The sequence below is a fragment of the Notolabrus celidotus genome, chromosome 17 (assembly GCF_009762535.1).
Source record: "Notolabrus celidotus isolate fNotCel1 chromosome 17, fNotCel1.pri, whole genome shotgun sequence".
Classification (NCBI taxonomy): Eukaryota; Metazoa; Chordata; class Actinopteri; order Labriformes; family Labridae; genus Notolabrus; species Notolabrus celidotus.
In genome coordinates, this window is record NC_048288.1 from 2,147,175 (window position 1) to 2,276,797 (window position 129,623).

The window sequence follows — 129,623 nt, forward strand, 5'->3', positions numbered from 1 at the left end:
TGTTATGTTATTTCTCCTTGACCAAGTTCTACATAAACTATTTCAACGTAAGCCGTCAGAGTCTCCTGAGTCTTCTGTGTCCAGTGTCCAGTTTGTTGCTGAATTCCATCACAAATTGGCGTCACGAACAGCATCTTAACGACAAAGACTGGTAAGTGCAAACTTTTATTTGCTTTACCATGTCTGAGTCTGACAAGATCTAAAAGAAACTGTAATTGGGATTTAGAATTCTAAACTTGACACATAGAGACAGTAGTGAATTGGTAATTGCTGTATGTAGATATTTTTTTTAAGTTAAGGCGTTATGGAATAAAATGGAGTCTACAATTTTTTAGTTGTTGGGCAGCGGGCACCCTGCGGGGGTAGTCAAGAGGTCTGAGCCAGCTTCGGGCTGCGACTCGACACAGAAAATATTCTATCTGTGAGTCTTAACCCTTGGGAAAAGTTCTGAGGTGAATCGAATGATTAGAGGATTCATCTCGTTAAGACAAGACCAGTTGTGATTCTGTGTTCGGCGGGACAATAAGACTCTGCAAAGTTACGGACTTCAGAGCAAAAAAGGGGGTTGAATTTTGGTATAAATCCCTCCTATTTAAATAAATAATAAGTCCCAACACTACTTACTTATGTGCATTAAGTTACATAAGTCAACCAAGAGAGAGAGAAAGTAGATCGAGCATAACCGGCCACATAAAAGTACAGCAACTGAAAACAAAATCAAATGATTAAACTTTCCATGACTTCAGAAGAGACTCTGAATGCAGTTGAAGTGTTTATTAAATGTTTTGAAGTGTTTGCTGTGTGTTTTGCTGGTTTGTGTTGATATTGTGCTGATGAAAGCTATGTTTTAAAGCATTTTGCTGTGCAGCTTTGCCGATAGCTGTTGCTCTTGTGATACGTGATAACTGTTTACTCACAAAATGGGGAATCATCAATCCACAGCAGCAAATAAACACAAACTCAAAAACAAAAGTGATAAAGCTAAAGATAAAAGCAGACACACACATAAACCAGAGTTGAAAACAAGCAGTCCAACTACAGATAGAAATGCACCAGCTACTACCCATTCCACTCAGTCGAGAATGCAAACACAGGGTTCAGAAGCACTCAATGAACAGACGTTTTCACCAGACACACCTGCGGGTGTAGTGGGAAGGGAGAAAGGCTGGCAGTTTGTTGTTCCCTTTTCGTCACTTATGTGTACATGGACTAGAGAAGCATGGCCATACCTTGGTTCATTTGAACCAGAGAAGCTAGAAATAGCAGTAACTAACATAGCGCCTCTTAAATGCAATAAGACTTGGAATCACAACTACACATTCCATATAGCCCACAGAGCTCCGGTCAGGTGGAGCGTCTAAACTCCACCATCAAAGAGAAGTTGACCAAAACAATGATGACCACGGGTCTGAAATGGCCGGATGCTCTTCCCCTTGTGTTATACTCCATAAGAAGCACACCGAACACAACAATCGGGCTAAGTCCTCATGAGGTTTTGATGGGGAGACCAATGTCCACAGGGTCAAGTCCACCTTTGACACCCCACAAATTAACACTGTTGTGGACTGATGAATTCCTAACTGACTATGTAAAAACCCTAACAGAGCAACTGAGAAGATTTCATTTGCAGGTTGCGGACCGGCTGCCTAAACCCTCTGATTACCCTATCCATCCTTTTCAGTGTGGAGATTATGTGCTAATAAAATCCTTGGACAAAGTCTCTTTTTCTCCCAGGTGGAAAGGTCCATTCCAGGTGTTGCTGGTCACTCGAACTGCTCTTAAGGTCGAGGGCAGGGCAGAATGGGTGCACGCATCCCGGTGCCGGTTGGCACCTCCAGAACAGGGGGCTCGATCCTCTGGGGAGGGCTGACGTTCCTCCTCCTCCTCGTGGTGGTGAATCCCGACCGAGGGTTCGAGCAGAGCGGGAGTGGCGATCCTGACCAGGAGGTCAGGGAGAGAGGCGCAGATTTGCCTCACAAAGAATACGAGGGACCTCGTATTCAGTTCCAGGAGCATGATGCTGACAGACAGCAGCCCCATGCACAGTTTAAAGAGAGTGGTGCTGAAGGAAAGCAGCCCCACAAGTGTGTGTCTTTGAGAGAAAGAAAAGGTGTGAGCCACAGTGAGAAGGAAGCTGCAGTGGCTATTCCTAAATCCACAACTAACGTAAGACGCACCTTTCTGACACACAGTTTGAAGTGAACAGTGAACCAAGTGTTTCCACCAAGACCATCAAGTATCTCCTGGATGCGTGGAATGGGATGCCTGTCTTGAAGTGTCTTTTTATTAAGTCCCCTGTAGTCAATACACAGTCTTAGGCTCCCATCCCTCTTTCTCACACAAACCACTGCAGCTGCATATGGCGAGGTGGATTTTCGGATGAACCCTTTATCTAACAAGTCCTGGATGGGGCTCTTTACCTCATCATACAATGGTCTCGGTATGGCATTGTATGTTTTGGCCACAGGTACATCATCAGTCAACTTAATGTCCATTTTCAGATTTTTGATGTATCCTACTTCATCTTTGTGTCTGGCAAATGCATTTGATTCCTCCCGAAGCATTTGCTTAACAGCAAGTTGTTGTTCGCTTGTCAGATGATCCAAGCTGACGGGCGGATCCCACAGTTTTTCTTGTGGATCATCATGTGACGTCTCTGTCTTAGAGTGAGGTGGGTTTTTAGACTCTTCTACCACTACCGAGTTAACCTGATGTTCGTCTGGGTTCAGTGGATAACAGTCTGCTATCTTCTGTATGCTCCCTATCATGGTTTCTCCTGGCATTGTAATGTCATGCTGAGTCGCATTTTTGACATAAATATCTACCTTACGTGAGGAACAAGAGATATTCAATAACTGACAGGTGATCTCGAGTCCCTCATCCAGTGAAAGGTTTTCTTCAGGTTCAAAGAGCATTTCAGTTTTTACTTTGAGATCTGTTCTAACAGGGCAGCTAATGCAAATCACTTGCCCACCTGGAACTACAACAGATGTACGTCCTGTTTTGACAAGGTAAGTAACATTTTCCTCTGTAGCTCCCTGAATGAGGTTAAGCAGTGCTTCTGCTTTTCTTTATCCGATCCTCAATGAATTTCTGAGCAAAGCTAGCCTTTCACCTAGCTGGACCTGATTCTCTTTCTCTTTCATTATCTCTTCGATATCATTAAACCCTATTATAGGTCTCTGTATTATGTCCCTGCTCACTAGAACAGGAACTAGTATCTCATCTGAACTTGCTATCTTAGTTTTCGGGTCACACAGACTCAGACTGATCTCGATCCAGCCCTGAAAGAGGATTTCTGAGCCATTGGCAGCTCTTAAATCTAGTAATTCGTCATCGCTTATCAAGTCACTTATAGGATGGATTTTTGCATCTGGCAAGTTTTGGGACTTCCACGTCTCACTCATGATGGACACCTGAGCTCCTGTGTCCCACAGAGCTTGTGTCTTGACACCGTTCATGTTAAACCAAACAAGGCATTTCTTCCCTACAAGCTGTGCCACCTGTTTGTGTTTTGGAACTGGGTTGTGTGAGCTGAAAGACTGATCTTTATTGTTGACATTTGGCTTTAATGGTGCTGGAGGGCGGTGCTTGAAGAGCTCTTCTCTTTGCCCCTGCACTCCGCATGAGTTCAGAAGATCAGACTGGGGATTCAATCCTGTGTTTGAGTCATTTTGGGACTTGTGCTCCGAGGTCATGACTTGTCCCTCCATCACAACCTCCTCCCGTTTCCCGACGGTTTCTGTCTGTCCACTACTCTGCACCCTTTTGCCCAATGTGTATCACTGCCACACTTGAAACAATGGTTGCACTCTTTCTGGTCCTGCTGACATGCTACACATTGTCTCTTTGGCCTCTTAAAAGTACTAGGGGGAGACTTAGTTTGGTTTTCATAGACAGATTTCCTCTCGCGCTGAACTGTTTGAACCAGTGATGCTACCTGGCCTGTGAGTTCCCTGATTGCAGTGCTGTTTTCATCCATTTTTGCAAACAGGGGATTTTCTTTGGTGGGTTTGTTAGGCTTAAGTGAGGCTGGTGATGTTACAGAGTCATCTTCATCTCCACTTTTCTCTACGATGTTGAGACTCGCTCTGTGTGTGGCTTTAGTTGTAACTTTTATCTTCTGGGCCCTCTCATTTTCATTATACTGAGCAATTTGCATCTTTTGGAGGAGCAGCTCGTCACTACTTTTCTCATCCTGCAAATACATTCTCATCTCCGCTCTGATGTTATCATTAGCTAAACCTGTCGTGATAGACTGAGAACACTGGCTATTAACTAGCTCTTTGTTGTACTTCAGGCCAGACTGGGCACGCTCAGATGCAAACAGGACTTTTTGATGCAGGTCAAGTACTCGGATGAGGAAATCAAATGCTGTTTCACCAAGTCCTTGTGCAGCTTTTGTTAGTTGTTGGTACAGGACAGTTGCATCCTTTTCTGCATAATGTGCTCGTAATATTTGTCTGAGAGTGGCTAAGGTGAGATCTGTTTTTCCCTCTAAATAACTCCTCAGTTTCAATCCAGGGTTAACAGCACGAATCACTGCTTCCGTAATTTCCACTTCTGGATAGCCCTTTCTTAGACCACTTTCGATCTGGTGTTCAAGGCTACTGAAGCTTAGTGTGTCTTTTGAAGTTGACTCACCAACATATCCATTTATCCGGAAATCCTTTCTGAATCCGCTGGAGGAAGCGCAGCAGCTGTTGCTAGTGGAGTCTCTACCTCTGCCTCGAGTGCCCTCGTCCCGCGCTGCCTCTGGGACGACCCGCGCTGCCTTTGTGACGACCCGCGTTGTCTCTGGGACGACCCACTGCTCCAGCGTCGTCAGGAGCGGTGCGTTGTCCCCTTGTTGTGGGTCCCGCGTCGGCTGGGTCGGGCGGACTGCCTCATCTAGCCCCTCCGCGGCTGTTGGTGCAGAAGAGACAGGTGCTGCTCCCACGTCGTCGGTCCCCGACTGGTCCTCTCGCAGAACCTCAGATGCGTCATTCAGCTCCAACAGCACAGCCATGCCCTCGTCTTCTCTCTCCAAAAACTCTTCACGTTCACAAAACTTTAGAACGTGTTTCACTAGTGCCCGACGGCTTTTATCTTTAATGTCCTCAGAGTCTTTGCCTGCTATTTTACAGTATTCACAAACTTTGTGTAGTTCTTTCACTGTCATTTCAAACGGTTTCTTTTCCATGTCCAAAAGGAATTCTTCCCGGAGCTCTGACATCTTGTTGTTATCGTTTCTCATTTACTGACACTCGGAAAAAAACAAAACGAGACTCTGTCGTGCTAGCTAAACGTCAACAGCTATCTGTTGCTAACCATTAGCTTTGTTAGCCTGCTGTCGTTAGCTTTCCCACACAGATGCGACGTTTACCGTGTTTCTCCCGGAGTTCAGAGTCCTTTGCTGTGAATAATAATCCCGGACGAGCCCCCAAAATGTTACACCATCCAGACTACCACGACGTTCATGGTGTAGAAGTGATTCATTTTATTATTCAACAGCATGGTCGGCAGAGAGAATACAACAAGTGCGGCAACACCGAGCACACGCTTCAACAAAACAAAAAAACACAGACCACAGCCTAGCACTTCTTCTGGGTTTTCCCTTCTTGTGTTATCAAACGGTATCTGCTGCCACCTACTGGACAGTGCAGTACAACTTAACTGGTCACTAAACCTAAAACACAGAACATTGATTTTCATTACATTACATAAAGATTACTGAATATTAATATAAAATTAATATACAAAAACATCTTTTTACAGGTGCTACACGTAGCACAGTGTGGTCAGGAATGCAAAGAACTGGAAATCAAGAAGGGGACAGTGACAAGGATGAATGTTTAACTTTAACTACTGAAAGGCAGATTTTATTTCAGAGTGAAAGAAAAATCCTTTAGTTCTCAGTCTATGTTTAAGCACGGGTGAAATGTGTGTGTGTCCATAGAATAGGAAGCTCATGCATTTACTGATCATATTGAATTTAACATCTTCAAAGCTCAAATCATAAAGTGAAGACTGAAACTACCGGAGTCATTTGCCTTTAACAAAGTATTAAAAGGTTAAAATTAGAACAATACAGATGCTGCATATCCACACAGAAAGATGTACAACGCAAGGGTAATGCTCCGGTCATGATAAAGTCATGAGGCAATGCTTATTCACTACTCTGTATTCATTATTACTCTTTACTTCTGTGTTAATAATTGACATTGAAGGGTTACTTTATTGCGTATGTGATGTTCACTGGATGGTTCAGAGCTCTTTAGGATCAGTTCAGGGAGAAAGTGAACTAATCACTGTTTATTCAGGACCTTCACCTCTTCTTGAATTGTCACTGTTATTCTTCCTGACACTACTACATTGTGTTTCCTTATTGTTTCTCTGAAACCTTTAGTGCTTTCATTCATTTCATCTTTAGTCCCACAACCATCCTTGGACTCAAGTCGTGCGTTTCAAGTGATTCCAGTGACTTTCACCCCATGTGTTGGGGAAACACAGCTTGAGCATTAGATGTTCATTTTGCTAATTAGTAATCACTTTTGCTAGTTACAGCAAAATTCTGTTTCAGACATATTTTTCTGTGGGTTATATTGGACAGATGTTTTAATTGACAGAGTTTGAATGGTCTTACTCAGAGCCGGCACTAACCATTTTGGTGCCCTAGGCAAGATTTCAGCTGGTGCCCCTTGTATTGCAGTCAGCTCAGCCACTAATCACAAAATTGATAAACTTCAAGAAAAGTGGTATAAAGCTTTATATTTTAAACATTTTCTTTATTTTCTATTTTCTAAGAGAAGTGATAAGTGAGAAACCCATCCCTGCCTCTACAACTGAGTTCATATGGGGAAAGAAAACCCCTAGAATCAAGAGGAAGGTTCTGCATGTATCTAGGTCTGAAGGAGGATTCAATCTCCCACATTTAGAGCTATATTATTTAGCCACTCAAGCATTGTACTTATACCATATTGTTAAAAATACCTTAGAAGAGCAGTGGATTAAGATTGACAATGCACAGGTTCAAAACCTTTTCTTGTATGTATTCTTAAAATAAAGGAATAACAGTTCGGACAATTTCATGGTAAAAAACTTGAACTGCAAAAAGCCAGCCTTCAAAAACAAAAACAAATATACAAAAATTGGAGTATATTACTTAAACTAAGCAAAATGATCTGCCAACAGCACAAGAAAATTTGGCTTTTCAAGACTTTCCAAAACAAGTTACAATATCTAACCTCAATGAACCCAGAAATACCTTTAAATGAGTGTATTTTCACTGATGACAAGTGCATTTTTCTTGATAGAAATAAAAAAAATATGAGACCTTTTCTCAATATGTTGAAAAATATTCTTAAATTAAGTAAATGCTCATTTTTTGGGGGGGGCTTTTACACCTTTAATTTGTAGAGGAGAGGACAGTGGATAGTGCAGGAAAGTGGGAAAGAGTGGGGGAATGACTTGAACCCCATTAGGCTAAGTGTGGCCCAGGTGCCATTATCTTGACATAATGACATGCACTAGGCATTACATTTCTTGAAAGCAGCAAAGTTATACTAAAAACTAATTGACTTTTCTTGATGGAAAGACAAAAGTTCAGAATATATTTCTCATTATGTAGGATCATTTTCTGCCTTGTAATTTGGAAGAACTTTTCTGAATGTAATTATTTCTGTTTGAAACAGTTTGAAATGTTAAATGTTTAAATATGAAGTGTCAGTTTACAGTACTGTGCCAACTGTACTGATATATAGTAGTACATATTTTCTATTGTTTCATTGAAATTAAAACAGTGGATTACAGTTGGCTGTCATTTGTTTTCACTGTGTGAAGAGATAGAATTGTGTCAAAGTCATGATTTCTTATTTCATGCTTCAAATAAGAAATAATCTCTTTGAAAAAGCAGTTTTATACTTGTGAGTGTTGATGAAACAGCTTTGTAACACTTGATATTCTAGTTTCAAGCTTGTATTACTCAATATAGGTCATAAAATCTCAGTAACAAGCTGTAATATCTTACTGAGATCATTTAGGACCAAAACACTCAAAACAAGTGAAACACTCCAACATAAAAACTACTTAGTGAGAACAATGATCTGATCAGGCAAAAAATATCAACTTCCACCCTGATCTGAGATATTCAATCTTACTTAGATTTCAGTTTTTGCAGTGTGGCAGTCAGTTGGAATGATGTTCAGTGAGTCAATATCAATTCCAAAACAAACTATTATTTGGGACAGTCCTGTCATAACTCTACAGAACTCACCTTTAAACTGGTCTGCATGGAGGGAGAGAGGTACAGAGACTACTGAAGACCTGATCAGTGGAAATAAATGTATCTCCTGGACCGACCTTCAATCCACTTTTTGTTTCTCTAATGAAGAATTGTTCAGGTATATGCAGCTTAGAAGTGTATTTAAAATGTTTGACCTACATTCTTACACAGAGCAGAGTGATTTAGAGGAATCTATTTCTATCAGAAACGTGTAATCATTGAATTGGTAAAGTTTATAAGGTTTTGCAGAAATCATATTCTGTTGAAACTACGTTGCAAACTAGAATGAATTCATGGAACCAAGATTTAGGGAGGAAGGATATCAAATTGAGATGGAAGGACTGTTGGAGTTTAACAAGAGATATTACAGTCAATGAACATTTGTGAAATGCAGACTCACAGATTCACTGATTCATGCACTTTGGAACTGTAGTAAAGTTCAGAAGGTTTGGTTGAAATAGAGCGTTGGTTGTCTGAGGTTTAGGGAGTGGAAATGAATTTCAATATTTATATTTGCATCTTTCAAGATGTCTCACATGTAAGAGTCAGATATCCACAAAGCTGGGTTATTCTTTTTTCCTCTATTGTATTTAAGAAAGTTCTTTTAAAACACTGGAAAGCTACATGTCCTTGCTCACTTAAACACTGGAGTGATGAACTGAGATATTATTTAAAACTGAAAAAATCATCAGCCCTTGAAAAGAACCAAATATTTCATTTTGAAAACATATGTGTTAAAGTATTACACGCACTTAGTTCATAAGTTTTAGTGAGAGTACTGAAAATTTGATTTGTGATCAAAGATTTTCTGTTATTTGAATCTATTTTTAAACAGCTAACATTTATTTAAAGAAGAAACAAATCCTGAAATGATAGAAATGGAGCTTGTCGGTGTGAGGAGTTGTTTTTTCTGTTCTGTTTGTGGATCTTGTTTTTGTTTGTTTGTTGTTTTGTGTTACTGTTAGTTTCATTGTCCCCTTTGTTTTATTGTTTATTTGTTTTGGTGTCATGTGTATGAGGTTAAATGTGAATTTTAAAAAATGATACCATAAAATGAATAGCTTGCAGACTCATGATAAGGTTTCATGCATTTAGGTCAGTTAATAAGAAAAACCTCAGAGAGAGATGTTGAGGCTCAGAGACCCTGGATCTATTAGACCTGTTCAAACACACTCTGCAAACACATTTGATTCTATTACACATCAGACTCTCTATACAGACAACAGTGTGACAAATACAGAAATACAAACAAAGGAAAGAACATATATTTTTCACCAATTTATTCTAATTTTTTGTGTGGGATGAAACCGGAGTGACCCGGAGAAAAACCCACGGAGGGGGGGCAGCAGCTGTTTAGGGGGGTGTTCACCAGGGAGAGATCTTGATCAGTTCTTTAGTCCAAGTCTCAGCCCTGGGAAGGGAGGGCCCTGTGTTGTCTTGGAGGGACAGGTTCTTCATTAGTGTTGCAAGATCAGTCTCCTCCTTGAGAGCCAGATGGTTGGGGGGCTCCATCACCAAAAGCTGCTCACGGACCTTTTCCAGCTCTTTCATTAGAAAGTCACTCCACAAGGTTTTGTTTTTGTTCTCCTTGGTGAGCTGGTCCACCTTCTCCTTGAATCTGTCACTGTCCTCCTTCTGGGATTTTAATTTGGAGGACAGCTCAGTGTGACTGGTCGTGGCTTCTGCCAGCCTTTTCTTCAGGTCCTCCACCTCCTCCTTGGTGTCTGAAGCCCACAGTGTCCAAAGCTGGTCCCTGACCTCGTCCAGCTCATTCATGAGGCGGTCACTCCACCAGGTTAGGTTTGCCTTGTCCTTGGTGAGCTTGTCCACCTGCTCCTTGAGGTCTAAGGCCTCCAGCGCCGAAAGCTGCTCCCTGACCTCGGCCAGCTCTTTCAGAACGAGGTCACCCCAAAAGGTCTGGTTTTCATTTTCATTGGTGAGATTGTCCACCTCCTTCTTGAGTCTGTCCATGTCCTCATTCTGGGATGTTAATTTGGAGGACAGCTCAGTCTGGCTGGTCTTGGCTTCTGCCAGCCATTGCTTCAGGTCCTCCACCTCCTTCTTGAGGGTCTTATTGGCCTCCTCCTTGGCTGTGAGCTGCTGGTTTAGGTCTTTGATTATACCAGTGAACTTCCCTGTGGTGTGCTGCACATAGTGGGTGAGGTTCTGAGGCTGAAAGGAGTGCTTCAGGCGTTTCAGTTGTTCTTTTAAACACCTGTTCTCCTCCTCACACTGGAGTCTCTGTTTATGCTCCTCCTCCAGCCTCTCCTGCAGCTCCTGGACCTGGCTGTCAGCAGCGGGATACCTCTCCTGCCGTTGGGGTGGGCGCCTCTGATGGTATTGAGGATGAGGTTTGTCTTGGCTTGGCCAGCGACAATACCTTCTGATGATCTCCTCCAGAGTCTCATTTGACTCATCTATGTCCATCGGTTGGTACCAGCTGGTTGATTCTGAGTTTTCCATTTCTCTCTTTGGTTTGAGGATTGTTGCTGTCTCTCTGACTCTGACTGTGTTCTCCAGATTAAATCTGTGAAGTGTGTGTGTGGTCTGTCAGCTTGGTCCTGTATATGTTTCAAAACTCAGACTCTACATTCTAAAAGGCTTTGTGACTGTTATGACACCTACCATTCTTGAAATCCTATTGTGACCTAATAGAAGCATTGGAGGCATTACATGTTCACTGAATACAAACAAAATGGCCGCCCCCAGAATCCACATGTAACAAACCCTTGACTGACTCCTCCTTTGCAAAATAAACACACATTAAACTCACCAATGAAATGTTGAAGATTCCTCGGGCTGGTACAGTCCACAGAAGACCAGATCCTAGAGTTGGTGTGAAGCAGACCCTCATGTCTGAAGAACAGGGCTGGACATCTCTGGTTTGAGGCCGATACAATACGCATCCTGATACATTGTCAACAATCCACTACATCAAAGATACATAATTGAGGGAGAAAGACTCACTGTGGATTCACGGCAGGTGAATCCTAGTGTGGCCGGGCGGGCTAATAGCTAGAAAATTAGCATATGCCTAGATGAGCATGTGGCTGTTTCCTGCTCCTTTCTGATTGAACCTACTGCTACTGATGCTTTTGATAATGAACTGTTCACTGACTCTAAACTAAGGAGTCATCTGTATTGTTCACAGTAGGCTAAATGAATGTAGCTCCTGTATACAGTAAGAATAAAGTAAACACAATTATAAATGAGAAGAACATGGTCTATCACTGTAACTCATTACAATACACAAACCAATGATTACAAAATGACATTAAACAAAGGGACACTTATTATAGAATTATTTTTAATCACATAAAGAAAGAGAAATTAATTGAGCTATTAGTTTAACATCAACTGCATGAATTATAGAATTATCAGCTATGAGCACATGGAACTCCTCCTGAGCCGGCCTCTTGCCAAGTTATGAAAGGTGAGACGACACGGGTATTAGGTTTCCTCTGGTGACTGCTAGGTTTGGAATATAAAACAAATTCATTGAGAGATGTGGTTCACAGATTGAATGATACACATAATCATATGATCATGCTGCTGTGCAACCCATTTAGTGTTAGCAATAAAAATCATTACAGAGCAAATTCTTTTTGTCTTTGTTGATTTGTCTTTGTTTCTACTTGACCTTGTTTATGTTGAGGTGCTGAGTTATTCTGAATTTGGTGTCTTAGCGCTGTCCTGTGTCTCACTGTGTGAACTTAAAAGTGACTGTGTGTAGAGTTGCTCTGATTAGAAGAACATCAACCTCACATCAAATAAATATTAAGCTGTTGTTAACTAATTGTGTTTTTAATGTACTTTCTTAACTTTGCTGGTAAGTTAAGGTGAGCACAAAATCTGTCTTCCTCTTCTTATATTTCTGCCTAGAAAAATAAAAAAAAACATGCAAACAAAAAGGTATTCCATCATAGACATATTATAGTTTCTTCTTCTTTGTATTAGTTTTTAGTTTAACTTCAGTCTCATCCTGGTCTGAAGGGATAGATCTCCATCAGAAATGTCCTCCAGGAGGAGTCCGACGGACACAAAGTGATGAGATTATTGTCCCACCTCTGTGGCTTTCCAGGAACGGTAGCTCAGGTAAGTGCTGCCTGCGTAGCACAGTGTGGTCAGGAATGCAAAGAACTGGAAATCAAGAAGGGGACAGTGACAAGGATCAATGTTTAACTTTAACTACTGAAAGGCAGATTTTATTTCAGAGTGAAAGAAAAATCCTTTAGTTCTCAGTCTATGTTTAAGCACGGGTGAAATGTGTGTGTGTCCATAGAATAGGAAGCTCATGCATTTACTGATCATATTGAATTTAACATCTTCAAAGCTCAAATCATAAAGTGAAAACTGAAACTACCGGAGTCATTTACCTTTAACAAAGTATTAAAAGGTTCAAATTAGAACAATACAGATGCTGCATCTTTCCACACAGAAAGATGTACAACGCAAGGGTAATGCTCCGGTCATGATAAAGTCATGAGGCAATGCTTATTCACTACTCTGTTTTCATTATTACTCTTTACTTCTGTGTTAATAATTGACATTGAAGGGTTATTTTATTGCGTATGTGATGTTCACTGGATGGTTCAGAGCTCTTTAGGATCAGTTCAGGGAGAAAGTGAACTAATCACTGTTTATTCAGGACCTTCACCTCTTCTTGAATGGTCACTGTTATTCTTCCTGACACTACTACATTGTGTTTCCTTATTGTTTCTCTGAAACCTTTAGTGCTTTCATTCATTTCATCTTTAGTCCCACAACCATCCTTGGACTCAAGTCGTGACCATAGACTGTATAAAATATGGACGTAGTATCCGTGACATCACCCATCTGCTCCTGAGAGCTGCTTTGAAGCAAATCGACGGCTGCAGCCATATTGGTAATGCTGTCTTCCGGCCAGCTTCCGGGTGAGCTAGACTCCGGTGGAGAGGCGTGGTTAAGGCGGATCGAACGATTATTGGACAATGAAACCGCGCTCTTTTAGCTCAAGGCTAACAGGGAAGCTATGGCTAAGCTAAGATAAGCTAAGCTAAGCTAAGCTAAGCGAAGCTAGGTTAAGCTTTTTGGAACCAACGGGGCTAACACTGCACAGTGTCTGCAGCATGGCTGCATCACTCCCGCACTATTCTGCACACTCCTTGAAGTAAGTTATCCCATGGATTTTATCATCTAAAAGTACAATTTAAATCTTGAAACCATTAAGTTATTTTTGAATGCACAGTTATAGTAAAACATATTTGTAATTACCAACATTAACAAGATTTTGTCCTGACCGATGGTCGTGACTTACAGAAATATAACATTAGCATTTTTTAAACATATCAGTATATATGAAACGGACAAGTTTAATCAAATTCTAATATTCAAACAGTCACACTTTGGTATGAGTGTTTTATTAGGGTGTCACCTGTCACGTAATAATTACTAAGTTTAGGATTAAGAATTTTTAGAGTGATATTTGTGATTATGCTGTGCTAGTGCTGCTCTTGTTCTTTTTTAAGTTAAGTGGGGAATCATTACAAACAAGGAATATGATAAAACTTCTGATAATAAATTAGTACCTGATTAGGACGCACCTCATATTATAATGCATTTAAGTTGGTGCAGTTTTGACCTAACAAGGATGTCCGTAGGGGGCTGTGTCAAAATTGTGGTACTTACCTTAACAACAAAAAGTAAGATATTAAATTAGATATGTTGAAAAAAAAACATGACAGTTGAAAAAAGCTCTTTCAAGATATTAATTCTATCTTCTATTGACTCCTTATAGGACTGATGAAGGCATGGCTGCCCTCAACAAAACCGGCCCTGCAGGGAAAAATGGAAAAGACTGTAAGTATCAGTCTGACAAACTTCACAGGAAAAAATATTAAGACTACATCTACATCCACTGACTTGCTGCTTTCTTGTTCCATATCATCCTTGCAGATATTACTAGCATTCTAAGAATTGAAAAACTGAGCTGTCTTATGTAAGTTAGTTATATATAGATTATAAAAATACCTAAGGCATTAATTGCACCTTTTCCTATCTCTTTCATAGACAACATCTGGATAATGGGGGACAGCTACGTCCGTCGTGGTGCCCAGAGAGCTGCAGAGACGATGGGAAGCAACCTCGGGATCCAGGGGACACGGATCTGCTGGTTCGGCTGGGGTGGACTGCGGTGGAGGGGCCTCCTCCCCTTCTTTGCCCACACTCTGAGAGGACGGACAGCGCCGGACGTCCTCCTGGTCCACTGTGGGGGCAATGATGTGGGGGAGGTCAGTGGTGTAAAACTTTTAAATGTAATGAAAGAGGACCTCCAGCATCTCCGTGTCCAGCACCCGCACATGAAAATAATTTTGTCTGGCATCACTCAGCGGTGCCGGTGGAAAGCTGTAAGCATTCCAGCAAAGATAGAGAAGTCTAGAAAATGTATTAACAGTGTCATGGCTACATTTCTGAGGACCTTAGATGGTGCTCTGGTTGAGCACCCTCACATTAAACATGACAGTCCTGGGTTATTTTTGAGGGATGGAGTTCATTTCACACCTAAGGGGAAATGACATTTTTTTAACTGATATAGCAAAAAGTCTTAAAGACCACCTCCAAACGCAATGAACTGCTTTCAGTTCAGAGTCTAAATGACTCCGCCTTTGGAATTGGCCTTTAGGACTTCTTTAATTTGCAAAAAAAAAAGTAGTCCATGACTGTCATGCCAAATGTTGAGATTTATATTTAAATAATAATAATGATATAATAATAATAATGATAATCATTATTATTATTATTATATTATTATTGTTAATGTTATTGTTAATGTTCCAAAAGCATCTGTAGCCATGACATTGTTCTCTTGACTTTTCTATCTTTCCAGAATTGTTTTCATGTCCGGGTGACCTTTTCCCAAGGCTGCTTCCCCGACTCTGCAGCGCTCTGTGCCCATGGCGGGCAAAAGCGGGAGCTATACAGCAAAAGCGGGAGCTATAGTCTATGGTGTGTGTATGTATGTATGTATATATGTATGTTTATTTCTGCTGTCTTTAAATTAAATGTTATGATGTTATGAAAACAGAGTAATTAAATTGAAGTTCAAAACCAGAATTTCCTTTGGGTGATGTTCCCATTTATTGCAGTGAAAAAGAATGACATTGTCCAGTTTGTTCATTCAGCTTGCATGCATGTATGGTAAGAACCGTATGCTCCTTTCACCTTCCAACAAAAGACTAGGCTACCTGCCCTAATTTATACACCTGTTCACCATCAGCAGACATTCAAAAATGTATCACTGTCAGGTAAAACACCACCATCTAGTGGTTAAAAAAATGCATAACAAATGGCTCCAAAAGTTATTATTAGGTGTTATTAGGTGGTTGCACAAGTCTTCAGTATAAACATATTTCTGAATACCACAAGAGAATTTCAGTAATTCATTAAGGCTATTTATCTTGAGCTAACACTCTGTATGGACTCTGAAAAAAAATCATGCATTCACCATTAATTAACTCATGATTAAACGTTCACCACCAGTATCATGTTGATGAACAGTATCATGGAAAAGTATGATTATTTTAACTAGCATAAATGAAATACCAATACTAATTGATTACACATTTTAAAGAAGACAAAAGAATAAGAAGTGTATTTAAAGTTTACTTATAAACATGTAACTATGTTATGAAGTTATTACTTAACAATGAAGTAAGGATACAGAAAACTGGCATCATTTGGTAAACTAGAAATATCTTTTGGAAAAGGTGATGTCTTCATCCTTTTCATATTTGCCAGGGTGTTTTAATGTCTCCTACATTCGAGGAGAGAAGATGAGAGGTTAGATAAACTGTTACAAAAAATGACTTGGGCCTGTCTTAGTTTGAAGCCCACTCACCACGACAAGGTGCAGGCCAGGAGTGGGAACATATAGCACAGGACAAACATACATGAAACTAAAATGCACACAGACAAGACATAAAGAGAAAACAAGCAATAATAGGACAACATGAGTAAACTTGTGTAGAACAACAAACTTACAGAAAAAACTGGTAGACTGAGGAAACACAGCAGAAGGGTCAGTCACCAATAAACAACTCACTTCTTTTAAAAACCACACCTTTTAACTTTAAGAACTATTACTACACATACTTTCAACAATGAGGTAACAGAAACATTTTTATAAGGCTTATTTAAAATTACTCTCCTCAAAAATTTATCAAAATAATCCTTAGGGTTTCAATAGGGCCTCGCCGTCACTGTGTCGGTGCTCGGGCACTAAAAAGGTCAAATTCAAGAGCTTTCTTTGTAAATTCTTATTACCTGTAACATAACCTAGTATTCAAAATAAATGTACTGATGGAGCTTATACCACTCACAGTACATATCACAAAATCAAATGAAACAAACATGCAAAATAAATGGGTTTTTCATACTTATCAGAAGAGTATCAGTTAAAATACATTTGTGTACATTTCATTATGTTGACTTTTTTTGTGCTTTTAAATGTTTTTGTGAACTATATCTTATCTGTGGAACACACTTTTAGAAACTACATGAACATAAATACTCACCAGGTTCAGGAAACTTACCTAAGAACAGAAAATTATGTTTTTGTAATTTTTTATTATTTATAATTTTTTTGTGCTTTCTGAATATGTTGTGAACTCTACCTCAACAGGAAAACACATTTTCAAAAACTATAAATGTAAACACTGACCATGTGCTGAAAACTTAACTCTCCACTGAAACACTGACCACAGGAGTTGCAAATTAATAAAAACAATAAAATTAAAAAAGCATGCTAAACAGATCAACATCATCTTAGGCCCAGTTCATGCAGACTCTAAGAGATATTCACCAGTTTTAAACCTTGCATGGGCTTAGTGATCAATATTTGAGTTTGTCTTGGTGTAGCATCTCAACATCCTTTGATTTAATCGAGAAATTTCCTGTAAAAGTTGGGCCCCGTTCATACAGACTCCAACTGATAAGAAGCTACGCAATCGATGGAGTTTTACCTAAACAAGTGTCTTCAGTAAAAACTTGGGCCCCGTACATGCAGGCTCCAAGTTCACTTCTTTATTTGATGTCAGTAATGAGTATTGGACAATGTATTTGCCTAAGCACACATTGACGGTTACTTGTGCCCCGTTCATGCAGGCTCCAAGTAACATTGTCAATGTTGTCTGTAAAGAGTATTGCTTGGTACTTACCATGATCCATGTTCTAAGTCAGAAATAAAGAAAAAGGTGTCTGTTGGCCACATTCTGAAATGCATGTAGAAGAACATACTGTACACAAATGAAAACATCTAAATACAAGTATACACATATGTACAAATACACATATAACACACCAAACTTTACAGACAAAAATAAATTAACTGACATCCACCAAAAAACCCACAAACATTTATAATAACATATAGATACTTAAATATAAACACACACACACAAATATATTAACTGACAAAAAACATAAAAAACATTAACTGACATACATCCACCACACATATAGAAATGGTCAACCACCTTTTTCTTTCTAATCTCCATAAAAATGGATTAATTTAGTGAGCTTTCTGCGGACCACTTTACCTTCTTTTATTTTATCAGTCTGCGACTTTGCTTTGTGGTTTAATCTAATTTTGCAGTACCATGCAGAAGCCATCCTTACCAGAACATGGACATGGTTGGCCTCAACACACATGTCAAACATGTGGCTGTGCAGCTGTGGGAAGAGATTCTTGTCTGCACACTCAGAAAGAACCTGGATGACAAGTGCTGCTGTTATCCCTCTTCCCTGTGGAGCCCTACCCTGGTTCTTATTTAGAAGATGCTGAAAGCATCTTTCTGTTGCTCGGCAAACTGTAGTGATGTCCGGTGATGGTTTCTGTAGGCCACCTCTGTTCTTCAAAGAAATGAACTGATGAACTGAGTCATCTGAGGTCAGTGCTTGTGAGCAAGGCATGCAGGTTATTTTCTGTTTCATCTTCTTGACAATGAAGCCTGTGATGTAAGAAATAGCTGCTTCCTTGTACTCAGATAGACTGTCAACATCTGGAAGGTCAGACAGGTTGTCATCCTCAGGCCCAAGAACTTCAACTGGCTCCACATCCAGCCTGCATGCGATGTTCACAGTTGCAGGTGTTGACTCAAGGATAGCTGTGTTGTCAAGAAGGAGACAGTTACCTGTGCCTCTTCTTACCTGATGTCTTACAAGGAGGCGCTTGTATGCCCCTCTGAACTGCCTCACATTGGGGTTGTTGTTGAAACCGCCACGTGCTCTGATTGCTGAGAAGAACAGCTCCAAGTGGTCCTGGCTGAGCTTGTAGGTCAGAAGGTAGCGGCACAGAGCAGCAGGCTGCTCTACCAGATCTTCATAAACGCCCATCACACTTCTGGCACAAGCAATGAAACCATAGATTGAGGTTTTCTTTTGTGTGGAATGGACATGTACAAGTTTGTTGTCTTTACCTCTCCTTCTGAGCCCAAGAAGAAGTGACTCTGTTTCTACTAAGATGGCCTTGGCACGATCTCTAGTTGTTGGTTTAATGGGGGCTTTATAACCTTTCCCAAATGTGTTGCGGCTGTTAAGGACATCAAACGCCCCATCAATTGTGCGCAGGAAATGAACAGTGGCGGCACATCCAAAGAACTGAGGATACTTGAGCTCTTTCTCACAGTACTCAAGGGCATCAGCCACACTGCTACTGAAGAGCTGGGCTGCAAGGTTGACCTTCATCTTTTGATTGCGCCACTGAATGTGCGCCATTTTCAGCTTGTTTCCAAGACGCAAGCCCTCCTTCTCCTGAAGCTTGTGAAGCTCCTCGATGTACTGCCACCTTATCTGCTGGCCATCCTCTCTCACCAGAACTCCGACTGTTGAAAAAATGTTACGAAGGAGCTTCAGCATGTGACATGGATCCAAGAGGACATGGACTTTTTGAGTGGGATCCTCAGGGTGGAAAAAGAAAGATCTCATGTCCATGAGGTTCAAATTCGCACCAAGCTCCTTCAACATTGTAACGTTCTGGGAGGGTCCATCACAGGTCAAGGACACAACCCTAACACCGATAGCATGAAGCCTAATCAGGCTCTCTCGGATGATGTTTGCTCTCTCTTGTCCTGTCATGCTGTTGATGAGGAAGTAAGCGATGGGAATCTTCCAAGACGCATTGACAGCAACAACCATGAGGACCAATGCTTGTGTTGCCACAACATTTTTGATCTCACCAGCTCCGATGTCAACGTAGCCGTGGATCTGGTCCCCACCAAACTCAGTTTGCTTATGAATGTACATTTCATCCATCATCAATGAGCAAACTGTGTCTGTCCCTGCTTTCTTCTGTTCAACAACATGACTTTTCAAAGCTGTGAAAGAAGCAGCAGTAAATCCAGGATCTGCAGAGATGCTACTGTACCACTTCCTGATGGTTTGGGGATGAGGCAAAGCCAAGACAAACTTCTCCCTAACATAGTCATAGGCCTTTGGAGAGTAGAAGTGCAATGTGGTAGCGAATTGTTTCAAAGAAGAAACTTTTGCCTTCAGTCTTTTTGTCTGCTGGCTTCTTAACTTAAGCTTTTTTCGAACTGCACACAGCTTAACCTGTACAGAACAAGTCTTCCTCTTCAGTGTTCTTGGGGATTCAGAAATAATGTAGCAATGATCATTCTTAGAGAGTGTAGGCACCAGTGTTGACCTGACGTAAGAGTGATCTGAGGCTGGGATTGCCCAATTAATACCCAAACCTTTTTGTTGAATATTGCTTCCTACACTACCATCTTCCTGTACATTCACTGTCATTGCAATGTCCTCATGCAAGCCATCCTGAGCAACAGAGGCCTGAAGGGGTGTGTCTTCCATCAGGACATTGCCCATATCAGCAACAAGATTGAGGGCACTTTCACTATCTACATCTGCAACCTCCTCATGGCTATAACTTACAGAACTGGGGATGGCACTTACCTTCTCATTAGTACTTACCAAAGACTTTACTCCCAGGTCTTGTCCTCTGTTTCCAGACAGACGGAAAATTGTGGGCACAGCTGTGGTCTTTAGACATATCCTTCCCTAAAAGACACACAAAAAAAATGTGTTTTTGTGCTTTTTCAAAGAAGGCAGACATTACTCATTAAAGAGACTGCTGTAATTTAGTTCTGTATTCAATTGTGTATTATAGTGTGTCTGTAGTGTTTGAGGATTGATAAGTGCAGTAACAGGACAGTATGGGAATGAAGATACGATATTGGGCCCACCCACATTTATTTTTAGTGAATGATATTAACCATCTCTATTAAGTGAGTAAGATCATAAAATCATAATATGTCCAGCTCTGTCACTTGGTAAATAAAATGGCTATTTTGTAGTGCAGCTGTTATCTTTCTCTGATAAAATGACTGTGCATTGCATACACCCAGAAAGTAATAATTGGCAAAGAAAGTGTTGTCAGGTTGCCTATTACAAATTAATTTGGGATTTCATTTAAATTAAACTCTTAACTTCATTTGGGTGTCATTATTGTTTGCCTTAACATCACAGAAATATTTCAGAACATACTATGCCCTCATTTGACTTGGTATAACATTTCAATGAAAGTTTGTGAGGTACATTAGCTCAGAGTGGTACCTATTTCACCTACTTAAAGTTGATTGATCATGCATTGTAAATTAAATATATCTCTGTACCCTTGAGTCGTTGCAGAAGTGACGCCTCTCAAAATGTTCACTGCACAGGTGAGAGGTGTTGTTTGGAGTCCAGTTATGTCTTCTTATGTTAAGCACCCACTGGTTCAGCCTGTCTGGATCACCTAAAGGGAAACTATGCACAGACAAAAGTAACACACATATTAGTTTTGCTTATTGACTTATTTCACACAAAAAAAATTACAACTCTAAATACTGTGAATATTAACAGATTAATTTGGTTGAAGTAGATGCATTACATGAAGTTATCAACACAGGGGTGTTAGCAATTAATCAAGTATTGATTGGTAAAACGTACTAATTTTTATATCAAACATCATGTAATCTCATCGGTCGCATATTATATACACCTATCAGGGAAGTTTAAGTCTAAAGCATGTTTCGATAGGAATCAGCTGACTGGTGCTGGTCACAGCGGAGACGCTCAGCGGAGACGCTCAGCTGGGAGCTGCGGCTGTGCGCCAGGTCTCCACTGGTCTCGACCGTCCATACAGTCCATGCCATGGTCTCAACAAGCGCTTTTTTTGGTGGGGGGTGGGGGGGTCGGAATACATAGCTGCCGCCAGCAACGACATTGACACATAGATTGATAATTTAACTCAGGACAATGCTGCAGAACGTGCAGGACTAATACTGACCCAGTTGTGCTCCTGACACTTGACCACGGCACGTACAAATGCTTATTTTTCCCAATAAGAACCTTTTATACAGTCTATGATAAGAATGAGTGACTAGGCAGAAAACGGGACACCATGACTCTGAAACATGCCTCTGCTCAGTTCTAAACTCTATGGTTCTAAATCCACGTTAGCCTTAACCTTCACTTTATATGACTATGTGTCCGCGGAGATGATTTTCATGAGCCTGCTTCACAAGTTTATATTTAGCGCGTCACCATTCTGTACGCCTTTGATATTTAGCACGCCACCATTCTTTACCCCTTTACATGATTCTTAGCTATTAAATACCATCGGTTATTCAATGTATTGTGTTGCTGTGGATCATATGTTTGGGGGAAAAACGGGATTATTTGGGATTTGGGATTATTAATGCCATAGATCGATCATATAGAGTATACATTTTAAGTGTGGGCCATATTATACCAATTTATACAATCACGTAATACGTACCATGTAAACGACTACAAACTCTAACACTTTGATAAGTATTAACCTGTAGTATACTGTACAGTAGATGGGTTAAACAAGTGCAACTCAATGGTCCTGTCAAGCATATACTTGAAGCATACGCGAGTTTCTTGTTGGCCTTAACTAATCAAATGCATCAGGTGGATTAGCGAATTCATCAGCTAACTGAAATGATCAAGCTAGGTCCAGGCCTATGGTCCATGCCACAGACTGTATCAAACTCTAGGCTCGGAGCATTCGGAGCTAGCCCTAAGGAGGGCCGCAACCTGCTCGTTAATAAAGTTCATCATATAAATTTCACTTACCGGAAAAACTGGAGCGACGCACGCTTGGACGGTCTGTTAGAGCAATTTATAGCACAACAAGCCATATTGATAGTCAGATATCGGCATAAAATACACTCCAAATGACGAAAAAAGAAGGAACAAAGAGAACATTCAAGGTCAGTGACGCGATTAAGCTAAGGTCAAAAGTGCGAGACCTAGCATCGTGGCAACCAGCTACTAGCTACTCATCCATCTGTCAGTCAACTTGGCCACGCCCCTAATATTATAATTTATGCACGAGCCTTTGACCTGAGATCGTCTAAATTAATGAGTTACATAAAATTTCACCCCCCTCACAGTGAGAGGACATCGAGAAATAAGCTATTCAGACTACACTCGTCTTTTGTACCAGGCTGTAAACATGTTTATTAATGCTGCAAAGATCGACTTTTTCCCATTCATGTGTATGTCACTTCCGGTACTTCCGGAGCCAGCCTCAAGCGGATCCTCGATGAACTGCAGCTTTTTAGCACTTCCGCATTGACTCATTTTTCTAGACCGGAGGTTGCCGCTTGAGTAGGACATGTTATTTTGATACATTTTTCTCAATCACGAGCAAAAAGCGATGTATACATCGATAGGGAGTAATACACAAAGTGATCTAACACTGAGATGAGAAATCTCAGTTGTCTGTGTCAGCAGCTAGGCTGCAATAAGTTCGTCCAATCATTCATTCGCCACCGAGCGCAATGATTGGCTGACCGGCCGGATGACCTGTGACCTGCCGAAAGACACACCTCCTGTTTACAGGAGTGCGCGTGACCTGACTGAGATCGTCATCAACAGGCTGTTCACTAACGCAGAACATCTGATAAACATGTCAGAGAGAGAGAAACCAACGATTTAGCTCAACTTCTGCCCTCAAGTTCTGCCGCTACACAGAGCAAGAAGAGGGAGACTGTGATGGAAAAGGAGACGACTTAAAAACACTGGATGACGATACAAACACGAGTCAATATTCGGGATGCATTTCTGCGACGGCTGAAGGATTTGAAGGGTCTCTAAAGCGACGCCATGGTTGCTGATTTTCTACTGGACAGGTAATCATGTCATTTCATTTGTCTTTGTGTTCATGGTTTAGTTCATCTATGAGACAGCTAGCGATAACTTCGGCTAATGCTAGCGGCCGGCTAACAGCTTGTAGCTCTGTTTATAGAGACCTGTACACAGTCTGTTAGCTTGTAGCTCTGTTTATAGAGACCAGTATACAGTCTGTTAGCTTGTAGCTCTGTTTATAGAGACCTGTACACAGTCTGTTAGCTTGTAGCTCTTTATAGAGACTTGTATACAGTCTGTTAGCTTGTAGCTCTGTTTATAGAGACCTGTACACAGTCTGTTAGCTGCTAGCTCTTTATAGAGACCTGTATACAGTCTGTTAGCTGGTTGCTCTTCGGTTGCTCTTTATCAGCATGAATGGGGTGTTGTACTAAGTCTAAATGCCGTCTTGTCTGTGTTTTCATAGCTACGAGAAGGAAACATCGACGTCCACACCGTTAAAACACGGGACGCAGAGGCCTCCACCCCAGCTGTTTCATGTGTTCGGAGTCCCCCTCTGACCGGTGAGTTTCAGGCCCGATAAGAACTCCATGAACATGAACGTTGCTTTGACCACTGCTTGCGTGGAGGTATAAATACTGCTCTCTTTTTTTATTATGAGCTATTTTTGATTTACGTACGCAGAAGGGTTTTTTTAATGTCCGCACAAAATAAAATCCAAACCATTCTCTTTCACTTCACGTGATCTGCATGCTAAATCGCAATCTGAGACCACACCATACAGACTAAAGAGATGAGAGACAAAAAGTTTGGCTGATAAAAAATCCTGTGAATGTTAGCTACTTCTCTAAAAGCTTGGTTTGGTGAAGGAAAGCATGAATAAAAGTATTCAACGAGGAATCAAATACACAGAATAATTGTATTAATAATCTGTGGGCACAGTCTTCCTCTCCAAAGAGGGAGAGAGCACATTTTGACATCACTTACTCTGAAAATATTAGATAATATTCAAGATATCAATAAGAAATACAGTATATGTACCATATGTGCACAATACACACTGCAGTAGGCACTAAGCACACACTAGTGATAGTGGTGTCAACTCCTTGCATGGCTAGAAGAAATAACTGTTTACATACGGGGCTGAAGAAAGGGTTATTATGATGGAAATCAAAGTGCACAGTGCTGTAAGATAATGAGAACCTTTGACTAAACTTCTGATTCTTTCTTCTATGTCAGGTATTGCACAATATTTAACAAGAAGTCAAAAAAGTGGAGCCTGTACACAATGAAGGTGGGTAAGGACTACAAGTACATCACAGACCTCCAGAGCACAATCCTGCACAGAAAGCTGACAGCAACTGGGGGGATGCCAAAGAAGAGAACAAGGAGGCCGGATGATCCACGCCAACATGTTTACCTTCAACAGCCATTATTTTTATTTCTGTAATAAATACATTTTCTAATAAAAGTAAATGTAAAACAACTCTTTGATATTGCAATTATTTGTTTATAATGTTGTATGTTACTTGATATGGATTTAAATTATTTTGTGATTTGAAGAGAGAAGGCCAGTGTAAATTTAAAGATTTATTTAACAAATGTATACACAGCACACTCAAGTATTTTTTTACATGAAGATAAAATATATACAACGGAACTAAAGGGTCACCATACAAGTATTGTATGTAATCATGTCATAGTTTAATTCACTTCCAACTGAAACCTTTATACTGTCCATGTGGAAGGGTCACGGATTTTCCAGATACAGCAACAAGGTATTACTCCTCTATGACCTGCACCAAGTGCTCCATGCTGCCAGACAACAACCTGTCTGTGCAGCATGGCGGAACTTTCTGTTGCTCTCCCCAGGATCTGGAGCTCGTCCCCGGTCGTTGCTCTCCCTCTCGCTCGTATCAGGATTGTAATCAGCAGTCATCATGAGAGCTCTAACAAGCACAAAAAACACTCAATATGTTGTAGTTCGTACACGAAAATGAAGACTGTCAACAATGGTGAACGCTAATAAATATATAGGCACTGTAGCCGTCTAGTAACTAAACATCATGACATGCTAAATCAAAATAAACATGGCTAGCCGGAGTTATTAGCCCGGCAGCAACAACTTACTCTAGCTGTATTTCAGATGATAAAAAACAAACACACGTAAAGCTAACATGCAGGCTATGCTGTGCATTCTAACTAATTACATTATTTTTTAATGTGGTAATATAATCGGTTTACTTACATGGGAGATAGACGTGTTTTTCCTCCGATGAAAATAAAGTCAATCGCTCGCCTCTCAACAGCTAGCTATCGTGACGTCTGGAGTCTGCCACAGCGCGTTCATGTGTTTGGAACATAGACTGTAAAAAATATGGATGTAGTATCCGTGACGTCACCCATCTGTTTCTGAAGAGCTGTTTTGAGACCAATCGGCTGCGGCAGCCATATTGCTTCTGTCGAGCCAGTGTGACGTAAAGAGGCGGGCTTTGAGCCTCCTAGCCAACAGCTGCAGTGTTCCCACAGGCAGCTGTGCCTCTCATTGGAAGACTGGTAATCTCAATATCTTCGAAATTGCCGAATTAGAAAAAAATTCACCCCCCTCACAGTGAGAGGACGTCGAGAAATGAGCTATTCAGACTACACTCATCTTTTGTACCAGGCTGTAAACATGTTTATTAATGCTGCAAAGATCGTCTTTTCCCCATTCATGTGTATGTGACTTCCAGTACTTCCGGAGCCAGCCTCAAGCGGATCCTCGATGAACTGCAGCTTTTAACACTTCCGCATTGACTCATATTTTTAGACCGGAGGTTGCCGCTTGGTTTGGAAGCGTGTCCCTCCCCTCTCCCTACAGGCTGCTCTGAATGAGGGGGAGGGCTCTGTTCGGCTGTGTGCTTTCAAAATCAAGCTAACTGCTGCGGCTTTCTCAGGATCTCCTACTCCAGCTTTAATACTATGGGACAGGGCCTGAGCTCTTTTAGAAAAATACAACTACGTTATACTGTATGTAACTTTAATAAGGTTTGTAACTTTAATAAGGACCACCACAACTGTACTTTAAATGCAAAAAAACCTTCAGAGGTATTTATTTATACAAAATGAAACAAAAGGTAAAAAAACAACAATAACAAATATATAGAATACTTGAGTTATATTCAACAGTGTTCTGTTAATTTCCAAATCTAATAAATCAATTAATATTTACCTGTGGGCCCACTCACACTCACATGAAACACAACATTGCACAACCTGGTATTCAAAACCTTAACCCATTGCAGGCCTGTTGAATGTAGCTTGGGTGCGGTGTGGCCTAAAAACGGTGATGGCCGCTTCACTCAACTGAGCTTAAAATAAAAAGCACGTGCACAAGTGTTCAGTTAGTACTCACAAACTTCCAGTTGGATTAGTATGGATAGGTGGGGACAAACAATGCAGTCTCATGAGGGCAATGGCGCACAACAGCGAAGTTCAAAGAAGAAGAAAAAACAGCAGGGCTGTCTGTTGGAAAACCCGTCTCAACCTCTCTCTCTCCAACGTCCGTCCTTTAAACATATCATTCAGTTAAGCCACAGTATCAAACACTATCTCTTGTTGAATTAGCATTAGCTCGCTTTAGCATCTTAAATGCTAAGGCTACGATACACAGGCACATTAACACTGTATGCTACCGCTAATTAGCATGTCGCTAACCACGTTACACATTCAGTCTCATTAACACTAACAGTTGGATATAACACGAATACAGGCATACACATTATATTCACCTCTTGCAGGTCACAGAAGTTTAAATCAGGACCACGAGTAGTCGACCTTCACGATATAACTTAACTGCTCCCAACTCAGATTATCTCCGTCTCAGCTCTCTGATCGATAGCGTCTGCGTCTCTCATGCTGCATGTTCACCTTCACCCCACACTAACCTGCTAGGGATGGGCGGATCGATACCACGGGATCGATACTTCGATATTCACAAGCTACTCATTTGGTATCGATTCCTTTTAAAAAATATCGATATTATACAACTTGGGTGGCTGCATCAACTCCAAACGTTTTCATTAATTTGTGCCAAAAAAATCCTCGATATATTTAGCTGGCCCGTGCCCGTGTCACATGACTGTGGTGACTGAGGCCAGTGGCCCGTTTCACATGACCTAGGTGACTTGAGAACCTTGTGCGCAGCGGCGGCCGCACAGCCACACTTGTGCACACTTCTGCAACATGCATGCATCAACAACGAGAGCTTCAGAATGGAGAGCGGTGTGGTGTTATTTTTCACCCATGGACACGAGCACAGCAAGGTGCACCATTTGTGACAAGAAAGTGTCACACAGCGGCAATACCAGTAACCTTTTTAAACATTTAAAAACGACACACCCTGAAAGTTTTGAGGAGGCAGAAAAAAAGCAAGAAGAAGCCCGTTCATCAAAGTCTCCTGCGCCACCCTCTGTCCGACAGAAGACGTTGCAGGAAAGTTTTCAGGGAGGCAAAGCACATTATCCAGGTACAGGTGGCATTATTAGTAGTTATTACCTCTGCCAATGAAGTGGTGGAGGATGTATTTTTGCCCTGTCTGTCTTAAATCATACATCATAATCTTAGAGAAAAAAAATATAACTATATTAGATAGATAGATAGATAGATAGATAGATAGATAGATAGATACTTTATTAATCTCAAGGAGAAATTCAATTGTACTGATTTATTTTCTTTTGTAATAAATTTGCTACTAATGGCTGGTATGTCTCATGTAATTTGTCTTTAAGTGTAATGATCTCTTTTCTAAAAATTACCATTATTTTGAAAAATCGCATACCCATTCAAGAAATTAAGGTATCGGTATTGGTATCGATATCGGTAAAATTTATTCAAAAAGTATTGGTATCGTATCGAATTGAAAAAGTCTGGTATCGCCCATCCCTATAACCTGCACCACTAGTCCCGCCCCTTACGTAAATGGTGTACTCTGATTGGCTCGTGAGGTACATAACAACCAAACACAACACAGGAATGAAATGATTGACATAAGACAGGTATCAAGTTAGATTACACACTGAAACTAAACTGCTTCTTCATCTCTCCTTTCTTCCTGATCACAAATGTTTTAAAGGTGACATATCATGCAAAATAGACTTTTTAATGGTTCTCTACCTGAAATATGTTTCCCTGGCATGTCTACAAACCCCCCGAAAATGAAAAAAATCCATTCTGCCCCTGTTCTGATTTCTCCACCTTTCTGTAAATGTGTGTGAAACCAGCCGTTTCAGACTTCCGTGTTTTTGTTACGTAACAACAATATCCGGTCTGTCACGGAGTCAGAGCTCGGAGCTTGTTCAGCCCATAGACTGTATAAAATACAACTCAACACCTCCTCCGTTTTTCATTACCTGCACAAATGTGTGCTAACAAGGAGCTTAGGAGGGAGGCATGCTAGTTGTAGGCTGTCTTAATAAACACAAAGGTCGGTTTTACTCCCCACGTCTGCAGATTTGAAGATCTAGTGGATGATTTTTATTTATCATGGATAAGTGCTAGCGCTAGTTAGCATAGCCACATAGCTACATGTTCGTAGCTGTAGCTGTGTACCAATACACACGTCTAAATACTGACAAATAAAACAACAAGAAACACAGAATCTGTGACCAATGGTTCAGAAAGGTCCTGCTGCAGGCGCCTCTCCGTCAGGATCAGATTCTGGATCAGATTCAGAGGGTTGAAGTCACGCGGCTCTGTGAGCAGCCATGTATATTCAGCCAACATGTAAACATTAGATCAATGTGCTGGAGAGCCGAGGCACATCCACTTCCTGAGGGGGCGTGGTCAGAGAGAAAACAGAGTGTTCTGATGAGGACTGAAGAAGAGGGTTTTTCAGGTATGCCAAAATCTGATTTCAAAGTGTTTTTTTGAGCATAAACTTTAAAGACATGTTTTGGGGACCTCTTAGACCAATATATATTGATGAAATAAGCGTGATATGTCACCTTTAAATAAACTTAAGACCTTTGTAAATACTTTATCTTTTAACTGTAAATAGTCAAATGTATTAAACTGAAAGTATTATATTTATTCCCTTTTTCTAACACTTATTTTAAACAGTTTTAAATCTTATGAATCTTCTCTTGAACATATTATGAACTTTTAATACAACTATTTATTATACTTTTAACATTGGATTTTATGCACTGCAACCTAAATGATTTTGTACAGGGCTACACACAGATCCGTCATAACTCAGGAAAATGTTGTTTATAGTTTATTCATCTTTATAGTTTATTAATCATCCAGAAAACAGTTTGTGTTTTTAAGAGGTTGTGAAGAAATGATATATAAAAGTTTAAAAAGAAGGAACATTAAAACATTCAAACATTACAATGAAATTCAATCAGACGGACGATTCTAACAATCGTCTCCCTCTGAGTTTCTCCCCTTATTTGAACATGAAGAATTTAAACTAACTGATCATTAGATCATAAATCATAAGAAATAACATGTTTCAGAGCTCCTCATGCTGAAACTGTACCTGCTTACATATTTAACATTTAGATTTATATTTAACATTAAGATTTAACATTTAGATTTATATTTAACATTAAGATTTATCATTTAGATTTAGATTTAATATTAAGATTTAACATTTAGATTTAGATTTAACATTAAGATTTAACATTTAGTATGTTTAACATTTAGATTGAACATTCAGATTTCTATTTAACATTAAGATTTAACATTTAGATTTATATTTAACATTAAGATTTATCATTTAGATTTATATTTAATATTAAGATTTAACATTTAGTATGTTTAACATTTAGAATGAACATTTAGATTTAAGATTTATATTTAAAATTAAGATTTAACGTTTAGTAAATTTAACATTTATATTTAAAATTTAGATTTATATTTAAAATTAAGATTTAACATTTATATTTAAAATTTGGATCGAACATTTAGATTTATATTTAACATTAAGATTTAACATTTATATTTAAAATTAAGATTTCACTTTTACACTATTTAACATTTAGATTAAACATTCAGTATATTTAACATTCATATTTAACATTTATATTTATATTTAAAATGAAGATTTAGCATTCAGTATATTTAACATTTAGATTTAAATTTCACATTTAGATTTAAATTTAACATTTAGATTTAACATTTAGTATATTCAACATTTATATTAATATTTAACATTTAAATTTAGCAATTAAATTCAAATTTAGCATTTAAATTTAAAACTTAGATTTTATATTTAGTATATTTAACATTTAGCATTTAGATTCAAATTTAACATTTAGATTTAAATTTAACATTTAGATGTAACATTTAGTGTGTTCAACATTTATATTAATATTTAACATTTAAATTTAGCAATTAAATTCAAATTTAGCATTTAAATTTAAAACTTAGATTTTACATTTAGTATATTTAACATTTAGCATTTAGATTGAAATTTAACATTCAGATTTGACATTTACATTTAATATTTTGATTCATCATTTAACCTTTTGATTTAACAGTGAGTTTTTAAGTTACTTTCAGTGTGCACAACAAACAGCCCCCAATGGCCCAATAAGTAACATCAGTGTGAATGTGCTGTATAAAGGTGACAAGACCTTGAAGAGTTTCTTTGGAAACTGAGTGACAGCTTGTTTAACACTTTATATTTCCTTTGTAAAACACATCAGATAGTATTAGAGGTACTCATAATCAGGACTTTATGGACTGTGGCCTCTGCATGGTCTATAAAACGCTGATAATGGACATATAGTCTACAATTTATTCAAATCATGTCATTGTTATTTGGGTTTGTCAGATAGGTCTCCCTGAAGCAGCTTGTGAAGTCAGTACTCCCTGCTGCGATGATGGAAACTCAGCCGCTGTGTTGACATAGTCAGCTTCCTCTGCTTCCTGTAGAAGTATAAGAGGAAGAGGAGTTTAGAGAACTGTTGTAACACGTCACACACCGTCTAAATGTCAATGTTCTTATATAGACAAATATTGGTGAAGTGATCAACCATTAAAACACACACCAGTAATCATGACTCCACCTGATCAATAAGTCTCACTCAGGACCTCCCAGCTACTTCTCACAGTTGTGAAATCAAGTTGAATGTTTGAGGTTATAGACTGTAAGGATGTTGCTTCTGCTGTGAACTTATGGATAAATGAATGAAACCCTGACACTGTCTTTGGTCTTACAGGCTAACTGTATGTACGGTCAGTGTGTTCACTTGGCTGCTGGTGTATTAACATGTTATAAATGTTAACACATGTTCTCTGAGCTGCAGGTACCCTGCCTCTGTCTCACTGCAACACCTCATTCTGTGTTTATCCAGAATGGAAACAGTGAGATGGGCTTTCTGACGGTGCTGTGCCGCTTTGCATTGTGGTCTGGTTTTACCACGCTTTGTGGATCACTGCTCAGACTTTCTCCTGAGGCATGCAGACCCTTAGTCATCTCACGCAGACCCTCTGTTTCTCTGTGAGCTTACCTTCACTGGTTTCATGGAGCGTCTTGATCGAAACCACCTGAAGGAAACAGGATGAGAACGTGTTTCTTTTTTAACATTATATGACACACAAGCACATTTCAATCAGACCAGCTGTCTGTACTGCAAATCAATATGTTATAGTTTGTCTCACCACTCAAAGATGATCAGTGTACTGACAAGCAACAGGATTCCCAGGATCTTCAAAACCACTTCAAGGCCAACAGGTTCAGACGAGTGATCACCTGTAACACAACAAGTCACCCTCGGCTCCAGAGAAGATCTTGTTCCTCTAAAACACCAGAGACAGTCTTTGCTCACCTTCAAATATCAGCTGGAGTCCTGTTGATAGTTGAATGTCTCGATCATTTCTGCATCCACAGAGGAAGGATCTCCCTCGATCACTGCTGGTCACCTTAAGGACATAAACCTGTGAATCCACTTTGATCAGTTCCAGCCTGCCATCACTGATCCTGTACCAGACAAAGTGGACGACAGGAGGGTTTCCTCTGCATGAGCAAGTCAGGTTCACCGTGCTGCCAGCTGACACCGGATCAGAGGGAGAGATCAACACCGAGGTGTTCCTGGGAGAGTCTGGAAGATGTGACACGTGGAGAGATTGATGGAGAGATGAGGAAAAAGAAGATAAAGAGGGATCATTCTTACAAACTGTAGGTTTTCAGCTCCACACTATAAAGCTCTAATTCAGGGACACCTCCCTTTGTGGAAGGTCAGAGGTCAGGCTCTGCTGCAGCTACACACTTTGAATTGTGCGATTGTTGTTTCATGCAGTAAACATGTTGTAAAATCTAAAACTTAAATGTTCCTGTTTTCTGTTAAATCATCCAAATGAAAGAAGGTCTCACATGAAACACTGAGAGTCTTTGTCTCCTCTGCTGTCCTCACATCTCTGCCTTCATTCACAGGATATGTGGCAGAACAGGTGATGTTGTATCCATCATGGTGCTCTGACAGAGTGATGCTCTCCTGGATTTGAGTTGTAAAGGTTCCATCTGTGTTTTCCTCCATGTTGTTGAGAGAGTCTCTTTGGAGACTCCAGGTGAGTTTAGGAGGAGAGTGTGGACAGGGAGTGAGAGCTGAGCAGGTTATAGTGACAGACTCCTCCTCCTTCAGGTCTCCTGAGATCTCTATTCTGGGGCTCGGAGGAGAATCTGTGAGTTAGATGAAACAAAGGTTTACATGAAAACATCTTTTTAAATACTGAACAATCTGAGTTTGTCATTTTAAACACTGACATTAAAGCTGAGAATGTATTTAGAAAAACAAAATGATCTTACCTCTCACTGTTATGTTCAGAGGGTCACAGGCAGCTGTTGACCTGAATGGCCAGTTCATGATTCTGAAGTAGTAAATGCCTTTAAATGTTGCATTGATGTTGGAGAACAGAGTGGTGCAGTTTTTCTCCTTCAGGTCTCCAGTTATGCTGATTGGATATTTGAGAACTGTCCCACTACTGTCAAAAACCACATTTCTTGGATTGTATGTAATTTGGTTTTCTTTGAACCACAGTCCAAATGTTTCTCTTGTGCTGACAAACTGATGTTCATATCTAGCGCTGAAGTTACACGGGATCAGCAAACAAGATCCATTCAGAGCCTCCATCCTCTGAGGTGAAGTGATGAAGAGACCTGACCATTCACGACACCAAGTCCGAGCCCCTGTAAACCAGAGTCATGGTTAATATCATGTTGTGTAAAATAAAAGCATAGAGTTTGTATTTCTGATAAACTAAGAAGTAGTATGTTAAATGCTGCTCTTTCTCCCAGTCCTGTTAACAACATCAGTAGAAATCATTTCATTTTGCAGTCAGGACATGAACATGTGGAAGAAGAAACTTCTCTGCACCCCTCTTTCTGCTTTGTTTCCATGAAGTTCAAACTGTAAATAATAAACAGCTTTAAATGAAAGTGAGTGAATAAACAGCTCACCTGGCACAAAGAGGACAATCAGAAACATGTTGGCTGACATGCTCACTGACAGGAATGGCGTGACACTCATCACCTGAATTCAAAAAAGGAGTCTGATCATCATTTCTGAATTGTCTCTCTCAAATCATCTGTGCTCAACAAAGTGCTCATTTTCTCTTCAAGAACATAAAACACCTCATGTTTCTGCCTTCATCATAAACAACCAAATATTAAGATCAAACCTCAGCAGCAGAACCAGTCCACCTCCCCAAACAAGTCAGCTGAAGCTGGATCACAGAGAAGTCTTTCTCAAGTGGTGATAATAGCAAAATATCAGGAGCAGGGCCACACCTCAACCGCGCCTCTTCCGTTTATCCCTAAATTCAAACCTGACCATTTCCTCCTTTCTCGCTCTCGTTTCCGCATCCCTCCCTCCCTTCCTTTTTCTTCTTTTTGCTCCTCTCCTCCTTTCTTCTTATCCATAGGGTCCTGAGGGGGTTCGTCGTGCCCGGGTGCTATGGTGGATCCCCTACGAAGCTTCCCCAAAGTGACTGCATGTTCTAATCGATAAATATAATAATCTGTAATCAATAAACTATCTGCCAATCTCATTCTGTTGTTGGTGATGTCCATGCTAGTAAAATGAGTCTTCACCTCTTTGTTCAGACTCAGAGTTACACCCAGTCTTCTTCCTCTGTGCTGACACCCTGAGGGTGAGGAAGTCAACTTTGATGCTTCTTCCCCTTTTTGGGGAAGTGTCAGACAGACAGACAGTTGAGGTGAGGAGGTGACAACCAGGTAATGGTTTAGACTAGAACTGAACCCAGCCCTCTGTGAAAATGACTGATCTTTAAATAACACACGTTACAACAGATGAGGGCCCCAAGCTTTAGTTCTTTCCCTGATTATTGTTTACTCTCAGTGGGTCTCATTCATGAAAGGTGAGTAAATCTGAGTGTAGATTTGCACATAAAAGCTCACGCTACTAAAACTCTACTGTGGATTCATGAACGGTGTGGGAAACGCAGATTTGAACATAAACACGTGTAAGATCATGAATACTAACCCATCGTAAACTGACAGCACGCTCCCGGTGATCACCAATTAGCATAAATCCCCGCCCATGAATATCAAATAAACACCATATAAGGACACAGACCTGTGCATCTGGTCGGCCTGCCCTGCAATCATGGCACAAGGTAAGAAGGATAGAGAGCGAAAAAAGAACTTCTCTGAGGCGCAGATTGAAATTATTTTGGGCGAGGTGGAATGTAGGAAGCACATTTTATGTTGTATGGATATAAAATGGTAAGTCTCTACATATAAAACACATGCATTTGTATAGAAGACTACATTCTTACCGACAAGCCAGCTGTCTCTCACAGCTCCATTCTCCAAACACGCAGTAAGCTGTCATGCGTCCCACCGGGCCACCGAGCCACAACGTTGAGCAACACACAGTCTGCATCACATATCAGCTGCACATTCACGGAATGAAAGTTTTTCAGGTTTATGTATGCAAATGCATCATCAGATGGAGCCTTGATGCATATATGTGTGTGCAGTCTATGGCACCAATGACATTTGGCGTGTTGGCCAGCGCGCTAAACCCCCACTTTACCTTGATTTACCGTTGTGCTCCATAGGGGAATTGAATGTACTCCGGCCTTACTTCAATAATGCCGGCAAGTACTGCCGGTAAAATGCGGCTCATTGATGGCTGGGAGATTCCAGATCTATCTGCCATCTCCTGCTGGAAGGTCCCTGTGGCTAAGAATCCCAGCACAGAGAGAACCTGCAAATGTGCAGGTATGGCGTGGCTTCTTTTAGTTGGCCTCGTCAGATCAGGCTCCAGTTAGTCTGTGTGGTTTGTAACAAGAAGTTCACATTTTTAATAAACCTAATCTAGATCTCAAAGCTTTAATTGCCAACTTATTCATTGTAAAAATATGTTATATATATATTTTTAATATTTTTTCAGTTTAAATTACGTGTCTCAAAGGCATCTGCGTATTGTGTACATAACAGAGAGCAGTACGTATTAAAATTGTAATTTCTGACAGTGACAAGCAGTATTTATGTGTATTCCTACATTTACACAAGCTCTACACACAGTCGGGAGCAGGTGGAGATTTTCTGAGTAGTTACTCACAGATCAGCTCTACCAAAAGATTGATGAATGTGGAAATCCGTGTAAATTTCTGCTGCACACGCTTTACACACAAATTCGTGCTGCTCACGTTTCATGAATGAGACCCATTGTTTTTACTGACACCAAACCTGATGGCCTGATGGACTCTGAGGTGTTTCAGGAGAATATGAGGAACATGTGAGATCAAATAAAATCATTATAATAATAAGAACTGAGATCACATGAATGTTAAACTTAAAAATACTTCCCCTGGTAAATGTACTTTCCCACTTCTTCATGAGTTCACATGAACCACTTCTCTCATGCAGCCTCATCAGCCACTCACAGATGAAATTTAGTTTCTACTTTTAGTGAAACAGACATCTCAAACTGTTAGTCTTCATTAAAACAGGAAAGTAAGACATCTGTCAAATGTCTAATAATGACCTTTGTGATAAATGCTTCAACATTATTTTATATACTTTATTGTGTCCATATTCTTCATACATGAGATACATGTCTTATAGGTTCAAACCATAGACTGTATATAGAATCTCTCCACATGTCCTGAGTTTGAAATAATGAATGATGTGACACAGCTGTGCTTCATGTGTAAAATATCCATCTCTTTCCATTTGGACAGTCATGTTGGTTTTTAACACAAAGAGGAATCGTTCCAGTGGACAGAACCTGAATCCAGACCTTATTACACTGTGTGAGAACTGGGTCATGTGTTCCAGACCCTGCCCTGTGACGTGTTATCGTCTGTGTGTGTTTGTGTTGATGAATTCCTTCCATAGACCTGCATGTGTCAGAAATGTCATACAGTTTTCCAACCAATGTCTTAAATAGGACCTATGTGAGCTATCACAGGTAGTGATGTTCAATACCACCGATTTCCTTTCCGATCCGATACTGAGTAAAATTCAGGCTGGTATCGGCGATACCGATCCAATACCGAATGTGTCTGGTAAATCTGAAAAAAGTTGTGTATTTTTGAGTCATTTATTTATTTATTGATTTTAAACTCGTAAGTATATGGAGGTAGCGACCTCATTTATAATATAGCCGAGCTAATTCAACAGAGAAACCGAACCGAGGACACAATCATACAAAATATGTGAAAATGGTGTTTTAAAAACAAAAACATGAAATAAGTAAAACAATAAAACCATTAAAATAAATTATTGTTTAATTTTTAAGAACTAGAACTAGTAGTTCCCACCAACCGCGTATCATTTAGACAAGATCTCAATGGTTTAGTTACTTTCCACTGTGTTCCTGTTAATGATAGACATCGCCTCAAATGACTGAAGTACCAAAAGTATCCATATGTTGATTTGAGAATCCATTTTAGAGCATAAAGATCTGGTATCGGAAGTATCGATATTTCAGTATCGATCCGCACATCACTAATCATAGTCAGTCCACACTTGCTCTGGGAGTCGTGGAGAGCTCTTCTCCCTGCAGAACCTGGTTCGGGTTGAGACTGTGTGTGTCAGATGGAGATCTCGGGTTCCGGGCTCGTGATCTCAGAAATACTTTATTTATCCCGGGGGGAAATTCAGTCATTAAAGTTGCTCCTATAAATAAATAATATGAATAGAAGAAAGTAATTAATAAGCTATAAATAAAATTACAATGAAAATGATGATAATAAAAGTATGTTCAGAAGACAAAATAAGCTATGTAGAAAATAAATACATGGTTGAAGTAATTTGTTCCAGGACTGTGTGCCTCTAACAGACACTACCATCTGACTGAATTTAGTACATCACAGTCTCCTCTAGTTTCTGCTCTGGTATTTATCACATTGTGTTGTTTCTGAATACACTTGTTCAATGATGGGGGGACAAGCCCATTTCAAACTTTCAAAACAAAACAAATATCTTCAAACGTTTGAAAGTTGTTAAAGCTAGGGTTGGTAGTCTCGGAAAACCAGCATGAATTTGAATGTAGCTTTTCCTCATGACTCCGTCTAACCCCTCCCCCCTCCCCTCGGAGCTCCTCCAAAACGACCCCCCACCCCCCCCCACTCACATGCACGAGCGCCGCTGACTTGCGACCATATGATCGTGACCTTTATCAAAACTGGTCCTCACCAAAACATTATCATGAAAGTTAAAAACACAAACAAACATGGCTGCTGTTAGTACTCACAACTGTCATGCTAGCATTATCCGGCGACACTATATCAGGAGAAGAGTTATAACACATATATAATACTGTAACAGATCTACTGTTTGTTAAACGTGTTCAGTGTAGATGTTCTTAATTCCTACAGTGTTGACAGTCAGTGAAGGCATCAGGAGAGGTGTAGAGTGTGTGAGCAGGAGAGAGGAGAGACAAGAGGAGAAGTTCTTCATTCATTCAAACATTGATTGTTGTTTTGTTGGTTGGCGTGATCACGGCCGACAGTGACCGGTTATTAAAGATCAACGTGTTCACCAATCGGCTCGTCATCCCTACAGCGTCTCTGATCCGGACTACAGTCCTGAGTAAAGCACCTCATCAGGTCAGAGGGGACAGGCCCGAGGTCGAGCGAGAGGGGCAGTCAGTAGAGTCAGGGGAAGCAGAGGCAGGAGACGGGGACTCAGAGGAGTGCACGCCGGGGAAATGTACGCACAGGAGGCGGGCAGAACGGCAGGACGGGATTTGAATGGTTTAAAATTTTGGCACCCAAAAAACAGTGATTGGTTGGTGTTTTCCCAGGTTTACTCCGGCTGTAGATAGCAGTTTTTTTTGTTCTTTTTAAAGAACACATTATGTATTGATTACCATCAGGACATAAAGATCATTTTAACCAGTATAACAAAAAGTGGATCTAAATCTGATTACCAACCCCAGCTTTAATGTTTGAAATACTCTACTTGCTTACTATGTTGTATTGATGGAAATGAAGAGGTTTCCTGTCCTAAATGTTGCCTGTCCTCTTGAAGAGAGACCTGAGGGGTTTAACGTACTGGCTGTTGTGTGTGTGACATTGTGTGCATATAATCTTTAGCTGACTGTGAAGTGAGGAAAGGTCTTGTAGGGCTGAAATTTGAGAGGTTAAACATAATAATATTAAAGATGTGTTTAATGTGTTCCTTTGGATTACAAACTAAAGCCAAATGCTTGAATTGTTCCACCACATCTAGTCTTCCTCCATTCACTAAAACACATGGTTGTTGTTGGCCCTCTGCTGGCTGGTGAGGGAAAAACAGGCACACAGTTTGTTTGTGTTGAGATGGAAACATGAGTTTGACATTACAGTGAGTTTGACAGCAGAGGCAGCTCTGCAGTCACATTACTAGGGTATGACTAGACTTTCATTTCAAATGTGTGTATCTTAATATGCTCCAATGTTTGACAAGGCTTTTTAAATCTCATTGACCTATTGTGTACTAATATTCAGACTTATCTTGTGTTCCACATTTTCTTTTGTACTTTAATAAACAATGAACAGTGACAAAGTTTTTGTCTTGAAGATATTTATTCATTGCAGAGTAATAAAAACCTGGGCTCCTAAAAATACGTAATAATCTCATCTGCATTTATTGGTTCAACATTTCCACATATTGTGTTTAAACATCTCCTGAAATAAAGGAATTTAATCACAAACATTACAAAAGTGTCAGAATACAGTGTGCATAGCAGAGTCTTTGGCCCATTGAAACCAGTTTATTGAGTAGTTAGAGCTCATTAGCTGCTCATTTGAAGTACATGATGAGATATGGACGCTCCAAGCTTTAGGTGCATCTTAAGTTCATTAAAGTTGACTTTATTTTCAATGTTTTTATATTAATATCAAGTTTGTACATTACTCAGTGTATTCATTACAAACCTATAAGCTTCATGTATGACATATATAACATGAACATACTGAGGAAATGAACGTCTTCCTCTCTGTTCATAAAGTTCTCTCTCTCTAAGCTTTGCTCAGAACATGGTCAGCTCACCTCGAACCTCTTCTCTTTCACTAAATTCACTTCATCCTTCAACACAGAGGAATGCAAACCAAACACCCCTACAGAGATATCTTCTCCCTGAATACACTTTGAAGAACACACACACACACACACACACACACACACACACACACACACACACACACACACACACACACACACACACACACACACACACAGAGGCTGCAGTTTGTTCCTCTCATGTGTCTTTCACTGAATGTGACTTTACCTCAAAGTTTGCTCCACAGTGCTGACTGAGTCCTGTTTGTGAACATGTGTTAGAACATGTAGAGGTTCTATGACAGCTTGATTACAGTATGAAGGAGTGAAGCCCTGATTGGATGACACATGAATGAATCCAGATGCATTCAGGGGAAAGTAGGAAACATGTTGCAGACTGCTTTTCCTGTCCTGCATCTTTACAAGCTTTAGATGATGTGAAACAAGGAGAGTCACCTATAGCAGGTGTGTTTCTAAAGAAGCTGTAGAAAGAGCCAATCAAAGAAAATGAGCGTATTAAGTTCAACATTCTTTTGATTTATTGAATAAAGAAAACAGGCTTTGGTGAAAACTTCAAATAACACATTCAAACACTCAAAGGTTGACTTTGTTGGAGTCAAAGTTCTTCCGTTTCTTCTTCATCTCTCGTCTCACATCATTCATCAACAAACAGTTTCATTCACAAAGAAAACATCACTTAGAGAAACAAACATGAGGACACAAACACATCCATAAACCAGCACACTTCTACACCATGTAAAGGTGAAGCTGCACAATATTATCATTCAGTTATGATGGACGAAAACATGCGTCCTATTTCCTCCTGATTCTCTCTGATCAACCTGCTGCAAGCTAACACCATTAAATATGTAAGAATTACAGGACAAAGAAATACAGCTATATTCTATATTGGGTCAAAATGATACTGAGGTCAACATCATCCTCTTCTCCTTCATGAAGCTTGAATCTCAAACGCTCTGTTGACAGTGTCAGCGTACACCTTCCTGAGAGATGGAAACACAGACAGAGTGGTGTCAGAAAGACAAACAGCAGCAGCACTTTGAGCTGATCTCAGTAAATCACAGCTCATGAGAGATCAGGAGTCAAACTTTATTTTAACATCACCATGAAGCTGTCCTCATGGAGAGGCTCACCTTGACTGATTTGTTGCAGCATTTGAACCAAAAGCAACTGAAAGAAAAGGAGGAAGAAGAAAAAGAAAAGGTTGAACATTGATGTTTAAAGAACACTGTAAAGAGACAGGAAGTGTTTGGCTGCTAAAGATCATTTCACTGAAAGTTTGTCTCACCACTCAAAGATGACGATTGTACTGTAGAGAAGAACTATTCCAAGGACCTTGACTGTGATGTAGACACCAACCCCGAACTGTGAATGAACTGTAACAACACAGCATGCTTTATAATGTTATGTGTCTGAAACATCATGCACTGTAATATACTCTTTGTTCCTTTATCTTTACATGTTAGTGTTTTACTTTCAGAGGACTATTTTATATAAACAAGAACAGATAATGTGAGTTATTAACAGGAGGCCATTACTAAGGAACAATTAAATACATACATACACATTTAATTAACACACACACACACACACACACACACACACACACACACACACACACACACACACACACACACACACACACACACACAGGTGAGAGTGGAGTACTGGGTTGACTTATATAATAAGGTTCAGTACAGTTCTGTATTTACCTGAAGTACTCAAATGAATCCTTGAAGACGTCTGATTACCAAGATGACTTGTGGCCATGCAGTAATAAACTCCTCCTTCAGTCACATTAAGGCTGTAAGACTCTCCTTCAGATACCATCACAGGTCTGTTGTTGCTGATCCTGAACCAGGTGAACCTGCTGACAGGAGGCTTGGCTCTGCTGGAGCAGGTCAGGTTAACCAGGGTACCTGCTGACACCAAACCTGATGGACTGATGGACACTGAGGTGTGTTTAGGAGCATCTGAGGAACAAAGAAAGATAAACTGACATCCCATAAATCATCATATTCTGCCAGGAGTCAATATCAAACTCTGGTTGTCTCACATGAAACACTGAGAGTCTTTGTCTCCTCTGCTGTCCTCACATCTCTGCCTTCATTCACAGGATATGTGGCAGAACAGGTGATGTTGTATCCATCATGGTGCTCTGACAGAGTGATGCTCTCCTGGAATTGAGTTGTAAAGGTTCCATCTGTGTTTTCCTCCATGTTGTTGAGAGAGTCTCTTTGGAGACTCCAGGTGAGTTTAGGAGGAGAGTGTGGACAGGGAGTGAGAGCTGAGCAGGTTATAGTGACAGACTCCTCCTCCTTCAGGTCTCCTGAGATCTCTATTCTGGGGCTCGGAGGAGAATCTGTGAGTTAGAAACAGACTCAGGATCAGCTTCATTAGTCAAATAGAACACAAAAGTATGATTCACTGTAGGAGAATCTTTGATTTCATCAGTTTGGTCCTTGCTGACAGAGAGAAAGCTGCACCAACATTATGAACATGTATAAAAAGACTCTCTTACCTTTAACTGTGATGTGTAGAGGATCACAAGAAGCTGTTGCACTGAATGTGCTGCTCTCTATTCTGAAGAAGTACGTGTCTGTGTAACTTGTGAGGACATTTGAAAACAGAGTGGTGCAGTTTTTCTCCCTCAGGTTTCCAGTCAGATTCATGGTGTAGCTGTTAATTCTTCGGCTGCTGTTGAAAACCACATTGTCTGGATTGAAGGCAAATCTGGAGTCATTTTTAATCCACACTCCGGAGATGTTCCCTGTGCTGTCAATCTCTTCACCTGATGTAGCTGTAAAGTTACACGGGATCTGCAAACAAGATCCACTCAGTGCCTGCACCGTCTTCTGCCTTCTCAGGACTAGCAGTGTGAGCTCCTATAAGATCAATGAACAAACTGATCATGACATCAAAAGATTTAAAGATTGACTTTGGAGTCCAGATGTAAATGATTCAAGTGAAATCAACATGAACTGAGAGAAAAAGCTCACCTGACACAAAAAGGACACTCAGGAAGAAGTTAGCAATCATCATGTTCACAGACGGACAGACCTGCTCCCTGGATCTGTGGATAACTGTTCACTTCATCAACCTAACCACTGTGAAGTTTTTAAGAAGAGGAACTTTAATCTTTGAAATCAATGTCTCTATATCTCTACTCAGTCCCTCCAGGATTTCGTGGGATCTTTTTGTGATTGTTGCGGCCCAAAAAGCCTGATTTCGCGACAGCTTTTTGAAAAAATTGCGGTGAAAGTTGCAATTTTTTTTGCTTTATTCCCCCCAATAACATCTCAGGGGCAAGTAAATATGCTAAATTACAGTTGTTTTTAGAAAACATTCTTGATGTGACCACTGTGATTGTATTTTGATTCTCTTGTTTCACAGAAAAATGCCATGAAAGGACTGTATTGCACATTTACGACGGTCCCTGAATGCACCTCGCAGCGACTGATGCAGTCAGTTCACGGCACTCTGAAATGCATCTGCATCTTTGATGAGGAGGAGTTGATCCAAACTTACTTAAAGGTGACATATCACGCTTTTTTCATCAATATATATTGGTCTAAGAGGTCCCCAAAACATGTCTTTAAAGTTTATTACTCAAAAAAACACTTTGAAATCAGATTTTGGTCTGCCTGAAAATCCCTCTTCTTCAGCAGTCCTCAGAACACTCTGTTTTCCCTCTGACCACGCCCCCTCAGGAAGTGTGGATGTGCCTCGGCTCTCCAGCACGTTGATCTAATGTTTACATGTTGGCTGAATATACACGGCTGCTCAGAGATCACGTTACTTCAACCCTCTGAATCTGATCCAGAATCTGATCCTGACGGAGAGGTGCCTGTAGCAGGACCATTCCGAAGGATTGGTCACAGATTTAGTGTTTCTTGTTGTTTTATTTATCAGTATGTAGACGTGTGTCTTGGTACACAGCTACGAACATGTAGCTATGTGGCTATGCTAACTAGCGCTAGCACTTATCCATGATAAATAAAAATCATCCCCTAGATCTTCAAATCTGCAGACGTGGGGAGTAAAACCGACCTCTGCCAGAAAGGCAGCAGGACCTTTCTGAAGGATTGGTCACAGATTTAGTGTTTCTTGTTGTTTTATTTGTCAGTATGTCGACGTGTGTCTTGGTACACAGCTACAGCTACAGCTACAGCTATGAACATGTAGCTTTGTGGCTATGCTAATTAGCGCTAGCACTTATCCCTGACAAATAAAAATCATCCACTAGATCTTCAAATCTGCAGACGTGGGGAGTGAAACCGACCTTTGTGTTTATTCAGACAGCCTACAACTAGCATGCCTCCCTCCTAAGCTCCTTGTTAGCACACATTTGTGCAGGGAATGAAAAACGGAGGAGGGATTCAGTATTATTTTATACAGTCTATGGGCTGAACAAGCTCCGAGCTCTGACTCCGTGACAGACCGGATATTGTTGTTACGTAACAAAAACACGGAAGTCTGAAACGGCTCGTTTCACACACATTTACAGAAAGGTGGAGAAATCAGAACAGGGGCAGAATGGATTTTTTTCATTCTCGGGGGGTTTGTAGACATGCCAGGGAAACATATTTCAGGTAAAGAACGTTTAAAAAGTCAATTTTGCATGATATGTCACCTTTAATGTGTCTGATGTTTCACCAAACTGGATTAAATCAAGCTGTAGACTGGAGATTTTTATGGTAATGGCAGCAACAACGTCAAACATCAAATATTAAACAGACGTCCCCCGGTTGTGTCTTTGTCACTAACACACACCGGGGGTAAAGATCATCAATGAAGGTGAGACAGATGCATGGAGGTGAGGAGAGCTGGTTCATAAAGCACACCTGCTGCAGGTAGAGACCAAGCTAACACTGAGCCCCTCAGATAAGAACTCTAGTATCTATAAATAACAACGTTGTCATGGTCACTTGTCCTGCCTGCTGTCCCCTCTCTTCACCCGTTCTCTGTGCGTGTTTTGTTGTTGAAAAGTGCCGATCAAGTGAGGACTTATGTTTATGCTCCAAGAAGTGAAATTGATGATGAAACCGATGACGTACAGGGGCTGAGATTGAGGTAATTGGTCAAATTTGCGGGAAAGTTGCGATTATTGTACAAAATTGCAAGGCCGCGGAAAAATCGCGCTGATTGGTTGAATTTGCGTTGATACTTGCGATCGCGAAATCGCAACTTCCTGGAGGGACTGCTTAATGGGGCGTTCACATCAAATAAAATCCTTTGTGCAAATGAATTACATGTAAAGTCAATGTAAAGACGCAAATAGACGTGAGTAGTGGTCTGCTGGAGCAAATGGCGCAAATTAGGTGACACGAATGGTTCGATTGTGCAAATTATTTGCGCTTCATTCATGCAAATAATTCAGAAGAGTTGAAATATATGAATTATGAATTATGAATCTGTTATTAAAGACAGTGAAAATGTAGTATATGTTCTAAACTCATTACAGAAACTTGAAATGTTTTTTTTATATTTTATTTTTGGTAATTATGGTGCACTGAAAAAAAACAAGCATCTGAAAATATTAGAATATTTCATTTTGAGTTTTCTTAATTCTATTTCACCATGCATCTCTCAGTGTAGCTCAGAACATGCAACCACAGTCATTGAGAAAACTGCTGACTCAACAGATGTCCAGAATATAATCATCAACACCCTCCCCAAGTTACTGATGAACTGGCTGGTTGTTTTCAGAGCTGTATCATAGCACAGTAATGCAAAGTTCAATCAATCAACCAATCAACCAAACAACCAATCAATCAATCAACCAGTCATTCAATCAATCAATCAATCAATCAATCAATCAATCAATCAATCAATCAATCAATCAATCAATCAATCAATCAATCTTTATATAGCACCAAATCGCAACAAATGTTCTCCTCAGACTCTTTCCAAACAGAGCAGGTCTAGACCGTACTCTATGTTCTATTATTAACAAAGACCCAACATCAAGACAGGATAAGATCCAGTCCCGTCTTACAGACAGGACTCAGTCTGATCTCATCTTAATCCACCATGAGCAGAGCACTTTGCAGCATTTAGCAAGTTACAGTGGCAAGGACAAACTTCCTTTAACAGGCAGAAACCTCCAGCAGGACCAGACTCATGTTCAACCAGCCTTACTGTTAACCTTCCACTGTCAGAGAAGTAAAGGGAACTTGGTTTACAGCAAAAGGAAAACCTAAGTTCAAATCTTTAACCTTTTAGTTCAATAAGTATCAGCACAGATATGATGTTGTGCTGAATGAGGTAACATGATGGTGTCTTGCTTGTGGGTCACAGATTAAAGCCTGTGCACTCCTGTTCTCTGCAGATAGGTGTGAACTCTGCAGCTGTATTTGGCCAGAGGAGCGCGCAGAAGGAGAGCAGTGTTTTCCTGTTTCTGCTGAGAGGTGTCAAACTGTGGTTAACCAGTCTATAAAAAACCTGATGACTACATCTGATGAAAACTTACAAATTAAAAATCCAAAGAAAAATATCTGACATTCAGGTGAAGACAAAGAGTCTATAACATCAGGGAGGAACTGGTTTTGATCTGGATTACACAGAGAAATATGAATGTTAAATCCTTGTCTTCAGAAGGTGTGACCTTTGGTTTTACAGCCTCTAGATGGCAGCATTGTCTCTGATTCTATTATGGTCTCTTTGTACTGTTATCTGTTATTTAAATATGTGTTCTTTGTACTGTTGTCTGTTATTTAAATATGTGTTCTTTGTACTGTTGTCTGTTATTTAAATATGGGTTCTGTCTCTTCCATGTACACTAAAGGAAAATACTTTTCTGAGCAGCAGTCTCTTGGAGAACTGTCAGGAAAGAGAGATGGAGGTCCCGATCTAAAGGTTTTCTAGAAGTTCATCATTCCCCTTCATGCCAAATCAAGATAAGGTTGAGAAAAAGCTTATCCAAAGAATGATGTTTAAAAGGCTGCACTTTAAAGATGATAGAAAATCTATCATGTTTTTTTAGGTGAAGATAGTGTGGAGAAATATGCAAAGGAAAGTTTTTTATTGTGAGGATACCACTTTTAAGATTTAGTGTAAAGTGATGTGAGAGTGAAAAGATGTCAGACATGGAATCTATCTTTTAAACAAAAATACAAATCACACAAAACACTTGAGTTAAATCAACATTTAAAGATCTAATTCATCCCTGATGCAGTAATGAATGGAGCATATAACAGACTCTAAGGTTTGTCTTCATACAGACTGTTAAAGTGTCCTTCTCATGTTGTAGATAAAGTCTGAACTGTTGTATCCATTGAACAGTGATTGGTGCCCCCTGGTGTCCAGTGTAATGAACTGAAGTTGTGTCTCAAGCTCAGTCATGGTGTCTCTATGTGTCAGACTTTTTTAAAGGCAAGTGAACTCCAGACCAAAGAGCCGAGCCACATCAAGAGTTCTTCCCACACTGCTCTTTGTTGCTTCCTTTGACCTCTCTCCTCCTCTAACCTAACATGCCTGTCATCCCTTTATTCACCACTAACAGGCAGAGAGCTTTAACACTTTAAAATGAGCAGCCTTTTTATTTCACTCTCACTGATATACAGAGTATCCCATCTTTAGACGTGTTGTATTCTATTCTAAAATGCTATCATGATAAATTAAGAGCATTCTGAAAGACTTCCATGTTGCACCAAACTAACCCCACATTTTAAATATGGACACTGGTTCTTTAACCCTTTGCTATGATCTTACAGGTTTACAGTGGATATCAGAAGTCTCCACCCCCCTGTTAAAATGCCAGGTTTTGTGATGTAAAAAAATGAGACCAAGATAAATCATGTCAGAACTGTTTCCACCTTTAATGTGACCTATAACGTGAACAATTCAACTGAAATGTTTAAAAAATCTTTTAGGGGGAAGAATAAAAACTAAAAAACTTTAACTTGTTTCAGTTGAATTGTTGCACGTGCTATTTCTGGGCGTGTTGCAGGTGATCTACTGTGATTGCATGAGCAATTGATAACAAGTGCAAAAGTGGTGCGGACTGCCCTTAAATGAGGATTTTGCGTGTGCTATCGGCTGTCACCATGGAGAGTTTGAGAGAGCAGAGTGGCCGTAAACAAAAAATGAAGTTTGAAGTCATGGAGTTGGAGATCTTTGTGGAGGAGGAAAATAAACACATCCGTGAACTCCAACTGAGACATCTCAGCGTTGTCAGAAGAAACGTAATTTAGGAGACCATCTGTGAAAATGTGAATGCTGTGAGACAAAACGGAAGATCTGCAGATGAAATAAATGCATCTACTTCGACTCCAAAATGCAATCAGTGTTTTGATGGAGTTTAGAGAGCGATTTGATGAGGCTTAGTCTGCCACTCTTGCTCTAGCTACTACATTGGGAAGTCAATCGCAGTTTGAAACAACCAGGGCCAGAAAAGTTAGTCGTCACTTGGATGAAGACCGTCGCCTCACTGTCCCAGAGAGCAACTTTCAGGTGAACATTTTTAATGCCTGTCTTGACATCATCATCCAGCAACTGTCCCAAAGATTCACCAGCTGATGTGGTGAAATGAAATGTGAATGAAACTGTGAACATGTTTGAGGCAATTCACCCCAACACACTGCTGCAAGCACGAGATGAGGAGTTACACCAAGCCGCCTGGCGGCTTACTGAGCACTACAGTCGGGACATCGCCCCCAGATGCTTTCTTTTAGAACCTCTTTCAGGGACCTGATACCAAAGCAAAAGTCTGTTGCAGATCTGGCAAAAATGCTCATTGTCAAACCTCCAGCAGTAACTTCTGCATTGAGTGAGGTTTGCACCGACCTCCCTTATTTTTGACTCTTCCCGTCACCGTTGCACCTTCTCCAAGTTAAAATAATTGAAAAACCCCTTGCCATGTTGTCCATTGAGAATGACAGAGACAAGAAAATGGACATACAGCGCATCGTGGACAAGTCCTCGGAGCTTAAGGCTCCTTCAAACAGTGGTGAGTAGGCCGAGTACTTCATATTGATGTTTTGTTTGTATGTGAACATGTGGGCCGCTGTGCCAATTTTACTAAACTTTATATCTGTTGATACAGTGACCTACTGTGCTCTCATTATATGAAAAAGTTAAAGTGGGTGTCAGAATGATGCGGTCGCTATCCGTGGTGCTGAACTGCTTTGAATTTGTGTTGTTTTATTATTAGTCTAATGTTTTCGTCATTCTCTGGGTTTTGTTAGACACACAGTAAGCTTCCTAACATATCATCTTCATATCATTCCAAGCGCAGGCGGTTGGGTTGAGCTTTTATTTTCTGTCATCACTCTTTGTTTCCTGCTTCTTCGGCGTGTGGAGGTCTTCATCACAATAAGGGAAGTCTTCACTTTCCATCCTTACCACACAGCAGACGTCCACCACCATGTGACACACCAGCATACCATGCTTCAAGCAGTCCTCCTGTGTGTCCGTCTGTGAGAAGACCATCCTGTAGTTTGTCCTCACAAGTGTAGAATGTTTTTAACCAGAGCTCCGTCTCTCCCGTCTGTCTCTCCACAGAGGAATGGACCACAGTTCAGACTGTTTCTGCAGGACGGGGTGGAGATGTGTTAATGCCTTGTACATACTCTAGACTTAGTTTCTTTAACTTCTTGGGGAGTTTGAGTTTAGCTGAAGCGTCTTCTGTGGCTGGAAACTGGACGATACAGAACACTATGCAGCTGGGACGTGGTGCAGAGCACTTTGAATATTTCTCATGATGATGATGATGAGGATGGAGGTGAATATGACTCTAAAGGGAATTCTATTAAAATCAGCTTTTATCAACACTGAGGTCAGAGGCTTCCAATGAAACAAAAAGAGGTCTTTAGACCAACAGCTGTTTGGTCTGTGTGAATCCAGCTGCTGAACCTGGCCCGGAGCCAGTCCTATTTATGTTTATTTATGTTACTCTTGAGCATACACAGTCAATTATCCAGAGGCTTGGCATTTTTAATATTATGCTGAATATTGTTCAATTGATGATAGAGAATATGCGGCATGGATCCAACTCTCCATTTTCTGACGTCTCTGATCAAATCAGAGTGAACACAACATTCCTGTCTGCATGTTTGGAAGCACTGAAGGGCTTATTTTCTGTATTTCCTCAGAAGCTTATAGTTAATCAATACCTCTGTAGATGAGCAGTCTCAGCTGTAGGAGAATAGACGGGTACACACAGACTACAGTAGAGGTTGTAGGACCAGGCACATATATTTTTGGTCAGGCATTAAATGTGCAGGTTAGAGAGAGGTGGTCTGTTGTTCTGCCTGAATGTGTACTGATGCTGTAAACGGGCCAACGGACCATGATGTAGTTATTACACCATGATGTAGTTATTACACCATGATGTAGTTATAACACCATGATGTAGTTATTACACCATGATGTAGTTATAACACCATGATGTAGTTATTACACCATGATACAGTTATTACACCATGATGTAGTTATAACACCATGATGTAGTTATTACACCATGATGTAGTTATTACACCATGATGTAGTTATTACACCATGATGTAGTTACAACACCATGATGTAGTTATTACACCATGATACAGTTATTACACCATGATGTAGCTGTTACACCATGATGTAGTTCTAACACCATGATATAGTTATTACACCATGATGTAGTTATTACACCATGATGTAGCTGTTACACCATGATGTAGTTCTAACACCATGATGTAGTTATTACACCATGATGTAGTTATTACACCATGATGTTGTTATTACACCATGACACAGCTGTCTCAGATAAACATGAATATAACAATCAATGAAACATCATTCACACGTTCTTTGTTGGAGACGAGTTTTGATTTACAAAGACACACAACCTTTAAGAGATTAAACAAAGTGTAATTTATTTCAGTTTCTCAACAGAACATTTTCATCCAGTCAGTTCATCTGTTGGTCTGAGTCCTGTCTGTGTTTTTATTTACAATGTCAACACAGAGGCTCAGTGGTCCAATGAACTGTAAACATATACCTGTATATAAAGTGTGCTGTGAGCACAAAGCGTGGCAGTGATTCAGCGTTTGGTGACAGGACATGGGTTGAGCTATCGGAATCAAACAAGGTGTTTTGTGTGAATTCAACAGACGTATCTGTGTCTACACACCAAGACACAGCTCAGCAAAAATCCCTCCAACAGTCTGCTGCTCCACCTTCTGAATCTTTACATCCAAATCAGTCTTAATTACCATACCATACCATCTTCTTCCACTTATCCGGGTCCGGGTCGCGGGGGCAGCAGTCTCAGCAGCGAAGCCCAGACATTCCTCTCCCCGGCCACTTCCACCAGCTCTTCTGGGAGGATACCAAGGCGTTCCCAGGCCAGCTGACAGATATAATCTCGCCAGCGTGTCCTGGGTCTTCCCCGTGGTCTCCTCCCAGACGGCATGCCCGAACCACCTCATCTGGCTCCTCTGGATCTGGAGCAGCAGCGGCTCTACTTTGAGCCTCTCCCGGACGTCTGAGCTCTTGACCCTCTCTCTAAGGCTGAGCCCAGACACCCTGCGGAGAAAGCTCATTTCGGCCGCTTGTATTCGCGATCTTGTTCTTTCGGTCACTACCCACAGCTCGTGACCATAGGTGAGGGTTGGAACGTAGATTGACCGGTAAATTGAGAGCTCTGCCTTCTGGCTCAGCTCCCTCTTCAACTCAACAGACCGGTACAGCATCCACATCACTGCAGACACCGCCCCGATCCGTCTGTCAATCTTGCGCTCCCTCATCCCCTCACTCGTGAACAAGACCCCAAGATACTTAACAGAAAACCAGTTACTGAACATCGCTCGAGTTCAGATCAGGCAGGCCGTTCATCCCAAAAACGCCCCTCCAGGTCACGCTGTCATTGCCCACATGAGCATTGAAGTCCCCCAGTGGGACAATGGAGTCCCCAGTCGGGGCACCCTTCCAGCAATGACGTGATTTTTGATATAATAAAGTTTTCCAACTGAGGTTATAAATATGACCCGTGTGAGCGATCACAGTCAGTCCACACTCCATCAGGGAGTCGTGGGAGCTCCTCTCCCTGCAGAACCTGGAGTTCCCGGGTTGAGACCGAGTGTGTGTCAGACGGAGATCTTGGGTTCCCGGCTAGTGCATCATGCTGACACCCTCCTGTCGATGCCCTGGTTCCACTGTCGAGCATGGCCTCCGCTGGACAGGGGTTCTGGATCCGGGACCTCTCCAGCAGGATAAGCTCCCATTTTGATGGTTGAAGCTCAGAGCTCTTAGTTAGTTGGTTGGGTGGGTGGTTAGTTAGTTAGTTAGTTAGTTAGTTAGTTAGTTAGTTCGTTAGTTAGTTAACTAGCTAGCTAGTTAGTTAGCTAGGTAGTTAGTCAGTCAGTCAGTCAGTCAGTCAGCTAGCTAGCTAGGTAGTCAGTCGGTCGGTCGGTCGGTCAGTCGGTCAGTCGGTCAGTCGGTCATTCAGTCAGTCAGTTAGCTAGGTAGTTAGTTAGTCAGTCAGTCAGTCAGTCAGTCAGTCAGTTAGTTAGTTAGTTAGTTAGTCAGTCAGTCAGTCAGTCAGTCAGTCAGTCAGTCAGTTAGTTAGTTCGTTAGTTAGTTAGTTAGTTAGTTAGTTAGCCAGTCAGTCAGTCAGTCAGTTAGTTAGTTAGTTAGTTGAGTACTTCCTCACCTTAGTTAGCTTACAAACTGAGTACTTAGTTGGTAAGTAACTTAGTTTATAACGAGCTAACCAGCTAACACACTGACTAAGTTTGTTAGTTATTTGGATACCACCAAGCACTCCATCTTACATGCTGTGTTTGATGCTCACTGTTTCAAGTGTGTGTTCTTCTTCCTCTATAGGGAGACCTTTAACTCTCTTATTGTTCCTTATACGTCCAGCTAAGGGCTCTATACATAGTGCAAACAATGGGCCCCAAGCTTTAGTTCTTTCTCTGATTATTGTTTACTCATATTGTTTTTACTGACACCAAACCTGATGACCTGATGGACTCTGAGGTGGAGAATACGACTACAGCAGCTAAAGATATTAACCTTCTCTTGGTAGTTCAGTCCTCTAGCTCACTAGCTAGTGTTAGTTATGACCTGTGATAATGTAGCTTCCTGTTTAATACTGATTCAGAGTGTATCTTCTGACAGTGAGTGAGTGGGCTGATCATTTATGACCAACATATCAAAGATAACAGGAGTGAAACATTGTGAGATAAATAAAATCATTATAACAATAATAATAATAATAGTCAGTATTTTAACCATGCAACATGACCTGCTTAAAGCAAAGGAAGCCACGAGGTGAATAATTAAAGCTGCAAGCAGCATTGAACGGGCCCTCACACTTTCATGCACGTTAGGGCGTGGCGCAGGGAGCAGTCCATGGTGCTGCTGATGTGTTTAACCCATAGACTATAAAATATGTACGTAGTATCCGTGATGTCACCCATCTGTTCCTGAGAGCTGTTTTGAAGCCAATCAACGGCAGTAGCCATATTGATAATGTGGAACTCAACCAGGCAGAGTGTGACGTAGTGTGAGCCCCTTAGCCAATGGCTGTGTGTTTCTGACCGGGAGTCACGTCAGTCATGTCCTTATTTGGGCAAAACTCGTAATCTTAACATCTTCTGAACCGTCACGTTAGAAAAAAATTCACCCCCCGTACAGTGTGTGCCATTAGAGAGATTAGCTTCATAGGGCCAAGCCGTTTTTTGAACCAGGCTGTAAACATGTTTATTAATGCTGCAAAGATCGTCTTTTTCCCATTCATATCTATGTAGTTTCCGGTGTTTCTGCAGCCAGCCTCAAGCAGATTCTCGATGTACTGCAGTTTATAGCACTTCTGCATTGGCTTCATCGTTTGAGACCGGAGTTTGCCGCTTGGTTTAACCATCATGATGACCAAGGACCTGTCCATGGTGCTGCTGCTGTTCTATAGCACCATGTGCAGACAGGGAGCTGTCCATGGTGCTTGATCCCCACAGACAGACTCTGTGACTATTTTCAGTTCATTTTGGTTGATATATAGAGTAATACAGTGTGCCTCAGGCTCTATACACTGATGAATGCAGAGGTCTGAGACACAATCAGTTAAGCATTGGATATAATTTTAGTTTTGTGTTATTTACATATTAGGCTGATCTCTAATGAGCAGCAGGTTTGTAACATGATTATTTTTTTGCCCTGAGATGTTTATCTTAATAAATAATTTCAAACTCCTTAGAGATCCTAAAATGAGGCTACCTGTGTTTATAATATACTGATGTCATAATTAGACACATACTAAATAAATCTGCAAATAATTCATAATGAATTACTGAATAATTACACTTTATTATTGGTTAAAAATGTTCTATTAGATTCTGAACATGACACAAAAAATGTGTTCTTTTGTGCAGGTGGTTAACAGGTAACACACACACACACACACACACACACACACACACACAAAGAGAGAGAGAGAGAGAGAGAGAGAGAGAGAGAGAAGCTGCCAGATATTTGATCCAGCAGTGTTCAGTGAACACTTTCATCATAATGTGGCTTCAAGTGTAGCACATGTGTCATGTTCCTTGAAGCCACTTTTCTCTTCTGTCTCTCCTTCGCTTCATGTCCTTATGTTCATGCATCTCTGGTGGTAGTGACTAAGATGTAGAAAACACGAGTGGCGGATGCATTGATGCACCTTGGGAGACATGGGATGCACCCAGTTTAATTCCTTTTCACCCTTTGAATCATGTCAAGCAAGGCTTCTAACCTATTACACCCTGGTGTGACTTTGACAAAAATGCAGCAATGACACAAAGATGTTTGCAGGAAGAGATTCAAATTTGACTGTTTATGTGATATGTCAAATTTGAGGCAGTTCTGACCTTGTTTGTTTCAGTTGCAATCATTTCCTGCTAGATGATAGGACACCATTTTTTGTTAAGCTGCCAAAGCCACACCTGTTGAGTTCTTCTACAGAATCTTTAAAAAAAATTCTGGTGCCCTCACTCTTTACAATTTTTTTAGTGAATTGGATCCTGCCTGTTACAGAAATCATTTCAAGTATAACACCAGCAAATGGCTCAAAAGAGTCCATGCCTTTCAGATGTCAAACTTCAACAAGCTGCTGCAATCATGCCAATTGATTTTCCTACACAGGCTAAGTAAAAGATTATATCTTCAACAAAACGTTCCTATTGCTCCCCTGGGATCCTGTGTACCACATTTGGTGACTCTACAAGTATTTTAGGTGCTTTCAAGAACTGCCTCCTGTTTGATGGTGTTCAAGAATTTGCTCTTTAGACAGTCTTTGGCCTTAGGCTTCTGTGCTTGGCAGAGGTGTCAGGGAAAAGTCTTGGGATGAGCGAAAATATTTTGGGGGGGAATTTGTCAAACCAGGTAGAAGTTCACAGTAGTTTTGTGGAAGCAGTAACTTCCTGATGCCAGTTGGTGGTGTTGTTGATTTAGAAAAATGTATAAAGATGGATGTATACAGACTAGACCTCACGAACACAAGGGTTTTTGTGCAGATATGTCAATGTATGGCGGAGCCATAACATTTTGAAATTTTATGGCGAGACATAATCTCAAAATCAAATTTGCAGCATCAGACTGAAAAAAAACTACTTCCTGTCACGTGGCAAAACACCCAACTTTGAGAGCTTATCACTTCCTGTGGACCTTTCACCACATCATCAAGAGACTTTTTTCTATTGCTGTTTTGAAACCTCCTACTATACTAGCAGTAAGTACTGATTTGGCCAAAATCCTGTATGTAGTATGTGAACAAGAGCAAAATCTGCAGTATGACAAAACTACCTGGATGTGTACTGATTCAGGAACATTTCTCAGTATGCAGAAGACAAGTCTGCCTCACATACTGTTTCTCACAATGCACAGCGCTAATGTTGCGCTTCTTTTTTTCCGTATATGACGGGGGCACTCAGTTTTTAGGTGCTGTGAAAATTATTAAATTCCATATAAACCACTTCTTTAATTTTCCGAAAGCAGAAATCCAGCAACGCCTGGCTCAGCATACTGCAAAACAGATCCAACAGAACAGTCATACTACAGACTCTTCAAACTCAGTACGTAGTATGCAGTATGAAGTACATACTGCATACTAAATCCGAATGTAGTATGTAGCAGGCGGTCTCGAAAACAGCCTCTGTCACGGGAAGCTGGATGCAAGTACAAAAACTCATCTTTCTCGGAGAGAGTGCCCTGAGGGGCTGGTCTTGCAACTGACGCTAGGGGGTGCCTCTCTGCAAATTTGCCCCGCCTACATTTGACACCAATAAAAGCATGTTTTAGTCCTCACACAGATAATATAATAATATATGGAATACATTTAGGTCCTTGCACTAACAGAGCTAAGGCCCTAAGAATGCACGATCCAAAAGGCAGAGGAGGTCTATCAGCAGGTACAGAGGAGGTCTATCAGCAGGTACAGAGGAGGTCTATCAGCAGGTACAGAAGAGGTCTATCAGCAGGTACAGAGGAGGTCTATCAGCAGGTACAGAGGAGGTCTCTCAGCAGGTACAGAAGAGGTCTATCAGCAGGTACAGAGGAGGTCTATCAGCAGGTACAGAAGAGGTCTATCAGCAGGTACAGAGGAGATCTATCAGCAGGTACAGAGGAGGTCTGTCAGCAGGTACAGAGGAGGTCTATCAGCAGGTACAGAGGAGGTCTTTTAGGAGGTACAGAAGAGGTCTATCAGCAGGTACAGAAGAGGTCTATCAGCAGGTACAGAGGAGATCTATCAGCAGGTACAGAGGAGGTCTGTCAGCAGGTACAGAGGAGGTCTATCAGCAGGTACAGAGGAGATCTATCAGCAGGTACAGAGGAGATCTATCAGCAGGTACAGAGGAGGTCTGTCAGCAGGTACAGAGGAGGTCTGTCAGCAGGTACAGAGGAGGTCTATCAGCAGGTACAGAAGAGGTCTATCAGCAGGTACAGAGGAGGGCAATTTTTTTGTTACTTTCAATACTGCTTGTTCACTCCCAGGAGGTAAAATTAAGTTATCTCTTGTAAGACGTTACATTTTCTGAACAACTTTACACTTGTTTAGAGATCGGCTCCTGTTAGTGCTCAAGTACAGAGAAGTGAATTGAGTAATGAAATATGTCAAGAAGTGAGACACTTGACCCTGAACTGCCCTCTGTGGCTCTTCCAGCAGTGTGTGAGTGGGATTGGTTAATGCTGATGGGCTCTTTGCACAGCAGTCTCTGCCATCAGTGTTTTTATTTTGTTTTTTTATTATTTATTTCCTTTTTTTTTTCTACAATTGTTTAAAAACTGTTATATGTGTTTTATGATGATTCTTTTATCTTATTCTATTTTATTCTCTTACAGCGTTTTATGTGTGTTTTATTTTACCTCACTGTGAAGCACTTTGCAAAACTTGATTGTTTTTTAAAATGTGCTGTATAAATAAAGTGGATTGGATTGGATCAGTGTGTGAATGTGTGAATGTGACGTGTAAAGTTAAAGTGGTTGGAGTGGTCAGAAGTGTAGAGATAGTAGTATATTAAAAAAAAAACAGTCCACAGTTAAATTGGGGCTATACGAATAAAGATTTATTGACTGATTGATGATACTTGTTTTTTGTCTAACAATAGAAACATTTGTATTAAAACATTGAATGGGGTTTACACATAGCAGAAGCCAACTTAGTGTTACTGTGTTAATAATCAACTAGCTTTTCAAAAAGACCTCAAATAAAGACTCATCCGCAGACTAACATGAGCCAAATACAGACTTAAAGTTCCCTCAGTGAAAAGTAACTCTGTGAAGTGGACTTATACTCTGTTCATCAACTCTTTAGATCAACACTTTTATTCAGAGTTCTTTATCATGAAAGTTATGTGTGATTATTTTCTCATCAATGAAGTTATAAAGAGTTACTCGTGTATCTAAGGTATAATTACAGTAAGTTCCTTATCCATTTCATATTTTTGTCCCTGGTAACTTCCTCAAACTTTGTGTCCCTCATGTATCGGGTGTCACCCCTCCGCTTGGTTCAGTTCTTTTCTTTACTTCTGCATAGAGACCCTCTGTGCTGTCAGCACTCTGTGTTTGGTTGTTTGTTGTCTCAGACACTTTGACCTGTGCGTACACTGTGTCCTGCTGCTGTCCTCTGTCCTGCACTGAGTCAGAGGATGGTTCATGTCTCAGTTTGGAGAAGTCTATCTCTCCATAATGGATGTGTTGTTCTTCTTCTTCCTCTGTTTTTACCGCAGGTTCTTCAGCAGACATCCGGTCCCCTGTTTGAATCTGAATAACAATAAATCACAAAGAGGGGTGAGGGGAACCTTCTGCTGGATGAAATGAGAGCTATCTCAGAACAGGGACTGCTCTAATATAAGCATCACTGTAGAGCAGGGGTTCCCAAACTTTTCGGCCCTTGACCCCTAAAATATAGGTGCCAAAGACTCACAGCCCCCACTGTCCCTCAAAGTGATTTAATGTGGCTTCATTTAGCTGGTCTGCAGAAAATGACCCTACCTATATGAGCATGTGTCTGTGTTTCCAGTGCTGCTATGAACTAACCTGCTGCTACTGATGCTTTAGGTAATTAACTGTTCACTAACCCTAAACTTAGGAGTCATCTGGCAACAAAGAAAGACAGAAAACGGTTTTATCTCAAATTTAGCCACTATTTTCGTCTATATTTTTTTTTTACTATGATGTGTAAAATGTACTATTTTTAGATAACTTTAAAAAAAAAAAACATGCTGGAGGACATCTCACAACCCCTCATTTATGTCTCGCGGCCCTCCAGGAGGTCCCGACCCACACTTTGGGAACCCCTGTTGTAGAGGACTGTGAACAAATGTCTACCACTCATAACTGACAGCTAAAGTTTTGTATTTTCCTACCTGAGTCTGTTGTGGACTTGGACCTTTAGATTTGAAACGCCTGTGAGACATGAGAGATTGTTAGGTTAGTCAGACTTTGAGGTTTGATGAAGTACCTGCTCAAAGACTATTTGTCATGTGTTTGAATTATCAACTTTAATATCAGTGCCAGAGTATGAGTCATTATTTATTTGATACTTACCAAACTAAGAGAAGCAGACAGGTGAACACAATGATCCCAAAGATACCTCCAACCACTGCTTTCCATATTAGAGAAATACTGGAGAGGCCTGATGGGAACAACAGACCAATATAAAGCATGAGGGTAAGAGTAAGATTTCATGTTGCCATAAAACACTGCTGATGTAAAGACAGGAAAGTGATCTGCATGGTGCAGCAACAGACAGAGAGCTCTGTCATAGAGCAACAGAGAAGTGGATAAAGAGGAAGTCCAACTTTAGGAGAAGTGACTGTGGTGATCACCTTCATCTTTAAGAGTCAGATTTATCTTCTCTGAAGTTCCATTACCAAGATGACTTGTGGCCACGCAGTAATAAACTCCTCCTTCAGTCACATTAAGGCTGTAAGACTCTCCCTCAGATACGTTCACAGGTCTGTTGTTGCTGATCCTGAACCAGGTGAACCTGCTGACAGGAGGCTTGGCTCTGCTGGAGCAGGTCAGGTTAACCAGGGTACCTGCTGACACCAAATCTGATGGACTGATGGACACTGAGGTGTTTTTAGGAGCATCTGAGGAAAAAACAAAGATAAACTGACATCCCATAAATCATCATATTCTGCCAGGAGTCAATATCAAACTCTGATTGTCTCACATGAAACACTGAGAGTCTTTGTCTCCTCTGCTGTCCTCACATCTCTGCCTTCATTCACAGGATATGTGGCAGAACAGGTGATGTTGTATCCATCATGGTGCTCTGACAGAGTGATGCTCTCCTGGATTTGAGTTGTAAAGGTTCCATCTGTGTTTTCCTCCATGTTGTTGAGAGAGTCTCTTTGGAGACTCCAGGTGAGTTTAGGAGGAGAGTGTGGACAGGGAGTGAGAGCTGAGCAGGTTATAGTGACAGACTCCTCCTCCTTCAGGTCTCCTGAGATCTCTATTCTGGGGCTCCGAGGAGAATCTGTGAGTTAAGATTTTTCATAGAAACAAACATTCTGAGAACAAACTAAGTATTTAAATGTAAATACATTCATCAACATTAAAACATGTGTTTTCTGCTTCTTCATGAATGATACTGGATGCTTTAAACCTTATTTTACATTAAACTTCTAGAAAACTAGAAAGATTATGGCGCTCCAATAAAACAACTGAAACCTGCTCACTTTGGAAAGATAGTCTTAATAAATATAGGAAGGCCCTGCAGCATGCTCGAGCTGCCTATTACTCCTCTCTAATAGAAGAGAATAAAAACAACCCTAGGTTCCTCTTCAGCACTGTAGCCAGGCTGACAGACAGTCATAGCTCCACTGAGCCATGTATTCCTTTAGCCCACAGCAGCGATGACTTTATGAGCTTCTTTAATGATCAAATCTTAAAGATTAGAGATCAAATTAGTAACCTCTTACCTTTAACTAGTGTAGGACCCTTTACCAACAGCGGGATCATTGAAACAGCGTTAAAGCCAGATGTATACCTAGGCTGTTTTTCACCTATTGACCTTCCTGAACTGGTTTCAACAGTTTCTTCAGCTAAACCATCGACCTGTCTTTTAGACCCAATCCCAACTAAGCTGCTAAAAGAAGTCCTTCCACTGTTAGCACTTCTTTACTCAGTATGATTAATATGTCTTTACTGACAGGCTATGTACCTCAATCATTTAAAGTAGCTGTAATTAAACCTCTCCTTAAAAAGCCCACTCTTGATTCAGGCTCCTTATCTAACTATAGACCGATATCTAACCTCCCCTTTATCTCTAAAATCCTGGAGAAAGTGGTGTCAGTTCAGCTCTGGGACTTTCTTAAGAGCAACAGTTTGTTTGAGGACTTTCAGTCGGGGTTTAGAGCCCACCATAGCACAGAGACTGCACTGTTAAAAGTAACCAATGATCTACTAATGGCCTCAGACAGTGGTCTTCTCTCCGTACTTGTTTTATTAGATCTTAGCGCTGCATTCGATACGATTGACCATCAAATCCTGTTACAGAGATTAGAGCGACTCATTGGCATTACAGGAACTGCTGTAGCTTGGTTGAAATCGTACCTGACAGATCGATCTCAGTTCACATTAATGAAAAGTCCTCAGTGAGCCAGGGTTAGTCAGGGAGTTCCACAAGGATCAGTGCTAGGACCAATTCTTTTCACCTTATATATGCTTCCTCTACGTAACATCATGAGGAAGCACCTTATATATGCTTCCTCTAGGTAGCATCATGAGGAAGCACCTTATATATGCTTCCTCTAGGTAGCATCATGAGGAAACACTCAATTCATTTTCATTGTTATGCTGATGCCACTCAGCTCTATTTATCAGTGAAGCCAGAAGAAACCAATCAGTTATCTAAATCAGAAGCTTGTCTTAAAGATATAAAGACCTGGATGACCAGAAATGTCTTACTGCTAAACTAAGAAAAAAAATTAGTTGTTCTTAGAGAGACTTATTCTAATAATATATGTCCTTTAACTCCCACATTCAGCAAATTTCAAGGTCAGCCTTTTTTCACTTGCTAGCTTCTCTACACTGACTCCCCATAAAATCTAGACCAGAATTTAAAATCCTTCTTCTGACCTACAAAGCCCTTAATGATCAGACACCTTCGTATCTTAAAGAGCTCATAGTGCCCTATTACACCTCTAGAACACTACGCTCCAAACATGCAGGCCTGCTGGTCGTACCTTAAGTCTCTAAAAGTAGTATGGGAGGTAGAACCTTCAGTTATCAGGCCCCTCTCCTTTGGAATCATCTACCAGTCAGGGTCCAGGAGGCAGACACCCTCTCTACTTTTAAGAGTAGGCTTCAAACTTTCCTTTTTGAGAAAGCTTATAGTTAGAGCTGGATCAGGCTTGGACCAGCTCTTAGTTATGCTGCTATAGGCTTAGACTGCCGGGATCCTATCTCTCCCTCTCTCTCCTCTCTCTGCCTGTCACTTACTTTAACCCTTCCTGTCCCGTTAAAGTTAAACAGTGTCTTGCTCACACAAAGCATAAATTGATCTCACTTCTGTCACAATAAAGTCACAGTCTGAGGGAAAGACAACAAAATGATCTTACCTCTCACTGTTATGTTCAGAGGATCACATATAGCTGTTGCCCTGAATGGCCAGTTCATGATCCTGAAGTAGTAAATGCCTTTAAATGTTGCATCTACGTTGGAGAACAGAGTGGTGCAGTTTTTCTCCTTCAGGTCTCCAGTTATGTTGATTGGATATTTGAGAACTGCTCCACTACTGTCAAAAACCACATTTCTTGGATTGTATGTAATTTGGTTTTCTTTGAACCACAGTCCAAATGTTTCTCTTGTGCTGACAAACTGATGTTCATATTTAGAGCTGAAGTTACACGGGATCAGCAAACAAGATCCATTCAGAGCCTCCATCCTCTGAGGTGAAGTGATGAAGAGACCTGACCATGCAGGGCACTGAGTCCGAGCCCCTGTAAACCAGATTCCTGGTTAATATCATGTTGTGTAAAATAAAAGCATAGAGTTTGTATTTCTGATAAACTAAGAGGTAGTATGTTAAATGCTGCTCTTTCTCCCAGTCCTGTTAACAACATCAGTAGAAATCATTTCATTTTGCAGTCAGGACATGAACATGTGGAAGAAGAAACTTCTCTGCACCCCTCTTTCTGCTTTGTTTCCATGAAGTTCAAACTGTAAATAATAAACAGCTTTAAATGAAAGTGAGTGAATAAACAGCTCACCTGGCACAAAGAGGACAATCAGAAACATGTTGGCTGACATGCTCACTGACAGGAATGAAGGGACACTCATCACCTGAATTCAAAAAGTCATCATTAATCTTCATTTTTAAATTAACTTTATCAAAGCATCTGCTAAACAAAATTGTATTCATCATAAACAACCAAATATTAAGATCAAACCTCAGCAGCAGAACCAGTCCACCTCCCCAAACAAGTCAGCTGAAGCTGGATCAGAGAGAAGTCTTTCTCCAATGAGGCAGTTTGTTAATTTCACTGACTGACACTTCTTCTGATAAACCACAGAGTTACATCAAGTCTCCATCCTTCGTGCTGCCCCCCCGAGAAAGAGGAAGTCAACTTTGTTACATCTTCCCTTTTATACTTTTTTTTTCTCCGTTATGGGGAAGTGGCTTTGTTAGGTAAATATTTAGGTGCGGTTGGGAGGGAATGTATGACTGATCTTTAGATAATACACCCTATAACAGATGAGTGACTCAGCTCCAAGCTTTAGTTGTATTTTGAAGTTAACAGATTACTGCTCACGTTTACTGTTTTTAATAACATTGAACTTGATGGACTGATGGATACTGATGGCCACGGAGGTGTGAATAATTAAAAAAAAATACTGTCATCAAAAGATGTCATATTTTGTCAAGAGGGGGAGAGTTATAGTTGGTGTGGAAGATGGAGCAGTAGACATAGTTAGCTATAGTTTACCTCTATGCACTACTCCGGCTCTAGAACAAACTCTTGGAGAGGGGCTGGACTCTCTCCTATTCTGGAGTTGCCCAAGAGGAAAGGTGCAAGGTGGGTGTAGGGAGGCTCACAAGCCCCTGGATGAGTGCCTGAGTGTTGGGGTTCTCCCCGGGGAATGAGTGAGTTGCCTCTTTGCGATTTCAGGTCGCAGGGAGGAAGGCTCTGACTGTTGTTTGTGGCTATGCACCGAATAGTAATTCAGAGTACCCGGCCTTCTTTGAGTCTCTGGCTAGGGTTCTGGAAGGGATCCCAGCTGGACCACACCATGGTTCTTCTGGGGGACTTCAATGCCCACATGGTCAACGGTGAAGACACCTTGAGAGGGGTGATTTGGAGGAACGGCCTGCCGGATCTGAACCTGAGTGGTACTTTGTTTTTGGACTTCTGTGCTGGCCATGGATTGGCCATAAGAAACACCATGTTCAAGCTTAGGGTGGTTCATAAGGTACCTGATACCAGATCACCTGTGTCATCTACAGCCATATGTCTTGAACACTCGGGTAAAGAGAGGAGCAGAGCTGTCGACTGATCACTGCCTGGTGGTGAGTTGAATCAGATGCCGGGGAGGCTGCCTGACAGACCTGGTAAACCCAAACGTTTCGTGCATGTAAACTGGGAACGTCTGATGGAGGCCCCTGTAAGTGAGGTCTTCAAATCCCACCTCTGGAGGGATTTCTCATCGGCATCCTTGGGGAGGTTGGGGACATGGAATCCAAATGGGCCATGTTCAAAGCATCCATTGCAGAAGTTGCTGCTAGAGGTTGTGGCTTGAAGGCCATAGGTGCTTGTCGAGGTAGTAACCCAAGAACCCGGTGGTGGACACCAGCTGGGAAGGAAGCCGTCAGGCTGAAGAAGGAGGCCTTGAGGGCTTGACTAGCCCAAGGTTCTCTAGCAGCAGCGGAGGAGGGCTGCAGAGTTGGTGATCGTGGAAGCAAAAACCAGGGTGTGGGAGGAGCAGGGCTCAGCTCAGGCTGTTTCCAGCAGGGGTGGAGAACTGCTGAACTAGACTGGGGACGTTGTCAGGGGGTGGAAGGAACACTTTGAGGAACTCCTAAATCCAGCTAAAATGTCTTCTTCCGAGGAGGCAGAGTCTGAAGACCCAGGGGAAGCCTTGTCTATTTCCTTGGCAGAGGTCACTGAGGTCGTCAAAAAGCTCCTCAGTGGTAAGGCGCAGGGGGTGGATGAGATTCGCCTGAGATGCTGAAGGCTCTGGACATTATTGGGCTGCCTTGGCTGACACGCCTCTTCAATGTCTGTGAAGGTCTAGGACAGTGCCTGTGGAGTGGCAGACTGGGGTGGTGGTTCCCATTTTTTAAAAAAGGGACCGGAAAGTGCTCCAATCATCAGGGTATCACACTTCTCAGCCTCCCGGGAAAAGTTTACTCCTGAGTGATGGAAAGGAGGCTCCAGCCGAGTGTTGAACCTCAGATACAGGAAGAACATTGCAGACTTTGTCCTCGTGGACCAGCTCTTTACCCTTTCAGGGCTTCTGGAGGGGGCATAGGAGTTTGCTCATCCAGTCTACATGTGTTTTGTGGGCTTGGAGAAGGCCTACCATTGTGTCCCTTAGGGGATCTTGAGGGGATGGATAGGACTAGCTACACACCAGTAAAACATGATTCACATAATGTCGCACAAAATAATATATGACAAACAAACTAAGAAATAACAAGTTTCTCTTTCCCCTTTTTCCTGTCCGTTAACAACTTATATCATTTGACTTTGCTGTCAAGACTTAAATCAAACTGACTGAACAAACAGCTCACCTGAAAGAAAGAGAGACATAAAGACAGAAAGAAATGAACTTCATTACCTGGACTTAAAATAAGACATTCACTAGTAAATGTTTTACTTAACGTACCTCTCAAACGAAGTGCTCCTGATCCGTCAAAGGATGTTCATCTTCACACCTTCAAACTATGAATTTCAAATGGATACCAGATGGAGGTCCTGCTGGCCCCATGTCGAAGTGTCCTTGGGCAAATCACTTATCCTCAAACTGCCCTCAGTGCTGTGCCATCGTTGTGTGTGAATGGGATTAGTTAATACTGATGTGCTCTTTACATAGCAGCCTCTGCCATCAGTGTGTGAATGTGGAGTGAATGAGTGAATGTGATATGTGTTTTAAAGAGCTTTGAGTGATCAGAAGAGAGAAAGCTCTTTACAAACACGCTCCAGTCTATGTAGCTGCTTTATAAGTAGTCACAATAAGCAGAACTACATGATTAAAATAATACAGCCAAAGTTTATGAAATAAAACAAATCAAATAAAAAACCAATAAATATGGTGTTCCTTAAATTAATAGAAAATGAATAATCTTCTGCATCATTAAAGCTCAGACATTAAAAAGTATTTGAAAACAAACCTTTGACCTCATCTGACCAGCCCGCCGCCAAAAGAGACAGTTAGTTTTAGAATCAGAATTTTACTTCTATATGATATATGCAGAAAAACAAACAGATGGAGTCACAGATTTCCCTTCATAGCTACTGTATGATCATCCTGCATTCTTGCCTTTTAGTTCCCACTAAGGGAGGAGTCACCGTTGGCTGAGTTTTGGTTTATCAGAGTGCAGAGACATATTTTTTATATTTGTCTTCTAAGAGAGTAATTATCATAGGATTACAGCAGACATCACATACTCCAATAATCCCATTATAGGGGCATGGTGTAAAAATAGATGTGAGATTATGGTGTCTGATGGGAAAATCAGACATTTATAACAGATGCTTTTTTTATGGCAAGATCAAACTAAATCAGATTTATTATAAAACAAGCGTCTGTTCCTTTAGCAGGAAATCTGTGATAATATCAGTGAATTCAAGTGATCAGCTGCTGCTAGGTTGTAGTTGTACCTCTGAATGCTGCAACATATTCAAAATGAAGATCAAATGAAGATAATTTTAACATTACTCTCAATCTAATTGGAAAGCACAAACCTTTAGATCTGTGGTTAATGGCTTACCATGCATTATCCCTGACTTATCAGGTACTGGCAGATATAGTTCAATTTCTGTTTCAATCAGGGGAGACAAGTTAATTAATTAAATAAGGGATACATACTTATATACTTACTTATTGAGTAATAAGTAATAAGTCGGAGACACTTCGCATCAGGGTTTTGTCTCACCCTGTTTCCCATAACTACCTGCTAACCAAACACTATCCCTCTTATTACCTGGGCACTAACTTAAGATACAAACACGTTGTTAAAATCATTGATTAAAGATGATTTAATTGATTTAAATGATTTATGTTTACAGTTTTTTAAAATAGTCCCAGTGATTCCTCGTCAGTGATCGTTCCATGGTGATGGATTCTTCTCTGCCTGTTGTGGTGGATTGAACATGAAACTGTCCTCATTCAGCTCTCCTTCTTCTCTGAGCTCTGTGGTTCACACACCTTTAAAAAGAAACTAATGTCACAACTTTGAACCCTGCTGCTATCATCACCACCGCTCATGGTTTAACTTTCTTTGTAGAGATCACTAACCTAAAGTTTCTCTCACCTGCTCCACTCCTTCATCATATTGATGGACAGGATCTAATATGGAAACGTCTGTAGCCTGCTGATTTAGCATGCTAACTGAAGCTAACGTTTTAGTCACATTGTTTTGTTGCTAACAGAAGCTAACAGTTTCACCTCACATTACGGTCTGTGGTGTCAACAAGCAGAAGCTAAATGTGTCTGAACTCTTCTCTGTGGATTGATTTGACATGACGTGTGATCAGTTTGTCTCTGGTGTTGCTCATGTCAATGAAAGTTAATAACCGTCATCAAGGAGTTTTGACCAATCAGAATCAAGCTTCTTACACAACTAGAAGATCAGTAAGAGAGCCAGGTACAAAGATGAATACTTATTTTACAGAGATTATGTGATTGCATTGTTTTCAGAGCCTCGTTGGCGCTTGAATTTATCCAGACAAGTGTACAGTGTCTGTACGTTCTCAGAGTCCAGACACTGTTGCTGACTGTGTGGGCTGTTGATGTCAATAACGGTAAGTGTTGCCAGATAGAGCTGATGGATTCCAGCACAGAAGTTGTTCAAAACTGTCAGAATGCACAAAAAACACCCAAATATACATGAATAGTTGTTGTGTTATTTCAACTTCCATTCAATACACCATAAAAGTACACTGACAGCGGAACACACATTATTAACTTTTACATTGACAAATAACCATTGTGTCATACTGATCTCAGGTGCTTTTCCACCACCCTCTGATATGCTGCATCTCTACCTCTCAAAAAAGTCTGACAGAGCTGAACAACACAACTTCAGATAACCATCGTTTTGCATTTCAATGCAGCGACAATATAAAGCACTCACATCTGGCCCAAGAACAACCACACTTCAGCGCACGCACACACTGCACTTTTACAGGGTAGCCTATATTTAAACACTTTTTAGGATTTTGATAACTGTGACAGGCACATTTGTCATTCATTGTTATAATTATAAGCATGCATGATATCTTCCTTTTAGATGCAGACCATGCTATGTGTTGAGACTCAGTTCATGCATAAAAAGTTTGTTCTGCTTGCATAACGTATGGTGCAGCTGGATGTATGTAATAATAATAGTAACTCATACCTCCTCTTACCAGAATGGTAAGCATAGTGACCAGATGTGACATTATTTAATTAAAAACAGTTTTATCAACATATATTTTTCATATGCTGTAATTTATCATGGAATAAAAACTAGACCAAAGTATATCCACCTGCCCAAGCCCATTTCATCCTGCACAATCCAACTGAAAACCACCCTGACGGCACTGAATGACAAGCTGTACATTCAAACAAACATAGCAGCGATGTGATAGGCTAACAATAAGGGAGGGGAGCAATACTATTGGATAGATATGACCAGGTGTTGCTAACAGCTGATGACCAAAGAAGATATGAGTGAGCGAGCGAATCCAACAAATGGACACTCAAACAGCATGCCAAATATAAGCTGAACTTTCTCTGCAGCTTCTTCCAGACAGATTCATCTCAAACTGTCTCAGTGGTCATCAAATCAGAACAGTGAACTGACTCAGTTAAAGGTTGTCTAAATAATGCAACTTCAGGCCAAAGGCTTAATTGTTGAATGTTTTCTCAGGCCTGCCGAGAAAACCTCAGTGATTAAAATGATTTAAACACCTAAGACACTAAATGTTTTGAATAAGCAGTCACCCACAGTCTGCTTCCTCTTTGTCTGAGGATCAAAGAGGAATAAGACATAAAGAAGATGTAGCATTTTAGAGAACTGAGATGCAGCTCCCATTTAACCCCCTTGCATTGTAAGTCTCCATCCATCCAGCAGATGGCCACAGTGTCTCTCATCTGTCCTTGTTACCTGACTCTATGTCACACACTCACCCTTTCCCACTTTCTCAATATGCATTTTGTCAGCAGACCCTGAAGGTCACATGAATAAAGACCCATATCAGGTGATGCTGTCATTACCTGCATCAGTTCAAAATGCCAACAGTAAAACTCTACCGTAAATGAAAACATGAAGATTGATGTGATTGATGACAGAAAAAAAGCAGGCAACTATGGAATCAGAGAGACTCGGGTTCTAGCTTTATAAAGAGTTCCCTTTTAAATCAATAAATCATCTTTAAATCAATATTTTGTGTCAACTTGTTCATAACTTCATATGGTAACCGGGTAATAAGCAGGCTAACGTATAGTGAGCCGATGAGACGAGACCCCACTCCAAGAGGAGGTGGATCAGTGATGTCGGAGCTCTGGGCCTGCAGCTGTAATGAACGTTTCACTATGCACCCATGCAGGACTGAACACTGATGGGAGCAACATGTCCACAATAAACAAACTATGTACAGATTTACATTATTTATCACTCAATCAACCCTATCTTTTATTAGTTGCAGCAACTACTGTATACTTGTAACACAGGCACTGGTGTGAGATTTGAATTGATTGAATTGAATTGAATTGCGTGGTTGTTACTAATAAATCTCATCTGTTTTTCTCTCCAGTAGTTGTTGTGCTCCCTTGTCTCGTAGATTCCTGTGGAACGTTGCTGCAGACAGCAAGTTACTTTGGACCTATACCTGACCCAAACCCTTAAGAGTTAATATCAGTCTTATCATTCATACCACTGTTATAATGCTAATGTTGATATTAGAACTGCATGGTTCCACCTGCTTTAATTGATATAGTTATCCCTACCTTAGAAGCAGCTGTGAGGTTTGTGTGGGTTACATCTTTTCTGATTTTGTCCTGCACGTGTGCAGGTCAAGCGGCAACCTCCAGTCTAAAAATATGAGTCCAATGTGGAAGTGCTAAAAACTGCAGTTCATTGAGGATCCGCTTGAGGCGGGCTCCGGAAGTACCAGAAACCACATACACACCAATTCAAAGAAGCCGATCTTTACAGCAGAAATAAACATGTTTACAGCCTGGTACAAAAGACGAGTGTAGTCTGGATAACTCATGTCTCGATTGGCACACACTGTACGGGGGGTGATTTTTTTCTAACGATTTCGAAGATATTTAGATCATGTGTCTTCCAATGAGAGGCTCAGCTGACTTGATTGACAGGCGGGAACACTGTAGCTGTTGGCGAGGAGGCTCAAAGCCCGCCTCTTTACCTCACACTCGCTCAACAGCAACAATATGGCTGCCGCCGACGATTGGCCTCAAAACAGCGCTTTAGAAACAGATGGGTGATGTCATAGATACTACGTCCATATTTTATACAGTCTATGGTGTAGGTAGAGTTCTCATCCTGTTCTATTTTAACAGTGAACTCACTGTGAGTATTTGCAATGTTAAATGTGAAATAAAGAGGCTGGGTCTTCAGTGTGCTATGAGAAGTCTTGTCTGACATCTAACCTCACACTAGATAGAGACATAAAAACACAATATGGAAATTATTTTTGTTTTTTGATCATCTTTAGATCAAAGAATACTACAAACATCAAACAAAACACAACATTTGTGGAAAAATCACATACTATACTATATATTAATGAATGGGTTTTAAGACATTATTAATGGAGAGTGGAGGAGTGGATTTTTATACTAGCTCACCCAGTCTGTGCTTAAGAGAAGTTATGAAAGTATTATTTATTTACCACCAATTCTTTGCTCAGTTGCTTCCTATCGAATTATCATAAGCTACCCTTTAGAGATCGAAAAGGAGTTTCTATAAGTTCTTAGTAAGCTCCTCATCCATTTCTTATTTTTGTAACTTCCAAAGACTTTGTATCAGGTGTCACCCCTCCGCTTGGTTCAGTTCTTTTCTTTACTTCTGCATAGAGACCCTCTGTGCTGTCAGCACTCTGTGTTTGGTTGTTTGTTGTCTCAGACACTTTGACCTGTGCGTACACTGTGTCCTGCTGCTGTCCTCTGTCCTGCACTGAGTCAGAGGATGGTTCATGTCTCAGTTTGGAGAAGTCTATCTCTCCATAATGGATGTGTTGTTGTTGTTCTTCTTCTTCCTCTGTTTTTACTGCAGGCTCTTCAGCAGACATCTGTTCACCTGTTTGAATCTGAATAACAATAAATCACAAAGAGGGGTGAGGGGAACCTCCTGCTGGATGAAATGAGAGCTATCTCAGAACAGGGACTGTATCCCTGTAGAGGACTGTGAACAAATGTCTACCACTCATAACTAACAGCCAAAGTTTTGTATTTTCCTACCTGAGTCTGTTGTGGACTTGGACCTTTAGATTTGAAACGCCTGTGAGACATGAGAGATTTTTAGGTTAGTCAGACTTTGAGGTTCGATTAAGTAACTGCTCAAAGACTATTTGTCATGTGTTTGAATTAGCAACTTTAATATCAGTGCCAGTGAGTCATTATTTATTTGATACTTACCAAACTAAGAGAAGCAGACAGATGAACACAATGATCCCAAAGATACCTCCAACCACTGCTTCCCATTGTAGAGAACTATCAGGAAGAACTAATGGAAAAAAACTGACATAACGTTACACTGCTAATGTGAATAGACAATAAACAGGCAGACAATAAAACCAGGCACAGAGACACAGAGAGGTGGACAAAGAGTGGAAAAGAAAAACTGCATCAAGCTTTGTGGAAGTGACTCTGGTGATCACCTTCAACTCTGATGATGGTCAATGGCATACTTGAAGATGTCTGATTACCAAGATAATTAGTGGCCACGCAGTGATAGACTCCTGCTTCAGTCACATTAAGGCTGTAAGACTCTCCTTCAGATACGTTCACAGGTCTGTTGTTGCTGATCCTGAACCAGGTGAACCTGCTGACAGGAGGCTTGGCTCTGCTGGAGCAGGTCAGGTTAACCAGGGTACCTGCTGACACCAAACCTGATGGACTGATGGACACTGAGGTGTTTTTAGGAGCATCTGATGAACAAAGAAAGATAAACTGACATCCCATAAATCATCATATTCTGCCAGGAGTCAATATCAAACTCTGGTTGTCTCACATGAAACACTGAGAGTCTTTGTCTCCTCTGCTGTCCTCACATCACTGCCTTCATTCACAGGATATGTGGCAGAACAGGTGATGTTGTATCCATCATGGTGCTCTGACAGAGTGATGCTCCTCTGGATTTGAGTTGTAAAGGTTCCATCTGTGTTTTCCTCCATGTTGTTGAGAGAGTCTCTTTGGAGACTCCATGTGAGTTTAGGAGGAGAGTGTTGACAGGGAGTGAGAGCTGAGCAGGTTATAGTGACAGACTCCTCCTCCTTCAGGTCTCCTGGGATCTCTATTCTGGGGCTCCGAGGAGAACCTGTGGATTCAAATCAAACACAGATATTTTACTGTGTGCCATTCAATCTCCAAATGTAAAAATAATCAAAGTGTTCACTCTGTGGAAGTCTTGTAACAGAAAGAAAGTAAAAAAACCTTCATTTTAAAATTAGATCTCTCTTACCATGAATTTTTATTATAACAGGATCACAGTTAGCTGTTGCCCTGAAACTTGGGTGTTCAATTCTGAAGTAATATCTGTCCGGGTATTCTGTGTTAATGTTGTCAAACAGAGTGGTGCAGTTTTTCTCCCTCAGGTCTCCGGTTATATTCATGGGATAGGTGTTATGTGGTCTATTACTGTCAAAAATCACATTATGTGGGTTCTGTTGAAAATCTGGGTCATTTTTAATCCATATTCCAGATGTCTCTCTTGTGCTATCAAACTCATGTCCATCTTTAGCGCTGAAGTTACACGGGATCAGCAAACAAGTTCCATTCAGAGCTTCCATCCTCTGAGGTGTGGAGATGAAGAGATGTGCTCCACAACGACTTGTAGCCACAGCACCTGTAAATCAGAATTGAATCATATAATGTGCAGTATACTCTGCATTAACAGAGTGTATATGACACACAGCAGACACACCCTTACCCCTACATCAGAGTAACCAAGCCAAGAAATAAGTCTTTGAATGGAAACTGATAATAAAGGTCAGAAAATCTCAAGCTCATTTAAAAGATAGAATTTGATGCAGGAAACCGCGATGTTCCCTGAAGCCACAGTCTGTGGACTTCCTGGCTTCATTGGAAGTGAACCCATCTTCCCTGGGTAAGTGATCTATGATCTCTGGTGTATGATATGTTAGAGACAAGTTTTCAGTCCAGTGAGTTCCCCGTCTCTGCAAAATACTTTATAGTGATGACACGAAAATCAGCTTCGGAGTCAGTTCTAGAAAGATGTCTCTCACATCTTAGAGCCTCCTGATGTTTATATAAAGGACCATCTTCATCCTACCTGAGATTTACCTTCGCACCCAGCTAACTCTCAATTCTGATATGAGTATTTGAAGATTGCAGGCTGGAACTAAGAAATGCACAAAGTTTTTACATTTCATTACTAAATTTAAATGTAGGCCTAATTATTTACCTATCCTCATCTTGGTAGAAAAGACAGCTGTATATGGTTTCCTAAACAGAGAGCTCCTTTAATCAAAAACAGGTTGCCTTGTGTGAGGAGGTGAATGAAGGGATCTCTGTCAAGGTCTGTGCATCACTTGTGCTCACAATGAGGTTCATAAATCCACCTTAAAAGTACCCAGAATTGGAATCTAAAGAATACATCACCAACCTTTAATGGATTTAGTTCTACATCCCTTATATAATCGTATTTATTATATCACTTACATGAGTCACAATCATGCCCTGAGCTGTACCCTTAAAATGTTTCTGCTCAATGTTAATAAACTGATGCAGATTAAACAATAACATTGAGAACAATCAGACAACACACTGCATTATAAGTTCTTCATTTTAATCACCTTTCTTTCAGTTATAAATGTTTTATTTCTTATTTATGTCTTCACATGTTTTCAGTGTTTATTTCAGTGAATTCTCTGAATTGTGACCCGAGTTGTTCCAGAAGCTCTAACTTAATGTTTTGTACTCTTTTTGGCTTCACAGATTTGTCTTGTTCAATCAATCAAGCTTTATTTATATAGCACCTTTCATACAAATCAAATGATTCAAAGAGCTTTACAGCGACTGAAAACAAGAAAGAAGCAGAAGGAAAAATAATTTCAAGACATATTAAAAAACAGAAATGGGTTTTAAAAACAGACTAATGCACACCAACAACAATAAAATATGTTTAATAAAATTAGTTAAAGCATCAAATTAATATTAAGAATATGAATAGAGAAGAGTAGGCAGCTACAAACACCTCAGCCATGCTGGAGGCTCTGTGGTGGCAAAGAGGCCAACCTCACACGTTTTCTGGAACTGCTCTGAGATAAAAACCCTTCTGGGATGTTGTAAATAGGACTCTAAATGTCATAACAGGTTATGGGATTCCAAACAGTTGTGCCGTCATGTACTTGGGAAACACTGAAGAGACTGTTCAAGGAAAAGACAGGTATCTGATTAGAATTTTACTCATTGCCAGTAAAAAAGCTATCACCAGAAACTGGTACAAAGTGGAACCCCGAAGAAAGAGCACTGGTTTGAAATCATTCAGGATATCTATATAATGGCAAAGCTGACATACCAACTAAAGCTTAGAGGACATGCCCACAACAAGAACTGGAGAAAATGGACCACATACACAGAAAGTGAGAACAGCAAGTAACTGAACTGTCTCAAACTGACTAAGAGGGAGGACTCACACACTATAAATGCCCCTGAAAATGTTTATGTATGTTCATGTACTGTTCTATAACTGTTTTCTAAAAATGAAAAAAGAAATAAAAAATAATAAGAATATGAATAGTAAATAAATACATTTTAAAAAAGGGTGAGGAGAAGAATTGAAAATAAAATAAAGGCTAAACATATCAATAAAACTGAGTAGATAAATAATAAAACAAAAAACTAAATAGTTAAAATAAATAAAATAATGAATATAAAACATTAAAATCAATATAAAACATTAAAATCAATATAAAACATTAAAGTCATGAAATTGTTAAACCCTACTTCAAAGCCAGACTGAATAGATAAGTTTTTAGTTTACGTTTAAGCTTTATTGATGAATTGTTGTTAAAGTTTTACTCAGTTCAAAACAAAAAGCCTTATGTTTGGTATGTTTCCCTTTCTTTCACAACACTGTCTTTATAAAACGTCATGTTTGTTCAGTTCGGGAGATGGACTGTTAGAAAAAGTAGCGCTTATCTTCCCTGGACTTCCTCCTTTGTTTACAAATGTCAAACTGTAAATGATTAACGACTGAAAGGAGCACAGCTCACCTGACAGAGAGAAGGCACTCAGTAAAATGTAGGCTGGCAACATTTCCACAGACAGGACCACAGAGACCCTCATCATCTGCATATGAAAAAAGAAAAGTGTTTTAATCCAGACATCTTTACAACATTATTCTTAAACTGAGTCGTCACGTTAAACTTTTTGTCTGTAATTAATTAAGTTAGACTTTATAAAAGCAAACTTACTACAAAAAATTATTTTCAGACACAATCCTACAAGTCAAAATATACAGTTTAAGATATAAGAATAAGAATACAACAATGTACTAGCATAGTTAAAAATATAATAACAATAAAGATAGTAATGATAAAGGTAAAATAGAAAAAAATTAAATAAAATATGGCAACTATTTACACACTTTAGTCAAAAGAAGCTGAGTGAAACAATTCTGCTGGATTAAACCAAATATATCATAAGAATTCAGTTTCTTACCAAAATCCAATAGAACAGCAAAACCCTCAGTCCCGGGAGGATCCCGACTGTTTAAAAAGGAAGTTCCAAGAGATCTGCAACCCACAGATTAACGTGATAATGGAGAGGCACTTCAACACCAGATATCAGAGACAAGGTGAAACTATTGAAGCATATGTGAGCACATTAAGAAACCAGGCAAAGAACTGTAACTTTGGTGCACTACAGGACGAGCTCATTAGAGACAGATTAGTGTGTGGAATCAGCAGCGATGGCGTCAGACGTGCCTTGCTCGTGGCGCAGTAACTCTAAAATGCTGCTTGAATGAACAGTCATACGACTTGGAATTCCATGTGGTAAATGAAGATGTCACATCACTTCTAGGTCTCAAGGACAGTCTAAGGATGAAACTTGTCTCATTCAGTGAGGAAGTACACCAAAAAGACATCATTAAAAATAAAACTCTGTCACAAACTGTTATGTCCTTAACCGTTAGGTTACTAATGTAACAATTAAGGTTCGTACATAGACTTTATGTTAGCATCGTTTATTAGCCGAACTACACAGTAGCATGTCACATTGGCAGGGTATCTAACGTCAACAGAAGGCACGCCCCACAATCCCATGCGGTGTCAAATGTATGGAAGCCCCGGTTGGCCATAATACACAACATCTCCTCCCTTCTTACAACTGATGTACTATGAAATAAACACAAAAAGATTATTTCAACATTCCAGCTACAAATACACACATTAATGTGTCTCAGAACATTTTAAACAAATACTTTGTTTTGATAAGTGCACTTGTATTCTGATTAACTTATTTAACTCTTTTGTTTTCTTTCTTGAACACAAACTTAGGGTCGAGGGTAGACTACCTCTTCCCTAGACCATACCCAAGGGATTATTCTGCCCTTATTCCGGGTTAGTCACTGAACTAAAAACTCAAACGTGCAGGAGGACGCCGCTCTCTTACAGGATACCGGCGCTCTGTAGAAACAAGTTCATGGTTCTTTAATGGTGAACTTGCTGTTGGCGGTGGTGAAAAAGAAGGTGTCTCAGTCTCCATCACAGTCGCATCAGCAACAGAAACATTTGTCTCTAATCCGGTCAAGTCCGGCATTTGTGTTGGTCCTTGGTCTGGTGTGTTGACTGCGACATCTGGAAACTCTCCGAGAGGCAACTCTGCAGGCGTTGGTGCAGTCTTGAGAAGCTGATCAACATGCCTCCTCCAGACACTATCAGCAGTCTGGACGGTATAGGATACTGGTCCAGTCTTCGCAATAATAGTGGCTGGGATCCACTTAGGTTCACCGCAGTAATTCCTAACCAGCACAGATTCTCCTGGGCCAAAAACTCTGCTTTTGGCTTGCAGTGCTCTGCGTGTTACCTGTTTCTCTTGTTGACCCTGAACAGTGTCCTTTACTGTTGAAGGTTTCAGGAGGTCAAAGGTTGTGCGCAGTTCTCTTTTTAGCATCAGGCTAGCAGGAGATGTCTTTGTGGTTGCATGAGGGCTGGTGCGGTATGTTAACAGGAATTGGTGCAGTCTCTGATGTAGAGTTCCTTGACCCCGTGATGTTTTCAATGCATGTTTTAGAGTTTGGACAAACCTTTCTGCCAATCCATTTGTTGCAGGATGGTATGGAGCTGATCTTATGTGCTGTACTCCATTAGCTTGTAGGAATGTCGTCATTTCCTGTGAAACAAGTTGTGGTCCGTTATCAGAGACTAACTGTGCAGGAGATCCAAAGCGACTGAACATTTCTCCAAGTTTCTCTATGGTCTTTTCTGTGGTGGTTGATCTCATGATGGCTACTTCAGGCCACTTGCTGTGAGCGTCAACAACAACAAGAAACATTTTGTCTTCAAATGGCCCTGCAAAGTCAATGTGGATACGTTTCCATGGCTCCTGTGGATACTCCCACGGATGTAAAGAAGCTGGTGGTGGATTGTTTCTAACCTTGTGACAAGATGAACAGCTGTTGGCCATCTCTTCGATCTGTTTGTCCATGTTAGGCCACCATAAGTAGCTCCTCGCAATTTCCTTCATTCGCACGATTCCACTGTGCCCTGCATGAAGTTGCTGCAACATCTTTTTGCGAAGTGATTGTGGAATAATCACTCTCCTCCCCCACAGCAAACATCCAGACCGTACAGAAAGCTCCAACCTCCTCTTAAGGAATGGTTTCAGATCTGGGTTATCAGTGTTTTGCCCTTTTACCACAATGTCCATGACTGCAGACAACTCTGGGTCATTTCGAGTCTCTTTCTTGACTTCCACAGCTGAGACAGGTGACTTCTCGACTTGTCTGAAGTAGAATATGTCCTCTGTGTGTGACTCTGGCTTTGTGACAGGAAGTGGCAATCTAGATAACCCATCAGCATTGCAGTGTAAGTCTGACTTGCGATACTTTATGTCATATGAATGAGCCGACAACAGTAAAGCCCATCTCTGGAGTCGGGATGCAGCAAGAGAAGGTATCCCTGTGTGTGGACCAAGGATGGTAGTGAGTGGGCGGTGATCAGTTAGGAGTGTGAACTTTCGTCCATACAAATACTGATGGAATTTTCGAACTCCAAAAACAATGCTCAGCGCTTCTCTTTCGAGCTGGGCATAATTACTTTCTGCCTTGTTCAATGTCCTCGATGCAAAAGCAATTGGCTTGTCCTCACCATTTGGCAGTACATGGGAAATAACTGCACCCACTCCATATGGAGAAGCATCACAGGCGAGCTGGAGTGGCAGTTTTGGATTGAAGTGCGTCAGCACCTCTGATGTTGTCAATACATCTTTAGCTTTCTGAAAAGCTTCTTGACAGTTGGCTGTCCATTTCCATTCTTTATCATGACGTAGTAGTTCATGTAGCGGTTGTAGCAACGATGCCAAGTTGGGAATGAAGCGTCCATAGTAGTTCAGCAATCCTAAGAAGGACCGCAGCTGACTGACATTTTGGGGTGGAGGTGCATCTACAATAGCTGCAGTTTTTGATGGTGCAGTGTGCAACCCCTTTTCATCAATCACGTGCCCCAAATATTCCACTGATGATTGGAAAAACTCACATTTTCCTCTTCGGACCCTCAGTCCATACTCCTTCAGTCTTTGAAGGGTCGCATCCAAGTTGCTTAGATGCTCTTCATCATTTGCTCCAGTGCACAGAATGTCATCTAGATAGCACTGTACACCTGACAATCCGCTGAGAACCTGATCCATTGCTCGTTGAAACAATGCTGGGGCAGATGTGATGCCGAAAGGCAGCCTACAGTATCTGAAAAGCCCCTTATGTGTGTTAATAGTCAGCAAGTCACGTGATTCCTCTTCTACATGCATCTGCAGGTAAGCCTGACTGAGATCTATTTTGCTGAATTTCTGTCCTCCACTCAGTCCAGCAAACAAGTCATCAATCAGGGGCAGTGGATATTGTTCTGCTGTCAGTACAGGGTTAAGTGTTACTTTAAAGTCTCCACAAGTCCGTATTCCACCATCCTTTTTAGGAACCGGAACAATGGGTGTGGCCCACTCACTGGTCTTTACAGGTTCCAGGACCCCATTTTTGACCAAAGCGTCCAAATCAGCCTCCACTTTAGGTCTGATAGCATATGGCACAGGTCTGGGCTTCAAGAACACAGGTTTACTGTCAGTTTTTATATGCAGTTTCACTGTTATACCTTTCATGCTGCCTAACTCGTCCCGAAAAACCTCTTCATTCTTTTCCAGTATGGCCTGCAGCTTGGAGGACTCCTGCGACAGCTTCCGTATCTCTTGCCAGTCCAGACGGATTTTCTTTAGCCACACACGTCCCAGGATAGCAGGATAATTTCCCTTTGTGACATAAACTGGGAGTCTTACAGTTTGACCGTTACACTCAACCAAAACATCTGTCATCCCTTTCATTTTTACCTTATGTCCTGTATAAGCCCTGAAAACAGTGTCAGAGGGACGTAATGGAAGGTGTTTCATGAACTTCACATAAATCTTGTGAGACACTAATGATGCTCTTGATCCAGTGTCAATCTGCATTTTCACAGAGTGTCCCTCCAACTTGGGTTTAGCCCAGAAACCTTCTGAGTTATCATCCACCTTCATTATGCGCACAGTATTTACCGTTGCACGCATTTCTTCCTCTGAAGAATCACTGGTTCCTTCATTATCGTGCTTTACTGTGTGAACATGTCTTTTCTTTTTTAGGGTTTCCCATGTTCCTTTTATTTCCACTCTTAAAGTTCTTTTCTGGTCCCTTTCTATTTCTGCATGCTCTTTCCACATGGCCTTTCTTTCCACAGTTGTTACAGTTCATGTCTTTACACCAACATGTAGCTGCAAGATGTCCAGACCTACCACAGCGAAAACATGGACCTTGTGTCTTCAGGTCATCACTGCTGAATTTGTGCACTCTTCCTGTGGCATGTAGCTGTTGGGCTTCTCTTGATGCCATTTCCATCGTTACACTGATGTTAATAGCCTTTTCAAGGGTCAAGTCACTTTCAGTGAGCAACTTCTTCTGTGCTGCTTCATTCCTTAAGCCACATACAAGCCTGTCTCTTAATGTGTCATTTAAGACATCCCTAAATTCACAGTGTTCCGCTAGCTTACGTAAAGCTGCGACATACATGGTGACAGATTCTCCGTCTTCCTGGCTGCGTCGGTGAAAGCGAAACCTTTCAGCTATCACCAGGGGCTTTGGTGAAAAATGTTTAGCAAGAGTTTCAACAATGTCTTTATATGGTTTACTACCTGGCTTTGCTGGCTGCAGTAAATTTCGGAGAAGATTGAACGTCTTTGGTCCTATCACGCTCAAAAACGTCGGCACTAACTTCTCTCCCTCCACTCCATTAGCCAGTACAAAGTAGTCGAACCTCTCCGTGTAAGAGCTCCACTGCTCGGTGCTCTCATCAAAGGGACCGATTGAGCCGATAACTCCAGCCATCTTGGGCTCCAGGTTATTTCTGGCGCTTTTTTTTTTCTTTTTCGTCCCCCGCAGACTTCTCCTCACGAGATTATTGACTTCTTCCCATTTATTTTTCACTCACATGAGCCCCGACACTCCGCTTCTGTGGCAATCGTCCGCTGTGCAGCTCGTTCCGGCGCGAAATCTTTTCTTTTCCTCCGCCGGCGCCGTCTACCTCCCGCGTAGCAATGTCCACGGAGAGAAAAAACAAAACACACATTCCTCCGCAGCAGACAACTCGCGTTGGTTCAGACGTCCTCGTCGCCACTTTTTGTTATGTCCTTAACCGTTAGGTTACTAATGTAACAATTAAGGTTCGTACATCGACTTTATGTTAGCATCGTTTATTAGCCGAACTACACAGTAGCATGTCACATTGGCAGGGTATCTAACGTCAACAGAAGGCACGCCCCACAATCCCATGCGGTGTCAAATGTATGGAAGCCCCGGTTGGCCATAATACACAACACAAACTGTGTTTGAGGAGTATGCAGATTTGTTTAAGGATGAAGTAGGTGACTTACCTGTGACCTACTCAATGAAAGTGGATCCAGACATGCCACCAGTTGTCAACCCGCCACGACGCCTCCCTGTAGCGATGCAGCAAAGAGTAAAACAGGAACTCCAGAGAATGCAAGCTCTAGGTGTTATCGAGCCAGTGGATGAACCAACAGAATGGGTCTCCAACATGGTTGCCACACACAAAAAAGAGACTGATGATGTTCGCATCTGCATAGACCCAAGACCCCTAAATACTGCCCTAATGCGCCCTCATCACCCCATGCACACAGTAGAGGAGGTAGCAGCACAAATGCCAGGTGCCACTGTTTTCTCTGTCCTGGATGCAAAAAGCTCTCTCTGGCAGATCAAACTTGACAAAGCCTCATCTCTCTACACCACGTTCAAATCTCCCTTTGGCAGATTCAAGATCCTGAGGATGCCCTTTGGTATCAACACTGCTTCTGAAGTTTTCCAGAGAGCAATGGAGAAGATATTCGCAGGTTATCCATGTGCCATCATCGTGGATGACATCATTGTCGGTGGCAAGACTGTTGAAGAGCATGACAGAAACCTGAAAAAAATACTGGAATGAGCCAGACAGGTAAAGCTAAGGCTAAACCCCAAAAAATGTAAGTTCAGACTTGATGAAGTGAGTTATGTAGGACACGTGTTCACTGACAAAGGACTTAAAGCAGACTCCACAAAGATCTCAGCCATCACTGAAATGCCACCTCCAGAGGACAAAACAGCTCTCCAACGTTTCCTGGGGATGATAAACTACTTAGGGAAGTTTATCCTAAACCTGAGTGAGCTGTCAGCACCACTACGTCAGCTGCTGCATAAAGATGTAGTTTGGAGCTGGACGCAGCACCAACAAGACGCTTTTGACAATCTCAAAGCATGTGTCACCAAACCACCAGTGCTACACTACTATGATGTTAAAGGACCAGTGACTCTCATTTGCGACGCATCCCAGCATGGTCTAGGAGCTGGCTGTCTCCAGGATGGCAAACCTGTGGCATATGCATCTCGCACACTAACCCAAGCAGACACCAGGTATGCACAGATAGAAAAGGAGCTACTGGCAGTGGTTTTTGCTTGTTACAAGTTCTACGATTACATCTATGGCAAACCAGTAGTGATTGAAACAGATCACCAGCCTTTGGTGACAATCCACAAGAAACCGTTTCATTCTGTCCCTGCACGTTTACAGCGCATGATGCTACGACTTCAGAAATTCAACCTGACTCTGGTCTACAAGAAGGGGAAACAGCTGTACCTTGCCGACACTCTGTCACGCGCCCCGAGGAATAACGTCTCTCCCCAAAAAGAGGAACTGCATGAGTTTGGAGTGATGGCAGTCCAACTCATTTCTCCTCAGCGTCTCGACAAACTCCGTGAGCAGACAGCGGCAGATCCAACCCTGCAAACACTCACCCACTTCATTAAAAATGTATGGCCAAGACGTGTGTGCAGCGTGTCTGCCGAGGCAAGACCATTTTTCAGTTTCTGTGATGAACTTACTGTGGACAAGGACATCATCATCAGAGGTACTAGAGCAGTTATTCCCATGTCACTACACTCAGAATATCTGAAAGTGTTGCACAAAGGTCACCCGGGTGGGGAAGCCACAAAGAGGAGGGCAAGGGAAACTGTGTTCTGGCCCTCATTAAACAACGACATTGAGGTTAGTGTTCAGACATGCAGCATCTGTAACAGTCTGAAGCCTCACCAACAAAAAGAACCACTGAAAACACACACAGTCCTTGACCTGCCATGGTCTATCGTCGCTACCAACATATTTGAGTGGAACAACCATCATTACCTTGTGCTAGTAGACTCATACTCAGGCTGGTTTGAGATAGAGCAGCTCAGCAGTCTATCATCCCTGTGTGTGATCAATAAGCTCAAAAGACACTTCTCAGTTCACGGCATTCCACAGAAGCTGTACTCTGACAATGGTACTCAATACCAGTGTTGGGAATAGCATCTTAGTAACGCCGTTATTTTTTTCCAGTAACGGGTGATCTAATTAATTACTATTTCAAACGTTACAACGCCGCTACCGTTACCGACAGAGAAATGTGGCGCGTTATTATGCACTGAAATCTAACAGCTCTCATCCGACCTGGCTCGCTCAGCCAGGCACAGGACAGGAGCTGCAAATAAAATGTTTGTTGGCTGTCTTTCTTTGGTGAGGGGGAGGGCTGACAGACACATAAGTAATGATGATTGGCTAAAGGTAGAGTACAATTTCACGTTAAGCCAATCAGTGCCAGAGTTCAGGTAGGTGGGTGTTGTTATTTAAACCTCAACGCGCCGCCGCAAACAGCCGCACAAGAGAACTAGATGCAATATTATTGCATCTAGACCTACAGTTTATATCAATTGTCTGAAGCTGTGAGACAGTTTGATTTATTTAATTTACAGTTTTTAACTGAGAATGTTTTGTTGAAAATACTTGGAAGTACAGTTTATATCAATTGTCTGGAAGCTGTGTGATAGTTTTTTTATTTTACAGTACATTGAGCTAAAAGCACTTGTTGCACTTGTTATTGTTGAAACTTTTAGTAGTGAAGAAAATACTTGAATTACGGCCTACAGTATGTCTACCAGTTGTGGTTTGAGGTTCAATAAATATTAAGTTAAATGAAGTACCCGTCTATGCTGTTCTACTCTATGCAACTGGCCCGTGAAACCCACTCAAAAATCAAAATTAATTTACATATTTGAAGGTTTTTCAAAAAAAGTAACGCAATAATTACTTTCCCAGGTAACTAATTACATTCATGAAGGAGTAATTCAGTTACTAATTCAATTACTTTTTGGGGAAAGTAACTAGTAACTATGACTAATTACTTTTTTAAAGTATTTTGCCCAACACTGCTCAATACACCAGTCAGACCTTTCAGGACTTTTCCAGAGCTTGGGACTTTGTACACGTAACCAGCAGTCCTGAGTACCCACAGTCCAACGGCCTCAGTGAACGGGCTGTGAGGAGTGCGAAAAAACTGCTTGAGGTGACGAAAAGAGATGGGTCAGATTTCTATCTGAACCTGTTGAACATCAGAAACATGCCCAGAGACACTGATTTAGGTTCTCCTGCACAAAGACTTCTCTTGAGGCAGACTTGAACAACCCTACCAGTCAGCAAACTGTTTCAAAACCAGCAGCAAAAACAACAGTAAGCGTCAAAGCCCAGCTTACAAAGAAACGCAGAGCAGAGAAAAACTGCTATGACAAGTCGAGTAAGCCACTAACTCCCCTAACAGAGAACCAAGTGGTAATACTTCAAACACAAAAAGGACATGACAAAGTGGGAGTGGTAAGGAGAAAGTGTGCCGAGCCACGTTCATACATTGTGGAGCATGAAGGACAGGAGTACAGACGCAACCAACATCACATCTTGCCAGTAACAGAACCAAAGCCAACCATCACACCTGATCCAGAAGTGCCACAACACACACCTGAACCACAAATGGACAAAACACAGGTGACTGACAACCCTGACAATGTTAAGCAAACACCTAATAAGCAATGTCAAAAACAAAAGAGTGGTGAAGAGACCCCCAGCAGAGTGTTTGAGAAGTGTGTGGAAACACATGACAAAAATACAGTTCAACCTACTGCATCTACATATATCACTAGAGGGGTATACTACAAAGCGAGTTAAGCATATCTTAGATATCTTCTCCTGATCCGGCTTCACTGAACCTGACAAAGGAGATCGCGCTAAACTGTCACACAAAGCTGGTTATCAACATGTTGAGTCAATCCAGAATTACCCTGAGCGCGTTCACATGAACGGGGCGGAGAAGGCAACATGTGACCAATCACAGACACAGACAGTCTGTTGTCAGCACATTGACATGAATTTCAAACACTGCACTGATATTAGAAAAATATGAAGAAGTTAAACACATAATCCAGATTAACTTCAACACAGATGAGTTTAAAACATGAAGGAAGAACTGAGAGATCAGACAAAAACTGTTTGAATACGCAAATGACGTCTCATTTCTCATCATTAGTGTAGATAGATCTGACTATAATAACTCTGTTTATTGATCATTAGATATATCTGACTATAATAACTCTGTTTATTGATCATTAGATATATCTGACTATAATAACTCTGTTTATTGATCATTAGATATATCTGACTATAATAACTGTGTTTATTGATCATTAGATATATCTGACTATAATAACTCTGTTTATTGATCATTAGATATATCTGACTATAATAACTCTGTTTATTGATCATTAGATATATCTGACTATAATAACTCTGTTTATTGATCATTAGATATATCTGACTATAATAACTCTGTTTATTGATCATTAGATATATCTGACTATAATAACTCTGTTTATTGATCATTAGATATATCTGACTATAATAACTCTGTTTATTGATCATTAGATATATCTGACTATAATAACTCTGTTTATTCATCATTAGATATATCTGACAATAATAACTCTGTTTATTCATCATTAGATATATCTGACTATAATAACTCTGTTTATTCATCATTAGATATATCTGACTATAATAACTCTGTTTATTAATCATTAGATATATCTGACTATAATAACTCTGTTTATTAATCATTAGATATATCTGACTATAATAACTCTGTTTATTCCCTGACAGTGATCTCTCTCTCTCTCTCTCTCTCTCTCTCTCTCTCTCTCTCTCTCTCTCTCTCTCTCTCTGATGTAATCTTGTGTCGTGTGTGTAAATTTTAGACGTAGTATTTCAGCTGCAGCCCTGACGGTATATGTGGCTAAAGGACTTATAATAAAAATGAGAACATGATTCAAAGTGATAAGCATGCTCAGTTTTATATTTAATGCAGGACAACAATTTCATCTGAATAATCTGACTTGAGACTCTGTTTAAGTTTGATGTCAGGAGAGATAATCAATAACTGTCATCAGTATTTTATATATAAAATCATACAGGTAGACAAAGTGTCCTGCCCGTCTCCTCTCAACTGCAGGCTTGACCGCAGTTCTCCCCCCTCCCCTCGCGATCAGCCCACAGAGCTCCGTGATCGAGCGAGCTGATTGGTCAGTGGGCGAAGTTTACTACAAACTGATCTCTGATCAGTTCAGCATGAGTAACCATGGTTATCTACCCTGATAAGGAGTGAACCACCTTCGTAGTACTGAAAATCCAGAGTTAACCCTGAAGTTACCTCGATAACCGCAAATCCGGCTTTGTAGTATACCCCTCAGGTGTGGTAGGGTTTCAAAGCCAAACAAGAAATATTTCAGCCAAGTATGATTTCAGAAAATATAAATATACACACGAGACAATGTATGTGAGGTGTGATGTTTGTTCATGTTGCTAGTGCAATTGTTCAATGAGCTAGAAATGTTAAATGTGAATTTACTTGCAGATACTGAATGTCATATGTTTCTGTTACAGGTGAAAGTTTGGAGTAGTGTTCATGCGAAACTGTTTGCTTTCCAGTACAATGTTTGAGTATCAGAACATATGGTGAAATGTGTGTTTTTCTTTTCTTTCGGTTGGAAACCAAAGCTAAAGAAGAGGGATGTAGACAGTTGTCTTAACTGTTTTGACTACTGCATGTTGCCATAGTCTGTGTACGTCTCACGCGAGATCGGCGATGCATGGTATTGTTATTGTTATGGGACCGATGTAGTCGGCACCCTCCTGTTGAGTCCTGTTGTAGAGGATATCAATAAACGTTAGTCAACATCCAATATGACTCATATTCGTCCATCCATCCATCCATTTTCTTCCGCTTATCCGGGGTCGGGTCGCGGGGCTAGCAGTCTAAGCAAATTGACCCAGACATCCCTCTCCCCGGCGACACTTTCCAGCTCCTCCTGGGGAATCCCGAGGCGTTCCCAGACCAGGCGGGAGATATAATCCCTCCACCGCGTTCTGGGTCTACCCCGGGGCCTTCTCCCAGTTGGACGTGACCGGAACACCTCTAAAGGGAGACGTCCGGGAGGCATCCTTATCAGATGCCCGAACCACCTCAGCTGACTCCTTTCGACGCAGAGGAGCAGCGGCTCTACTCCGAGCTCCCTCCGGATGTCCGAGCTCCTGACCCTCTCTCTAAGGCCGAGCCCAGACACCCTTCGCAGGAAACTCATTTCAGCCGCTTGTATCCGCTGGTGTCCACCACCGGGTTCGAGGGTTACCGCCACGACAGGCACCGATGGCCTTCAGGTCACAACTCCTAGTAGCCGCTTTCACAATGGAGGCCCTGAACATGGTCCATTCAGATTCCATGTCCCCAACCTCCCCCGGGATGCACAGGAAATCCTTCCGGAGGTGGGAGTTGAAGACCTCCCGGACAGGGGTCTCCGCCAGACGTTCCCAGTTCACCCGCACTATTCGTTTGGGTTTACCAGGTCTGTCAGGCAGCCTCCCCCGCCATCTGATCCAACTAACCACCAGGTGGTGATCAGTTGACAGCTCTGCACCTCTCTTCACCCGAGTGTCCAAAACATGTGGCCGCAGATCTGATGATACGACTGCAAAGTCGATCATCGGTCTTTGGCCTCAGGTGGTCTGGTACCAGGTACACTTGTGAACCACCCTATGCTCGAATATGGTGTTCGTTATGGACAGTCCATGCCTAGCACAGAGGTCCAACAACAGAACACCACTCGGGTTCAGATCGGGCAGGCCGTTCCTCCCAATCACCCCTCTCCAGGTGTCTCCGTCATCGCCCACGTGGGCGTTGAAGTCCCCCAGGAGAACAATGGAGTCCCCATCCAGGATCCCTTCCAGAACCCCATCCAGAGACCCCAAGAAGGCCGGGTACTCCGAACTGCCATTTGGTGCATATGCACAAGCAACAGTCAGAGCCTTCCTCCCCGCAACCTTAAGTCGCAGGGAGGCGACCCTCTCGCCCCCCGGGGAAAACTCCAATATCGAGGCACTCAGCCGGGGGCTTGTGAGTATCCCCACACTCGCCCGGCGCCTCTCCCCCTGAGCGAGTCCGGAATAGGAGAGAGTCCAGCCCCTCTCCAGGAGTTTGGTTCCAGAACCAGAGCAGTGCGTGGAGGTAAGCCCAACTATATCTAGCTGGTATCGCTCCACCTCCCGCACTAACTCAGGCTCCTTCCCCACCAGCGAGGTAACGTTCCACGTCCCAACAGCCAGTCTATGCCACCGGGGATCAGCACGCCCAGGCCTCCTACCCGGGCCCACAGGGTGGCGGCTCCATGTTCCCGACCTGGCTTCATGGGCGAGAGCCCGGCCACCAGACGCTCGCCATCCAGCTCCGCCCCGGGTCTGGCTCCAGGGGGTGCCCCGGTCTCCCTCTTCCGGGCGAGGTAGCTCTCATCCCAAATTGACGTTTCATGAAGGTTTTTTATATTATATAACTAATAATATATTATAACATCATTATGGTTTCTATTTCCCCTGATTCCTTAAAGCTCCACTTGTTCTTCACCAAACACTCCATGTGACTTTGATTATCATGCATTCGCCCCCCATCTTTCAGCTGCTGTGAATAAGATTGCTTACATTTAAACATGTGGAGTGATAAAAGAGAAGATACATATACATTTGTTATTAACAACAGAAGAAGTCAGGTGCATGATGTAGAATAATTAAAGCTCCTGTGAGGAACTTTCACAGTGTGTTGATTCTGGCGCCCCCTGTAGGTCAAAGTGTAAGTCGTATTTTCTGTCCCAAATAAATAATCTGACATTATTTGAACACTAAAATATTTCTCTCACTGGAAAAGAGTTAAAGAAATGAGTTGACACCTACCCCGCCAGTGGTTTTAGACATTACAAATAACTACACATGAATAATAAATCTTGTCTCTGATGGTCCCGTCTGCTTTCATGGGTCATAAAGAGACATCAATATTATGTGTTTGATGGTGTGACCTGATAGAAACTCCTCTCTGGAGCTTTAAAATGCTGACTTTCACAATGAAACAATGCAAACACAACAATGATTGGTCGAGTGGAAACAAACACAGATCAGTCATAACTCAGGAAAATGTTGTTTATAGTTTATTCATCTTTATAGTTTATTAATCATCCAGAAAACAGTTTGTGTTTTTAAGAGGTTGTGAAGAAATTATATATAAAAGTTTAAAAAGAAGGAACATTAAAACATTCAAACATTACAATGAAATTCAATCAGACAGACGATTCTAACAAACAACTCCCTCTGAGTTTCTCCCCTTATTTATTTGCTTACATATTTAACATTTAGATTTATATTTAAAATTAAGATTTAACATTTAGATTTATATTTAACATTAAAATTTAACATTTATATTTAATATTAAGATTTAAAATGTAGTATGTTTAACATTTAGATTGAACATTTAGATTCATATTCAAAATTAAGATTTAACATTAAGATTTAACATTTATATTTATATTTATATTTAACGTTAGGATTTAACATTTAGATTTAAAATTAAGATTTAACATTTATATTTAACATTTATATTTATATTCATATTTAACATTAAGATTTAACATTTATATTTAAAATTAAGATTTAACGTTTATATTTAACATTTATATTTATATTCATATTTAACATTAAGATTTAACATTTATATTTAAAATTAAGATTTAACGTTTAGTAAATTTAACATTTAGATTTATATTTAGAATTAAGATTTAAGATTTAGATTTAGATTTAAAGTTAAGATTTAACATTTAGTATATTTAACATTTAGGTTAAACATTTATATTTATATTTAACATTTATATTTAACAAAGCATTTAGATTCAAATTCAGCATTTAGATTTAACATTTTGATTTATCATTTAACCTCTTGATTTAACATTCAGTATATTTAACATTTATATTTAACATTTAACATTTATATTTAACATTTAGTATATTCAACATTTATATTTATATTTAACATTTATATTTAACATTTAGCGTTTACATTCAAATTTAGCATTTAAATTTAAAATTGAGATATTACATTAAGCATTAAGATTGAAATTTAACATCTAGATTAACTTTTAGTATATTTAACATTAAGCATTAAGATTGAAATTTAACATTTAGATTTAACTTTTAGTATGTTCAACATTTAACTTTTAGATTGAAAACTAACAGTTAGATTTGACATTTAGATTTAACATTTTGATTCATCATTTAACCCTTTGATTTAACAGTGAGTTTAACTTGAATTTGTGCCGACAAAAATAAAGTGAAGAAGATCACAAACATTGCTCTACAGTAAATGTGTTAGAAAAGTGACTTTTAAAATTAACATTAGTTTTTAGGAGGTTTTGAAGCTAAATGTGGAGAATTGTTGCTGTTATTTTCAGTGTACAAATCTTTACAAACAACGCCCCATGGCCCAATAAGTAACATCAGTGTGAATGTGCTGTATAAAGGTGACAAGACTTTGAAGAGTTTCTTTGGAAACTGAGTGACAGCTTGTTTAACACTTTATATTTCCTTTGTAAAACACATCAGATAGTATTAGAGGTACTCATAATCAGGACTTTATGGACTGTGGCCTCTGCATGGTCTATAAAACGCTGATAATGGACATATAGTCTACAATTTATTCAAATCATGTCATTGTTATTTGGGTTTGTTAGATAGGTCTCCCTGATGCAGCTTGTGAAGTCAGTACTCCCTGCTGTGATGATGTAAACTCAGCCGCTGTGTTGACATAGTCAGCTTCCTCTGCGTCCTGTAGAAGTATAAGAGGAAGAGGAGTTTAGAGAACTGTTGTAACACATCACACAACGTCTAAATGTCAATGTTCTTATATAGACAAATATTGGTGAAGTGATCAACCACCAAAACACACTCCAGTAATCATGACTCTGCTCCGCTAACACATTGACTAGAATAGAAACCTATCAGATCTGGTGCTGTGACGGATCGCAGACAGACCGGACATGGATGTGGTGGAATTTGGCCCTTAGTCATCTCACACAGACCTTCTGTTTCTCTGGGAGCTTACCTTCACTGGTTTCATGGAGCGTCTTGATCGAAACCACCTGAAGGAAACAGGATGAGAACGTGTTTCTTTTTTTAACATTGTATGACACACAAGCACATTTCAATCAGACCAGCTGTCTGTACTGCAAATCAATATGTTATAGTTTGTCTCACCACTCAAAGATGATCAGTGTACTGACAAGCAACAGGATTCCCAGGATCTTCAAAACCACTTCAAGGCCAACAGGTTCAGACGAGTGATCACCTGTAACACAACAAGTCACCCTCGGCTCCAGAGAAGATCTTGTTCCTCTAAAACACCAGAGACAGTCTTTGCTCACCTTCAAATATCAGCTGGAGTCCTGTTGATAGTTGAATGTCTCGATCATTTCTGCATCCACAGAAGAAGGATCTCCCTCGATCACTGCTGGTCACCTTAAGGACATAAACCTGTGAATCCACTTTGATCAGTTCCAGCCTGCCATCACTGATCCTGTACCAGACAAAGTGGATGACAGGAGGGTTTCCTCTGCATGAGCATGTCAGGTTCACCGTGCTGCCAGCTGACACCGGATCAGAGGGAGAGATCAACACTGAGGTGTTCCTGGGAGAGTCTGGAAGATGTGACACGTGGAGAGATTGATGGAGAGATGAGGAAAAAGAAGATAAAGAGGGATCATTCTTACAAACTGTAGGTTTTCAGCTCCACACTATAAAGCTCTAATTCAGGGACACCTCCCTTTGTGGAAGGTCGGAGGTCAGGCTCTGCTGCAGCTACACACTTTGAATTGTGCGATTGTTGGTTCATGCAGTAAACCTATTTTAAAATCTAAAACTTAAATGTTCCTGTTTTCTGTTAAATCATCCAAATGAAAGAAGGTCTCACATGAAACACTGAGAGTCTTTGTCTCCTCTGCTGTCCTCACATCTCTGCCTTCATTCACAGGATATGTGGCAGAACAGGTGATGTTGTATCCATCATGGTGCTCTGACAGAGTGATGCTCTCCTGGATTTGAGTTGTAAAGGTTCCATCTGTGTTTTCCTCCATGTTGTTGAGAGAGTCTCTTTGGAGACTCCAGGTGAGTTTAGGAGGAGAGTGTGGACAGGGAGTGAGAGCTGAGCAGGTTATAGTGACAGACTCCTCCACCTTCAGGTCTTCTGCTGGGATATCTATTCTGGGGCTCGGAGGAGAATCTGTGAGTTAGAAACAGACTCAGGATCAGCTTCATTAGGCAAATAGAACACAAAAGTATGATTCACTGTAGGAGAATCTTTGATTTCATCAGTTTGGTCCTTGCTGACAGAGAGAAAGCTGCACCAACATTATGAACATGTATAAAAAGACTCTCTTACCTTTAACTGTGATGTGTAGAGGATCACAAGAAGCTGTTGCTTTGAATGTGCTGCTCTCTATTCTGAAGAAGTACGTGTCTGTGTAACTTGTGAGGACATTTGAAAACAAAGTGGTGCAGTTTTTCTCCTTCAGGTTTCCAGTCAGACTCATGGTGTAGTTGTTAATTCTTCGGCTGCTTTTGAAAACCACATTGTCTGGATATTTGGCAAATCTGAAGTCATTTTTAATCCACACTCCGGAGATTTTCCCACTGCTGTCAATCTCTTCACCTGATGTAGCTGCAAAGTTACACGGGATCTGCAAACAAGATCCACTCAGTGCCTGCACCGTCTTTGGTGCTGCAATACTCAGATCTGCCTTCTCAGGACTAGCAGTGTGAGCTCCTATAAGATCAATGAACAAACTGATTATTACATCAAAAGATTTAAAGATGGACTTTGGAGTCCAGATGTAAATGATTCAAGTGAAATCAACATGAACTGAGAGAAAAAGCTCACCTGACACAAAAAGGACACTCAGGAAGAAGTTAGCAATCATCATGTTCACAGACGGACAGACCTGCTCCCTGGATCTGTGGATAACTGTTCACTTCATCAACCTAACCACTGTGACGTTTTTAAGAAGAGGAACTTTTAAATCAACGTCTCTATATCTCTACTTCTCTATCACAGTGGAAACATGCTCTGTACCATGACTTATAATAACCATGTCCTCAGAGTGCTGCTTCAAAGTCATGCTGTCTTTAGTTTGTTTTAATTCAGTCAAAATAAAATCACATTAAATACATAAATGATGAGTCTGTCAGAGGCAGGATTAAAGTTTGTCTCAGAAACATGGTTACAGGTTTTACTATGAAACCACTCAGAGGAGGATTCAAACTAAGTTTACATTTAGAGATGTTATTCTTTCATTTGAGCAGAACTGAATGAACCCACTCACCTCGCTGAGAGAGGACTGGCTGTGTGAGGACAGCAGGAATCGGACTGTTTTTGTGAGGCTGCTTCAAAACCCTTGACCCGATTCTCAAAATAACTGAAGTATGTCACATGAAACCATATACATTAAAGTCTATGTTGTTTCAAGATTCAACGTTCAAGAAAGCTTTATTGCCAAGTGAGTTTGCACATAAGGAATTTGACGTGGTGAATGGAACAACAGGACTTTTAACTACAAGACAGTAAGGACACAACAAGACAGTAAGGACACAACAAGACAGTAAGGACATAACAAGACAGTAAGGACATAACAAGACAGTGAGGACACAATAATACAGTGAGGACACAATAATACAGTAAGGACACAATAATACAGTAAGGACACAACAAGACAGTAAGGACACAATAATACAGTAAGGACACAATAATACAGTAATCAATCAATCAATCAATCTTTATTTATATAGCACCTTTCATACAAATAAAATGCAACCCAAAGTGCTTTACAGGGATTGAAAACAAGAAAGAAGCAGAAATGAAACAATGCTAAGACATTTTAGTGGAAGATAATAATAATGATAATAATAAAACTAATAAAAATACAAATTAAAAATAAGAACAACATAAAAATAAAATAAAATAGAGACTAATGCACACCAAAATAAAATATGTGTAATTAAAATAAGTTAAAGCATCAAAATTAAGAAATAAAAATAGTTAAAATAAATAGATTTAAAAGGTAAGGATAAGAGTTGAAAAATAAACCAAGGCTAAAAATATCAATAAAACTGAGTAGATAAATACAATTAAATAAATGAATGAATAAATACATAAAAATAGAATAAGATAACAGTTAAAATTATTAAAATAATAAAGCAACATTTAAATCAATATTATAGTAAAAGGTAGGTAATAAAATTGTTAAACCCTACATAAAAGCCAGACTGAATAAATACGTTTTTAGTTTACATTTAAAAGTCTCAATATCTCCATCAGCTCCTCTCAGATCCTCCGGCAGGCTGTTCCATAGTTTGGGAGCGTAGTGGCTGAAAGCAGCGTCACCAAATGTTTTAGTTCTGCTCTGAGGAACAGCTAAAAGAGAGGAGCCGGAGGATCTCAGTGACCTACCTGGTTTATATACTAAAAGCATCTCTGAGATGTAGTCTGGTGTGAGGCCATGCAGCGCCTTAAAAACTAGTAAAATAATTTTAAAATCAATACGAAAAGCAACAGGCAGCCAATGTAAAGATTTTAAAATAGGCGTAATGTGTGCTCTCCTTCTGGTCCTCGTTAAAACTCTAGCTGCTGCATTTTGTATTAACTGCAGTTTGTTAATTGTGTTTTTTGGAAGACCAGAGAGGAGAGCATTGCAGTAGTCCAGCCTGCTGGTTATAAAAGCGTGCATTAGTCTCTCTGTGTTGCTCAGAGAGAGAAATGGCCTCACTCTAGAAATGTTCTTTAAATGATAAAAGGCTGTTTTGGTGATAAAACGAACATGTGGTTTAAAGTTAAAATCAGAATCAAATAAAACACCTAGGTTTCTGGCTTCTTGGCTTGGATTAAGTCCATGAACATTTAGTGTGGAGGCCAGTTTCTCTCTCTGAGCCTTTGAGCCGATGACAAGTACGTCCGTTTTTTCCTGGTTGAGCTGTAAAAAGTTATGTGACATCCAGGTTTTAATATCTAAAATGCAGTTAAAAAGTGAGTCAATCGGCCCAGTGTCATCAGGAGACACGGCCACATAGAGCTGAGTGTCATCAGCGTAGCTGTGGAAATCTATGCCATGTCTCCTGATGACACTGCCCAGGGGAAGCATGTACAAGTTAAAAAGTAACGGTCCTAAAATTGATCCTTGCGGTACCCCACAGGTAACCTCATGATGTTCAGAGTTTTGATTGTTGATTGTTACACAAAAATGTCTGTTAGAGAGGTAGGATGCGAACCATTTAAAAACACTACCGGACAGGCCAACATACTCACTTAATCTGTTTAAAAGAATTTGGTGGTCAACAGTATCAAAAGCAGCACTGAGGTCAAGTAGCACCAGGACTGCAGGTTTGTTGTTGTCAAGGTTTTTTCTGATGTCATCTACTACTTTTAGTAAGGCGGTCTCTGTGCTGTGATGTGTTCTAAAACCTGACTGAAACATTTCAAATTTGGTATTTGAGTTTAAAAAGGTATTTAACTGGATAAAAACAAGTTTCTCAAAAATCTTACTTAAAAATGGGAGATTTGAAATTGGTCTAAAATTACTAGGTGATAAAATGTCTAAGTTCCCTTTCTTTAAAAGAGGTTTCACTAAAGCAGTTTTAAAATCATTTGGGAAGACACCCAGCTGTAGAGAATAATTTACTATGGTGAGTATGTCTTCCGATACAGAATTAAAAACAGTTTTAAAAAGGGAGGTAGGGATGGGATCAAGGGAACAAGTGGAGGGTTTCAGTTCTGTTACCACCCTCCTCAGTGTGTCAGCATCAACCAGGTCAAAACAGCCGTACTTGTCATCACAGGGTACATTTGGTACAGGTAAAAGTGCAGTGTGCATGTTTTATTGGCAGATACCAGACCTAATTTTAAGTATTTTCTCCCTGAAGTAGCCAGCACACTCTTCGCATTTGGAACCTGAAAGCTGAGCACTGTTGTTGACTGTGGGGTGTAAGAGTGAATCAATGGTATTGAAAAGAAGTCTGGGGTTGTGGATGTTGGTGTTTATGAGGTTTGAGAAGTATGCCTGTCTTGATGTTCGATTTGCTTTATTGTAGTTTTGAAGTTTTTCAGTGAATATGTTTTGATGTATAGTGAGTTTTGTTTTTCTCCATCTGCGCTCAGCAGTTCTACATTCTTTCTTTAGGTTCCTCGTGTAGTCATTTTTCCATGGTACCATCTTTTTTGTGGTAATTTTCTTGGTTTTAATTGGAGCCGTTGCATCAAGCACTGTTTTCATTTTACTGTTAAAATCATTGACTAAGTCATCACAGGCTGATGGTCGGACAGGATTTTTGTATTTTGATATTTGTGATGTGAGAGCTATGGCTACTTCAGGGGTTATGTAACGTTTTCTGATAGTATGATCTCTGCAATTGGGTAGGCAATGATTAAAACTGTTAAAAAACACACAGTGGTGGTCAGACAGAGCCAGATCAGTGATGGATGTTATGTTGATGTTAAGACCAAAGGATATAACTAAATCTAAGGTGTGTCCATGTTTGTGAGTTGGTACATTAACATGCTGTTTAAAACCCATACATTCTAGCAATTCTAAAAACTCTTTGGCTCTGGTATCTGCCAGATTGTCGACATGTATATTAAAATCACCAATTAAAATACAGGCATTATGGGTAGTGTGAATGACTGACAATAGTTCTGAGAATTCTGTTAAAAACAGGGGTACAGATAATTTAGGAGCTCTGTACACAGTCACAGCAAGGAAGTTAGGGTTGGCGTTAAAAAAGCTTGCATTATATTCAAATGCATTAAAGGTGCCCAAATCCACATCTCTTACTTTCAGCAGGTGCAGGTGTACCTGTGTTTTTGATTGCAGACAGTCATTCAGAATGGTGAGAGTGGACCCCGTGCAGAATGTTTGCCGACAACATTCGGCTACCCCGTCCGTTAGGGTGAATTCCCTCCCGTTTGAACAGTGGTGCACGGTCCCAAAAAAGGTTAAGGTTGTCCACAAAAGACAAGTTATGAGAGTTGCATGCGGATTGGAGCCAAGTGTGAAGACTAAGGATTCGGCTGAATCGCTCAGCTCCGCGACCGAGGGTAGGCATGGGGCCAGAAATGAAAACCGTTTTTCCGGAGTCCTTCAAAACATTTAAAAGAAGATTAAAATCTCTTTTGGTGCGTTCCGATTCCCGCCGGGATGTGTCGTTCGTCCCAACATGAAGGACAATTTTTGTGATGGTCAACGGGAGTGAGGGGAGGAGGTCCAGCAGTTTGTCCAGGATGACGGGGACCGTAGCTCCAGGGAAGCACCGGGTGATGGCGTTAAAGAAGCGGACGTCCCTTATTATGGAGTCGCCAATAATTAGAGTTGTAGGGGGAATGAGAGGACGTGGGGCCGATGATTGGGAGCTGTCAGGGCTGGATAACGGAGACGGGGACGGAGGTCGTGGTTGTGGTTGTGGGCGCAGCCCAGGTGAACAGGAGCGAAGAAGCCCCGCCTGAGGGAGACCCACGGAGCGTCTGATCACGGCCTCCTTCAGCATCTTCTGGCGCTTCACCCTGGTTGAGGCAGTTCGAGTAGCCCGGTTTGCACTGACCGTCCGAGGAGGAGAAGCAGCGGCGACTTCAGGGGAAGCCACAGCCGGAGTTGGGTCTATCGGCGGCGGTGACCGATCCCAGCCAGATGAGCGACAGGAGGAAAAGTCCCGCGGAGCCGGGGTGAAGTTTGGCAGAGAGTGGCTGGAGATGGGGCGGCATTCCGACCCACGAACAGGCTTCGAGGGGGAGACCGGGGAGAGCGAGGAGCCTCCAGGCTCCCCCGGTTTCCCACTCACAGCGATCAGCCGTGAGTGCTGTTGTGTCTCAACTGCACTGAAGATGGCACCTAAGACTTCAGGTGAGTATTGTTCTGTGCATTCAGTCATGTAAGAGTCCATACTCACAGGTGTGTGAGATAAGAAATCTGCGTCTGTATTCGCCTTTCCTGGTCGGTATTTCAGTGTTATGTTGAAGTCGGCCAGTTCAGAGACCCAGCGGTGTCCAGTCGCGTTCAGTTTAGCTGTGCTTAAAACATAAGTCACAGGGTTGTTATCACTGTACACTGTCACAGAAGGAGCATAAAACAAATAGTCTCTAAACCTCTCCTTTACTGCCCACTTAAGTACTAAAAACTCAAGCTTCCCTGAATGTAATCTGTAGTTTTTTTCTGCTGGACTTAATGTTCGTGAACCGTACCCAATGACTCTGAGCCTACCTTCCTGTCTCTGATATAAGACTGCTCCAAGTCCCTGTTCTGAAGCATCTATATGCAAAATAAATGGATCCTCAAACCTAGGATAAGCCATTACAGGTGGGTTGGTCAAAACATCAACAAGATAGTCCAAAGCTTCCTGGTGAGTGTCAGTCCACACTATTTTCTGGTGTGGGGGGAGCTGTCCCGCTTTGGCTGGCCAAAAGTTGGACTTTGACTTAGGACTCGGGGTGGCATCTGTTGAAAGCAAATCATACAGACATTTTGCATGGCGAGAGAAATCTTGCACATAACCCCTGTAGTAACCCAGGAAACCCAAAAGTTTCCGCAGCTCTTTTATATTTGTAGGAGGGGTTGTCTTTAATGCCTGTACTGCAGCAACTTCTTTATCATCCATCTTGTAACCATCAGCTGAGAACACTTTCCCAACATAGCGGACCTCATTTCTGAACAGTTCACATTTGTCTGGTCTCAGTTTTATTCCCCAGGCTTGCTGACGTTGTAGGACAGATCTCAGATCCTCAACATGTTGAGTGAATGTTTTGCTGTAAACTAAAACATCATCCAAATAGGGAATACATACTTTATCCTTGAGACCTTCTAGGCTCTCTTCCATACTGCGCTGAAAGGCTGAGGGCGCATTAGTGAGACCAAAAGGGATCCTATTCCATTCATACAGCCCCCATGGTGTTATGAAAGCTGTGGCTTTTTTTGAGTCCTCACTGATGCTACCTTGATGGTAGGCTTTGCCTTGGTCCAGTATGTCGTGGAATTTTCATAGTCTTATATATATGTATCTAAGAATGTTTAACTATTGTATTCTTTCAGTCTAAATGTCATGTTTAGAGTAACTTGTTTCCTATGTCGTCTGTGACGGGCGAGATCGTGTCAGGGTAGTAGTCAAGGTCTCTCCCCCTGCTCCTGTTTTTATCTATGTGTTATGGCCGACTTACTGTCTCCAGAACTAGAGCACAGGTCTTCTTCCCACTTGTTGTGTTCCTATTGTCCAAACATGGTTATCTAACTTTAGTGTCGTCTTCAGAGGGAATAAATACCATGCCAAGGGTTTTGTCTGTCAGAACTGACTTGGCATTGCACTGCACTCTCCTACCTGTGTACTGTTATGTTATTTCTCCTTGATCAAGTTCTACATAAACTATTTCAACGTAAGCCGTCAGAGTCTCCTGAGTCTTCTGTGTCCAGTGTCCAGTTTGTTGCTGAATTCCATCACAAATTGGCGTCACGAACAGCATCTTAACGACAAAGACTGGTAAGTGCAAACTTTTATTTGCTTTACCATGTCTGAGTCTGACAAGATCTAAAAGAAACTGTAATTGGGATTTAGAATTCTAAACTTGACACATAGAGACATTAGTGAATTGGTAATTGCTGTATGTAGAAATTTTTTTTTAAGTTAAGGCGTTATGGAATAAAATGGAGTCTACAATTTTTTAGTTGTTGGGCAGCGGGCACCCTGCGGGGGTAGTCAAGAGGTCTGAGCCAGCTTCGGGCTGCGACTCGACACAGAAAATATTCTATCTGTGAGTCTTAACCCTTGGGAAAAGTTCTGAGGTGAATCGAATGATTAGAGGATTCATCTCGTTAAGACAAGACCAGTTGTGATTCTGTGTTCGGCGGGACAATAAGACTCTGCAAAGTTATGGACTTCAGAGCAAAAAAGGGGGTCGAATTTTGGTATAAATCCCTCCTATTTAAATAAATAATAAGTCCCAACACTACTTACTTATGTGCATTAAGTTACATAAGTCAACCAAGAGAGAGAGAAAGTAGATCGAGCATAACCGGCCACATAAAAGTACAGCAGCTGAAAACAAAATGAAATGATTAAACTTTCCATGACTTCAGAAGAGACTCTGAATGCAGTTGAAGTGTTTATTAAATGTTTTGAAGTGTTTGCTGTGTGTTTTGCTGGTTTGTGTTGATATTGTGCTGATGAAAGCTATGTTTTAAAGCATTTTGCTGTGCAGCTTTGCCGATTGCTGTTGCTCTTGTGATACGTGATAACTGTTTACTCACAAAATGGGGAATCATCAATCCACAGCAGCGAATAAACACAAACTCAAAAACAAAAGTGATAAAGCTAAAGATAAAAGCAGACACACACATAAACCAGAGTTGAAAACAAGCAGTCCAACTACAGATAGAAATGCACCAGCTACTACCCATTCCACTCAGTCGAGAATGCAAACACAGGGTTCAGAAGCACTCAATGAACAGACGTTTTCACCAGACACACCTGCGGGTGTAGTGGGAAGGGAGAAAGGCTGGCAGTTTGTTGTTCCCTTTTCGTCACTTATGTGTACATGGACTAGAGAAGCATGGCCATACCTTGGTTCATTTGAACCAGAGAAGCTAGAAATAGCAGTAACTAACATAGCGCCTCTTAAATGCAATAAGACTTGGAATCACAACTACACATTCCATATAGCCCACAGAGCTCCGGTCAGGTGGAGCGTCTAAACTCCACCATCAAAGAGAAGTTGACCAAAACAATGATGACCACGGGTCTGAAATGGCCGGATGCTCTTCCCCTTGTGTTATACTCCATAAGAAGCACACCGAACACAACAATCGGGCTAAGTCCTCATGAGGTTTTGATGGGGAGACCAATGTCCACAGGGTCAAGTCCACCTTTGACACCCCACAAATTAACACTGTTGTGGACTGATGAATTCCTAACTGACTATGTAAAAACCCTAACAGAGCAACTGAGAAGATTTCATTTGCAGGTTGCGGACCGGCTGCCTAAACCCTCTGATTACCCTATCCATCCTTTTCAGTGTGGAGATTATGTGCTAATAAAATCCTTGGACAAAGTCTCTTTTTCTCCCAGGTGGAAAGGTCCATTCCAGGTGTTGCTGGTCACTCGAACTGCTCTTAAGGTCGAGGGCAGGGCAGAATGGGTGCACGCATCCCGGTGCCGGTTGGCACCTCCAGAACGGGGGGCTCGATCCTCTGGGGAGGGCTGACGTTCCTCCTCCTCCTCGTGGTGGTGAATCCCGACCGAGGGTTCGAGCAGAGCGGGAGTGGCGATCCTGACCAGGAGGTCAGGGAGAGAGGCGCAGATTTGCCTCACAAAGAATACGAGGGACCTCGTATTCAGTTCCAGGAGCATGATGCTGACAGACAGCAGCCCCATGCACAGTTTAAAGAGAGTGGTGCTGAAGGAAAGCAGCCCCACAAGTGTGTGTCTTTGAGAGAAAGAAAAGGTGTGAGCCACAGAGAGAAGGAAGCTGCAGTGGCTATTCCTAAATCCACAACTAACGAAAGACGCACCTTTCTGACACACAGTTTGAAGTGAACAGTGAACCAAGTGTTTCCACCAAGACCATCAAGTATCTCCTGGATGCGTGGAATGGGATGCCTGTCTTGAAGTGTCTTTTTATTAAGTCCCCTGTAGTCAATACACAGTCTTAGGCTCCCATCCCTCTTTCTCACACAAACCACTGCAGCTGCATATGGCGAGGTGGATTTTCGGATGAACCCTTTATCTAACAAGTCCTGGATGGGGCTCTTTACCTCATCATACAATGGTCTCGGTATGGCATTATATGTTTTGGCCACAGGTACATCATCAGTCAACTTAATGTCCATTTTCAGATTTTTGATGTATCCTACTTCATCTTTGTGTCTGGCAAATGCATTTGATTCCTCCCGAAGCATTTGCTTAACAGCAAGTTGTTGTTCGCTTGTCAGATGATCCAAGCTGACGGGCGGATCCCACAGTTTTTCTTGTGGATCATCATGTGACGTCTCTGTCTTAGAGTGAGGTGGGTTTTTAGACTCTTCTACCACTACCGAGTTAACCTGATGTTCGTCTGGGTACAGTGGATAACAGTCTGCTATCTTCTGTATGCTCCCTATCATGGTTTCTCCTGGCATTGTAATGTCATGCTGAGTCGCATTTTTGACATAAATATCTACCTTACGTGAGGAACAAGAGATATTCAATAACTGACAGGTGATCTCGAGTCCCTCATCCAGTGAAAGGTTTTCTTCAGGTTCAAAGAGCATTTCAGTTTTTACTTTGAGATCTGTTCTAACAGGGCAGCTAATGCAAATCACTTGCCCACCTGGAACTACAACAGATGTACGTCCTGTTTTGACAAGGTAAGTAACATTTTCCTCTGTAGCTCCCTGAATGAGGTTAAGCAGTGCTTCTGCTTTTCTTGATCCGATCCTCAATGAATTTCTGAGTAAAGCTAGCCTTTCACCTAGCTGGACCTGATTCTCTTTCTCTTTCATTATCTCTTCGATAGCATTAAACCCTATTATAGGTCTCTGTATTATGTCCCTGCTCACTAGAACAGGAACTAGTATCTCATCTGAACTTGCTATCTTAGTTTTCGGGTCACACAGACTCAGACTGATCTCGATCCAGCCCTGAAAGAGGATTTCTGAGCCATTGGCAGCTCTTAAATCTAGCAATTCGTCATCGCTTATCAAGTCACTTATAGGATGGATTTTTGCATCTGGCAAGTTTTGGGACTTCCACGTCTCACTCATGATGGACACCTGAGCTCCTGTGTCCCACAGAGCTTGTGTCTTGACACCGTTCATGTTAAACCAAACAAGGCATTTCTTCCCTACAAGCTGTGCCACCTGTTTGTGTTTTGGAACTGGGTTGTGTGAGCTGAAAGACTGATCTTTATTGTTGACATTTGGCTTTAATGGTGCTGGAGGGCGGTGCTTGAAGAGCTCTTCTCTTTGCCCCTGCACTCCGCATGAGTTCAGAAGATCAGACTGGGGATTCAATCCTGTGTTTGAGTCATTTTGGGACTTGTGCTCCGAGGTCATGACTTGTCCCTCCAGCACAACCTCCTCCCGTTTCCCGACGGTTTCTGTCTGTCCACTACTCTGCACCCTTTTGCCCGATGTGTATCACTGCCACACTTGAAACAATGGTTGCACTCTTTCTGGTCCTGCTGACATGCTACACATCGTCTCTTTGGCCTCTTAAAAGTACTAGGGGGAGACTTCCCTGATGGCAGTGCTGTTTTCATCCATTTTTGCAAACAGGGGATTTTCTTTGGTGGGTTTGTTAGGCTTAAGTGAGGCTGGTGATGTAACAGAGTCATCTTCATCTCCACTTTTCTCTACGATGTTGAGACTCGCTCTGTGTGTGGCTTTAGTTGTAACTTTTATCTTCTGGGCCCTCTCATTTTCATTATACTGAGCAATTTGCATCTTTTGGAGGAGCAGCTCGTCACTACTTTTCTCATCCTGCAAATACATTCTCATCTCCGCTCTGATGTTATCACTAGCTAAACCTGTCGTGATAGACTGAGAACACTGGCTATTAACTAGCTCTTTGTTGTACTTCAGGCCAGACTGGGCACGCTCGGATGCAAACAGGACTTTTTGATGCAGGTCAAGTACTCGGACGAGGAAATCAAATGCTGTTTCACCAAGTCCTTGTGCAGCTTTTGTTAGTTGTTGGTACAGGACAGTTGCATCCTTTTCTGCATAATGTGCTCGTAATATTTGTCTGAGAGTGGCTAAGGTGAGATCTGTTTTTCCCTCTAAATAACTCCTCAGTTTCAATCCAGGGTTAACAGCACGAATCACTGCTTCCGTAATTTCCACTTCTGGATAGCCCTTTCTTAGACCACTTTCGATCTGGTGTTCAAGGCTACTGAAGCTTAGTGTGTCTTTTGAAGTTGACTCACCAACATATCCATTTATCCGGAAATCCTTTCTGAATCCGCTGGAGGAAGCGCAGCAGCTGTTGCTAGTGGAGTCTCTACCTCTGCCTCGAGTGCCCTCGTCCCGCGCTGCCTCTGGGACGACCCGCGCTGCCTTTGTGACGACCCGCGTTGTCTCTGGGACGACCCACTGCTCCAGCGTCGTCAGGAGCGGTGCGTTGTCCCCTTGTTGTGGGTCCCGCGTCGGCTGGGTCGGGCGGACTGCCTCATCTAGCCCCTCCGCGGCTGTTGGTGCAGAAGAGACAGGTGCTGCTCCCACGTCGTCGGTCCCCGACTGGTCCTCTCGCAGAACCTCAGATGCGTCATTCAGCTCCAACAGCACAGCCATGCCCTCGTCTTCTCTCTCCAAAAACTCTTCACGTTCACAAAACTTTAGAACGTGTTTCACCAGTGCCCGACGGCTTTTATCTTTAATGCCCTCAGAGTCTTTGCCTGCTATTTTACAGTATTCACAAACTTCGTGTAGTTCTTTCACTGTCATTTCAAACAGTTTCTTTTCCATGTCCAAAAGGAATTCTTCCCGGAGCTCTGACATCTTGTTGTTATCGTTTCTCATTTACTGACACTCGGAAAAAAACAAAACGAGACTCTGTCGTGCTAGCTAAACGTCAACAGCTATCTGTTGCTAACCATTAGCTTTGTTAGCCTGCTGTCGTTAGCTTTCCCACACAGATGCGACGTTTACCGTGTTTCTCCCGGAGTTCAGAGTCCTTTGCTGTGAATAATAATCCCGGACGAGCCCCCAAAATGTTACACCATCCAGACTACCACGACGTTCATGGTGTAGAAGTGATTCATTTTATTATTCAACAGCATGGTCGGCAGAGAGAATACAACAAGTGCGGCAACACCGAGCACACGCTTCAACAAAACAAAAAAACACAGACCACAGCCTAGCACTTCTTCTGGGTTTTCCCTTCTTGTGTTATCAAACGGTATCTGCTGCCACCTACTGGACAGTGCAGTGCAACTTAACTGGTCACTAAACCTAAAACACAGAACATTGATTTTCATTACATTACATAAAGATTACTGAATATTAATATAAATTAATATACAAAAACATATTTTTCCAGGTGCTACACGTAGCACAGTGTGGTCAGGAATGCAAAGAACTGGAAATCAAGAAGGGGACAGTGACAAGGATCAATGTTTAACTTTAACTACTGAAAGGCAGATTTTATTTCAGAGTGAAAGAAAAATCCTTTAGTTCTCAGTCTATGTTTAAGCACGGGTGAAATGTGTGTGTGTCCATAGAATAGGAAGCTCATGCATTTACTGATCATATTGAATTTAACATCTTCAAAGCTCAAATCATAAAGTGAAGACTGAAACTACCGGAGTCATTTGCCTTTAACAAAGTATTAAAAGGTTAAAATTAGAACAATACAGATGCTGCATATCCACACAGAAAGATGTACAACGCAAGGGTAATGCTCCGGTCATGATAAAGTCATGAGGCAATGCTTATTCACTACTCTGTATTCATTATTACTCTTTACTTCTGTGTTAATAATTGACATTGAAGGGTTACTTTATTGCGTATGTGATGTTCACTGGATGGTTCAGAGCTCTTTAGGATCAGTTCAGGGAGAAAGTGAACTAATCACTGTTTATTCAGGACCTTCACCTCTTCTTGAATTGTCACTGTTATTCTTCCTGACACTACTACATTGTGTTTCCTTATTGTTTCTCTGAAACCTTTAGTGCTTTCATTCATTTCATCTTTAGTCCCACAACCATCCTTGGACTCAAGTCGTGCGTTTCAAGTGATTCTAGTGACTTTCACCCCATGTGTTGGGGAAACACAGCTTGAGCATTAGATGTTCATTTTGCTAATTAGTAATCACTTTTGCTGATTACAGCAAAATTCTGTTTCAGACATATTTTTCTGTGGGTTATATTGGACAGATGTTTTAATTGACAGAGTTTGAATGGTCTTACTCAGAGCCGGCACTAACCATTTTGGTGCCCTAGGCAAGATTTCAGCTGGTGCCCCTTGTATTGCAGTCAGCTCAGCCACTAATCACAAAATTGATAAACTTCAAGAAAAGTGGTATAAAGCTTTATATTTTAAACATTTTCTTTATTTTCTATTTTCTAAGAGAAGTGATAAGTGAGAAACCCATCCCTGCCTCTACAACTGAGTTCATATGGGGAAAGAAAACCCCTAGAATCAAGAGGAAGGTTCTGCATGTATCTAGGTCTGAAGGAGGATTCAATCTCCCACATTTAGAGCTATATTATTTAGCCACTCAAGCATTGTACTTATACCATATTGTTAAAAATACCTTAGAAGAGCAGTGGATTAAGATTGACAATGCACAGGTTCAAAACCTTTTCTTGTATGTATTCTTAAAATAAAGGAATAACAGTTCGGACAATTTCATGGTAAAAAACTTGAACTGCAAAAAGCCAGCCTTCAAAAACAAAAACAAATATACAAAAAATGGAGTATATTATTTAAACTAAGCAAAATGATCTGCCAACAGAACAAGAAAATTTGTTTTTTTAAGACTTGAATTAAGTAAATACTCATTTTTTGGGGGGGGGGGGGGGGGGCTTTTACACCTTTAATTTGTAGAGGAGAGGACAGTGGATAGTTCAGCAAAGTGGGAAAGAGTGGGGGAATGACTTGAACCCCATTAGGCTAAGTGTGGCCCAGGTGCCATTATCTTGACATAATGACATGCACTAGGCATTACATTTCTTGAAAGCAGCAAAGTTATACTAAAAACTAATTGACTTTTCTTGATGGAAAGACAAAAGTTCAGAATATATTTCTCATTATGTAGGATCATTTTCTGCCTTGTAATTTGGAAGAACTTTTCTGAATGTAATTATTTCTGTTTGAAACAGTTTGAAATGTTAAATGTTTAAATATGAAGTGTCAGTTTACAGTACTGTGCCAACTGTACTGATATATAGTAGTACATATTTTCTATTGTTTCATTGAAATTAAAACAGTGGATTACAGTTGGCTGTCATTTGTTTTCACTGTGTGAAGAGATAGAATTGTGTCAAAGTCATGATTTCTTATTTCATGCTTCAAATAAGAAATAATCACTTTGAAAAAGCAGTTTTATACTTGTGAGTGTTGATGAAACAGCTTTGTAACACTTGATATTCTAGTTTCAAGCTTGTATTACTCAATATAGGTCATAAAATCTCAGTAACAAGCTGTAATATCTTACTGAGATCATTTAGGACCAAAACACTCAAAACAAGTGAAACACTCCAACATAAAAACTACTTAGTGAGAACAATGATCTGATCAGGCAAAAAATAATCAACTTCCACCCTGATCTGAGATATTCAATCTTACTTAGATTTCAGTTTTTGCAGTGTGGCAGTCAGTTGGAATGATGTTCAGTGAGTCAATATCAATTCCAAAACAAACTATTATTTGGGACAGTCCTGTCATAACTCTACAGAACTCACCTTTAAACTGGTCTGCATGGAGGGAGAGAGGTACAGAGACTACTGAAGACCTGATCAGTGGAAATAAATGTATCTCCTGGACCGACCTTCAATCCACTTTTTGTTTCTCTAATGAAGAATTGTTCAGGTATATGCAGCTTAGAAGTGTATTTCAAATGTTTGACCTACATTCTTACACAGAGCAGAGTGATTTAGAGGAATCTATTTCTATCAGAAACGTGTAATCATTGAATTGGTAAAGTTTATAAGGTTTTGCAGAAATCATATTCTGTTGAAACTACGTTGCAAACTAGAATGAATTCATGGAACCAAGATTTAGGGAGGAAGGATATCAAATTGAGATGGAAGGACTGTTGGAGTTTAACAAGAGATATTACAGTCAATGAAAATTTGTGAAATGCAGACTCACAGATTCACTGATTCATGCACTTTGGAACTGGAGTAAAGTTCAGAAGGTTTGGTTGAAATAGAGCGTTGGTTGTCTGAGGTTTTGGGAGTGGAAATGAATTTCAATATTTATATTTGCATCTTTCAAGATGTCTCACATGTAAGAGTCAGATATCCACAAAGCTGGGTTATTCTTTTTTCCTCTATTGTATTTAAGAAAGTTCTTTTAAAACACTGGAAAGCTACATGTCCTCGCTCACTTAAACACTGGAGTGACAAACTGCAATATTATTTAAAACTGAAAAAATCATCAGCCCTTGAAAAGAACCAAATATTTCATTTTGAAAACATATGTGTTAAAGTATTACACGCACTTAGTTCATAAGTTTTAGTGAGAGTACTGAAAATTTGATTTGTGATCAAAGATTTTCTGTTATTTGAATCTATTTTTAAACAGCTAACATTTATTTAAAGAAGAAACAAATCCTGAAATGATAGAAATGGAGCTTGTCGGTGTGAGGAGTTGTTTTTTCTGTTCTGTTTGTGGATCTTGTTTTTGTTTGTTTGTTGTTTTGTGTTACTGTTAGTTTCATTGTCCCCTTTGTTTAATTGTTTATTTGTTTTGGTGTCATGTGTATGAGGTTAAATGTGAATTTTAAAAAATGATACCATAAAATGAATAGCTTGCAGACTCATGATAAGGTTTCATGCATTTAGGTCAGTTAATAAGAAAAACCTCAGAGAGAGATGTTGAGGCTCAGAGACCCTGGATCTATTAGACCTGTTCAAACACACTCTGCAAACACATTTGATTCTATTACACATCAGACTCTCTATACAGACAACAGTGTGACAAATACAGAAATACAAACAAAGGAAAGAACATATATTTTTCACCAATTTATTCTAATTTTTTGTGTGGGATGAAACCGGAGTGACCCGGAGAAAAACCCACGGAGGGGGGGCAGCAGCTGTTTAGGGGGGTGTTCTCCAGGGAGAGATCTTGATCAGTTCTTTAGTCCAAGTCTCAGCCCTGGGAAGGGAGGGCCCTGTGTTGTCTTGGAGGGACAGGTTCTTCATTAGTGTTGCAAGATCAGTCTCCTCCTTGAGAGCCAGATGGTTGGGGGGCTCCATCACCAAAAGCTGCTCACGGACCTTTTCCAGCTCTTTCATTAGAAAGTCACTCCACAAGGTTTTGTTTTTGTTCTCCTTGGTGAGCTGGTCCACCTTCTCCTTGAGTCTGTCACTGTCCTCCTTCTGGGATTTTAATTTGGAGGACAGCTCAGTGTGACTGGTCGTGGCTTCTGCCAGCCTTTTCTTCAGGTCCTCCACCTCCTCCTTGGTGTCTGAAGCCCACAGTGTCCAAAGCTGGTCCCTGACCTCGTCCAGCTCATTCATGAGGCGGTCACTCCACCAGGTTAGGTTTGCCTTGTCCTTGGTGAGCTTGTCCACCTGCTCCTTGAGGTCTAAGGCCTCCAGCGCCGAAAGCTGCTCCCTGACCTCGGCCAGCTCTTTCAGAACGAGGTCACCCCAAAAGGTCTGGTTTTCATTTTCATTGGTGAGATTGTCCACCTCCTTCTTGAGTCTGTCCATGTCCTCATTCTGGGATGTTAATTTGGAGGACAGCTCAGTCTGGCTGGTCTTGGCTTCTGCCAGCCATTGCTTCAGGTCCTCCACCTCCTTCTTGAGGGTCTTATTGGCCTCCTCCTTGGCTGTGAGCTGCTGGTTTAGGTCTTTGATTATACCAGTGAACTTCCCTGTGGTGTGCTGCACATAGTGGGTGAGGTTCTGAGGCTGAAAGGAGTGCTTCAGGCGTTTCAGTTGTTCTTTTAAACACCTGTTCTCCTCCTCACACTGGAGTCTCTGTTTATGCTCCTCCTCCAGCCTCTCCTGCAGCTCCTGGACCTGGCTGTCGGCAGCGGGATACCTCTCCTGCCGTTGGGGTGGGCGCCTCTGATGGTATTGAGGATGAGGTTTGTCTTGGCTTGGCCAGCGACAATACCTTCTGATGATCTCCTCCAGAGTCTCATTTGACTCATCTATGTCCATCGGTTGGTACCAGCTGGTTGATTCTGAGTTTTCCATTTCTCTCTTTGGTTTGAGGATTGTTGCTGTCTCTCTGACTCTGACTGTGTTCTCCAGATTAAATCTGTGAAGTGTGTGTGTGGTCTGTCAGCTTGGTCCTGTATATGTTTAAAAACTCAGACTCTACATTCTAAAAGGCTTTGTGACTGTTATGACACCTACCATTCTTGAAATCCTATTGTGACCTAATAGAAGCATTGGAGGCATTACATGTTCACTGAATACAAACAAAATGGCCGCCCCCAGAATCCACATGTAACAAACCCTTGACTGACTCCTCCTTTGCAAAATAAACACACATTAAACTCACCAATGAAATGTTGAAGATTCCTCGGGCTGGTACAGTCCACAGAAGACCAGATCCTAGAGTTGGTGTGAAGCAGACCCTCATGTCTGAAGAACAGGGCTGGACATCTCTGGTTTGAGGCCGATACAATACGCATCCTGATACATTGTCAACAATCCACTACATCAAAGATACATAATTGAGGGAGAAAGACTCACTGTGGATTCACGGCAGGTGAATCCTAGTGTGGCAGGGCGGGCTAACAGCTAGAAAATTAGCATATGCCTAGATGAGCATGTGGCTGTTTCCTGCTCCTTTCTGATTGAACCTACTGCTACTGATGCTTTTGATAATGAACTGTTCACTGACTCTAAACTAAGGAGTCATCTGTATTGTTCACAGTAGGCTAAATGAATGTAGCTCCTGTATACAGTAAGAATAAAGTAAACACAAATATAAATGAGAAGAACATGGTCTATCACTGTAACTCATTACAATACACAAACCAATGATTACAAAATGACATTAAACAAAGGGACACTTATTATAGAATTATTTTTAATCACATAAAGAAAGAGAAATTAATTGAGCTATTAGTTTAACATCAACTGCATGAATTATATAATTATCAGCTATGAGCACATGGAACTCCTCCTGAGCCGGCCTCTTGCCAAGTTATGAAAGGTGAGACGACACGGGTATTAGGTTTCCTCTGGTGACTGCTAGGTTTGGAATATAAAACAAATTCATTGAGAGATGTGGTTCACAGATTGAATGATACACATAATCATATGATCATGCTGCTGTGCAATCCAAAATTGAGTGTTAGCAATAAAAATCATTACAGAGCAAATTATTTTTGTCTTTGTTGATTTGTCTTTGTTTCTACTTGACCTTGTTTATGTTGAGGTGCTGAGTTATTCTGAATTTGGTGTCTTAGCGCTGTCCTGTGTCTCACTGTGTGAACTTAAAAGTGACTGTGTGTAGAGTTGCTCTGATTAGAAGAACATCAACCTCACATCAAATAAATATTAAGCTGTTGTTAACTAATTGTGTTTTTAATGTACTTTCTTAACTTTGCTGGTAAGTTAAGGTGAGCACAAAATCTGTCTTCCTCTTCTTATATTTCTGCCTAGAAAAATAAAAAAAAACATGCAAACAAAAAGGTATTCCATCATAGACATATTATAGTTTCTTCTTCTTTGTATTAGTTTTTAGTTTAACTTCAGTCTCATCCTGGTCTGAAGGGATAGATCTCCATCAGAAATGTCCTCCAGGAGGAGTCCGACGGACACAAAGTGATGAGATTATTGTCCCACCTCTGTGGCTTTCCAGGAACGGTAGCTCAGGTAAGTGCTGCCTGCGTAGCACAGTGTGGTCAGGAATGCAAAGAACTGGAAATCAAGAAGGGGACAGTGACAAGGATCAATGTTTAACTTTAACTACTGAAAGGCAGATTTTATTTCAGAGTGAAAGAAAAATCCTTTAGTTCTCAGTCTATGTTTAAGCACGGGTGAAATGTGTGTGTGTCCATAGAATAGGAAGCTCATGCATTTACTGATCATATTGAATTTAACATCTTCAAAGCTCAAATCATAAAGTGAAAACTGAAACTACCGGAGTCATTTACCTTTAACAAAGTATTAAAAGGTTAAAATTAGAACAATACAGATGCTGCATATCCACACAGAAAGATGTACAACGCAAGGGTAATGCTCCGGTCATGATAAAGTCATGAGGCAATGCTTATTCACTACTCTGTATTCATTATTACTCTTTACTTCTGTGTTAATAATTGACATTGAAGGGTTATTTTATTGCGTATGTGATGTTCACTGGATGGTTCAGAGCTCTTTAGGATCAGTTCAGGGAGAAAGTGAACTAATCACTGTTTATTCAGGACCTTCACCTCTTCTTGAATTGTCACTGTTATTCTTCCTGACACTACTACATTGTGTTTCCTTATTGTTTCTCTGAAACCTTTAGTGTTTTCATTCATTTCATCTTTAGTCCCACAACCATCCTTGGACTCAAGTCGTGACCATAGACTGTATAAAATATGGACGTAGTATCCGTGACGTCACCCATCTGTTCCTGAGAGCTGCTTTGAAGCAAATCGACGGCTGCAGCCATATTGGTAATGCTGTCTTCCGGCCAGCTTCCGGGTGAGCTAGACTCCGGTGGAGAGGCGTGGTTAAGGCGGATCGAACGATTATTGGACAATGAATCCGCGCTCTTTTAGCTCAAGGCTAACAGGGAAGCTATGGCTAAGATAAGCTAAGCTAAGCTAAGCTAAGCGAAGCTAGGTTAAGCTTTTTGGAACCAACGGGGCTAACACTATGCACAGTGTCTGCAACATGGCTGCATCACTCCCGCACTATTCTGCACACTCCTTGAAGTAAGTTATCCCATGGATTTTATCATCTAAAAGTACAATTTAAATCTTGAAACCATTAAGTTATTTTTGAATGCACAGTTCTAGTAAAACATATTTGTAATTACCAACATTAACAAGATTTTGTCCTGACCGATGGTCGTGACTTACAGAAATATAACATTAGCATTTTTTAAACATATCAATATATATGAAACGGACAAGTTTAATCAAATTCTAATATTCAAACAGTCACACTTTGGTATGAGTGTTTTATTAGGGTGTCACCTGTCACGTAATAATTACTAAGTTTAGGATTAAGAATTTTTAGAGTGATATTTGTGATTATGCTGTGCTAGTGCTGCTCTTGTTCTTTTTTAAGTTAAATGGGGAATCATTACAAACAAGGAATATGATAAAACTTCTGATAATAAATTAGTACCTGATTAGGACGCACCTCATATTATAATGCATTTAAGTTGGTGCAGTTTTGACCTAACAAGGATGTCCGTAGGGGGCTGTGTCAAAATTGTGGTACTTACCTTAACAACAAAAAGTAAGATATTAAATTAGATATGTTGAAAAAAAAACATGACAGTTGAAAAAAGCTCTTTCAAGATATTAATTCTATCTTCTATTGACTCCTTATAGGACTGATGAATGCATGGCTGCCCTCAACAAAACCGGCCCTGCAGGGAAAAATGGAAAAGACTGTAAGTATCAGTCTGACAAACTTCACAGGAAAAAATATTAAGACTACATCTACATCCACTGACTTGCTGCTTTCTTGTTCCATATCATCCTTGCAGATATTACTAGCATTCTAAGAATTGAAAAACTGAGCTGTCTTATATAAGTTAGTTATATATAGATTATAAAAATACCTAAGGCATTAATTGCACCTTTTCCTATCTCTTTCATAGACAACATCTGGATAATGGGGGACAGCTACGTCCGTCGTGGTGCCCAGAGAGCTGCAGAGACGATGGGAAGCAACCTCGGGATCCAGGGGACACGGATCTGCTGGTTCGGCTGGGGTGGACTGCGGTGGAGGGGCCTCCTCCCCTTCTTTGCCCACAGTCTGAGAGGACGGACAGCGCCGGACGTCCTCCTGGTCCACTGTGGGGGCAATGATGTGGGGGAGGTCAGCGGTGTAAAACTTTTAAATGTAATGAAAGAAGACCTCCAGCATCTCCGTGTCCAGCACCCGCACATGAAAATAATTTTGTCTGGCATCACTCAGCGGTGCCGGTGGAAAGCTGTAAGCATTCCAGCAAAGATAGAGAAGTCTAGAAAATGTATTAACAGTGTCATGGCTACATTTCTGAGGACCTTAGATGGTGCTCTGGTTGAGCACCCTCACATTAAACATGACAGTCCTGGGTTATTTTTGAGGGATGGAGTTCATTTCACACCTAGGGGAAATTAAATTTTTTTAACTGATATAGCAAAAAGTCTTAAAGACCACCTCCAAACGCAATGAACTGCTTTCAGTTCAGAGTCTAAATGACTCCGCCTTTGGAATTGGCCTTTAGGACTTCTTTAATTTGCAAAAAAAAAAGTAGTCCATGACGGTCATGCCAAATGTTGAGATTTATATTTAAATAATAATAATAATATAATAATAATAATGATAATCATTATTATTATTATATTATTATTGTTAATGTTATTGTTAATGTTCCAAAAGCATCTGTAGCCATGACATTGTTCTCTTGACTTTTCTATCTTTCCAGAATTGTTTTCATGTCCGGGTACCTTTTTCCCAAGGCTGCTTCCCCGACTCTGCAGCGCTCTGTGCCCATGGCGGGCAAAAGCGGGAGCTATACAGCAAAAGCGGGAGCTATAGTCTATGGTGTGTGTATGTATGTATGTATATATGTATGTTGATTTCTGCTGTCTTTAAATTAAATGTTATGATGTTATGAAAACAGAGTAATTAAATTGAAGTTCAAAACCAGAATTTCCTTTGGGTGATGTTCCCATTTATTGCAGTGAAAAAGAATGACATTGTCCAGTTTGTTCATTCAGCTTGCATGCATGTATGGTAAGAACCGTATGCTCCTTTCACCTTCCAACAAAAGACTAGGCTACCTGCCCTAATTTATACACCTGTTCACCATCAGCAGACATTCAAAAATGTATCACTGTCAGGTAAAACACCACCATCTAGTGGTTAAAAAAATGCATAACAAATGGCTCCAAAGGTTATTATTAGGTGTTATAAGGTGGTTGCACAAGTCTTCAGTATAAACATATTTCTGAATACCACAAGAGAATTTCAGTAATTCATTAAGGCTATTTATCTTGAGCTAACACTCTGTATGGACTCTGAAAATAAATCATGCATTCACCATTACTTAACTCATTAATAAACGTTCACCACCAGTATCATGGAAAAGTATGATTATTTTAACTAGCATAAATGAAATACCAATACTAATTGATTACACATTTTAAAGAAGACAAAAGAATAAGAAGTGTACTTCAAAGTTTACTTATAATACATGTAACTATGTTATGAAGTTATTACTTAATGAAGTAAGGATACAGAAAACTGGCATCATTTGGCAAACTAGAAATATCTTTAGGAAAAGGTGATGTCTTTATCCTTTTCATATTTGCCAGGGTGTTTTAATGTCTCCTACATGAGAGGAGAGAAGATGAGAGGTTAGATAAACTGTTACAAAAAATGACTTGGGCCTGTCTTAGTTTGAAGCCCACTCACCACGACAAGGTGCAGGCCAGGAGTGGGAACATATAGCACAGGACAAACATACATGAAACTAAAATGCACACAGACAAGACATAAAGAGAAAACAAGCAATAATAGGACAACATGAGTAAACTTGTGTAGAACAACAAACTTACAGAAAAAACTGGTAGACTGAGGAAACACAGCAGAAGGGTCAGTCACCAATAAACAACTCACTTCTTTTAAAAACCACACCTTTTAACTTTAAGAACTATTACTACAAACACTTTCAACAATGAGGTAACAGAAACATTTTTATAAGGCTTATTTAAAAGTACTCACCTCAAAAATTAATCAAAATAATCCTTAAGGTTTCAATAGGGCCTCGCCGTCACTGTGTCGGTGCTCGGGCACTAAAAAGGTCAAATTCAAGAACTTTCTTTGTAAATTCTGATTACCTGTAACATAACCTAGTATTCAAAATAAATGTACTGATGGAGCTTATACCACTCACAGTACATATCACAAAATCAAATTAAACAAACATGCAAAATAAATGGGTTTTTCATACTTATCAGAAGAGTATCAGTTAAAATACATTTGTGTACATTTCATTATGTTGACTTTTTTTGTGCTTTTAAATGTTTTTGTGAACTATATCTTATCTGTGGAACACACTTTTAGAAACTACATGAACATAAATACTCACCAGGTTCAGGAAACTTACCTGAGAAGAACAGAAAATTATGTTTTTGTACTTTTTTATTATTTATAATTTTTTTGTGCTTTCTGAATATGTTGTGAACTCTACCTCAACAGGGAAACATATTTTCAAAAACTATTAATATAAACACTGACCAGGTGCTGAAAACTTAACTCTCTACTGAAACACTGACCAGAGGAGTTGCAAATTAATAAAAACAATAAAATAAAAAAAGCATGCTAAACAGATCAACATCATCTTAGACCCCGTTCATGCAGACTCTAAGAGATATTAACCAGTTTTAAACCTTGCATGGGCTTAGTGATCAATATTTGAGTTTGTCTTGGCGTAGCATCTCAACATCCTTTGATTTAATCGAGAAATTTCCTGTAAAAGTTGGGCCCCGTTCATGCAGACTCCAACTGATAAGAAGCTACGCAATCGATGGAGTTTTACCTAAACAAGTGTCTTCAGTAAAAACTTGGGCCCCGTACATGCAGGCTCCAAGTTTACTTCTTTATTTGATGTCAGTAATGAGTATTGGACAATGTATTTGCCTAAGCACACATTGACGGTTACTTGTGCCCCGTTCATGCAGGCTCCAAGTAACATTGTCAATGTTGTCTGTAAAAAGTATGGCTTGGTACTTACCATGATCCATGTTCTAAGTCAGAAATAAAGAAAAAGGTGTCTGTTGGCCACATTCTGAAATGCATGTAGAAGAACATACTGTACACAAATGAAAACATCTAAATACAAGTATACACATATGTACAAACACACATATAGCACACCAAACTTTACAGACAAAAATAAATTAACTGACATCCACCAAAAAACCCACAAACATTTATAATAACATATAGATACTTAAATATAAACACACACACACAAATATATTAACTGACAAAAAACATAAAAAACATTAACTGACATACATCCACCACACATATAGAAATGGTCAACCACCTTTTTCTTTTTACTCTCCATAAAAATGGATTAATTTAGTGAGCTTTCTGCGGACCACTTTACCTTCTTTTATTTTATCAGTCTGTGACTTTGCAATGTGGTTTAATCTAATTTTGCAGTACCATGCAGAAGCCATCCTTACCAGAACATGGACATGGTTGGCCTCAACACACATGTCAAACATGTGGCTGTGCAGCTGTGGGAAGAGATTCTTGTCTGCACACTCAGAAAGAACCTGGATGACAAGTGCTGCTGTTATCCCTCTTCCCTGTGGAGCCCTACCCTGGTTCTTATTTAGAAGATGCTGAAAGCATCTTTCTGTTGCTCGGCAAACTGTAGTGATGTCCGGTGATGGTTTCTGTAGGCCACCTCTGTTCTTCAAAGAAATGAACTGATGAACTGAGTCATCTGAGGTCAGTGCTTGTGAGCAAGGCATGCAGGTTATTTTCTGTTTCATCTTCTTGACAATGAAGCCTGTGATGTAAGAAATAGCTGCTTCCTTGTACTCAGATAGACTGTCAACATCTGGAAGGTCAGACAGGTTGTCATCCTCAGGCCCAAGAACTTCAACTGGCTCCACATCCAGCCTGCATGCGATGTTCACAGTTGCAGGTGTTGACTCAAGGATAGCTGTGTTGTCAAGAAGGAGACAGTTACCTGTGCCTCTTCTTACCTGATGTCTTACAAGGAGGCGCTTGTATGCCCCTCTGAACTGCCTCACATTGGGGTTGTTGTTGAAACCGCCACGTGCTCTGATTGCTGAGAAGAACAGCTCCAAGTGGTCCTGGCTGAGCTTGTAGGTCAGAAGGTAGCGGCACAGAGCAGCAGGCTGCTCTACCAGATCTTCATAAACGCCCATCACACTTCTGGCACAAGCAATGAAACCATAGATTGAGGTTTTCTTTTGTGTGGAATGGACATGTACAAGTTTGTTGTCTTTACCTCTCATTCTGAGCCCAAGAAGAAGTGACTCTGTTTCTACTAAGATGGCCTTGGCACGATCTCTAGTTGTTGGTTTAATGGGGGCTTTATAACCTTTCCCAAATGTGTTGCGGCTGTTAAGGACATCAAACGCCCCATCAATTGTGCGCAGGAAATGAACAGTGGCGGCACATCCAAAGAACTGAGGATACTTGAGCTCTTTCTCACAGTACTCAAGGGCATCAGCCACACTGCTACTGAAGAGCTGGGCTGCAAGGTTGACCTTCATCTTTTGATTGCGCCACTGAATGTGCGCCATTTTCAGCTTGTTTCCAAGACGCAAGCCCTCCTTCTCCTGAAGCTTGTGAAGCTCCTCGATGTACTGCCACCTTATCTGCTGGCCATCCTCTCTCACCAGAACTCCGACTGTTGAAAAGATGTTACGAAGGAGCTTCAGCATGTGACATGGATCCAAGAGGACATGGACTTTTTGAGTGGGATCCTCAGGGTGGAAAAAGAAAGATCTCATGTCCATGAGGTTCAAATTCGCACCAAGCTCCTTCAACATTGTAACGTTCTGGGAGGGTCCATCACAGGTCAAGGACACAACCCTAACACCGATAGCATGAAGCCTAATCAGGCTCTCTCGGATGATGTTTGCTCTCTCTTGTCCTGTCATGCTGTTGATGAGGAAGTAAGCGATGGGAATCTTCCAAGACGCATTGACAGCAACAACCATGAGGACCAATGCTTGTGTTGCCACAACATTTTTGATCTCACCAGCTCCGATGTCAACGTAGCCGTGGATCTGGTCCCCACCAAACTCAGTTTGCTTATGAATGTACATTTCATCCATCATCAATGAGCAAACTGTGTCTGTCCCTGCTTTCTTCTGTTCAACAACATGACTTTTCAAAGCTGTGAAAGAAGCAGCAGTAAATCCAGGATCTGCAGAGATGCTACTGTACCACTTCCTGATGGTTTGGGGATGAGGCAAAGCCAAGACAAACTTCTCCCTAACATAGTCATAGGCCTTTGGAGAGTAGAAGTGCAATGTGGTAGCGAATTGTTTCAAAGAAGAAACTTTTGCCTTCAGTCTTTTTGTCTGCTGGCTTCTTAACTTAAGCTTTTTTCGAACTGCACACAGCTTAACCTGTACAGAACAAGTCTTCCTCTTCAGTGTTCTTGGGGATTCAGAAATAATGTAGCAATGATGATTCTTAGAGAGTGTAGGCACCAGTGTTGACCTGACGTAAGAGTGATCTGAGGCTGGGATTGCCCAATTAATACCCAAACCTTTTTGTTGAATATTGCTTCCTACACTACCATCTTCCTGTACATTCACTGTCATTGCAATGTCCTCATGCAAGCCATCCTGAGCAACAGAGGCCTGAAGGGGTGTGTCTTCCATCAGGACATTGCCCATATCAGCAACAAGATTGAGGGCACTTTCACTATCTACATCTGCAACCTCCTCATGGCTATAACTTACAGAACTGGGGATGGCACTTACCTTCTCATTAGTACTTACCAAAGACTTTACTCCCAGGTCTTGTCCTCTGTTTCCAGACAGACGGAAAATTGTGGGCACAGCTGTGGTCTTTAGACATATCCTTCCCTAAAAGACACACAAAAAAAATGTGTTTTTGTGCTTTTTCAAAGAAGGCAGACATTACTCATTAAAGAGACTGCTGTAATTTAGTTCTGTATTCACTTGTGTATTATAGTGTGTCTGTAGTGTTTGAGGATTGATAAGTGCAGTAACAGGACAGTATGGGAATGAAGATACGATATTGGGCCCACCCACATTTATTTTTAGTGAATGATATTAACCATCTCTATTAAGTGAGTAAGATCATAAAATCATAATATGTCCAGCTCTGTCACTTGGTAAATAAAATGGCTATTTTGTAGTGCAGCTGTTATCTTTCTCTGATAAAATGACTGTGCATTGCATACACCCAGAAAGTAATAATTGGCAAAGAAAGTGTTGTCAGGTTGCCTATTACAAATTAATTTGGGATTTCATTTAAATTAAACTCTTAACTTCATTTGTGTGTCATTATTGTTTGCCTTAACATCACAGAAATATTTCAGAACATACTATGCCCTCATTTGACTTGGTATAACATTTCAATGAAAGTTTGTGAGGTACATTAGCACAGAGTGGTACCTATTTCACCTACTTAAAGTTGATTGATCATGCATTGTAAATGAAATATATCTCTGTACCCTTGAGTCGTTGCAGAAGTGACGCCTCTCAAAATGTTCACTGCACAGGTGAGAGGTGTTGTTTGGAGTCCAGTTATGTCTTCTTATGTGAAGCACCCACTGGTTCAGCCTGTCTGGATCACCTAAAGTGAAACTATGCACAGACAAAAGTAACACACATATTAGTTTTGCTTATTGACTTATTTCACACAAAAAAAATTACAACTCCAAATACTGTGAATATTAACGGATTAATTTGGTTGAAGTAGATGCATTACATGAAGTTATCAACACAGGGGTGTTAGCAATTAATCAAGTATTGATTGGTAAAACGTACTAATTTTTATATCAAACATCATGTTATCTCATCGGTTGCATATTATATACACCTATCAGGGAAGTTTAAGTCTAAAGCATGTTTCGATAGGAATCAGCTGACTGGTGCTGGTCACAGCGGAGACGCTCAGCGGAGACGCTCAGCTGGGAGCTGCGGCTGTGCGCCAGGTCTCCACTGGTCTCGACCGTCCATACAGTCCATGCCATGGTCTCAACAAGCGCTTTTTTTTGGTGGGGGGTGGGGGGGTCGGAATACATAGCTGCCGCCAGCAACGACATTGACACATAGATTGATAATTTAACTCAGGACAATGCTGCAGAACGTGCAGGACTAATACTGACCCAGTTGTGCTCCTGACACTTGACCACGGCACGTACAAATGCTTATTTTTCCCAATAAGAACCTTTTATACAGTCTATGATAAGAATGAGTGACTAGGCAGAAAACGGGACACCATGACTCTGAAACATGCCTCTGCTCAGTTCTAAACTCTATGGTTCTAAATCCACGTTAGCCTTAACCTTCACTTTATATGACTATGTGTCCGCGGAGATGATTTTCATGAGCCTGCTTCACATGTTGATATTTAGCGCGTCACCATTCTGTACCCCTTTGATATTTAGCACGCCACCATTCTTTACCCCTTTACATGATTCTTAGCTATTAAATACCATCGGTTATTCAATGTATTGTGTTGCTGTGGATCATATGTTTGGGGGAAAAACGGGATTATTTGGGATTTGGGATTATTAATGCCATAGATCGATCATATAGAGTATACATTTTAAGTGTGGGCCATATTATACCAATTTATACAATCACGTAATACGTACCATGTAAACGACTACAAACTCTAACACTTTGATAAGTATTAACCTGTAGTATACTGTACAGTAGATGGGTTAAACAAGTGCAACTCAATGGTCCTGTCAAGCATATACTTGAAGCATATGCGAGTTTCTTGTTGGCCTTAACTAATCAAATGCATCAGGTGGATTAGCGAATTCATCAGCTAACTGAAATGATCAAGCTAGGTCCAGGCCTATGGTCCATGCCACAGACTGTATCAAACTCTAGGCTCGGAGCATTCGGAGCTAGCCCTAAGGAGGGCCGCAACCTGCTCGTTAATAAAGTTCATCATATAAATTTCACTTACCGGAAAAACTGGAGCGACGCACGCTTGGACGGTCTGTTAGAGCAATTTATAGCACAACAAGCCATATTGATAGTCAGATATCGGCATAAAATACACTCCAAATGACGAAAAAAGAAGGAACAAAGAGAACATTCAAGGTCAGTGACGCGATTAAGCTAAGGTCAAAAGTGCGAGACCTAGCATCGTGGCAACCAGCTACTAGCTACTCATCCATCAGTCAACTTGGCCACGCCCCTAATATTATAATTTATGCACGAGCCTTTGACCTGAGATCGTCTAAATTAATGAGTTACATAAAATTTCACCCCCCTCACAGTGAGAGGACATCGAGAAATAAGCTATTCAGACTACACTCGTCTTTTGTACCAGGCTGTAAATATGTTTATTAATGCTGTAAAGATCGACTTTTTCCCATTCATGTGTATGTCACTTCCGGTACTTCCGGAGCCAGCCTCAAGCGGATCCTCGATGAACTGCAGCTTTTTAGCACTTCCGCATTGACTCATTTTTCTAGACCGGAGGTTGCCGCTTGAGTAGGACATGTTATTTTGATACATTTTTCTCAATCACGAGCAAAAAGCGATGTATACATCGATAGGGAGTAATACACAAAGTGATCTAACACTGAGATGAGAAATCTCAGTTTTCTGTGACAGCAGCTAGACTGCAATAAGTTCGTCCAATCATTCATTCGCCACCGAGCGCAATGATTGGCTGACCGGCCGGATGACCTGTGACCTGCCGAAAGACACACCTCCTGTTTACAGGAGTGCGCGTGACCTGACTGAGATAGTCATCAACAGGCTGTTCACTAACGCAGAACATCTGATAAACATGTCAGAGAGAGAGAAACCAACGATTTAGCTCAACTTCTGCCCTCAAGTTCTGCCGCTACACAGAGCAAGAAGAGGGAGACTGTGATGGAAAAGGAGACGACTTAAAAACACTGGATGACGATACAAACACGAGTCAATATTCGGGATGCATTTCTGCGACGGCTGAAGGATTTGAAGGGTCTCTAAAGCGACGCCATGGTTGCTGATTTTCTACTGGACAGGTAATCATGTCATTTCATTTGTCTTTGTGTTCATGGTTTAGTTCATCTATGAGACAGCTAGCGATAACTTCGGCTAATGCTAGCGGCCGGCTAACAGCTTGTAGCTCTGTTTATAGAGACCTGTACACAGTCTGTTAGCTTGTAGCTCTGTTTATAGAGACCTGTACACAGTCTGTTAGCTTGTAGCTCTGTTTATAGAGACCTGTACACAGTCTGTTAGCTTGTAGCTCTTTATAGAGACTTGTATACAGTCTGTTAGCTTGTAGCTCTGTTTATAGAGACCAGTATACAGTCTGTTAGCTTGTAGCTCTGTTTATAGAGACCTGTACACAGTCTGTTAGCTTGTAGCTCTTTATAGAGACTTGTATACAGTCTGTTAGCTTGTAGCTCTGTTTATAGAGAGCTTTGTAAACAGTCTGTTAGCTGCTAGCTCTGTTTATAGAGACATGTATGTAGTCTGTTAGCTTGTAGCTCTGTTTATAGAGACCTGTACACAGTCTGTTAGCTTGTAGCTCTTTATAGAGACTTGTACACAGTCTGTTAGCTTGTAGCTCTTTATAGAGACCTGTACACAGTCTGTTAGCTGCTAGCTCTTTATAGAGACCTGTATACAGTCTGTTAGCTGCTAGCTCTTTATAGAGACCTGTATACAGTCTGTTAGCTGGTAGCTCTTCGGTTGCTCTTTATCAGCATGAATGGAGTGTTGTACTAAGTCTAAATGCCGTCTTGTCTGTGTTTTCATAGCTACGAGAAGGAAACATCGACGTCCACACCGTTAAAACACGGGACGCAGAGGCCTCCACCCCAGCTGTTTCATGTGTTCGGAGTCCCCCTCTGACCGGTGAGTTTCAGGCCCGATAAGAACTCCATGAACATGAACGTTGCTTTGACCACTGCTTGCGTGGAGGTATACATACTGCTCTCTTTTTTTATTATGAGCTATTTTTGATTTACGTACGCAGAAGGGTTTTTTTAATGTCCGCACAAAATAAAATCCAAACCATTCTCTTTCACTTCACGTGATCTGCATGCTAAATCGCAATCTGAGACCACACCATACAGACTAAAGAGATGAGAGACAAAAAGTTTGGCTGATAAAAAATCCTGTGAATGTTAGCTACTTCTCTAAAAGCTTGGTTTGGTGAAGGAAAGCATGAATAAAAGTATTCAACGAGGAATCAAATACACAGAATAATTGTATTAATAATCTGTGGGCACAGTCTTCCTCTCCAAAGAGGGAGAGAGCACATTTTGACATCACTTACTCTGAAAATATTAGATAATATTCAAGATATCAATAAGAAATACAGTATATGTACCATATGTGCACAATACACACTGCAGTAGGCACTAAGCACACACTAGTGATAGTGGTGTCAACTCCTTGCATGGCTAGAAGAAATAACTGTTTACATACGGGGCTGAAGAAAGGGTTATTATGATGGAAATCAAAGTGCACAGTGCTGTAAGATAATGAGAACCTTTGACTAAACTTCTGATTCTTTCTTCTATGTCAGGTATTGCACAATATTTAACAAGAAGTCAAAAAAGTGGAGCCTGTACACAATGAAGGTGGGTAAGGACTACAAGTACATCAAAGACCTCCAGAGCTAAATCCTGCACAGAAAGCTGACAGCAACTGGGGGGATGCCAAAGAAGAGAACAAGGAGGCCGGATGATCCACGCCAACATGTTTACCTTCAACAGCCATTATTTTTATTTCTGTAATAAATACATTTTCTAATAAAAGTAAATGTAAAACAACTCTTTGATATTGCAATTATTTGTTTATAATGTTGTATGTTACTTGATATGGATTTAAATTATTTTGTGATTTGAAGAGAGAAGGCCAGTGTAAATTTAAAGATTTATTTAACAAATGTATACACAGCACACTCAAGTATTTTTTTACATGAAGATAAAATATATACAACGGAACTAAAGGGTCACCATACAAGTATTGTATGTAATCATGTCATAGTTTAATTCACTTCCAACTGAAACCTTTATACTGTCCATGTGGAAGGGTCACGGATTTTCCAGATACAGCAACAAGGTATTACTCCTCTATGACCTGCACCAAGTGCTCCATGCTGCCAGACAACAACCTGTCTGTGCAGCATGGCGGAACTTTCTGTTGCTCTCCCCAGGATCTGGAGCTCGTCCCCGGTCGTTGCTCTCCCTCTCGCTCGTATCAGGATTGTAATCAGCAGTCATCATGAGAGCTCTAACAAGCACAAAAAACACTCAATATGTTGTAGTTCGTACACGAAAATGAAGACTGTCAACAATGGTGAACGCTAATAAATATATAGGCACTGTAGCCGTCTAGTAACTAAACATCATGACATGCTAAATCAAAATAAACATGGCTAGCCGGAGTTATTAGCCCGGCAGCAACAACTTACTCTAGCTGTATTTCAGATGATAAAAAACAAACACACGTAAAGCTAACATGCAGGCTATGCTGTGCATTCTAACTAATTACATTATTTTTTAATGTGGTAATATAATCGGTTTACTTACATGGGAGATAGACGTGTTTTTCCTCCGATGAAAATAAAGTCAATCGCTCGCCTCTCAACAGCTAGCTATCGTGACGTCTGGAGTCTGCCACAGCGCGTTCATGTGTTTGGAACATAGACTGTAAAAAATATGGACGTAGTATCCGTGACGTCACCCATCTGTTTCTGAAGAGCTGTTTTGAGACCAATCGGCTGCGGCAGCCATATTGCTTCTGTCGAGCCAGTGTGACGTAAAGAGGCGGGCTTTGAGCCTCCTAGCCAACAGCTGCAGTGTTCCCACAGGCAGCTGTGCCTCTCATTGGAAGACTGGTAATCTCAATATCTTCGAAATTGCCGAATTAGAAAAAAATTCACCCCCCTCACAGTGAGAGGACGTCAAGAAATTAGCTATCCAGACTACACTCATCTTTTGTACCAGGCTGTAAACATGTTTATTAATGCTGCAAAGATCGTCTTTTCCCCATTCATGTGTATGTGACTTCCAGTACTTCCGGAGCCAGCCTCAAGTGGATCCTCGATGAACTGCAGCTTTTAACACTTCCGCATTGACTCATATTTTTAGACCGGAGGTTGCCGCTTGGTTTGGAAGCGTGTCCCTCCCCTCTCCCTACAGGCTGCTCTGAATGAGGGGGAGGGCTCTGTTCGGCTGTGTGCTTTCAAAATCAAGCTAACTGCTGCGGCTTTCTCAGGATCTCCTACTCCAGCTTTAATACTATGGGACAGGGCCTGAGCTCTTTTAGAAAAATACAACTACGTTATACTGTATGTAACTTTAATAAGGTTTGTAACTTTAATAAGGACCACCACAACTGTACTTTAAATGCAAAAAAACCTTCAGAGGTATTTATTTATACAAAATGAAACAAAAGGTAAAAAAACAACAATAACAAATATATAGAATACTTGAGTTATATTCAACAGTGTTCTGTTAATTTCCAAATCTAATAAATCAATAAATATTTACCTGTGGGCCCACTCACACTCACATGAAACACAACATTGCACAACCTGGTATTCAAAACCTTAACCCATTGCAGGCCTGTTGAATGTAGCTTGGGTGCGGTGTGGCCTAAAAACGGTGATGGCCGCTTCACTCAACTGAGCTTAAAATAAAAAGCACGTGCACAAGTGTTCAGTTAGTACTCACAAACTCCCAGTTGGATTAGTATGGATAGGTGGGGACAAACAATGCAGTCTCACGAGGGCAATGGCGCACAACAGCGAAGTTCAAAGAAGAAGAAAAAACAGCAGGGCCGTCTGTTGGAAAACCCGTCTCAACCTCTCTCTCTCCAACGTCCGTCCTTTAAACATATCATTCAGTTAAGCCACAGTATCAAACACTATCTCTTGTTGAATTAGCATTAGCTCGCTTTAGCATCTTAAATGCTAAGGCTACGATACACAGGCACATTAACACTGTATGCTACCGCTAATTAGCATGTCGCTAACCACGTTACACATTCAGTCTCATTAACACTAACAGTTGGATATAACACGAATACAGGCATACACATTATATTCACCTCTTGCAGGTCACAGAAGTTTAAATCAGGACCACGAGTAGTCGACCTTCACGATATAACTTAACTGCTCCCAACTCAGATTATCTCCGTCTCAGCTCTCTGATCGATAGCGTCTGCGTCTCTCATGCTGCATGCTCACCTTCACCCCACACTAACCTGCTAGGGATGGGCGGATCGATACCACGGGATCGATACTTCGATATTCACAAGCTACTCATTTGGTATCGATTCCTTTTAAAAAATATCGATAATATACAACTTGGGTGGCTGCATCAACTCCAAACGTTTTCATTAATTTGTGCCAAAAAAATCCTCGATATATTTAGCTGGCCCGTGCCCGTGTCACATGACTGTGGTGACTGAGGCCAGTGGCCCGTGTCACATGAACTAGGTGACTTGAGAACCTTGTGCGCAGCGGCGGCCGCACAGCCACACTTGTGCACACTTCTGCAACATGCATGCATCAACAACGAGAGCTTCAGAATGGAGAGCGGTGTGGTGTTATTTTTCACCCATGGACACGAGCACAGCAAGGTGCACCATTTGTGACAAGAAAGTGTCACACAGCGGCAATACCAGTAACCTTTTTAAACATTTAAAAACGACACACCCTGAAAGTTTTGAGGAGGCAGAAAAAAAGCAAGAAGAAGCCCGTTCATCAAAGTCTCCTGCGCCACCCTCTGTCCGACAGAAGACGTTGCAGGAAAGTTTTCAGGGAGGCAAAGCACATTATCCAGGTACAGGTGGCATTATTAGTAGTTATTACCTCTGCCAATGAAGTGGTGGAGGATATATTTTTGCCCTGTCTGTCTTAAATCATACATCATAATCTTAGAGAAAAAAAATATAACTATATTAGATAGATAGATAGATAGATAGATAGATAGATAGATAGATAGATAGATAGATAGATAGATAGATAGATACTTTATTAATCTCAAGGAGAAATTCAATTGTACTGATTTATTTTCTTTTGTAATAAATTTGCTACTAATGGCTGGTATGTCTCATGTAATTTGTCTTTAAGTGTAATGATCTCTTTTCTAAAAATTACCATTATTTTGAAAAATCGCATACCCATTCAAGAAATTAAGGTATCGGTATTGGTATCGATATCGGTAAAATTTATTCAAAAAGTATTGGTATCGTATCGAATTGAAAAAGTCTGGTATCGCCCATCCCTATAACCTGCACCACTAGTCCCGCCCCTTACGTAAATGGTGTACTCTGATTGGCTCGTGAGGTAGATAACAACCAAACACAACACAGGAATGAAATGATTGACATAAGACAGGTATCAAGTTAGATTACACACTGAAACTAAACTGCTTCTTCATCTCTCCTTTCTTCCTGATCACAAATGTTTTAAAGGTGACATATCATGCAAAATAGACTTTTTAATGGTTCTACACCTGAAATATGTTTCCCTGGCATGTCTACAAACCCCCCGAGAATGAAAAAAATCCATTCTGCCCCTGTTCTGATTTCTCCACCTTTCTGTAAATGTGTGTGAAACCAGCCGTTTCAGACTTCAGTGTTTTTGTTACGTCACAACAATATCCGGTCTGTCACGGAGTCAGAGCTCGGAGCTTGTTCAGCCCATAGACTGTATAAAATAATACTGAATCCCTCCTCCGTTTTTCATTACCTGCACACATGTGTGCTAACAAGGAGCTTAGGAGGGAGGCATGCTAGTTGTAGGCTGTCTTAATAAACACAAAGGTCGGTTTTACTCCCCACGTCTGCAGATTTGAAGATCTAGTGGATGATTTTTATTTATCATGGATAAGTGCTAGCGCTAGTTAGCATAGCCACATAGCTACATGTTCGTAGCTGTAGCTGTGTACCAATACACACGTCTACATACTGACAAATAAAACAACAAGAAACACTAAATCTGTGACCAATGGTTCAGAAAGGTCCTGCTGCAGGCGCCTCTCCGTCAGGATCAGATTCTGGATCAGATTCAGAGGGTTGAAGTAACGTGATCTCTGAGCAGCCGTGTATATTCAGCCAACATGTAAACATTAGATCAACGTGCTGGACAGCCGAGGCACATCCACTTCCTGAGGGGGCGTGGTCAGAGAGAAAACAGAGTGTTCTGAGGAGGACTGAAGAAGAGGGTTTTTCAGGCAGACCAAAATCTGATTTCAAAGTGTTTTTTTGAGCATAAACTTTAAAGACATGTTTTGGGGACCTCTTAGACCAATATATATTGATGAAATAAGCGTGATATGTCACCTTTAAATAAACTTAAGACCTTTGTAAATACTTTATCTTTTAACTGTAAATAGTCAAATGTATTAAACTGAAAGTATTATATTTATTCCCTTTTTCTAACACTTATTTTAAACAGTTTTAAATCTTATGAATCTTCTCTTGAACATATTATGAACTTTTAATACAACTATTTATTATACTTTTAACATTGGATTTTATGCACTGCAACCTAAATGATTTTGTACAGGGCTACACACAGATCCGTCATAACTCAGGAAAATGTTGTTTATAGTTTATTCATCTTTATAGTTTATTAATCATCCAGAAAACAGTTTGTGTTTTTAAGAGGTTGTGAAGAAATGATATATAAAAGTTTAAAAAGAAGGAACATTAAAACATTCAAACATTACAATGAAATTCAATCAGACGGACGATTCTAACAATCGTCTCCCTCTGAGTTTCTCCCCTTATTTCTGAACATGAAGAATATAAACTAACTGATCATTAGATCATAAATCATAAGAAATAACATGTTTCAGAGCTCCTCATGCTGAAACTGTACCTGCTTACATATTTAACATTTAGATTTAGATTTAACATTAAGATTTAACATTTAGATTTATATTTAACATTAAGATTTATCATTTAGATTTAGATTTAATATTAAGATTTAACATTTAGATTTATATTTAACATTAAGATTTAACATTTAGTATGTTTAACATTTAGATTGAACATTCAGATTTCTATTTAACATTAAGATTTAACATTTAGATTTATATTTAACATTAAGATTTATCATTTAGATTTATATTTAATATTAAGATTTAACATTTAGTATGTTTAACATTTAGAATGAACATTTAGATTTAAGATTTATATTTAAAATTAAGATTTAACGTTTAGTAAATTTAACATTTATATTTAAAATTTAGATTTATAT

General features: G+C 40.7%; 8 protein-coding genes and 4 long non-coding RNA genes across 12 annotated transcripts; all 12 read right to left on the reverse strand.

Moving 5' to 3' along the window:
- Window positions 1–9,528: 9,528 nt before the first annotated feature.
- Window positions 9,529–11,260, reverse strand: LOC117828780 (protein Hook homolog 1-like). The gene is made up of 2 exons (XM_034706096.1): window positions 11,037–11,260; window positions 9,529–10,790 (listed from the first exon to the last, which is right to left on the reverse strand). Exon 2 carries the CDS (start codon window positions 10,724–10,726, stop codon window positions 9,629–9,631), a length of 1,098 nt encoding a protein of 365 aa, XP_034561987.1. The 5' UTR covers window positions 10,727–10,790; window positions 11,037–11,260; the 3' UTR covers window positions 9,529–9,628.
- A 322-nt stretch (window positions 11,261–11,582) lies between these two features.
- LOC117828782 lies at window positions 11,583–12,662 on the reverse strand. The gene is made up of 3 exons (XR_004634491.1): window positions 12,640–12,662; window positions 12,329–12,403; window positions 11,583–11,734 (listed from the first exon to the last, which is right to left on the reverse strand). It is a non-coding gene; the product is annotated as an uncharacterized LOC117828782 (long non-coding RNA).
- Window positions 12,663–26,632: 13,970 nt separating this feature from the next.
- On the reverse strand, window positions 26,633–28,403 carry LOC117828784. The gene is made up of 3 exons (XR_004634493.1): window positions 28,347–28,403; window positions 27,187–27,342; window positions 26,633–26,964 (listed from the first exon to the last, which is right to left on the reverse strand). It is a non-coding gene; the product is annotated as an uncharacterized LOC117828784 (long non-coding RNA).
- A 2,542-nt stretch (window positions 28,404–30,945) lies between these two features.
- LOC117828775 (sialic acid-binding Ig-like lectin 13) lies at window positions 30,946–33,924 on the reverse strand. The gene is made up of 7 exons (XM_034706087.1): window positions 33,864–33,924; window positions 33,213–33,593; window positions 32,781–33,086; window positions 32,236–32,508; window positions 32,069–32,159; window positions 31,918–31,954; window positions 30,946–31,333 (listed from the first exon to the last, which is right to left on the reverse strand). The coding sequence occupies exons 1-7, from the start codon at window positions 33,901–33,903 to the stop codon at window positions 31,235–31,237; spliced, it is 1,227 nt and encodes a 408-aa protein (XP_034561978.1). The 5' UTR covers window positions 33,904–33,924; the 3' UTR covers window positions 30,946–31,234.
- Window positions 33,925–40,484: 6,560 nt separating this feature from the next.
- LOC117829317 (vascular cell adhesion protein 1-like) lies at window positions 40,485–42,805 on the reverse strand (the record flags this gene model as incomplete). The annotated part of the gene is made up of 6 exons (XM_034706943.1): window positions 40,485–40,927; window positions 41,078–41,114; window positions 41,233–41,320; window positions 41,657–41,917; window positions 42,001–42,306; window positions 42,466–42,805. Coding segments are annotated over 6 exons (1,047 nt in total), but the record flags the coding sequence as incomplete, so codon positions are not given.
- A 14,647-nt stretch (window positions 42,806–57,452) lies between these two features.
- LOC117828766 (sialic acid-binding Ig-like lectin 12) lies at window positions 57,453–62,690 on the reverse strand. Its single transcript, XM_034706077.1, has 7 exons — window positions 62,621–62,690; window positions 61,970–62,350; window positions 59,578–59,883; window positions 59,228–59,494; window positions 58,947–59,034; window positions 58,766–58,805; window positions 57,453–58,160 (listed from the first exon to the last, which is right to left on the reverse strand). The coding sequence occupies exons 1-7, from the start codon at window positions 62,688–62,690 to the stop codon at window positions 57,876–57,878; spliced, it is 1,437 nt and encodes a 478-aa protein (XP_034561968.1). The 3' UTR covers window positions 57,453–57,875.
- Window positions 62,691–63,605: 915 nt separating this feature from the next.
- On the reverse strand, window positions 63,606–75,532 carry LOC117829318 (sialic acid-binding Ig-like lectin 13). The gene is made up of 10 exons (XM_034706945.1): window positions 75,486–75,532; window positions 75,038–75,113; window positions 72,262–72,645; window positions 71,812–72,117; window positions 71,459–71,728; window positions 71,217–71,304; window positions 71,040–71,079; window positions 70,646–70,888; window positions 64,038–64,284; window positions 63,606–63,691 (listed from the first exon to the last, which is right to left on the reverse strand). Exons 2-10 carry the CDS (start codon window positions 75,111–75,113, stop codon window positions 63,606–63,608), a joined length of 1,740 nt encoding a protein of 579 aa, XP_034562836.1. The 5' UTR covers window positions 75,486–75,532.
- Window positions 75,533–76,295: 763 nt separating this feature from the next.
- On the reverse strand, window positions 76,296–79,615 carry LOC117828761 (uncharacterized protein K02A2.6). The gene has a single exon (XM_034706073.1). It carries the CDS (start codon window positions 79,575–79,577, stop codon window positions 76,401–76,403), a length of 3,177 nt encoding a protein of 1,058 aa, XP_034561964.1. The 5' UTR covers window positions 79,578–79,615; the 3' UTR covers window positions 76,296–76,400.
- Window positions 79,616–90,077: 10,462 nt separating this feature from the next.
- Window positions 90,078–93,213, reverse strand: LOC117828773 (sialic acid-binding Ig-like lectin 13). Its single transcript, XM_034706084.1, has 8 exons — window positions 93,151–93,213; window positions 92,709–92,816; window positions 92,211–92,594; window positions 91,743–92,051; window positions 91,198–91,470; window positions 91,031–91,121; window positions 90,879–90,915; window positions 90,078–90,602 (listed from the first exon to the last, which is right to left on the reverse strand). Exons 2-8 carry the CDS (start codon window positions 92,749–92,751, stop codon window positions 90,504–90,506), a joined length of 1,236 nt encoding a protein of 411 aa, XP_034561975.1. The 5' UTR covers window positions 92,752–92,816; window positions 93,151–93,213; the 3' UTR covers window positions 90,078–90,503.
- Window positions 93,214–108,505: 15,292 nt separating this feature from the next.
- On the reverse strand, window positions 108,506–110,243 carry LOC117828779 (protein Hook homolog 1-like). The gene is made up of 2 exons (XM_034706095.1): window positions 110,014–110,243; window positions 108,506–109,767 (listed from the first exon to the last, which is right to left on the reverse strand). The coding sequence occupies exon 2, from the start codon at window positions 109,701–109,703 to the stop codon at window positions 108,594–108,596; it is 1,110 nt and encodes a 369-aa protein (XP_034561986.1). The 5' UTR covers window positions 109,704–109,767; window positions 110,014–110,243; the 3' UTR covers window positions 108,506–108,593.
- A 284-nt stretch (window positions 110,244–110,527) lies between these two features.
- On the reverse strand, window positions 110,528–111,735 carry LOC117828781. The gene is made up of 2 exons (XR_004634490.1): window positions 111,620–111,735; window positions 110,528–111,383 (listed from the first exon to the last, which is right to left on the reverse strand). It is a non-coding gene; the product is annotated as an uncharacterized LOC117828781 (long non-coding RNA).
- Window positions 111,736–114,794: 3,059 nt separating this feature from the next.
- Window positions 114,795–115,557, reverse strand: LOC117828785. The gene is made up of 3 exons (XR_004634494.1): window positions 115,401–115,557; window positions 115,092–115,149; window positions 114,795–115,007 (listed from the first exon to the last, which is right to left on the reverse strand). It is a non-coding gene; the product is annotated as an uncharacterized LOC117828785 (long non-coding RNA).
- Between the last annotated feature and the right edge of the window lie 14,066 nt (window positions 115,558–129,623).

What these genes read in the sequence shown, in the direction of transcription:
- LOC117828780 (XM_034706096.1), bottom strand. Translation starts at nt 10,726, where the DNA reads ATGGAAAACTCAGAATCAACCAGCTGGTACCAACCGATGGACATAGAT.
- LOC117828775 (XM_034706087.1), bottom strand. Translation starts at nt 33,903, where the DNA reads ATGTCAGCCAACATGTTTCTGATTGTCCTCTTTGTGCCAG. An exon ending in AAAGACTCTCAGTGTTTCAT is followed by an intron (nt 32,509 to 32,780) that starts GTGAGACCTTCT and finishes CACATCTTCCAG; the next exon opens with ACTCTCCCAGGAACACCTCG. An exon ending in GCTCCATGAAACCAGTGAAG is followed by an intron (nt 31,334 to 31,917) that starts GTAAGCTCACAG and finishes ATACTTCTACAG; the next exon opens with GAAGCAGAGGAAGCTGACTA.
- LOC117828766 (XM_034706077.1), bottom strand. Translation starts at nt 62,690, where the DNA reads ATGAGTGTCCCTTCATTCCTGTCAGTGAGCATGTCAGCCAACATGTTT. An exon ending in AAAGACTCTCAGTGTTTCAT is followed by an intron (nt 59,495 to 59,577) that starts GTGAGACAATCA and finishes TTTTTTCCTCAG; the next exon opens with ATGCTCCTAAAAACACCTCA. An exon ending in TCTGACTCTTAAAGATGAAG is followed by an intron (nt 59,035 to 59,227) that starts GTGATCACCACA and finishes TGTTCCCATCAG; the next exon opens with GCCTCTCCAGTATTTCTCTA.
- LOC117829318 (XM_034706945.1), bottom strand. Translation starts at nt 75,113, where the DNA reads ATGATGAGGGTCTCTGTGGTCCTGTCTGTGGAAATGTTGCCAGCCTAC. An exon ending in GAGTGCCTTCTCTCTGTCAG is followed by an intron (nt 72,646 to 75,037) that starts GTGAGCTGTGCT and finishes TCTGATTTACAG; the next exon opens with GTGCTGTGGCTACAAGTCGT. An exon ending in CAGAGGGTCTCTATGCAGAA is followed by an intron (nt 64,285 to 70,645) that starts GTAAAGAAAAGA and finishes CCAACTCTGCAG; the next exon opens with CCCTCCTCCGCTGCTGCTAG.
- LOC117828761 (XM_034706073.1), bottom strand. Translation starts at nt 79,577, where the DNA reads ATGCGTGCAACGGTAAATACTGTGCGCATAATGAAGGTGGATGATAAC.
- LOC117828773 (XM_034706084.1), bottom strand. Translation starts at nt 92,751, where the DNA reads ATGATGATTGCTAACTTCTTCCTGAGTGTCCTTTTTGTGTCAG. An exon ending in GAGTGTCCTTTTTGTGTCAG is followed by an intron (nt 92,595 to 92,708) that starts GTGAGCTTTTTC and finishes TTGATCTTATAG; the next exon opens with GAGCTCACACTGCTAGTCCT. An exon ending in ACACTGATCATCTTTGAGTG is followed by an intron (nt 90,916 to 91,030) that starts GTGAGACAAACT and finishes TGTTTCCTTCAG; the next exon opens with GTGGTTTCGATCAAGACGCT.
- LOC117828779 (XM_034706095.1), bottom strand. Translation starts at nt 109,703, where the DNA reads ATGGAAAACTCAGAATCAACCAGCTGGTACCAACCGATGGACATAGAT.